General features: G+C 45.6%; 1 protein-coding gene and 1 non-coding gene across 2 annotated transcripts; one reads left to right on the forward strand and one right to left on the reverse strand.

Annotated features, from left to right (window-relative positions):
- Window positions 1–12,362: 12,362 nt before the first annotated feature.
- TNFRSF19 (TNF receptor superfamily member 19) lies at window positions 12,363–108,454 on the reverse strand. The gene is made up of 10 exons (XM_052650090.1): window positions 108,213–108,454; window positions 85,058–85,157; window positions 82,829–82,939; window positions 63,651–63,829; window positions 53,119–53,204; window positions 22,177–22,341; window positions 21,594–21,719; window positions 18,488–18,590; window positions 16,995–17,400; window positions 12,363–14,944 (listed from the first exon to the last, which is right to left on the reverse strand). The coding sequence occupies exons 2-10, from the start codon at window positions 85,121–85,123 to the stop codon at window positions 14,912–14,914; spliced, it is 1,275 nt and encodes a 424-aa protein (XP_052506050.1). The 5' UTR covers window positions 85,124–85,157; window positions 108,213–108,454; the 3' UTR covers window positions 12,363–14,911.
- Window positions 108,455–124,755: 16,301 nt separating this feature from the next.
- Window positions 124,756–124,828, forward strand: TRNAR-CCU (transfer RNA arginine (anticodon CCU)). The gene has a single exon. It is a non-coding gene; the product is annotated as a tRNA-Arg (tRNA).
- Window positions 124,829–144,179: the final 19,351 nt, after the last annotated feature.

A 144,179-nucleotide genomic window follows, 5' to 3' on the forward strand; every position in this document is an offset into this window, starting at 1 on the left:
CGGCCCACAACTGACGCTGCCCATCCTTCGCCCTGCACCATGGGCTTCCAGCCTTCTCCACACTTTCCGGCTTGCACCCCTGCTGTCGATCGCTCTAGGTCTGTCGAGGCCCCCGCGAGCTGTCGTCACAGCGGGGCTAACGTCCCCTGGGTCCCTGGGAACAGAAGTCAGTGTCATGTTCGGAGTTGGCGTGCACCCGGAGGGTGCCTGTGGCACTGGGTGTGGGCTCCAGCCCTGCTCCGGGGATAGGCGGCCCCTCCCGATCACCTCCCCTGTGTCCACAAGTCTCCTCCATCCATATCCACGTCAGCTGGGCAGCCTGATGTGGGGCTCCGAAGCCAGGGGAGAGTCAGGTCTGAACCGGGGACCCCACCCCCACAGCTGTGGGGACCCTCTTCTCAGACGCCGCACCAGTATCTCAGCGTGGCTCCTGGACTCCCACCACACCATGTCTTGGGACCGTGCTCGCTTGCCTTCTGTCCAGGGGTGCTCGCTGACCGCTTCCTGCCAGCCGGAGGCCCAGCACATCCAAGGCTGCTGCCCACACAACGCCCCTGCCCTCCCCTCCTCCCCATGCTCCGTCCCCCATCCTCCCCCCAGGACAAGCATCCCCTACTTGGCGTGTCTACCCGTGACTGACCACACCCCCTCACTTTCCGGGAAGCCCCTTGGTGGCCCAGTGCCGCTTTTGTATGTGCCCCCAGCACAGTGAGCAGCGCCAGGGTGACCGGTGGCCTGTCCCATCATGTTGCCAGCCCAGCACCGGGCACCCAGGACCTGTGGGATGTGTGTGCAGAGAGGGGCCTTCAGGGGTCTGGCCACATCCGGGGTCTGGCCAGGCACGCCACCAGCCCATGCTGAGGCCAGTGTGGAAACGAGAGGCCCCATCCGCCCTGGGACAGCCCTGCTCTCCCTCAGCTGGGGGTGGGGAGAGCTGAGCCCCAGCCTGTCCGCGGATGTTTATCAAGGGCTGTGGACGTGCAGACTCGCAGTTCCAGGAGCACGGACCAACCCCTCTCTTTCAAGTGGCCTCTGGCAGGACCTCCTGGCCGCCATTGGGTGGTTGTGGGAAAGCGGGGGCCGGGGAGACGCTGTCGAAACCAGGATAGAATTTCCTGACCTCAGAGTCTTTTTAACTCTTCACATTTTGGGGCTGCCATTTGAGGAGCAGGATCTTTCTCAGCTGTCACCCTGCCTTGAAGGCGTCAGGACACCCAGCGTTCTGCCTGGGAGCGCCATCCTTCCACCCCTCACCTGGAAGAATGTAGTTTTGGGGGAAGGGATGTATGTATTTTTAAGAAGCATAGGTGGATGCTTATAACTTAATTTAAAAATCAGTGTCTTCTTCCTTATCTCAGAGGTTTACCGCGGTTTCTCCCCAGGCCCTTCCCCAAGTCCTCTCCCGGACCCTCAGCACCTCTGCTGGGCACCTCCCAGGCCAAGAGCCGGAAAGGACAGGAGAGCCCCAGAGCACTGCCTTCACGTGAAGGCTTTCAGAAGCACTGAGATGTCAATGGCTTTTGCTTTGATTACTAATCTTCCCTGTAGCTCTAATGGTAAAGAATCTGCTTGCAGTGCAGGAGACCAGGGTTCGATCCCTGGGTTGGGAAGATCCTCTGGAGAAGGGAATGACAACCCACTCCAATATTCTTGCTGGAGAATCCCATGGACAGAGGGGCTACAGTCTGTGGGGTCACAAAGAGTCAGACACGACCAAGCGACTAACACACACGTGCTATTCTTACCATTTGGGGTCATCTGTAGACGGCTTCCCTGGTGGCTCAGTGGTAAAAGAATCCACCTGCCAAGCGGGAGATGCGGGTTTGATCTCTGAGTCGGGACAATCTCCTAGAGGAGGGCATAGCAACCCACTCCAGTATTCTTGCCTGGAGAATCCCATGGATGGAGGAGACTGGCAGGCTACAGTTCAAAGGGTCACAGGGTTGGCCGTGACGGAATGACTAAGCATCCGCACACACCGATACATGTTTGAACAATAGCTTTGTACAGCCCTTGAATGAGGTAATATAAAAGTAGCAGTGTGTTTAGGGTTTTGTGAGTCATGGAATTGGAAAATAATTTTAAATATAATGAAAAAAAGTAATATACTTAGAAATCTATAGCATGAAGTGTTGGAAGCTATTTCTCATCTCAGTCTCCAAAAGACCCAGGGCCTGCACCTGTCCATGGTAACTTCTCAGGCCTCACCCTCCCATCTTCCAGCCCTGGATCTGGTGTCTCCCATCTGGTCACACTGAATTCCCCCAACTTCTCCCAACACATGACAAAAAAGACGGCCACTCTTACAGAATGGGCAGTTTCTTCGTGCTAGACATGCTCGTAAGACCTTTATGTCTATTACCATGTGTAATCCTCAGAATGACCCTGGAGGCGGGTCCCATCCTTGTTTATGGATGGGGAAACCGAGGCACGGAGATGTTGTCACTTGCCTGAGGATGCACAGCTACGAAGCCAGGCAGAGAGGGCCCAGCCTCCGCCTTATGCTCCTGTACGGAGCTGCCCTCAGCCCTGCCCTGCCCACCAGACCCCACTCCGTCTGCAGGAGCCCACGCATCGTCCCTCACAATGCCATCACCGCCAGCTGAATCACCACCCCCATCCTGGGCCTCATCTCACACCTCAGTCACTGCCCCTCACCTGAGTGTGGTCATCTGCCCCCCCCAACATCCCCCCCATTCTGCATCCCCACCAGGGTCCACGCAGGTCATTTTTGCATTTTGAGTCTGGTGCATGGGCTCAATACTCATTTGCACAAAGCATGGGAGATGGCCGTGCATCGCAGAGCCCACGAGGCCTGTGGCTGAAACGGGGTCCAGGCCCCTGGATGGTTCCCTGCCCTCCACCCGTTGTCTGATGCCCTTGGATCCCGCAGGCTTCCCCACCACCCCATGCCTCCTCTCCTCGGCTTCTTGGGCTGTCCCCATGCCCACCCTGTCTGGAGGCTTTTTGCCTTCTGCCTGTCTCTGTCTACCCTGCCTTCCTCCGACTCTCAGCCTTAGACAAGGGCAGATAACAGACCCCAAGAAGGGACAGAAAGGCCAGGCCTGGGGAACGGGGCCTCTGCAGAGACCTGGGTCTTGTGAGTGGAGGTGGGAACAAGTTGCCCAGTCCCTGCCAGGGTCAGCCTGTGATAGCGTCCAGCAGGCGGCCTGAGAAGCTGAGGAAACGCTCATCCCTTCCCGCAGAGCTCACCCAGGCTCTGAGGGGCCACAGCCGCTGCACAGACCCTCCATGGGCCCATGGTTCTGACATCGCCTGGTCCCCAACACACCTCGCAGAGAGGCATGGCCAGCGGTCCTGCAGCCTCCAGGCTCTGCACACACTGGTGATGGCTGATCTGCCCTCGTGGGCCACCCCACGCCCGGGGCTGGGCCTGGCCAGCCCGTGTCCACAGGCACCAGCTCTGCGGGGAACTCTTTCCATCCAGCCCCTGCCGCCTCCCGCTCCACGGGCCCTCTGTCCATCCTTTCCACCTCAGCTAAGTCTCTGCCGTCTGCGGGCCAGCCTGCTGGCTCCAGGGCTCCGGAGCGACGGCCCTCATTCCTGGTCTCTGACTCCACCCTCAACTATGTGATTCACAACTGAGTGCTCTGCGTGGTTGGTCCCCTGATCCCGTTCTGAGCTCACATATAATTTGCTGGCCTTTTCTCCTTCCCCTGAGGTCTCTCTCAGTGTCTGTCTTTTCCAGACACTTTATCTCCCTGCCATTAGTAACTTGGTTTGGGATTCTTGCCCTCCTCAGGGCAATCCCTAAATTTTTTCCACCCTGATGTCTGTTATTCACTGCCCTCAATGAGTGCCTCTGGCTTTTTGCCTCCTGGTCTCATCCTCATCTGGGAGGCTTGTGGGGTTTTGGAGCTTCAGTTATGGGGCAGCAGCCTCCCCGGGTCATCTGGGCAGGGAGGCAAAGCCGGAGGGGGTGGGCCTTACCACGGAGACCCTCCTTCTGCCTCCAGATCCTGCCGGCCATGCCGTTGGGGAAGTCCTGGGAAGACTCAGAGACGTGAGCTCCAATGAAAACATGAAATAACCGGGCCTGTGGGACTGTGAACGCATGTACGGGCACAAGTATTCCTCTCAAGGGTGAGGCGTTCTCCTGTCAAGGGCAGGATGAGCTGTGGTTCCCATCTTTTTTACATGATGCAGATGGGTTAGCACTAGAAAAAGATTAGAGATAAAGTTTCTCCACAGTTAATCCTGAGGCTTGGGATGGGAGCCAAGGACAGATTTCCTGGGGGTGGGGGATGGGGGCACAGAGGGAGAGTTTCTTTCTGCAGGAGCTTTAAAAATAAAACAGAGATTGCTCTATCTAGGAGGGCTCAAGTCCAAGCCTTGTAAAATGGGACCCTTACTACATTTAGACACTATCAACATCTTCTGGCTTTGATTCCAGCCTTTGGATATTGTTCTCAATGATACTTTCTCCTTCTATCCTATTTCAGCTGTCTAATCTCAGTATCTCCAGGGTTATTTTGGGTTAGGAGCATTCTGTAAATGACAAATGAACCGGTTTACCACAGGCCGTCTTGATCCTGGAAACTTATTTCATCTCCATGCATCTCCTCTCAGACGCTGAAAATGCTTTACACCCTCCTTGGCTCTCAAATATCACCTTAAACCCACAGCTTCAAGGCCTTGGCTATCAGCATCTCCAGGGAGGGGTCTCAGCTGAGGGACAATTTGAACTGAACCCCTACACCTCTGACACGTAACACTACACTCCCATTGCCTGCATCTCAGGATGGCTGTAAACACAGTGCTTGACACAGGCTAAGTGGCTGGTGAATGAGCGGGCGGCTTACGGTGGTGACAACATGGTACAGAAGTGGTCCTAAGTCAATGTTTTCCCCTCTGGGTCTCATTTCCCCTATTCATCACTTACTGTCAGGATGTTTCCCAGACTTCAGACAATTCTACAAAGCTACGGTCATCAAAACAGCATGGTATTGGCACAAAACCAGACATAAGATCAATGGAACAGACTAGAGAGCCCAGAAATAAACCCACACACCTATGGTCAACTGATCTTTGACAAAAGAGGCAAGAATATACAACAGAGAAAAGTCTTTTCAGCAGGTGGTGTTAGGACAGCTGGATGGCCGCATGTAAAAGTTAGAACACACCCTTTTACCATACACACAAACCGACTCAAGATGGCTTAAAGACTTAAATATAAGACATGACACCATAAAACTCCTAGAAGACAGAACAGGAAAAACATTCTCTGACATAAATTGTACCAATGTTCTCTTAGGTCAGTCTCCCAAGGCAACAGAAATAAAAACAAAAATAAACAAATAGGACCTAATCAAACTTAACAACCTTTTACACAGTATAAGAAACCATAAGCAAAACAAAAAGACAACCTACAGAAATGGAAGAAAATATTTGCAAGTGATGTGACTGACGAGGGCTTAATTTCCAAAATATATACACAGTTCATACAAGTCAACAACAACAATAAAACTTTAAAAATGGGCAGGAGAGCTAAATAGACATTTCTCCAAAGAATACAGATGGCCAATAGGCATCAGAAAAGATGCTCAACATCACTAATTACTAGAGAAATACAAATCAAAACTGCAATGACATATCACCTCACACCACTCAGAATGGCCATCAATAAAAAGTCTGTAAATAACAAGTGCTGAAGAGAGTGTGGAGCCCTCCTACATGGATGGTGGGAATGTAAGTTGGTGCAGTCACTATGGGAAACGACACGGGGTTCCTCAGAAAAGTAAAAACAATTAGCATATGATCCTGCAATCCCACTCCTGGGCACATATCTGGAGAAAACCCTAATTTAGAAAGATAGGTGCACCCCTATGTTCATAGCAGCACTGCTCACAACAGCCAAGAGATGGAAGCAACCTAAATGCCCAGTGACAGAGGAATGGCTAAAGGACATGTGGTGCATATATGCAGTGGAATATTTCTCAGCCATAAAAAGAAGAAAGAACGCCATTTGCAGCACCATAGATGGACCTGGAGATAATGACACTGAAGAGCCAAGTCACCGGTCAGGCTTTCTTGGGGTAAGCTGGGCCACGGTCTTCTGAGCGTCACAAAGTGCTGCCCACCCCGCGCCCCCTCGGCCCCGGTCTAAATCTCTCCAGGGTCACACCCACCGTGTGAAGCCGCCACCGGCTGCTTTTGCTGCATTGCACATTTCAGAAGACATTTCAGTTCCTCTGATTAGCCTATGCTTGGAAATCCAAAACAGGTTTTGTCTTTGCTTTCAAGGCACCATGATTTGAGATGCTTCCGACACAGGGAAACCCGAGGCAGGGGGACCTGCTCCTCGTCCCCTGGGCAGGGGCGACTTGGCCCATGGGCACAGAGCTGCCCAGCATCCTTTTAGGCCCAGGTCCCAGCAAGCACAATGGGCATTTAGAATGAGAGACACAGGAGGGTCAGTGGAGGGGAGAGGGGAGAAGCTGTAGGGGGTACCCCACGTCCACCTCCTTCACCCTCCCCTGATGTCTCCCCATGACTGCTTGCCCTCAGTGGTCACATGAATGTGCTCCAGACTGGGCCCCAGCTTCTAACCCACTAGGGCCTGGTCCAGAGTGAACACAAAGTTCCAGGTTCAAACCAGTACTGAGGGATTCTAGAAGGCAACAGCAAACAGAGCATGAAACCAAGCGGGCCCTCCTGTACTCTAGGCCACATGACTCGGTGGCACAGCCTTGAAGCTGCCCGACCCCAGGACATTGTCACAGAAGCTACTCGCTGGGGAAGGCCAAGGCAGGCTTGTCAACGCTGGGCCTGGGGCTGAGGCAGGGCTGGGGCCCCACGTTAGGAGAAATCACAGCCCGGCACAAGTTGGAATCTCAGCTTCAGCCCCAGGGGGCCGAGGGGAGCGAGGCTGGGCTCACAGACGTCCTGGGAAGGAATGCAAGCCCAGGGCCTTCAAAGGAACCACAAGAAAGAAGAAATTCTCCCTCTGATCTGGGCCCTGAGGAGCAGATCAGATCAGAGTAGATAGACCACACCTGGGGAGGAGCAGCCGCTGCGGGGCTATGCACCAAAGACCCCCTCCCCCCGGGGTGGGCACCCTACACGCAGGACACTCGGGAGGGACCGCAGGCTTTGGGGAACCCTCGGGGTCCAGCTGGCTTGGTCACCATCTCCCAGCTCCGCCTGCTCCCCAGCTCCTTCTGCCCCCAGAAAAGCAAATGAAAAACAGCCATACCACCAAACAGCTTTTCTCCCCTACCAGCTTTAGCGCGTCTTTCCCAAGAAGGCTGGGCTTCCCTGGTGGCTCAGATGGTAAAGCGTCTGCCTGCAGTGCATGAAACCTGGGCTCGATTCCTGGGTTGGGAAGATCCCCTGGAGAAGGAAACGGCAACCCACTCCAGTATCCTTGCCAGGAAAATTCCATGGATGGAGGAGCCTGGTGGGCTACAGTCCATGGGGTCACAAAGAGTCAGACACAACCGAGCAACTTCATTCATTCATTCATTCTCAGAAGGCTTGTCCACCGCCCCCAGTGCTGGGGGTCGCAGTGCTGAGGTCTGAGCCGGCAGGTGTGGGCCTCGGGGATACTGGGGCCCCCAGTACCCCATGGTGTCCCGAGGCCTGAAGCTCAGGGAGGCCTGTGGAGCCCCACTGCTCACTCACTTGGCTGCGCTCCTGCGGGGCCGCCCAGGTCCTCCCCGCTCACTGATGGACAGTACTGGGTGCTGGGCCCTGTGGCTGCAGCCAGACGCCCCAGCCTCCATCAGCTGGATTAGGAAGACTGAGCCTAAATAACAGATACCTCAAGTTAACGGTTTCAGTTCTTTCATCTTCGGCAAGAGGCAAGAGGTCTGGGCTCGTGCAAATCACTCCCTCAATCTGCATCTTAACTGTCCAGGGCCAGTGTCCTGTCTTTCTGCATCCCGAATCCCCTCCGTGCACCACCAGGGCAGCTGCAGTGGCAGATGGTTCACGGGAAGCAACACTCCTCATTCCCTGGAATGACAGGCCACGGTGTTTTGTCTGAAGACTCTTTCCATTTTGCTTGCAGACTGTTTCCACGTCTTATCACACTGGTAATACATGTAGAAATAATGATATCTTCCACTTGTTGAGGACCCCTCTGTGACAGCTTTAGATATTTTCTGATTCTTACAATTTTCTTTCTGGAGAGTTAGAAATAGTCACTATTTTGCACAGAAGTAGTTTAAAAAAAAAAACCTCAAGGTGGATTTCTGACACAGGCTGCAACACGGATGGAACTTGAGGACATTAAGCCCAGTGAAACAAACCAGCCGCAAAGGGATAAACATTGTATGCTTCCACCTGTGTGCATCCTCACGGTCAGAGACAGGGAGAACGGTGCTCGCCAAGGGGCTGGACGGCCATGGGCAGGGGCGAGAGTGTTTAATGGGGGCAGAAACTCAGTTTGGAAGGAGAAACACTTCCCTCCATCTGGGGATGGAGGGTGGTGATGGCTGCACAACCGTGTGAAAGGATGAATACTGGCGAGCGGTGCATTAAGGGGGCTGAGACAGTCAATTCTATGCTCTGTTTCGCTGCAGTTAAGAAAAGACGCAGAGAAGTGGGGTCATGGGCTCAGGTGCCAGAACAAGGCCAGGGCAGGGCCTGGCACCCCAGCCCAGCTGAGTGAAGCCCCCGCCAGCCCCTGTTCACAGGGCAGGCAGGGCTGGGGTGGGGGCCGGTGGGACACAGGCCACGGCCGGGCCAGAGTGAAGTTAACTCAAGGACCTGCCCGCGGCTGGGCTCCGTGCCTCCCAGGAACTGGAGTCTCCACACCCTTGGCGACCCTGCACATTCCCATTGGCCTGAGAAGGCTGGGACCAGGAATGAAGGGGTCCCCAGGCCAGGTCAGGGTGGACCCCCGGCAGCCTTGTGGGTGGGGAGTGGTTAGGGTCAGTGACGTGCCCAAGCTCACCCAGTGGTTGGTGGCAGGACTCATTGGCATCTGGCCTCGGTGTCCAGCTTCATCAAGCCACAGCTGTCCTCCATGCTCGGAGCCAGGAGACCAGGGATGAAGTGGAGGTTCTCTGTCCCCATGTCTGTGCACTTGCACAGAAAGAGGTGAATGGGCCTGTGTTTGGAGCAGGGCCGAGATGGACCAGGGACTGCCTACAGGCCTCTCTTACTCCCTGGGGCAGCCTCCTCAGATCTCTGGGCTGAAACGGCTGGACCCATCTCTATGGTCCTTCCAGCTCCAGCCTGAGGCTGTAGGATGAAGCTAAGAGCCCGTGCCTTCAGCCCACACATATGCAGCCAGAAACTGGGATCCCTACTCCCCATCTGGCAGTGTGGAGGACTCTGCGGTTGCTTCCACAGCTGGGGGATCGTGGCTATGAGATTGGAACCCAAAGTTCACATCCCAGCTCCACCACTACTGGCTGAAAACTTTTCCCCATGTTTTCTACCACTTCCTACCATTCACTGACTGTAAGACTGCTGTTTACTGTCTTGGATCTCCATTTCCCTCTCTGTAAGAGGAAGATCGTAATTCTGCTCGTAGGACAGACCTGAAGTCAAATGAGAAAACAGATGTAAATGTGCTGAAGAAGACATGAGCTGCTTTCAAATGTCACATGTGGGTCCCCAAGCGAAGAATCTTGCTTTGAGCATATTCGTCACGTCTGACAGAAATATCCGGCCCACAAGGTCTAGCAGTTAAGTATTGAGACTAAAAAGAAAAACAAGCCTTGAATATTCAGATAAATATCATTAACTTCAAAGATGTTTGTTCCTTGGTTGGACAATTCATTATTCTGATAATGCTGCTGTTACTTTAGATTTCTTTCAAGTGCATCTTTCAGAGTTGCCTCCAAAGCAGGCATATCCTTGGTTGGGTAACTCTACCCACTGGATTCAATTTTGGAGGGAAACCAACATTTATACACACGGAGCTACAGACTGTGACCAGGGCTTCCCTGATGTCTCAAACGGTAAAGAATCTGCCTGCAATGCAGGAGACCCAGGTTCGATCCCTGGGTTGGGAAAGAGCCCCTGGAGGAGGGCATGGCAACTCACTCCAGTATTCTTGCCTGGAGAACTCCACGGACAGAGGATCCTGGTGGGCTACAGTCCACAGGGTTACAAAGGGTTAGACACGACTTAACAACTAAACAGCAGCACTATATAACTCTACAAATATACACTGAAGGAAGGAAGGCAGGCCTGACACAGGCAGCAGCGTCTTTTCAGAGCCAGGCCTCTGGGAGGAATTAGATTCCTGATTAGGTTTCAAGGGAGACAGCTCTTAACCTGATACACCACGGGGGACGTGGGGGACATGTGCCAGGCATGGGCCACCTGCCTCCCTTCACCTGCAATTAAAGGATCACCAGCCTTTTCTCAGATCTTTTATTGACTGTAAATAGTCCACCCCAGGGAGGAGATGCCTCTGCAGGGCCCTGCTGGCTACAAACAAAATATAGAGAACACAGCTCTTTCTGTCTCAAACAGGAATGGTTAATGCTGTTAGAAATTAAGATAAAAAGAAATCCTCCATTTTTACAGATGAATCATTGAAACCTGGCTCGGAAGACCACCCATGGCTCCAGAGAAAGTGTTTTGCTGGTTAAGTTTTTAACATTCGAGGCTCTTGGAGAGGTTGATTTGAAACCAGCCATAAATCACACCACTTCAAAGGCAACTGTGGTTTGTGAAAGGACCCGCTGCCTGCCGGAATCTGGAGGGCAGAAAGAAAGCTTTGACCTTCCTCTGCTGACTCTGCATAATGACCGCTTTTGAATCGTGAAATGTCTTAGAAATTATAGAAGATTTTGGAAATTCTCAAGACTGCCATTTAGTTTCAAGATAACCGAACGGTACATTTATGCTATATTTTAATACCTTATCAGGTGTCAAATATATATTTTTTTAAAATGACAGCTGCTCAAGTTGAAATGGAACAGAGAGACAGGTTCAGAATGACAAGTAGGCAACTGCCAACCGACCTTCATCACGGCAGTCATCACGCATGTGTACCGTTTAAGTGACGGCAGAGTCCTTCGGGCCCTCTGTGGGACCCTGCTTGGATCTGAGCTGCCTTCCTTAGAGAGCTGGAGGCAACTCCAGCCCCCAGCCCCCGTCTGTATGGACAATGGGAAAGAGGAGAGAAGGTGATGAGTGTCCTTCCCTTATGGGGTCCACAGGGACGCTGAACAGTGAGCTGAGAGAACACGGTGACGCTTTAAATAACCTATTTTTGGAAAGTGAAAGTCACTCAGTTGTGTCCGACTCTTTGCGACCCCATGGACTATAGAGTCCATGGAATTCTCCAGGCCAGAATACTGGAGTGGGTAGCCTTTCCCTTCTCCAGGGGATCTTCCCGACCCAGGGATCGAACCCAGGTTTCCTGCATTGCAGGCAGATTCTTTACCAGCTGAGCCGTAAGGGAAGCCCAAGAATACTGGAGTGGGTAGCCTATCCCTTCTCCAGGGGATCTTCCCGACCCAGGAATCGAACCAGGGTCTCCTCCATTGCAGGCAGATTCTTTACCAGCTGAGCCGTAAGGGAAGCCCAAGAATACTGGAGTGGGTAGCCTATCCCTTCTCCAGGGGATCTTCCCGACCCAGGGATCGAACCAGGGTCTCCTCCATTGCAGGCAGATTCTTTACCTGCTGAGCTATCAGGGAAGCCCTCTTTTTGGAAAAGAACCTGAAAAAGAACAGGTACACGTATAACTGAATCACCTTGCTGCCTGAAACTAACACAACATTGTAAATCAACTCTAAGAGAAGAGTTAAATTCAAAAAATGAATAATCCATGTTGTGCTTAGGAAGTCTAAAGTCCTCTCAGAATCTAGGAACAGCTTTCAAAGCTTTACTGAGGGGAGGAAGAGGGGGCTGAGAAAGGAGAAGGGAAGGAACCAAGAGGAAAGAGGCTCTGAGGTGACCACTGCTGCCCCAGGGGAGCCCCTCTTCCCCCCCAGCCCCACTGACCTTCAAAGAGGATGAATGGAGAATTTCTTCTTCAGACCTGCCCACTTGGTGTCACAAAACGAAGGACCAAAAAAAGAGATCATGATAAAATCACACCAAAGCCTCTCAGATAACTTAGAACATTTTTTAGTAGCTTGACCCGCCTCATGCCTGAGAGATGTAACCAGGTCACCCTGGGGAGGATTCTAAGTCCTCAGAGGTCAGAGGTCCAGAGAGGGGTCGTGGGGAGGACACGATCTTAGTGAGACCCTCCATGGGGAGCAGGAGGGGAAACACAGCTGCATTCACACCATCCATCATTTTCTCACCCAATGTGTCGACAGGAATACAAGGTAACAATTTTATTCACAAATAAAAAAATGGTCTTACAAAACTAGTTGTGTAAGAAAACCAACATTTACAAATTCATAAATTCCAGTATGCAAAATAGTCAAGATGAGGTCTAAATGGATGCAAGCCAACTGCCTTAAAGCAATGATGGGATTTTTTCCTTTTCTATTTTTTTTTCTTTTTTTTTTATTAGCACAGACAACAGTGCTTGACCTAGGTAACAGCAACATGAACACTTTATCTAAAGTAGAAAAATCAATATTGGAAAAATATATTCCATATACACAAAATCAGAAAATCCATGCCTTTCTGTGGTTGCTGTCCAATCCTCATCTCATCCTTGTTGGTGAGTTTCTGTGGTGCAGAAAGTAGCGAGGATTCGCACGCCCAGTCCTGTTATCACCTGATGCTGATTTCCTGGCATGCCGGCAGCTGGTTTTATCTGAGTGCTGCCAATATTCCAATGATGTGAGATGCCAGCTGGACTGTCCTTTCCAGTGTTTACAAAGAGCACAGGCTATAACATCATTGTCTGTTCCCACAGTACGTGGTAGGACAATGTCTTCATCTTGATTAAAATAACCCAGGATTTTTTCAAATGTTGTATCAAATAAAATCCATTTGTAACCCTAATTTTCTCTACTGGGCTTCCCTGGTGGCTTAGCCGTAAAGAATCTGCCTACCAATGCAGAAGACGCAGGTTCAATCCTTGGGCTGGGAAGATCCCCTGGAGCAGGAAATAGCAACCCACTCCAGTATTCTTGCCTGGAGAATCCCCATGGATAGAGAAGTCTGGTCGACTATAGTCCATGGGGTCACAAGGAGTCAGACACGACTTAGCAACTAAACAACAACAACAATATCTCTATTTTTCAAAAGTGATGTTTCCAGATTTGGAGCCAGAGCCTCTTTTCCATCAATCTTAGCTTTCTCCTCCAAGTGTTTGCCTTTGACATTATTGAGGGCTCTACACATGGAAGATATACTCTGGTTAGAAAAAAGGAACGCAGCCCTGGCCTACCCTGTTGTAACAAAAGTGATTGGATTGCAGACTACAGCACATGTGACTTAAGCCGAAATCTGCATTTTCCTGGCCCTCTTGTGCTCAGATTCTAAGTACTTTGCATGAGTTTCCTACAGGCACATCTCAGAAGAGCTGGTGCATGCCCAGAGCTTAAGAATCATTGGTTTAGACAAAAAAAAAAAGGAAGAGAAAAACGAAGTCAGTTAACTCTGGCTGGGCGCCAGGTAGACGGAAACTCGGAAACAAAATATGTGAGCATTCTCTAACGCATGGATGTTTGAAGATTTATGTCTTTTTTAAGGGCAAATGGAACAAAGCTAATAGACATCACTTAAAAGGCAACAGCCAGGACTGATTATGAACGTGGTAGGAAAAGAAAGAAATCCTGCTCAAATAAATCCTCTCCAGCGTGCAGAGATGAAGAGCTAAGGAGCCGTCCCCTGGTTCACGACTGAGCTGGGTTTCTGTCTTAGCTGTAGAGCAAATTCTCGTACGTCAACACCAAGGTGGCGGGGGTGGATCGCCTTCGTAGAAGCACTGGACTCTTCAATCCAGCGTCACTGGGCTGCAGTGGAAACTGCTGTGCTGACCCAGCTTAGGAGATTGGAGGGAGCTCTGTAACGTGCTGATCAGACGACACGACGGCGGTTACAATCTGTCCACCTCGCTGTGCTTATTCTCCTGGTCCTAATACGCAGAGTCGTCTGCTAAGACTACTCACCTGGCATCGTGTTTCAGGAGCATGGACACACCATGTGCTGGCATTTCTAGAGCCTTTATTATAAAACACGATGCAAACAAAAGATTATTATAAATACCGCTTTTCTATAGAAGAGAAAATCTGGATCTTTTGAGCTTAGTCCCAGGGACAGAAGTAACAAATGCTTCCATATCAGTGGATTTTCGAGGAAATCTGCTAATCTAGGATGAGGATTAAGGAGCTTTTAACTCGGGGGAGGGGTTGGGTAGCCCTTTCCCAACCACGTTCGCTAACTCAGGCCCCTCCTGTCATTAACTCAGCTGGGGTTGATGAGACAGTGGCTGATGGAGAAGTGTCGATTCTGTAAGACTTGATCTCTTCTGATTCTCAGGCCACCATCTGATGAGCCAAGACTCAGGCAGGCCGTGGGAGGTCCATTCTAACCTCCCACGCTGATTATTCAGATGATGAAAAGGTAACCTCCAGTACATAGAAACACTTACCTGTGAACCCATCCTACGTAAAAACTAGGTAACCGATCTGACATTGACTTTTAGTAGGAGATGCGAAATTATTTCCAGAGAGTGTGAATGAAAAGTTATACTCTGGGCCTTCAGTCTCGTCAAACCACCACATCCACCATGAAAAGAAGCATGACTGTTTCTGCTTCTCATTATACCCCGAAGCTCGGAGGCCGCAAACCCGGCCCACTGCGTCTCTGAAGTTGGCCTCCCGCTCAGACACTCCTTGTGCGGAAAAGATGCAAAGCTTGGAGGCTCCATTCCTCGAGGTTTCGGCTCATGGTGGGCCTGGCTCAGAAGCTTTATATGACATCAGGTCAGTTCAGATTCACTTTTTTCCCCAGAAGCCATGAGAAGTCCAGACGGCAGCGAGTCCACACGCAGGCTCTGCTGGACACTTCACTGAAGAAAGAAGCAAGTCCTTTCGTCCCCCTGAAATGGTGACACAAGGAGTGCTCTGAACACAGCACCTTAGGAACTGGGGCCCTACACTGTGACTGTGAAGGTGGGCGGTGCTTCACTTTTCCTAACGGTGCACGTGAATTTAATGACGCATGAACAGGAAGATCCTGTTACGGCATCCTAATATCAGGCACCCACGTACTCTGGGAATAAAAATAAAGACTTCCTAACAACCCACTCACTCCATCTGGGCAAACAGCCCTTAGATGAAAATGAACCCCAAGAAAGTATATCAATGGACAGTTCTGCCGATTTTCAACCTGTCAAACGTTTCAAGCCTGGTTCTGTGTCACACTTCTTTAAAGCAACTATGGGCAAAGATTTTAGGATTCTTTATTCTTTGAAAGAACAAAGATGGTTAATGATTAGTGCCATTCTTGGTCTTTGAATTTAAACCTTCTGTGATGCTATTGGAGAAAGCTTAGAAAGAGTTTGGGAAGGAGACCTCTCTCATAAATGACCTCCCTGGAACACTCATACATGTCACAGGGCAAACATCATTGGCAGGGAGCAGCCTTTAGGTGTGACCCTGTCACAAAAGGGCAGTGACCTGACTTTGGGAGGGGCTGAGGTCTGGCCACTGCATATTATCATACGTGCGTGAAACCCTCATTTCTGCAGTCACTTTTCATCAACTTACTACTAATTTGGTGTTGATGACATATCAGACACATCTACAGTAAATTTTTTTTTCACAAGTCTAAGCAGATTATCTCGAAATAGAAATTTCTGAGGTTCTCTCAATAATAAGATAGTTTTGTCAAATAAGTTGGTCAACTGATACGATAATACCAACCATGTAAATGCTACTATGGAAGGCAAATTATACTTAGTTGGCCAATAGAGAGAGAGAGAAAAAAAGGAGGATTTAATAGATTGAGTAACTAGAACCCAGGTCATCTCATGTCTTTTCTACCATTCCTCTGACATTTCAGGCTGACATTTAAAATGTTTGTTAAAAAACACCACCCACAAAAGCTTTTCCTATAATCGAACAAGCTATTTCATTCCCCAAACGTCTTTGCAAGTGATGTCTCAACATCTTAGTCCTCTTCCCTTCTGGAGAGGTGTGTTGAGGGAAAATTTGGCTAAATTTGAGTCACACAGACTAAGGAAGCTGCTCACTCCTACCTGCTTTATCCTGAACCATAACTACATGGAGAAAGAGACAGCACCCACTCCAGGATTCTTGCCTGGAGAATCCCATGGACAGAGGAGCCTGGCGAACTACAGTCCATGGGGTTGCAAGAGTCAGACACGACTGAGCGACTATACCACCACCACCATAACTATCACTGTCAGACTCTGGGGGGCTTAAACCATCCACAAGAAGACTACTTCGTAAAAATACATTTTGGGGAACAAATGCATCACAGGTTAGAAATCTGATATATATATATATATTTTTAATTTCTTGCTTACTTAGTTGTGTCCAACTCTTATTGACTCTGTGGGCTGTGGCTGTCCAGGCTCCTCTGTCCATGTGATTCTCCAGGCAAGAATACTGGAATGGGTTGCCATTTCCTCTCCCAGGGGATCTTTCTAACTCAGGGATCAAACCCACGTCTCCTGCACTGATTGGTGGATTCTTTAGCACATGAACAGCCAACTGGGACATGCCAGGATGTACTTGGCAATAAATCAAATCAGCACACTGCACACTTTTAACTTATACAATGTTATATGTCAATTCTATCTCCATAAAGCTGGGGGAAAAGAGTAAATAGAGGTTAAAATATAAATGAGTGTCTGGGTAGGAATTTAAAGTTTCATTGAAAATAACATAGAAATAAATTATTTTCAAAGGGGTGGGGTTGTTAGTACAAAAAAAAAAAAAGCAACTCCTGAAATTTAATGTAAACATACTTTCCTATAACACACAAGAATGTATGAAGGATGTAAAGACCTTCTCCCCAGGGTCCCCCACATTTTCTGGGGTCAGAGCTTGGTTCTCTCTGGGCATTCCTGAGTCAGTACTGCACCCATCCCGAGATTCACCATTGAGGGGGGGGGGCCTCACCTGGGCGGGTGGCTGTGTGGTCAGGTGTGGGGCATCTCCTCGCCCCTGATCCAGCTGGTTTCCAGCAGTGAGCACGACCCGAGCCCGCACAAGCTCCGGCAGCATGTCGCTGAGTCTCGACAAATCAGTAGTGTCTGTAAAGGTTTCCGGATGACCTAGAACTGGCCCCGCTCCACCAACCAGACCCTGATGGCTGTCTGAGTCCAGGGAAGCCAAGCTTGTGCTCTCTGGGTCGAGAGAGTGAGTGTCTTCTCCAGGGAGCTCAGGGCAGGAGTCGCAGGAGGAGACGTCGTCACCACCACTGGGATTCTGCATCAGAGGCCAGGCGTCTGAGAACTCACCACAGAGGGACCTTGACAGGGACCCGAAGAAAGTGGGTATGGCCTCCCCCGCTGGACCTGTGTTTCTGGACACATGTTAGAAATCGTATAAGTACTCTATCGGGAGAAAAACCTCCTATAAAGCAACACTCCAGCTATGCTTTCAAGTTTTCTAGGTGAAAGAAACTCATTGGAAAAGACCCTGATGCTGGGAAAAACTGGGGGCAAGAGGAAAAGGGGACAACAGAGGATGAGATGGTTGGATGGCATCACCAACTCAATGGACGTGAGTTTGAGTAAACTCCAGGAGATGGTGAAGGACAGGGAAGCCTGGCGTGCTGTAGTCCATGGGGTCTCAAAGAGTCAGACACGACTGAGCGACTGAACAACAACGTGAAATAAACAACATTTTATTAAGTCAGAATTCTCGTGCTTCCTTTTTTATAAACTTGCTTCAGTACAATAAGTTAAATTACTCCATTTACTATAAAATTGAATTTCTATACCTACTTCTTCTAATCAACATGTGTTGATCGCTCAGTCATGTCCAATTCTTTGTGACCCTGAGGAGTGCAGCCTACCAGGATCTGCTGTCTATGGAATTCTCCAGGCAAGAATACTGGAGAGGGTTGCCATTTCCTTATATTTATACTTAATCCAATGTCTGAAATATGGAGTGTCCTAGGTCTTCACTGAGTTTGACTACTATTCTGAAATTCTCTGGGTATGTGGCATACTAAAAATTACTTAGAGATGACAAAAGTGTTACAAATCATGAATATAAGACAAAAATAAAATTAGCAGGACATACAGTATAAAGAATGTTGCGTTGGCTCTAAGTAACCCTGAGAGACTTCATTCTTTCCAAAGTTCCCACTCTCTTAAATGTCTAGAATGTCATTAATACTACTAAGAAAGTGATGTTCCCATAGTTTTACATGAAATGAAAATAAGTAGGATGTATATTTGCACAAGGGAGTATGAAATTATATTGATTAAAAACACGACTTTGGGACTTCCCTGGTGGTCTACTGGCTAGAGCTCCGAGCTCCCAATGCCGAGGGCCTGGGTTTGATCCCTGACCAGGGAATCAGATCCCATGTGCTGCAATTAAGACCCAGTGCTGCCAAGCAATTAAATGAAGAAATATTTTAGAAAGACCCACCCACTTACCTGTCCTGAAGGGCGGCCTTGCAGTGCCCCCGACAACCAGGAGCGTCCTGGCCAATGCCGCAGGCCCCACCGCAGCAGCGTGATGGGACGAGGTGGACAGGCCCTAGGAGAGTCGGAGGGCTTGTCACCTTGCTTCAGCACTGCACCTGGACATTTAGCTGTTCCCCTTTGGGTGATTTCTGAGGGGGATGGGCCATGAGGTTTAATTTTTTTCTCTTTTCTCTTAAAAAAAATGATGAACCACTGCTATGAAGGACCTGGAGATGGACAGCCGGAGGGTGGTCCCCAGGGGCTGGAGGTAGGAAGATCGGGGTTTCCTGTGTGGGGTCAGGACAGCGTTCTGGGGATGGTGGTGGTGAACGTGCTTAATGTCCCCGAACTGTTCCCTGGGAAATGGTTAAAACGGTAAACTTAATGTGACATCAATTTCACTGCAATGAAAATAATACTGAAAAGGCACGAAGAGGGGGGAAATGAAATGAGTCTTTCATACATGGCTGACGAGGGCAGGAAGGACAGTGTTTCTGCGAGCAGGCAGGGCGATGCTGGGCAGAACGCGAATGTCCACAGCCTTTAACTCAACACGTATTCACACTTTGTTTTTCACTGCTAGGAACGTAGCTTAAGAAATGACTACGTGCATACAGCTTCACTAACTACTCTGGTCACTGAAGCAGTATGTCTACTAGTTTTGGTTATGAAGACAATACACGTTCATTGAAGACAAACTTTAAAAATAGAGAGACTAGATCAGAAATTGAAAAATAAATCTTTCCCAACTCTATACACTGCAAAGCATACTGACAAATGCAGACACATACATATTAAATATACAGAGAAAGGTTTGAGGAAATCACATATTAATACACAAACGTACACACATCCAAAGATTCCATGATGAATTATTTTCTTTTATCAAAAGGAAAGGAAGATGACGAAACCATTTCCCTTTTAAAAATGAAAGCTAGCCACTGAGATGCAGCAACAAGCCATGCTGAGAGGGCTGGCCGCCTGGCCTGCAGCTGGTTCTATCCGGAAGCAGCCCTGGTCTCATGAGGCCATGATCGTGGGGACGCACCTGGATCCACCACCAATCATTTCAGCAAGCCACCCTCACTGTGGGACATTTCAAATTTATTCAAAGAAAGGCACCGCCATTCCCTGTAGAAATGGCTGGTTCTAGCGCTCCAGCTGGAAAATGCAAGATGAGCCTGGAACTTCTTTCTGAGCCAGAAAATAGGAGAGAAGCTAAAAGGATAATAAAGCTATGTCCAAATGACGCCTGAGCAGGGTGAAGGGACTCCCTCTTGCCAAACCTGGGAAAATCTGAGCCTCAAAATAAATAATGATCAAAAAGGACCGTCACCCCTTTATCAGGGACACTGCGTCCACAGTAATTAAAGGAAAGAATAAAGGGGGAAGAAGGGAAGTTTTTGCTTACCTAGGAAGTCAACTAATAAATGCAGATAGTAATGGTCAGTGGAGATAGAACTGTGCTTAAAAATGCCTTATTTCCCATATCAAATGTTAGACTGAAAAGCTGAATGCTTCGATGTCTTGAAATGAAAGATTGGACAGTTCTGAGAGGGCCAGCCACCGAATTGGGAAACACTGAACCTCATGGATGGTTACAGGAGATGACACACTGCTAGGTGCTGTGTCCACAGGCGCGGGGGACACACAGGTGAGGATGGAGCAGGCAGAGGGCAGGCTTCTGGAAGGGCTGCGGCCACCCTGATTATGCCCTGCAGCGGAGGTGAGGTTGTGGGGGTGGGGCAAGAAGTTAAGCGTAAGTTAGTATTCCTTTGCTGACCTTTGCCCATGTTAGAAACCTTAGTCCACCTGAATTACAGGCAGACCTGGCTGTATCGTGCCTGGCAATTACTGCTTTTTCCCGAAGTGCAGGTCATTGGCAGCCCCGTGTCTCACAATCTAGGGGCACTATTTTTCCTCCAGCGTCTGCTCACTCTGTGTTTCTGTGTCCCATTTTGGTAATTCTCACAGTATTTTGATCTTTTTCATTATTATTATATTTGTTATGATGGTCTGTGCTCAGGGGACCTTGATGTGACTATTGTAGTATGACTCACTGAAGGCTCAGATGATGGTTAGCATTTTTCAGCAATAAATTATTTTTAAATTAAGGTTTATATGTTATTTTTTAGGACACGATGCTATTGCACACTTAATATACTACAGTATAGCATAAAGATAATGTTATATGCACCGGGGAACCCAGAATGTCCCGTGACTCACTTTATTGCAATATTCTTTTTATTGCAATGGTCTGGAACCGAACCCCAGTTTCTCCGGGGTCTGCCTGGACTTCCCTGAACTTCCATCTCTGTCAATTATCCCAGACGCAACACTGGTTTGTGGAAAACCCTGTCACAGGTCTCCCTCCTCCCTCTTCTGTAAGACATCCAGGGCTTCCCTGGTGGGTCAGTGGTAAAGAATTGCCTGTCAATGCAGGAGAGATGGGTTTGATCCCTGGTCTGGGAAGATCCCACATGCCACAGAGCAACTAAGCCCGTGCGCCCCAACTACTAAGCTTGTGCTCTAGAGCCTGGGGGCCCCAACTTCTGAAGCCCATGAGCCCTAGTGTCGTTGCTTCATAACAAGAGGAAGCCATTGCAATGAGAAGCCTGCACACCACAAAGAGAGAGTAACCCTCGCTTGCCACAACCAGGGAAAAGCCCACGCAGCAACCAAGACCCAGCACAGCCAAAAATAAATAAATAAACTAGTTAAAAGAAAAAGAAACCCAGAAAGACACTAAGACAGCCATGTGCAGCTTCACTTTGAACCCACCAGACAAGAAAGGAGACAAGACAACCCTACTCTACAAAAGGTTCACATTACTTTAAATCAATTGACACCAAAATGAAGGTGAACTTGTTTTAAAAGTTACTGAGAAATCCTAGAATTTTAATGAGATGCTTCTTTTCTATTTGATGTTAATACTTAAAAGACGCACAACACCCCAAACCTCTGGGGACGAGGGAGAATGATTGAACTCAATTAGCTTTAACTGGGAAACAGAGCAGGAGCGCTCTTTGCAGCCTCGGGGCCTGCGTTCCTAGTGGACCCCAAGCTCTGAACTTACCGCAGGCCTGGGCGGAGTCCCGCAGGCACTGACAGCAGGCGCGGGGTGCAGGGGCGCCGAGCCGGGGTCTGTCGAAACAGGACAGCTCAGAGCCGTTGCACCGCAGGTCCTGGGCCCTCAGGGACCCTGTGGAGGCCGAGAACTCGGTCAGCGAGACAAGTTCCCCAGGGGAAGCCTGGGAACACCACAGCGCGACCAGAACCACCCCAGCTTCTGCAGTTTGGGAGGAAAGGACAGCTGCGGTTCACATTTAAAAATACTTCTTCTTACAAAAAGGCAGAGAAACAAAACAATCGGTCAAGAAAGCTCGAAATGGGGGGCCCTTGTGTTGCCAGAACTTAGAACGAACTGTGTTTCTGTGGAGGGTAGGGGCGGCCCTGCCTCCTCAGGCCCCGGTGAAGTGATGCCACCCCTTGGTCGCACCCTCGGCGCCTCCCCTGGGAGGCTTAGTTGCACATGTTCTCTGTCCCCGTGGCCGCAGCCAGACGCTCCTCTCAGGTCCTCCCTGGACACTCAGAGGACAGTGATGATGATCAACACCCTTGGGCAGGATACCAAGACACAGCAAGCGCTCAGGACTTACAGCTCGGCTTCTTCTCCACGAACTGCCGCTTACAGTAGATGACGCAGAGGACGAGCAGGGCCAGCAGCACGGTGGCCAGGGCGCTGCAGATGACGGCCGCCAGGGCCGTGTCCCGCGGGCTGGAGGCTGTGGACGGGATCCTCACCAGGTTGACCTTGCTGGTACCTGAAAACCACGGGGACAGAATTCTCACATCACCACCACCCAGGAGACTTGGACGCGCACACTGCACACGGGGTCCCCTGCAGAGGCCTTTGTGCAACATCGGGGTGAGGAGGGAAGGTGTGCGAGGCGGCTCACACACTCCCTCCACCCGGGACATGGCTGGAATATCGCACTTCCACCTGCAGCTCTCCTTTGCTTCCACAGCAGCAACCACGTACCACCCCGACACACACGTCCTCAGGCCCACCGGACCAGACCGTCTGCCAGATGGGGGTCTGTCACCGTGTTCTGTCTCCCCGGCACCCAGCAGCGTAGGGCACAGGGCAAGCACTTAATATTCTGCAAATTGGAATCAGTTTTAAGCAGGCTGAACTGAGGTGTGCTCTGGAAGGCAACTTTTGGGGCAAACAAGGAACTGGATTATTTACAACCTCACCGTGGGCCCCCACGTTCTGAGACAGTGAACATTCTTATTATTACTTTATTTTAACACTGTTGCTGCTACAGTACTGAACAACACCTACAGTTTGCAGGAAAAAAAACTTAACACCACCAAGACCTCACACTGGCAACACATCTCCGTCTGGACGGAGCCCGTTTTGAGGGCCCGTTCACCCGCACGACTGCCGCTGACCGTGATGGACTCGGCAGCTCTAGAGACACCGGGCTGCTACCAGCATCTGAGCTGCGAGGCACTAAAGCCCACCTGGAACACCTGGGGCTTTCGCCCTGTCCCTGGCCACACAGAAGCACCCCATCCTAACCCCTAAAGTCTCCACTGTGGCCAGGTTTCCTCTGGCCACGACCCCCAAGGCCAGAGCCACAGAGAAACATCAGGGTCGAGTTACTGAACCATAAAAACACGACAGCCGAACAAGAACAAGAACGGTCACTGGGGATGTTGAGTCCTGGTGTATCTGGGCTGCATGACTCTGGGCCACCCTGATACACGTTTCTCATTGTTCCTGGGAAAGGCACAAATACCATATGGCTCGGACCTGGATGAATAAGAATTATAATCCAATCATACCTTTTACAGGATATTTGTTGGTAAACATGTTTAATACTCATAAAAATATTGCTTCTAGTTATGCAGACATAATGTCATAATCAAACAGCACGCATCAGATGTTCACCACACAGCAAGTTACAAAGATCATACCTCGGACCTGATAGAGATGAAACCTAAATCCGAAACAGCCTCTATAAGCGGGATGGATATATCCTCATACGAGAGGATGTATGAACATAAACAAACACAGCTGTGTAAACAGTGACAAATAAACACATGAATAGGAATTTATGTCTAACGCAAGTAAAAGTATGGGCTACAATGAATGGTAAGCAACTTGGGAAACTTGAGTATTGCTTATTGCAACCAAACCGTGGGGTTGATTCATGTTTGTGAGAAAATGGTGTACTTCAGAGTGAGACTGGGCCCTGTAGCTTAAATTTTCCATCAAGTAACTAAGCTCCAGTCAACACTAGGCTTTGGCCAATCTGTCATCAGAATGAAACAGCTTGAGAACTAGACCCTAGCCTTCAGATTCTCTCTGGGGCACCACCTGTCCAGTTGTTGTTCAGTCACTAAGTCGTGTCCGACTCTGACCCCATGGACTGCAGTGCACCGGGCCTCCCAGTCCTCCACTGTCTCCTGGAGTTTGCTCAAACTCATGTCCATTGTGAATTAACCAAAGAAGCCAGAAAAGTCAGCCAGGCTCCTCTGTCCACGGGATTCTCCAGGCAAGAATACTGGAGTGGGTTGCCGTGCCCTCCTCCAGGGGATTTTCCCAACCCAGGGATCGAACCCTCATCTCTAACGTCTCCTGCATTGGCGGCAGGTTTCTTACCACTGGCGCCACCTGGGAAGCCCAAAGAGTCAGACACGACTAAACAATCTGAGCACTCCCTAAAACCACACAGGGGGGACAGAAAAAATGATGAGATCATTTAGAGATCTGCTAACAACAGGAGACCTTGAATATTTTTGGTAGAAAGTCATCCAAATTACCATCAACATTATCACAGAGACCATACAACGGATACCTACAGAGCACTGGCCCCATGTTGCCCACCTTCAAAATGTCATGACAATCCTCCACAGCAAGGGTCTTACAGATGAAGATGTCTCTACAAATCTAGAAACGGGTTTTCACTTAAACAACCATCAGGTGGTTGAATCAAGATTGAGGCCTGATCTGTCCAACTCTAAAATATATGTTCTTAAAAAAAAATTATGCTATATTCCTCCCAACATTCCAACAGTATTGTTTAGAGAAAACAAAACAAAACAAGAGTGTGAAGGGCTATTACTCAGATTTTGTACAGACCAGTAAATTCTAGTTAATTAGCTAACATATATAATGCAACTTGACCTAATTTAAAACACAAACAGAGCTTCACAAGTCCAATCTCTCTTACCCCCAAGACTAAAGAGGCTATTGGGTTTTATCACAGTGAAAAATAACATATGACTCTTTAAATTTATTTTTTAAACATTCTTGTTAAGGTCTATATAGTATAACTAGATGAGTATTAAACAGACTATGGAAGGCTATGAACTGTCATATATGAACTAATTATGCTTTCTGTCTGGGCTTCCATGTTTAAGATTTCACTAACACCTGGTGTTTTCATCAGAGAGTTCACAGAAGAAAATAAAACATCAGGTTGCATGCTACGTGACATGGAAGCTCCACCATAATCGGACACGTGAGCATTTCCACTTGCTGATGGCCGTGTTTTGTCATGAGTAATTCAAGTGACAATTAGTTCTGGAAGATAAACAGACATTCTCTAATAATTTTCAGTAACATATTTATCTTTGACTTTCATATATTTTTCAAGTAAACAACAAATCAATTCATTATTTTCTGTGCTCTTTCATCATCACCACCACCAAGAAAACTCATGTTGAATAACTGTGTAACAAGACCAAAATGTGATGGATTGATTTCTAGCTATGTCCTTTAATTAAAAAATATACTTAAAAAGGGCATTTTGCAATCTTAACTGAGGCAAGGATACAGGCCTGGAATGTAAGCTTTATCTTGTTCATCCAAACTGGTTAAACAAAAATATCTACTGTAACACCCAACATATGAATTCCAGATGTACCACAGAACAGTCTGCCAATAAACAAAATAGCTGGACTTTTTAAAGTCCATTTTATACCAAGCTCTCTGACACTGGATGTAATGTCATGTAAAACAGTGAGTCTTAATTATTTTACTTATTTTTCATTTTAAACTTTGGTCTTTTAAAAATGTGGTTTGTTTTTCAATACTGATAATAAACATTATTTGAAAATGAGCGCTTTCTTTTGCACAGGAAAAAAAAAGATTTTAAACTGGATTGATTTTTTCATTGTGGTGAAATATACATAACATTACTTTACTAGCATGTGAGATCAGTGCAATTGTGCAGTAGTTTGAGCATTCTTTGGCATTGCCTTTCTTTGGGATTGGAATGAAAACTGACCTTTTCCAGTCCTGTGGCCACTGCTGAGTTTTCCAAATTTGCTGGCATATTGAGTGCAGCACTTTCACAGCATTATCTTTCAGAATTTGAAACAGCTCAACTGGAATTCCATCACCTCCACTAACTTTGTTCGTAGTGATGTTTTCTAAGGCCCACTTGACTTCACATTCCAGGATGTCTGGCTCTAGGTGAGTGATCACACCATCGTAATTATCTTGGTCGTGAAGATCTTTTTTGTACAATTGCACTCATCTCACACGCTAGTAAAGTAATGCTCAAATTTATCCAAGCCAGGCTTCAGCAATACGTGAACTTCCAGATGTTCAAGCTGGTTTTAGAAAAGGCAGAGGAACCAGAGATCAAATTGCCAACATCCGTGGGATTATCAAAAAAGCAAGAGAGTTCCAAAAACCCATCTATTTCTGCTTTATTGACTAGGCCAAAGCCTTTGACTGTGGATCACAATACACTGTGGAAAATTCTGAAAGAGATGGGAATACCAGACCACCTGACTTGCCTCTTGAGAAACCTATATGCATGTCAGGAAGCAACAGTTGGAACTGGACATGGAACAACAGACTGGTTCCAAATAGGAAAAAGAGTATGTCAAGGCTGTATATTGTCACCCTGCTTATTTAACTTCTATGCAGAGTACATCATGAGAAACGCTGGGCTGGAAGAAGCACAAGCTGGGAGAAATATCAATCACCTCAGATATGCAGATGACACCACCCTTATGGCAGAAAGTGAAGAGGAACTAAAAAGCCTCTTGGTGAAAGTGAAAGAGGACAGTGAAAAACTCGGCTTAAAGCTCAACATTCAGAAAACGAAGATCATGGCATCTGGTCCCATCACTTCATGGCAAATAGATGGGAAAACAGTGGAAACAGTGTCAGGCTTTTATATTTTGGGGCTCCAAAATCACTGCAGATGGTGACTGCAGCCATGAAATTAAAAGACGCTTACTCCTTGGAAGAAAAGTTATGATCAACCTAGATAGCATATTCAAAAGCAGAGACATTACTTTGCCAACAACAGTCCGTCTAGTCAAGGCTATGGTTTTTCCAGTGGTCATGTATGGATGTGAGAGTTGGACTGTGAAGAAAGCTGAGCACCGCAGAATTGATGCTTTTGAACTGTGGTGTTGGAGAAGACTCTTGAGAGTCCCTTGGACTGCAAGGAGATCTAACCAGTCCATTCTGAAGGAGATCAGCCCTGGGATTTCTTTGGAGGGAATGATGCTGAAGCTGAAACTCCAGTACTTTGGCCACCTCATGCGAAGAGTTGACTCACTGGACAAGACTCTGATACTGGGAGGGATTGGAGGCAGGAGGAGAAGGGGATGACTGAGGATGAGATGGATGGATGGCATCACTGACTCGATGGACACGAGTCTGAGTAAACTCCGGGAGTTGGTGATGGACAGGGAGGCCTGGCGTGCTGCGATTCATGGGGTCGCAAAGAGTCGGACACGACTGAGCAACTGAACTGACTGAACTGATAGATAACATAAAATTTACCCTTAGTGACACTGAGCACATTCACAATGTTATATAACCACCACCACTAGAGTGGGAACCCCCAACCCATGAAGTAGTCACGTCACATCCCCTATTTCTCCACCACCACATCCTGGCAAGCACTAATTCGCTTTGTGTCTGAATTTGACTATTCTGGATATTTCCTGCAAAAGGAACCATAAAATATTACAGGACTTTCTGTGCCTGTCTTCTTTGACTTAGCAGAAAGTTTTCGAGGTCATCTATGTCAGCATGCAACAGAACTTCATTCCTTTTTATAACTGAATAACATTCCATTGGATGAGTGGACCATGTTTTGTTTATTTGCTCATCAGATGGTGGACATCTGAGTTGTCTCCACCTTTTGGCTATTGTGAACAATGTTGCTGTGAACATTCATGTTCAGTCTTTCTCCATACACTTTTAAACGTTTCACAAAGATACTCACAATGGCTCCACATGCTATCAAAAGGTATACATTAGTGTTCTTTCACTAAGGCATTATGTTAATCAGTCGCTCACATACTTAATGTTATTACACTAGAGCATCACGTTACTAAATCAGGGGGGAAGAAAAACACAACAATTCCTGAGCAAACCAAGAGAAGAGTGGAGGGAGACAGTGCCAGAGGAGCTAGTCAGGATCGGTACTTGTAGGAATTTAAACCATAGTGAGGAGCTTGCGTTCTATTCTAAGAATAATAGGAAGTACTCAACAACTGCAGAATGTATATTCTTCTTTAAAAAGACTCAAATCATACAAAGTATCTTTTCCAACCACAAATGAATTAAACAAGAAACAGTAACAGAAGGAAAACTGGGAAGTTCAAAGATACGCAGAAGATAAATAATCTACTCTTATATAACCAATGGGTCAAAGAAGAAATCACAAAGGAAATTAGAAAACACTTTGAAATGAATGAGAATAAAAAACAAAATATAAAAAACTTATGGGATACAGCAAAAGCAGCGTTTAGAGGGAAATTTATAGCAGTAAATGTCTATACTAAAAAAGATCTAAAATTGACAACCTAATGTTTAACTGGATTACTTTAGAAAAATAAGGGTAAACTAAACCAAAAGCTGGATGGAAGGAAATGATAAAGACTAAACCAAAAGCAGATGGAAGGAAATGATAAAGACTAGCACAGAGACAAATAAATAGAGAAAAACAACAGAGAGCAGCAATAAAACCAACAGTTGGTTCTTTGAAAAGATCAACAAAATTGACGAAACTCAGATTGACAAAGGAGAAAAGGGAGAAGACTCAAGTAAGTAAAATCAGAAATGAAGGCGCAGACATTGCTATGGACTTTACAGAAATGAAAAGGTTGTAAGAGAACACCATGAACAAAGGTACCACAAACTGGATAACTAGGTAAAAAAGACATTCTTAGAAATACACAAGCCAATGAAACTGACACAGAAGAGATAGAAAATCAGAATAGACCACAACAAAGAGATGGACTCAGTCATTAAAAACCTCCTGACAAAGGGAAGCCTAGAACCAGATGCCTTCATGTGAATTCTGCCAAATATTTAAAGAAAAATTAACACCAATCCTTCTCAAACTCTTGCAAAAAATGAAGAGGAAAGAATCCATCCTAACTCATTCTATGAGGCTTATATTACCCTGATACCAAAGCCAGAAAAAGGCACTATAAGGGGAGAAAACTACAGATCAAGATTTCTGACAAGTACAGATTTAAAAACCCTTAACAAAACATACCTTATAAAAGTCAGTGCATATTCAAGGATTATACATCACAGCCAAGTGGGATTCATTCCAGGAAGGCAATGATGATGTATCATACCAAAATCAATGTAACCCATGACAAGAAAAAAATGAAAGGGACAAAAAAACCACATTAATCGCCTCAATTACGCTTAGAAAGGGGCTTCCCTGTTGGCTCAGAAGGTAAAGAATCCACCTGTGCAAGAAGACTTGGGCTCAATCCCTGGGTCGAGGAGATCCCCTGGAGGAGGAACTGGCAACCCACTCCAGGATTCTTGCCTGGAGAATCCCATGGACAGAGGAGCCTGGCGGGCTACAGTCTATGGTGTCACAAAGAGTCGGACACGACTGAGCGGCTAAACAACAATGGGCCCACCGGGGAACAACAGTGCTTAAAAAGCACTTGACAAAACCCAACGTCCTTTTGTAATACAAGCACTCAACACACTAGTAGGCATCCTTGCCAGTGCCTGCCCTGAGCCAGCAGTTCTCCGCACACCCAGCGAGATGTGCCATGTGCCTTTGGGGCAGGTGTGGGCAGAGTGTTGGTGGGCAGGCTTGGACTGGGCTGCTGCTGCAGGTGTTGCTCCCACCCAGGCAGATTTGTTCCAATCAGACCACTCTGAGAACACTCAGGTCCTCCTCCCAGGACACCACGGCTGCCCCCAGTTCCTCCACCACCACCCCGAGGCCAGTGGCAGCGGTCTGCAGTCAACAGCCGGTCTCTTGGGGATCTTCTCCTCCCTTCTGCACCTCTGCTGTTAGAAGACTCAGGCCAGGAATCATCGTCACTCCCCATCCTGTAAACCCAACCCAAAAGGCATCTAGACGCCCAGTGTGGTGAGGATGAAGCAGGTCTTTACTGAATCTGCTAGTTTCACACCTTACATTACTGACACAGAAATGTTGGGGATCCCAAGTTTGACCGGCTTGAAGAGCATGATGTATACCAATATTAAATGTGCTAGAGTGGCATGTACAAGATGAAGACAGGCAACTTTCAGAATTACGTAAGATATGATTCCTCTTGTTGTTGTTCTTCAGCTGCTAAGTCGTGTCTGACTCTGCAACCCCATGGACTGCAGCACACCAGGCTTCCTTGTCCTCCACTATCTCCTGGAGTTGACTCAAGTTCATGTCCCATTGAGTCAGTGATGCTATCCAACCATCTCATCCTCTGCCGGCTTTCTCCTTTTGCCTTCAGTCTTTCCCAGCATCAGGTCTTTTCTGATAAGCTGGCTCTTTGCATCGGTGGCCAAAGTATTAGCACCTCAGCTTCAGCACCTCAGTCCTTCCAATGAATGTTCAGGGTTGATTCCTTTTAGGATTGACTGGTTTGATCTCCTTGCAGTCCAAGGGACTCTCCAGAGTCTTCTTCTCTTAAATGTACCTTAATCAGTATGGACATTCTAAACTCTACCTTAAAAATGAGAAAACATAGGGTAAAATCTTTGTGACCTTGGATTTGGCCATGGTTCCTTAAATATGGGCTTCCCTGGTGGCTCAGACAGTAAAGAATCTGCCTGCAGTGTGGGAGAATGGGGTTCCATTCCTGGGTTGGGACTTCCCCTGGAGAAGGGAATGGCAACCACTTTGGTATCCTTGCCTGGAGGATCCCCATGAACAGATGAGCCTGGTGGGTTACAGTCTGTGGGGTCGCAAAGAGTCCAACATGACTGAGCAACTAACACTTTCACACAACTGAAGATCAGAGAAACAAACCATCTGATTAAAATGAAACTAAAATGTGATTTTCAAATACAATATCACTAAGTAAAATAAGAGGAGCAAAGCTCAACGGGAGTTTACAACAAAACAGTAATTAAGATATAAGCAAGATTTTGTTCATCAGAAGCAAGGTTATCTAAATTAAGAAAGCCTCATTTTTCAAATGAATGGTAGAAGGATTATATGAGGATTTGTATCTTTTTCTTTTTTAAAAAGGAATCATTCTGACCTTACTTTTGAGGTTTCACCCAAACTATTCAACTTGATGTCTCTGTTTACCAGAATCTGAGCCTGGTAAGGTCTGGCCAGACCACCTTCTTACAATTTTATCTGGGGCAGCCAGTTGTGTGCAAGTAAAGCCATAAGTTCATTGTGTCAGGCTGATTTTCAAACATGCTCTGAGTGCTGAGTTTCCAAGCTAATGCCCTAAACTATTTTTTTTTGTTTTTTTTTGTTTTTTTTTTTTAATTTATTTTCCTTTTTGAACTTGAGAGCATACCAAAAACAGTACAGCTAGGCAAACATTTTTCCTTTGTTGAGCAATGCTGTAACATCTGTTTATAAACACAGAACTTCTGAGCTTGATTCCTTCTTTCAAGTTCCCTCTCGGGCACTGCCCCAGTTGCTAGTCCTTTCATGATTTAAACTCAAGTGAATCAAGGCAGAACCCCGAGGCGGCCTCCACTCTGCTTTCTTTTAATACTAATACAGATGATTCATAAATACAGTTCTATTATAAGCAGAGCCGGCTTCTGAGAAGTAAACTTTTGTGTCTCTGCTTCCCAGTTGCTCAAGTTGGGTGAATCACCGAGGATAAATGAAGCACTACGCAAAAGCCGCAAGGCTATGGAACCAAAGAAACCCAGGGTACCTCACGATGTCAGTATGGGTCCCTGATTATGAGACTATGGGATGGTGGTTCCCCAGGTTACTGAGAGCGGAAGACCCCCATGGAGGACCTCTGAGCCCTCACTCCATCTGCCATTCTGCCTCCATCAGTTTCTGTTTCCCTCTGGGCTGCCTGCCCACCGCTGCCCTATTGCTATTCTCAGCCTTTACCATGCGTGTTGGGAGGAAACCATGAAAAAATGCAAACTGTTCTTCTTGAAGCTGAAGAGGGGGAGGGTGGTGGACATAATTCTATTCACTCTTAAATTGAAAACATACATGTCCTTCACATTTCTGTCTATTCTCACAATCTTATACACAGCGTCTTTCTTTTGTAAGTGCAAGTCCTCATGTGGCTTAATCATATCCTATTCTTTCTGACCCCATGGACTTTAGCCCGCTAGGCATCTCTGTCCATGGGATTTCCCAGGCAAGAATACTGGAGTGGATTTCCATTTTCTTCTCCAGGGGATCTTCCCAACCCAGGGACTGAACCCATGTCTCCTATATTGGCAGGCAAGTTCTCTACCGCTGTGCCACATGGGAAGCAATTTAGATTATTAATAAATATTACCCTGTATTATGAGACATTAAAAAAGATATGATTATAGCCAATACTCCAAAATGGTTCCAATTATTCCATTATTATCTTTTGAATTAAAGACAGAAAGTCCAAATCTTGCAATGAAAACACTAGTGATATGAATCAAAGCCCTTTATTGCCTTCTGGAAAGCTTTTATGAAAACATTTTTTCCTGAATTCCTTACCCTAGAAGAGGTATGTGTTTAGAAAAGGAGAAACTTCTTTAAACCACACGCCCATTAGTAGTTATCTCCAACTTTATCTCTGCTCTTAGAAAATCTTAACTAAAGTCCGTGGTCAGTCAGTTCAATCACTCAGTCATGTCTGACTCTTTGCAACCCCATGGACTGCAGCATGCCAGGCTTCCCTGTCCATCACCAACTCACACAGCTTACTCAAACTCATGTCCATCAAGTCGGTGATGCCATCCAACCATCTCATCCTCTGTCATCCCCTTTTCCTCCTGCCTTCAATCTTTCCCAGCATCAGGGTCTTTTCCAGTGAGTCAGTTCTTCCCATCAGGTGGCCAAAGTATTGGAGTTTCCGCTTCAGGATCAGTCCTTCCAATGAATATTCAGGGCTGATTTCCTTGAGGATTGACAGGTTGGATCTTCTTGCAGTCCAAGGGACTCTCAAGAGTCTTCTGCAACACCACAGTTCAAAAAGCATCAATTCTTTGGTGCTCAGTTTTGTTTATAGTCTCCAACTCTCATATCCATACATACGCGACTACTGGAAAAACCATAGCTTTGACTAGATGGACTTTTGTTGGCAAAGTAATGTCTCTGCTTTTTAATATGCTGTCTAGGTTGGTCATAACTTTTCTTCCAAGGAGCAAGCATCTTTTAATTTCATGGCTGCAGTCACCATCTGCATTGATTTTGGAGCCCCCCAAAACAGTCTGTCACTGTTTCTACTGTTTCCCCATCTATTTGCCATGAAGTGATTGGACCGAATGCCAAAATAAGGTAATTGATTGTTAAGAGTTTGGAAGGAACAGAATGTTATTACCAATCAAAGGATTAAAGATAAGAATGCAATATCAGTATTTTGATTACACAGAAAAGCAATTGCTTATGATTAGGTCTCCTGAGACTTCCCTGGTGACTCAGACGGCAAAGAATCTGTCTGCAATGGGGGAGACCTGGGTTCAATCCCTGGGTAGGGAAGATCCCCTGGAGAAGGGAATGGCAACCCACTCCAGTATTCTTGACTGGAGAATTTCACGGACAGAGGAGCCTGGTGGACTACAGTTCATAGGGTCAAAAAAAGCTTTGGACACGACTGAGTGACTGGTACACTTGAGCAGACCTCCTGAAGGCGGGGCAGAAGACAGTGGCAGTGGCCCTTTGGATAAGTTAACATGCAGAATGACAAGCAACTAGCAGAGCCTCGTGGTAATCGGCCCGTATGTGGAGAGCTCATGCATGCTGTGTTTACATGAACCTGATTCTACTGAGTGAAAATTAAAATAGCAAACGTACAGCTTTTTCTACTGGGCAGCCTGTCAGGGGCTGTTGCTTGAACTGGAAGCACTGTAGGCTGACGAATGTTAGCACTTTGCTGCTGAAGGACCAGAGCTCAAATTTAAAAAGCACAGGCAGAAGGCTCCCTCCACTGGCCCAAGTGCGGCCCGTGGACATCTGGGGTCTTTATCCTTTTTCCCTCCCTCTTTTCCTGGCTCTAAAATATACTGTGAAGTGCTGCACACTCTTGGTTAAGAGCTTTGCTGTCAGCACTCTGGGTTTGAATCCTGGCTCAGCCACTTACCAGCTGTGTCACCAACCAGCAAATGACGACTTCAGTTTCCTTATCAGTAAAGCCAGGAAATAAAAGTATCTACCTAAAGGTCTGTGAGACCTGAAGGAAGTGATGCACACACAGAGGGTCATCTTGGTACCTCCCACAGTGAACTTCCTGAGTTAGCCATCCTTTCTCCTATTATTATTCAGAATCAGACATTATATTCTAATTGCTGTTATGGCGGAATCTGGATGGTCTCTTAAACCAAGCGAAACCACCTCTGTAGCAGGCAGGCCGCTGAGCACCCTGATGGGATAGCCTGTGTCCTCATCACAGGGTCCTGGAGGGCAGGAAAGTGCACAGTGAAGACAAACCAACAGAATTCTCCCCAGAAGTTCAAGTTCATTTCTTACAAAAGACACAGCTGCCACTACTTTTAGCTAAGTGTCTCAAAGGGTTCCTCCCACCGTACGATTGCCCAAAGTAACATTAAGCAATGTTGCATAAGAATAAGCAACCACGAGCAAAATAAGTCAACCCCTTGGAATATTGTGAACAAAATGGTAAAGCTATTACTAAGAAGAGCTTGTAGGAAAAAACTTCAGGCAAAACAAAAGAATATTAATGGTTAGGCACAAAGACAGCTTGGAGAATACAGAGCAGGAGGGACATGGCAGACAAGCCATAGGACCTGTACTCGCTGCTCCTTAAAGACACTGGTGGGGAATTCTGAGTAAATGAGACTCCAGGCGAGAGTCACAACTGACTATGATGTTTGTCCAAGATTTCTAAGTCTTTCTCAAAGGCTTTTATTAAATAGTGTTTGTACAGGTTTTGGGGTGAATAAATGAAAATAGTATGCTTCTTTCTCTTTTAGCTTCTTGAACACAAAGACCATGGTTTGGACTTATTACCTACATGTGCATGCATGCATGCTAAGTTACTTCAGTCATGTCTGGCTCTTTGTGACCCTATTGACTATAACCCGCCAGGCTCCTCTGTCCATGGGGATTTTCCAGGCAAGAATGCTGGAGTGGGTTGCCATGCCCTCCTCCAGGGGGTCTTCCCAATCCAGAGACTGAACCCAGGTCTCCCACCTTGAAGGCAGATTCTTTACCTACTGAGCTACCAGGGAAGTCCAAGAATACTGGAGTGGGTAGTCTATCCCTTCTCCAGGGGATCTTCGCAACCCAGGAATTGAACTGGGGTCTCCTGGATTGCAGGAGGATTCTGTACCAGCTTAGCTACCAGGGAAGCCCCATTACCAACTTAGTGACAGATAAATACAAATAGACATTAAGCATAAATAGTGTCATAAATTTAAATTACATACAAAAGGGGGCATTGATAGAAGACCAGGTCAGTTCAGTTCAGTTGCTCAGTGGCATCTGACTCTTTGCGACCCCATGGACTGCAGGATGCCAGGCCTCACTGTCCATCACCAACTCCTGGAGCTCGAGTTGATGATGCCATCCAACCATGTCATCTTCTGTCATCCCCTTCTCTTCCCACCTTCAATCTTTCCCAGCATCAGGGTCTTTTCCAATGAGTTAGTTCTTCACATCAGGTGGCCAAAGTATCAGTCCTTCCAATGAATATTCAGGACTGATTTCCTTGAGGATTGACTGGTTTGATCTCCTTGCAGTCCAAGGGACTCTCAAGAATCTTCTCCAACACCACAGTTCAAAAGCATCAATTCTTCAGTGCTCGGTTTTCTTTACAGTCCAACTCTCACATGACTACTGGGAAAACCATAGCTTTGACTAGATGGACCTTTGTTGGCAAAGTAATGTCTCTGCTTTTGAATATGCTGTCTAGGTTGGTCATAGCTTTTCTTTCAAGGAGCAAGCGTCTTTTAATTTCATGGCTGCAGTCACCATCTGCAGTGATTTTAGAGCCCAAGAAAATAAAGTCTCTCACTGTTTCCATTGTTTCCCCATCTATTTGCCATGAAGTGATGGAACCCGATGTCATGATCTTAGTTTTTTTAATGTTGAGGTTTAAGCCAACTTTTTTACTCTCCTCTTACACTTTCATCACGAGGCTCTTTAGTTCTTTTTTGCTTTATGCCATAAGTGTCATCTGCATATCTGAGGTTATTGATATTTCTCCCGGCAATCTTGATTCCAGCTTGTGCTTCATCCAGCCCAGTATTTCCCATGATATACTCTGCATAGAAGTTAAATAAGCAGGGTGACAATATACAGCCTTGACGTATTCCTTTCCAAATTTGGAACTAGTCTATTGTTCCATGTCCAGTTCTAACTGTTGCTTCTTGACCTGCATACAGATTTCTCAGGAGGCAGGTAAGGTGGTCTTGTATTCCCATCTCTTTTTAAGAATTTCCCACAGTTTGTTGTTATGCACACAGTCCAAGGCTTTGGCATAGTCATTAAAGCAGAAGTAGATGTTCTTCTGGAACTCTCTTGCTTTTTTTGATGATCCAGTGGATATTGGCAATTTGATCTCTGGTTCCTGTGCAAATCCAGCTGAACATTTGGAAGTTCATGGTTCACATGCTATTAAAGCCTGGCTTGGAAATTTTTGAGCATTCTTTTGCTAGCATGTGAGATGAGTTCAATTACATGGTAGTTTGAGCATTCTTTGGCATTGCCTTTCTTTGGAATTGGAATGAAAACAGACCTTTTCCAATCCTGTGGCCACTGCTGAGTTTTCCAAATTTGCCGGCATATTGAGTGCAGCACTTTCGCAGCATCATCTTTTAGGATTTGAAATAGCTCAACTAGAATTCCATCACCTCCACTAGCTTTGTTTGTATAGTGATGCTTCCTAAAGCCCACTTGACTTCACATTCCAGGATGCCTGGCTCTAGGTGAGTGATCACACCATCATGGTTACCTGGGTCATGAAGATCTTTTTTGTACAGTTCTTCTGTGTATTCTTGCCACCTCTTCTTAATATCTTTTCTGTCCTTTATTGTACCCATCTTTGCCTGAAATGTTCCCTTAGTATCTTTAACTTTCTTGAAGAGATCTCTAGTCTTTCCCATTCTATTGTTTTCCTCTATTTCTTTGGATTGATCACTGAGGAAGGCTTTTTTCTCTCTCCTTGCTATTCTTTGGACCTCTGCATTCAAATGGCTAAATCTTTCCATTTCTCCTTTGCCTTTAGCTTCTGTTCTTTTCTCAGCTATTTGTAAGGCTGTTTGATAGAAGGTAATTAATAGAAATGACTGTCTGAAAACTACTTTTTCATGTATATATTTGCCTGATTCTGCTACCAATATTTATATGGTCAGCCTCACTGTGAAATTACAGCAGAAAAAAAGGCCAGTTCCATGAATGTGTGATAACTGTCTTTGTGGACAAGGAAATTTGACTTAATTCATTCCTGAGGGTGGATGGTGATGCTCAGTGTGCATCTTCAAAGCCATGGGTCTCAGCGTGGGAAGAGAGACCCTCCTATCTGAGAAGAAGAGAGGTGAAGGAGAGATAGGGAAGAGGAAGCAGGCTGGACCACCACCCAGCCAGCACAGCATTTACAACCAGAAAGACACTGACTGACGGGAAGGTCCCCCCATGTCAGGGATGTTTCATCTTAACGTGTGACCTTTTACCTGAGTGTCACTTTCACTTCTACCTGGGGACACTTCAGGGTCAGGAAGTTGGTGATGTGTGTGTTTACAATAAGTTGACGGTGTGAATTTACAGAGGAATGTGGCAGGCTCACATTCTCACCAATACAGCTACACAACAACTACCATCTCTGACTTCAATCAAAACCTGCATGGTTGCAAATACTGATTTTAAAAAATCGAGCAGAAGTCACCAAGTCTCTCCTGAGTGTATGCAGACAAGGGCTTGGTTCCCCATCCAACGAGGCTGCATTTCCACTGTAAATCTCGTCCAACTACGTAAACGAGCCCCTGTAGTGTTTGAACAGAATCCTGGGCAGCCGACTGCCTTCCTCCTGAGAGTGGGGCACCACCAAGCATCCCACCGCTCCATCTGCCACCAGTTGCGTGTTCGCCCATGAGAATACCTCCGAGATGTCTAGTGAGCTGACGGGCTCTCAGCCACCTAACAACTAGCACGGTATCTGCCAGCAGCGATCTGTTTTGTTTCAAGGTGTAAAGCCACAGTAACATCACTCATTCTGCCCACAACAATGAGCACTTTGTCTTTCAGTGGCCAGAAAATCATGATTTTAGGATGTCCCTTCTCATCCAGTAGGGTGTACACTGCATTGAGAGTCGTCTTTCCAGATCCCCAGGTCTCTATCCTCTTCTCCCACCAGCCTCCACTTGGTTCCCACTCACCTGCTCCCCATAGACCCCGCCTGCTGCTGGAATCGGTCCCTTGGGGCTGCTCTGTTTGTAGCAGTGGCTGCTGTGGATTGAAAGCCACCAGCTTTCACTGTTGCTGGCCAAGAGCCCTGAAGGGGAAGGGGCGCACAGCCCACCCTGGTGGGCTCACTGAGCCCTGGTGCGGTGCTGGCCAGAGGGGCGAGAAGCAGCTGGGAAGCGAGCTGCGTCTCTGCCAGGCCTGTGTCCCTGCACGTGCCGGCCACGGATGCTCATGCTGCTGTCCACGACTGCTACCAACGGGAGTGGAAAAGCTTTCCTGCTTTTCGTTTCTTTAAATTTGGTTTATGGGTGCGTGCATGCTAAGTCACTCCAGTCGTGTCTGACTCTTTGCAACACTTTGGACAGTAGCCCGCCAGGCTCCTCTGTCCACAGGATTCTCCAGGCAAGAATACTGGAGTGGGTTGCCATGCCCTCCTCCAGGGGATCTTCCCAGCTTGGGGATCAAACCTGTGTCTGTCTCACTGTCTCCTGCACTGGCAGGCCAGTTCTTTACCACGAGCGCCACCTGGGAAGCCCAGGTTTGGTTTGGATCTCATTTCTTAGTACAAAACGTCAACGCTTCTATCCAGAAAATGAAAATTAACCATATTCATAAGGCACTGAACGGAACAGCTGTATTTTTTTCTCAGCAGGACAAAAGAAAATTATAGATGGACAAGACAAAGAGTCTTCTATACTTTAAGATGTGTGTGTCCTTGGGTGTGCCAACAGAAATGCAATGATAAAACCAAACAAAAACAGGATTCAAGGGCCCTCAGTGGCCCAGCGATGGGCCTGGAGCAAGTGTGACAGGAGGTCAGGCAGGCAAAGGGGTCAGCAGGGGTGTTAAGAGAGGGGCTGAGATGACGGAAAGGGGCCTCAGGCTTCCAGCAGGTAGAAAGGCATCCCGGGAGGCCTGGGGGTGGAAAGGACTTGGAAGGCTGAGGTCAGGGGGAGCGTCCTGAAGCCCAAACCCAGCGAGCAGAAATAGCCCTGGGCAGGAAAGTCCGGGCAGGGGACCTGTTCCCATCTGGGCTGCAGGTCCCAGATGCTGAGACTCAGTAAATGACTTAACTGAACTTGGTTTCTGCTCTTCTTCATCTTGCTTCCAGACTACTTGGCCTGGAGATCTATTCCCTGCCAGGAGTGAGCCAGATACGATCATGCAGGTCTTTATGGCAAACAGAAAGAAGAAAGGGCAGAGCAGGTGACTGCCACAGGCGAGCGGCAGGGAGGCGAACCCCAGGCCAGCACTGCCCACTGTTCAACCACAGGGTCGACTGACGACTTCCGCTGCTTGTGCCGTTCAGAGAGAGTCTGTGACATGACACCCAGAGCAAGCTCATCACTTTATGTTTCGCAGTGGGTGAATTAGAAATAACTGTCTGGTATTTTAATTATGATATATGTCATAATTAATACTGAAAAAATCATAAGCCATAAAATGGCAGCAGCTTGTCTATAGCATTTCTCTGTAGATACGATAAAAAGGATTTTTTTTTTCCTGTTTTCAAGGATGTTTTTCTTCTTTTTATTATCCCCCAGTCCCAGAAGGTCTCACTGTGTTTATTTGACTGATGGAACAATGAAGCTTTGAAACTTCCACACCAAGAAACAGAAAAGACACCATAAAAGAAACACATTATTACGGCCTCGACCATCTGTGCTGAAGGATACACAGGCTCAAAAATAGTTTTGCCTCAACTGGGACTAACGGATGGGGTTGCCATCTGGGAGCTGGAACAAAGACAGGAGACTTGGGCCCCTGCCCTCCTTGTTCCCGAACAGGACTCCGCTTAACCCCTGCAGTGCCAGGCTGCACTGGGGGCCCTGAACTCCATATTCCCTTGGAGGGAACCTTGTCATTCAAGCTCATCCACAGGGAATGCAGCATCCAGCTTGGCATGCTTAAACCTAAGGACTCTGGCTCCTGGAATCATCAGCTTCCCTGATATTAGTAGAGTGGATAATTCCTATTTACCTCACTGCAGTACTGTGAAATGATTCTAAGATGATAAAACTCAAGTTACTTCGACCCATTAACTTCTTACTAAGAAAAGAAAACTGTGTATGTCTCTGCCCAGTTTAGCATGGTGGGGCGAGGCTGAGGAGAAAAACCTGGATGTAAACAGTGTTTCTTGCCATCCCTGCCAGCAGAATCGACCTTGCTCTTAATTTATTCATAATCTTACAGCTGACAGAACTTCTGGTGAAGAACCCAAGTCTGGGTTAGGTCAGAAAGAGCCCATATGTCTTGAGGTTTGGAAGGTGGTGCATAGTTAGGACTTCAACCAAGGTTTTATTTCCTCTTTTACAATTGTGAGAATCCGGAGTTCGATCCCTGGGTTGGGAAGATCCCCTGGAGGAGGTCATGGCAACCCACTCCCGTGTTCTTGCCTGGAGAACCCCATGGACAGAGGAGCCTGGTGGGCTACAGTCCACGGGCTCTTGATGAGTTGGACAGGACTGAGCACACAGGTGCTCAGGGCTTCTTCCCTGATGGTCCAGCGGTGAAGAATCTGTCTGCCAATGCAGGGGACATAGGTTTGATTCCTGGTCCAGAAAGACCCCACAATCCACGGTGCAGCTAAGCCCATGTGTCACAACTACTGAAGCCCTCTCGCCCTATAGCCCGTGCTCCACAACGAGAGAAGCCACCACAATGAGAAGCCCATGCATCTCAGCTAGAGAGTAGCCCCTGTTTGCTGCAACTAGAGAAAGCCCATGCAGCAGTGAAGACGCAGCACAACCAAAACTGGATAAAGTAAATCAGAGAAACAGGTAAAATTAATTTGAAAAACTGTGAGAATCTTCAAAGAAGGCAATGGCACCCCACTCCAGTACTCTTGCCTGGAAAATCCCATGGATGGAGGAGCCTGGGAGGCTGCAGTCCATGGGGTCGCTAAGAGTTGGACACCACTGAGCGACTTCACTTTCACTTTTCACTTTCATGCATTGGAGAAGGAAATGGCAACCCACTCCAGTGTTCTTGCCTGGAGAATCCCAGGGGCAGGGGAGCCTGGTGGGCTGCCGTCTATGGGGTCGCACAGAGTAGGACATGACTGTAGTGACTTAGCAGCAGCAGCAGTGAGAATCTTCAACTGATTCATGAAAAACTGGGACACAGACCACCTAAATAACTTGTCTGGCAGTTAAGGATTGGGACAAGGACTCAAAAGCAAGCTCCCGTAGAGACTGGCTGGCATTAATTTGGAGATGATAGGGTAAGACAGTTATGCCCTTTCAGTGCTAATGAGCATTAGAAGGCAGAGAGAAACTTCCCGCATCTTATTCTTCAGGTCAGAATCTGGGGGACTCTCAGGAGCCTTCTCCAACGCCGTAATTCGAAAGCATCGACTCTCCAGCGCCCAGCTTTCTGTACGGTCTAACTCTTTTCCAGGGAGGAAGACTCCACTTCAAGTATCGTTTGGACTTCTTTCTTACGTTTAAAATTAAAACGCCCTCGCTCCTGGTCCTGGAGCTGGCCTGGAGAAGTGGGGCTGGCTGCGGGTCCAGGCTTGCCTCTCTGCTGTGGCCGCTGCTTGGCGGTGACGTGGGGGTGGTGCAGGCTGAGAGAAGCACATGGAGAGTGGCTGCCTCCAGGACTCAAGGCCCACTTGCTGCTTTAAACTCTCCTGGGGCTCTCCTCTTCTTTCCCTCCTCAAAGTGATGCTCCTCCAATGATGTTCCTGGTCAAGAGCTGGTGTGCAAAGGGGCTGGATACACACCCAGGTTTAGAGACAAAAGGACCCCCTCCGTGGGTGCAGCTACGCTTATTCCAGTTGCCCTTGGGATGTGGCCCCCAGAGGACAGAGTTCACACACCTCCTCCCGAGGACAGATGCTCGGCTCTGAGGGATGGAGTTGTTGCTAAGCTGAACCTCTGACAGTCTCTGCATTGGGTCTGGCATGCACCGTGAGGTCGCTTAACGCCACACTTTTTTATTTTAAGCATTTAATGGGTACACACACAAATCACTGCTCTCTTTGCAAAAGTCCATGACTTAATGAAACAGGCCTGCCGGATTTTATGTTTTTAAAATAAACTGTACTTAATCTAACACTCATTTAATTTAGTGATGGCCTTTAACAAACCACAACCTGTTTCTCGGTGAGTAAATATTTAAACCAGCTCATTGACTTTAAATGTCTAAAGGAGACTGCAGAGAAACGCCAAGGAGTTGGATTTACAGCCGACTGGGTAATGATCAGCCGCTCCTGTTCTCGAGGGGCCGGATCAAAGCCTTCGGCACCTCTAGTTCAGGACACCCCTGCCTCCAGACTGAGCCCAGCAGATGAGCTCTGGAAGCATCTCCCGGGTCAGGGGACATGGTCCAGGGACCCGGGGACAGCACTCAGATTGTTCTTTGCTTTTCTTCTCCTTATGTGGGACCATGGCGGACAAACATTTGGCCATTTTATACTGGGAGAAAAGCATGCGTGTAGAGCACGTGAGTCTAAGAAACATTTTTTTCTTAAAATGTCTCGATTTTTGTTAACTTTAATGAAACTAGGGCTAAGGAAAGGCAAATATTTGAAACAGCTAAATAATCACTCAAAGCAGCTGCATTCACCAAGCACTTTTTTCTCTAAAGAAGCCAAGACGTTAAAGCTGCCCTACTGTTTTTTCAACATCCTTGGAAAACAAGCCATTTTCTATGACAGATTTTCAACGTATCTTTAGAAAATAGTTCCTTACCCGAGCAGCAAATCTGCTTTTACAAAAACCCAAATTAACTATGTGTGATGGAAACCATTTCAAAGAAAGGAGAGCAGCTTTCTGTTTTCAGGAAAAGATTCCAACCAATGTGACTGGGTCTCCCCTTCCCCACCCTTCCTGGGTCCAGAGTAATAATGAAAACCGCAATGACCGTAGCAAATGGTATCAGATAACCCAGGGGTCCATCTGTACGAAGTTGGAGCATGCTGGGTGCTCTGTCCAGGGTCCCCACCCCCAGGCCGGATGCATAAGCCACCCTGCTCTCCTCCTGCGTCCGAGAGTCTCTGCCTGCTGTAGCTGCCCCCGTTTCCTGTCCTCTGCCCGGCGGGCGGAGCTGGCAGAGCATCGCCCACAGTAAAGCCTCCGTGGACCCCACAGGGCCCTCAGGGTGTCCTGGGGCCAAGCCCTGGTGCAGGGACCGTGCAGGGCACCCTGGTGGGTTTTCCTCTCTTGGTTCCCATGTAAGCCACTTTCTATGTCCACTCTGTTAGCTTGTTTGTCAATAAAGTAAGAAAATCATAAGGAACTGAGAAAGAGAAAGGGAGCAAAAGCAGGAAACTGGAAAGATGAACAAAGAGAAGAGAGCACTTCCCGAAACCAGTGACTAACGAGCGGGCAGAGGCGGGGAACATGCTCTGGATGCCCGGGGGCCGCTCTGCAGTCGGCTCCAGGAGCCAGGGCTGTTTTCTCTGATCGCCCTGTCCTCCCGCTCCTCGCCCTGTTCTGTGAGCAGGACAGAGCTGCATCTTGAAGAAGCTGCCCTTCCCTACTGTTCAGGAGGCTCCGGGAGCGCCTGTCGGCCCTGAAAAGAGTCCCCAAACCGGGCACACCCACAGGAGCCAGGGCGCCAGTCTCCCGCCCGACACTCGGACTCCTGGCCTGAGGACCACAGACTCCGAAAACATCCGTGTAAACTGAACCCGTAATCAGCACAGGGTGGCTTTGTGGGCCTGTCCGGCAGAGGATCCAGCAAGTTCTCTGGAAAGTCAGGCCACTAAGTATGAACAAACTCAGGAGAAGAACTCTCTCCTGCAGGAACAGGAAACATACACAGATGCAACACCACCACGTGATGCTTCTGAAGCACATGGCTTTGCTATAAATCTTTCGGATTATATACATCTCTCTGCACCTCGTTCTACATCACTCTGATCAGATTCAGTGAGCGCTGAGTCCCCGGATGAAGAGTCCTGGGTGCGGGGAGGTAGCAGGAACTGACTTCTGATTCTCAGGGGTTCAGCTGAACACGGGTAGCGGCTAAAGTCACCTGCTCTCCACCACAGGCAACCTGAAAACCCACACGGGCATCGATTTCAGAACACTCCCCATTTGTTTCCTCTTAAATTGAAAGGAAGTGTTAGTCGCTCAGTCGTGTCCGACTCTTTGTGACCCTGTGGACTGCAGCCTGCCAGGCTCCTCTGTCCATGGGATTCTCCAGGCAAGAATACAGGAGTGGGCTGCCACTTCCTTCTCTAGGGGTTCTTCCCCACCCAGGGATCGAACCTGGGTCTACCTGCATTGCAGGCAGATTCTTTATCATTTGAGCTACCACAGAAGCCCTCCTTTAGAGGGGTTCAAAATTGGGAACTCATGTACACCGTGGCTGATTCATGTCAATGTATGGCAAAACCAATTCAGTATTGCAAAGCAAAATAAAGTAAAAATAAAAAAAAAAAGTAAAGAAAAAAAATAAATTGGTTTTCTTTAAAAAAGATGTTTACCAGGCGCCCTTATTTAAAACAATTTAGCACCACAGGTCAAGAGAGAAAGATATGAGGAAGAAAGAAAGAGAGAAAGATATGAAAGATATGCCTTTGGACACATAAGCACCTGTGGGCCTCAAGGCACTTGCACACTTGGGGAAGGGCTCCCGCACGTGTGCACAGAGCAGTGTGTGTGGCAGACAGCCCTGAAGTCCACCTCAAGTCTGAAGTCTGCAGCACTTACTCGAAAATATCACTGAAGTAATGATTAGTATATGAATATACATCTCAAGTGGGAAAAGGTTACAAAACTTTACAGCATAATTACACCTATTTTTTTTTAAAATCAGTAGTATAGATAGAACAAAGGCTGAAAAGACCATCAGAATACCGTAATTTTGTTCCATATGTGTCAATGCTGGAAATGTTTTCTTCACGATGATCTCCCCTTCTTTTTTTCCTACTAAACTTAAAAAAATGATCAATTAAATAGCAAATGAGTTGTTGTTTAGTTGCTAAGTCATGTCTGACTCTTTGGGACCCTGTGGGCTGTAGCCTACCAGGCTCCTCTGTCTGTGGGATTTCCCAGGCAAGAATACTGGGCTGGGTTGCCATGTCCTCCTCCAGGGGATCTTCCCGACCCAGGGATCGAACCCGCGTCTCCTGTGTTGGCAGGCAGTTTCTTCACCGCTGAGCCACCAGGGAAGCTCCATGAGCAAAGAGTTCTTTTTAAAGTTTATTTTGAAATTACGTTTACTCTCTAGAAGATGGTTTGAGTTTCCTTTGGAAAACAGTCAGCCTTTAACAATGAAATGCCTTACTGGTGCGGAGAGCGGCGGGCTTTCTGAGAGGACGAAGTCATGTGAAATCCTACAGAGCCGCAGTCAGCACAGCTCAAGACCTCCCGTCTCCCCCACAGGGCGACTTATCTGATGGCTTATCTCCTAGGAATCACGTGGCTTGTTTTACTAAGCCCCCAAGGACAAAGCAAACATCTCGGTTAAACACCCTTAAATAAAAACCGCTTTGAATGTTTTCAAAACCATTTGTTCCAACCACAGTGTTTGTTCCAAATTAAGTAAACACTGCTTAAAGGAAATCATGCCAATCCTGCATTTCTTATCAGGCCCAGGGCAGGAAGTAGTTCTAAAATTTCTTGTGTTTTTCTGTGCTTCTCCTAATGCTGTAAACAGCTGCCCCTTATCAAAGGGTGGAACAGGGGTTTCTATGGAAAGGGTGCCTTTGTTTACCTGCAGCTCCATCCTCACAAATTAGAATACTCTGGGCGGACTAATCCATGATGTTCACACACCCATCATTCTGCTTGTGGGAAGGGGAGCTTAAAGCTCGAGCTGGTTGGGCAGCGGGCATAGGGCTTTGGGCCAAGGGGCAGAGGAAAGAGGGTGGCCTCGTGTTCTGGCCATCCAGGTCACCAGGCACAGAAGTCCTCTGCAGCCCCATCCAGGTAACCCTCAACCCCCCACCCCCACCCGCCCCGGGCTAGGAGAGGACTGAAGCCAGCTGCATCTGGGACCCTCCCCGCACAGGGCAGCTCCCAGCTGCCACCTCCCACGCAGGGCACACCTGGATGGGTGGGGCCGCGGCATGGCAGGCCAAGTGCAGTCATCTTTGGGAAGAAGGCTGGCGCTCCTGGACGTGATCCCGTTTGTGTCTGTCTCCCCTCTGCCAACATGGCACGGTTATCCCTATTTCCCGAGGGGCAAGGGGAGGCTCAAAGTGGTGAGCTGACTTGCCTGAGGTGACATCTGTGGTCCAAGGCAGAGCCTGGGCGTGAATGAAGGTTCACACACCCACCATTCTTCAGGGGCAGGGGAGCTTAAAGCTCGTGTTGACTGGGCTGTGAGCGCGGTGCTTTGGGCCATGGGGCAGAGGAAAGGGTGCCCAGACTTCTCGCTGGTTCCAGGCTGTGCCCCACCCTCGGCTGCTTTTGGACGCCAGGGCCTGAGGACTTAAGACTGGGCCAATATATACAGTCAGAAGGCAGGCGGTTGGATAGAAACTTCCTTCTAGTTTTCTAAATCAGTTTATAAGGAATGCAGGTACATGCTTCAGAGAGAGAAATTGCCACCGAGACACTCATGGTCACAAATCTGAGCTGCAGAGAACAGACGGCTGAAGCTCCCTCTGTCTCTCCTTATGCCCCGTCCAGGTTCCCACACTCACTGCTGGTCTCTGAGCCACCGCCTCTGCTAAACCCCACAGCCCTGGTCAGTCCTGAGTCCTTTCTCAAGACGGTGTGTGTGCATGCTAAGTCACTTCAGTCGTATCCAACTCTTTGTGACCCTGTGGACTGCAGCCTGCCAGGCTCCTCTGTCCATGGGATTCTCCAGGCAAGAATACTGGATTAGGTTGCCATGCCCTCCTCCAAGGGATCTTCCTGACCCAGGATCAAACCTTCATCTCTTACGTCTCCTGCATTGGCAGGTGGGGTCTTTACCAGTAGCACCCCCTGGGAAGCCCAACATAAAAACACTACCATGTAAAAAAGAGCTACCTAGCTGGAAGCTGCTATATAACACAGGGAGCCCAGCCTGGTGTTCCGTGATGACCCAGAGTGGTGGAACGGGGTGAGGGGAGGGAGCCTCAAGTGGGGGATATATAGATAAATACATATATACATAACTATGAATGATCTGAGTTTATGTATGGCAGAGACAATCTCAACACTAAAGCAATTAGCCTCCAATAAAAAATTTTTTAAAAATAAAATGTATTTATATTCTTTTAAAATTATTCTCGTGTTATTAACACAGACAGTCATCCTTTTAAAGGACTTTGTTGCAAGCCAGTCAATCCTAAAGGAAATCAACTCTGAATATTCACTGGAAGGACTGATGCTGAAGCTGAAGCTCCAATACTTGGGCCACCTGATGCGAAGAGCCAACTCACTGGAAAAGACCCTGATGGTGGGAAAGGTTGAAGGTGGGAGGAGAAGGGGACGACAGAGGATGAGATGGTTGGATGGCATCACCGACTCAGTGAACGTGAGTTTGAGCAAACTCCGGGAGATGGTGAAGGACAGGGAGGTCTGGGGTGCTGCAGTCCACAGGGTTGCAAAGAATAGGACACAACTGAGCGGCTGAACAACAACAACCGTAAGCTGCACATTTCAGGCACAGTTTAGGTGCATCTTGTGGCACAGAGGCCCCTGCAGACATCACAGGAGGTGGAAACAAGGCTCACCACGACCACTGATCCAGCTGGACCCTTGGTGCTCCTGGGAGCCCACTGTTTTCTCCCCTGTCCCCTCCACTCTCGATGACGGAACCTCAGACGTCCGTGCTGGCCCAGCCTCTGCGGGCCTGGGTCCAGTCTCACCCGGGAGAGTGGTGCTTCGTGCTACACACACACACACACACACACACACACACACACAGCCTCGCAGGAGCCCCTTGCTGGCCACTGGATGCACATGCCCGGGTTTTCGCCTGCCCCTGCCCTGGTTACAGCATGGAGCCCGGCACCGCCTCCACCAGAGGGCAACCCTTCTCTGGATCCTTCAACCTCTCAGATAAAACAGTCAGCCTGTCTCAGCTGGATCGTTCCCTTTAACCTGCAAACAGACAGGTGAGCCTCTCCCCTGAGGAGAAGATCCCCCTCCCCCGACCACGCTCCCCATGGTCACTGTGGAGGCAGGCTCTGGACCGAGTGACCTACCATCAGCTCCCTCCTTCCCTTGTACTGCCTCCTACGTCCCCGTCGCCTGGGCCCTGTTTCCATCACTCACTGAAACAGCACCGAAGACTTCCCAGGGACCAAGTCCCAGGCACTGCCAGAGTTGGCTGGCTGGACCACAGTCAGCACCCCACGCCACGGAACACTCTCCTTCCTGGGGTCCCTTCCTCAGGCTTGCCCTCCCCCGGCTGACTCCTGGGTCACAGCTAAGGCCACCCTCCCTGCAGCTCCTGCACCATCACCTTAGAGCCGAGGGTCCTCCCAGGCGGGACTGACTGTCACCAGCTGCGTCCAGGTGTGTGGCGTCTGAGTGGCCTGACAGCTCGCCCCCTGCACCGTGAGCTCCATGAAGGGAAGGGCTGCGCCCATGTCTGCCCCACGGTGGGTGTGCACCTCATAGACACCCAAGTATTTGTTCAGCAGGTAAGTGGGAAAGGCGGAGCTCCTAGGACGATGGTGTTCACCTGCACCTGCCGGATTCTCTCCTTCAGGAGCCTGAAGGGGCAAGCACACACCCCAGGAGCCCGCTGAGAGCGTGGGGAGGCCAGGAGGCCTAAGCAGAGCCTGCAGGCTGAGAGAGTAGCCACAGGGAAACTCCTGCTGCGGGGCCTGAAGTCCCCAGACCCCAGGGCTACCTGGGGTCTCGAGCAGGGGCTGCTCCTGGTCTGGGGAGTCCAGTCTCCCACCACCACATGCCTCCCTGAAACGAAGCCTGTCTCTGCAGGGAGCTTCCCAGAGGCCACCACCTTCGCGCTTCGAGTCTAAATAACACAGGAACGCCTCTGGGAAAGTCACTAAAGAAGCAGTTGTTCGTACATGAGTGCAAAAGCCTGAAGCAGGAGAAACGAAAACATGAGGCGCCTTACATAATTTTCCCCAAAGACCTCGAGAACTCTTTTGAAGAGATTAGCCGCGTTCTGGAATTATTCCCAAGAACTGTGCCAAATGCAGCAAAACATTCCTTTAAAGAGATAAGGATTAAGGCTCACTAAAGACCACCAGACAGCTGTTTCACAATTCGAAAAGCTATTAGCTGTGTGCACTGCATTTTTGACTTGGAAAAAATATTTATTTTTTTCTTTGCTTTCTAAAAAGTCTCATACTGGAGAAATATTTTATATATATATATATATATACACACACATAAAACTAGCCAATTTTCTTTTTGAATGATCACTTACTTAGGGCTTTACAAGACATTAAAAGTTAAATGTGAAATCTATGCTTAAAAGCTAATTTATGATGTCCAAGCTTAGCCAGATTCCCCAAAGGCAAACAACCGCAGTGCCTCAAATATGACTAGATCACATTAAATTTAAGCCCAATAAATTAAAGGAAAAAAAAAAAAACCTAGTCCTTTCTAACTCTATGGGCAATATCAATTTCCTCACTAACTCTTTTTCTGATAGTTTTGGATGAAGGGGATAATCTTTGCCTTCTGGACAGAATCATGGCTGAGCTGAGCCATAGGCAAGACTAGGCTGGTGCCTCATTTTAACTTTTAATTTTATACTGGGGTATAGCCAGTTAACAGTGTTGTGAGAGTTTCGGGTGGACAGGAAAGGGACTCAGCCACACATACACATGTATCCATTCTCCCCCAAACTCCCCTCCCATCCAGGCTGCCACGTTAACGTTGGGCAGAGTTCCATGTGCTACACAGTAGGGCTACCAAGGCCCATGTGTGTACATGTCCATCCCAGACTCCCTAATGATCCCTTCTTCCCATCCTCTCGCCCACGCCCGGCAACTGTAAACTCATTCTCTAAGTCTGGGAGTCTGTTTCTATTTTGTAATAAGTTCATTTGTATCAGTTCTCTTTAGCTTTTGCATATAAGGGATGCTATATGGTAATTCTTTTTCTCTGTCTGGCTCACTTTACTTGGTAGCTGTGCCATTCTAACCGGCAAGAGGACATGTCCTTCTCTGAGCTATGTGGCAAAAATAGACTCAGCATCTCTCCCGAGCTGGACTTTTAGAGTTTTCCTTAGATGATGAACACTAAAGCAAATAATACAAGAAAAAGTCAACATGGAGTGGATGACATCAGCCAACAGAAGACCAGCTGGATGGCTGGGGACTGTGCGGGGAGGACACAGTGTCTGCAGTCAGACCCACGGTTGCCAATTACCAGCAAACAGTGGAGTGTCTCTGGACCTCTCTGGACCGGTGTTCACACTGATGACTGTGAGCTGATGATAAGACCCTGAGAAAATTAAGTAAAACCAACTGCACCCCACACAGAACAGACATTCAATACTGCATCTGTTAACTGCAATGAATTATTTGGTGAACATTTACCTATTACAAAGAGAGGGGTCAGCGGCATTTCTATAAAAGAGTCAAGCCCTTGGCCTTCCTGTCACTTCAAACGTAGAATGGAATGCACTTTCGTAAAGGACATAATAATAGGGACTTCAAAATTCCATGACATTCTCAGAAACAAAAATACCATGTGACTTTATCAAATAATGCAGTAAATTTCAATTAATTTAAGGGGGGTTTCTATCATGAAGAGAGGAAAGAGGTCAAATCCTGGGCATGGAGAATTATATCAAAGAACTCCCTGATGTTCAAGCTGGTTTTAGAAAAGGCAGAGGAACCAGAGATCAAATTGGATCTGGAAAAAGCAAGAGAGTTCCAGAAGAACATCTATTTCTGCTTTATTGACTATGCCGAAGCCTTTGACTGTGTGGATCACAATAAACTGTGGAAAATTCTGAAAGAGATGGGAATACCAGACCACCTGACCTGCCTCTTGAGAAATCTGTATGTAGGTCAGGAAGCAACACTTAGAACTGGACATGGAACAACAGACTGGTTCCAAATAGGAAAAGGAGTACGTCAAGGCTGTATATTGTCACCCTGCTTATTTAACTTATACGCAGAGTACATCATGAGAAACACTGGGCTGGATGAAACACAAGCTGGAATCAAGATTGCTGGGAGAAATATCAATAACCTCAGATATGCAGATGACACCACCCTTATGGCAGAAAGTGAAGAGGAGCTAAAAAGCCTCTTGATGAAAGTGAAAGAGGAGAGTGAAAAATTTGGCTTCAAGCTCAACATTCAAAAAACGAAGATCATGGCATCTGGTCCCATCACTTCATGGGAAATAGATGAGGAAACAGTGGAAACAGTGTCAGACTTTATTTTTTGGGGCTCCAAAATCACTGCAGATGGTGACTGCAGCCATGAAATTAAAAGACGCTTACTCCTGGAAGAAAAGTTATGACCAACCTAGATAGTATATTCAAAAGCAGAGACATTACTTTGCCGACTAAGGTCCGTCTAGTCAAGGCTATGGTTTTTCCAGTGGTCATGTATGGATGTGAGAGTTGGACTGTGAAGAAGGCTGAGTGCCGAAGAATTGATGCTTTTGAACTGTGGTGTTGGAGAAGACTCTTGAGAGTCCCTTGGACTGCAAGGAGATCCAACCAGTCCATTCTGAAGGAGATCAGCCCTGGGATTTCTTTGAAAGGAATGATGCTAAAGCTGAAACTCCAGTACTTTGGCCACCTCATGCGAAGAGTTGACTCATTGGAAAAGACTCTGATGCTGGGAGGGATTGGGGGCAGGAGGAGAAGAGGACGACTGAGGATGAGATGGCTGGATGGCATCACTGACTCAATGGATGTGAGTCTGAATGAACTCTGGGAGATGGTGTTGGACAGGGAGGCCTGGCGTGCTGCGATTCATGGGGTTGCAAAGAGTCGGACACGACTGAGCAACTGAACTGAACTGAACTGAACTGAATCCCTAAATAAATAAATGTCTGTATTACGCTCCCCAAAAGGAAAGAGCAACACCCATTCGAGCACAGTGTCCTCCTCCGTCCCCCTTCCTGGACCTTGTTGCTCCCCCAGCTCAGGAAAGCCCTGCTCAGCACAGACAAGCCCACTCCGAGCACACCGGGGGATGGCGGGGCGCCCACCCTGACTCCTCTCCTGGACCCTTGTTAGTGGTTTTCATTGCTGTTGTTCAGTCACTCAGTCATGTCAGACTCTTTGCAACCCCATGGCCTGCAGCACGCCAGGCTTCCCTGTCCTTCACCATCTCTCGGAGGGGTTTTCACTGGCCAGATTTATATTTAGGATTAAGACGAGTCAGCAGCCTCTCTTTCCTAATCAAAATCAAGGCAGGTTGATAACCTGTAACAAATACCTTTTATATCTAAGAAACAACATGGTCAGAAAGTTTAACTCGTTAATACAGAGAAGGCACAGTTTTCTCTCTACCAACATGCAAACGAGTTTTCTCTGGTTGTTTTGCAACCCCATGGACTGTAGCCACCAGGCTCCTCTGTCCATGGTCTGGGGAGCAGGAAGGGAAACACACTGACTCAGGGGGCCACAGCGCAAAAACAGGACACATCAGGCAGCATCTGGACCCCTAGTTAATTGGAGCTGCCCGAGTCATCACCTAGACTGAAGGATAAGAGTCTGGAGGGAACCGGAGCAGCAACATGTCTGTACTTCCCTTCGAGGTTCCAATCAGTGGACGCAGTTTGCTGACTGAGACACACAACAAAAGGGCTTTCTGTCCTGCTGGACCCCTGACAAAAGACTGTACCCTCTAAGCCAGCAGTAGAGAGAGACCGTGTTCCATCTGCCAACTGGAGGAAGCTTTTACAAAGGCCCAGAGCCCCTCTCTGTGTGCAAGGCATGACTCACAGTGCGGCTCGTAGGGGGGCGGAGGGTCTCCACAAGGCACACACTCCATGTCTTGAAAACCAACAAGTTTTGTCTTTCTGTAAAACCTAGAAGAGAAAGGAGAATAATCTTTGTGTTGCTTTTTTCATCTCAGCTCACAGATGCAGCAAACAGATTTCTGTCATAAATGACCGCCAGTCTCCATTACCAGCTCTCTGCTCAAAAAAGGTTCTCAAAGGCTTAAAGGTAACAGTATATTTTAGACAGGCACAACTCTAGAAAGCACTCTGAGCATGCAGTGGACACTTAAGAAATGACAGTTCACTAAATGTAACTTTGTAGATTCTACTCAGCCCCACTTTTGTACATTGAGGTGTGCGTTGGGGGAGCGCCAAGAGGGAATATGAAATCTGGACATTTCTACTGTTATTTAAATGACAAAATACCTTATGCAGTGCTAGTTTTTAACCTTTGAAATTCAGAAACCAAAATGCAACGCAAACCATAAGAACACCAGGAAAATGTAGGGAGATACTTGTACAATCTTGATACGGGGACACCTTTCTAGGAATGACAAGAAATCCAGGAACCAGAATAGAAGAGATTAACAGTTGTGAACACACACACACATAAACACACTCACATACACATGCATGCACAAATACTAGAGACGTCTGAAGAGCAAAAACAAACCGTCAACATAATTAGTGGGCAGAAGAAAAGTGGAAAATAGTTCTAATCACAGTGTTGTCTATAACTTAACTTAAAAATCATTATGATGAAAGTAAACATGGGGCATCTCTGATGGTCCAGTGGTTAAAAATATGCCTGCCAATGCAGGAGACACGGGTTTGATCCCTGCTCTGGCAAGATCCCACATGCTTTGGAGCAACAAAGCCCCAGGGCTACAACTATTAACACTTGTCGAAACTAGAGACAGCCTGCACACAGCAACAAAGAACAAGTGCAGCCAAAAATAAATTTTTTAAAAATAAATAAATTTGTATAAAAGTAAATACGGCAACTGAAAAACATGCAAAGAACATTAATGTTCCAAAGGACACATCATAATTTTAAAATTTCATAATTTAAAAAGTTGCTCAGTTGTGTCCGACTCTTTGTGACCCCATGGACTATACAGTGCATGGAATTTTCCAGGCGAGAATACTGGAGTGGGGAGCCTTTCCCTTCTCCAGGGGGTCTTCCCAACCCAGGGATTGAACCCAGGTCTCCTGCATTGCAGGCAGATTCTTCACCAGCTGAGCCGCAAGGGAAGCCCAAGAATATTGGACTGGGTAGCCTATCCCTTCTCCAGCGGATCTTCCTGACCCAGGAATTGAACCAGGGTTTCCTGCATTGCAGGGGATTCTTTACCAACTGAGCTAAGGGGGAAAAGATGATGAAATTAAGAACTTAAAAAATTTTTAACATTAAAATCTTTTACCTCATTACTAACAAGCAAATGCAAACTGCAATGAAAATATACTGTTTTGAATTAGAAAATTGGGAACCTGTTGGCACGCACCTAGGCAAACGGGCACACGTGTGCAGGGGGAATACAAACTGCTTTACAGGGCAATTTAGCAACAGGCCATCAGAACTCAATAGAACAGTTTACATCCTATCCAGTAATCTCATGTTTTAAAATTTATCCTCAAAAAATAATCAAGTGGGGAAAATTGGATGTAAATAGAGAAACCACAGCATTGCTTATAAAAGAAAAAAACCCAAGAGGCCTGGCCCACACCCAACAGCAGATGTGACCTCAGCCGTGGTGGACCCAAGGCTGTGGAATATGAGGGGGCCTTTAGAAACCACAATGCAGGTCTACGTACCTATTTTTTTTTCAATTCATGAAATACCATTAACTGAAAATGAATTGTGAATAATATAATTCTAATTTGCACAAACACACACTTTGGTATAGATTCTTTCAGATTATTTATCAATGCAGCTAGAGACATTTATGTGTGTAAAGCTGCATTGGTATATTATACACCAATATTAATAGTGATTATTTCTAAATGGTGGGGATTCCAGTGATTTGTATATACATACATATGTATACATGATATATGTATTATAGACACATGCATTTTTTGACTTTTCCATGACATAAAATAGTGATATGGAGAATAAATTACAGATCAAGTTTATAGAGACAGATAGATGCAATGATTTTGTGGAATTGGATTATTTAGCAAATCTGCATGATTTGTGGTTGAAGCAAAATCTGCATTTAAACTAGATAATTAGACCAAATGTTCAGACTCATCCAGTACTTGCTCAACCTTCCATTTTTAATTGATTGTGAAGGTCTGCTTAAATGATCGTAATATGGTGACTTTCCACCACAATTTGGTAAAAAATATTTCTTTTGGAATTTATAAGGTAAAAGGCAAAGAACAAAGTTGGAGGAGTCACACTCCCTTGTAGAAGCTTGCAGAAAATCGTCTGGCCACGCATGTGCGGGTTCGCCTCTGGGCTCTCTGTTCTGCTCTGTTCTGCTCTGTGTGTCTGCATTTATGCCAGCATCATACTGTACTGAAAACTGGAGTTTGTAATGTGTTCTGATATCAGGAAGTGTGACTCCTCCAACTTTGTTCTTTGATTTGTCCTTTATAAATTCCAAAAGAAACATTTTTTTTATTAAATTGTGGTGGAAAGTCACCATATTATAATCATGTAAGCAGATCTTCACAGTCGAAAATGGAAGGTTGAGCAAGTACTGGATGAGTCTGAACGTTTGGTCTAATTAATGGCTCTGGGACAGTCTCTTCAACAAAAGGTGCTGGGAGACTAGATTGCCACATTCAAAAAACTGAAGTTGGATCCTGATCCTACATCAAATAAAAAAATTAATTCAAAATGAATTAAAGACCTAAACATAAGACCCCCAGACTGTAAATTCCTAGAAGAAAATACAGGAGAAGTTTCCTGACAACATCTGGTAATGATTTCTTGGATATGACATCAAAAGGGATATAATAAGTAGACAACAAAAGCAAAAATAGACAGGAAGCATATTAAATCTGAGACTTTTGTATATCAAAGGATACTATCAAGGTGATATGTACTTATTACCAAACTCATGGGGTGGTATACAATAGATATGTACAGCATTAGTCAATCATACTTCAACAAAGTGGTTAAAAATGTCACAACTGAAAAAAAAAGACTTGAATTTTAGTAACAGTTTCTTCAGAAGTTAAAAACAATTGAGACAACGAAAAGAATGGAAAGGCAACCTATACTATGGGAAAATTTATTTGCAAATCATATATCTGATAAGGGGTTGATGTTCAGAGTATTTAAATAACTCCTAAGCTATGGTTTTTCCATTAGTCATCTACAGATGAGAGAGTTGGAACATAAAGAAGGCTGAGCACTGTAGAATTGCTGCTTTTGTATCACGGAGTTGGAGAAGACTCTCAAGAGTCCCTTAGACTGCAAGGAGATCAAACCAGTCAATCCTAAAGGAAATCAACCCTGAATATTCATTGGAAGAACTGATGCTGAAGCTCCAGCAAGTTGGCCGCCTGGTGCAAAGAGCTGACTCACTGGAAAAGACTCTGATGCTGGGAAAGATTGAAGGCAGGAGGAGAAGGGGATGCCAGAGGATGAGATAGTTAGATGGCATCACCGACACAATGGACATGGGTTTGAGAAGGACAGGGGAGCCTAGAGTGCTGCAGTCTAGGGGGCCACAAAGAGTCAGACACGACTAAGGGACTGAACAAGAACAACAACAAAAACGTCCTTTGCAAGGAAGGCGTGATGCTAATCCCTTCTTCACAGAGTGGTTTGGCAATTAAATCATCGAATCCATACACAGTGCTTGGAAAATGTCAGCCATCCTGGTTACTAAAAGCAGCAAAGAGGGACCCCTGCCAGAGGCCATGTGGCCCCTTTTGCAAAGCTTTTATAGACCCCGCACAACATTAACTGACAGTAATGGCTATGATGTATTTAGTGCTTCCTGTCCCCGAGGCACTCTGCCAGGCTCTGGACATTAGCTCTATTCTTAACCCTTCCAACAGTGCTACAGGTTGGTAGCATTACTACATGATATATGCATCAGTTCAGTTCAGTTGCTCAGTGATGTCCGACTCTTTGCGACCCCATGAATCACAGCACGCCAGGCCTCCCTGTCCATCACCAGCTCCTGGAGTTCACTCAGACTCACGTCCATCGGGTTGGTGATGCCATCCAGCCATCTCATCCTCTGTCATCCCCTTCTCCTCCTGCCCCTAATCCCTCCCAGTATCAGGGTCTTTTCCAATGAGTCAACTCTTTGCATCAGGTGGCTAAAGTATTGGAGTTTCACCCTCAGCATCAGTCCTTCCAATGAAGATCCAGGACTGGTCTCCTTTAGGATGGACTGGTTGGATCTCCTTGCAGTCCAAGGGACTCTCAAGAGTCTTCTCCAACACCACAGTTCAAAAGGTCAGCTTTCTTCACAGTCCAACTCTCACATCCATACATGACCACTGGAAAAACCATAGCCTTGATTTTTACATAATTGACTTATTTATCTTAGAGATTTTTTTTTTGATGTGGACCATTTTTAGTCTTTGTTGAATTCATTACTTCTGTCTCATTCAACATTGCTTCTGTCTCATGTTTTGGCTTTTTGGCCACAAGGCCTGTGGGATTTTAGTTCCCTGACCAGGGATCGAATCCTGCGCTAGAAGGTGAAGCCTTAACCACTGAACCACCAGGGAAGTCTCTATTAGATGGATGATATTTTCACAGGTGAGAAGAACTGATGTCAGAGAAATCAAGTAACTGGCTGGAAGCCACGACCATACTTGGGAACAAGGGCACTGACTTTCCCTGGTCGGTCAAACTGTAGCCCGGAGGACAGACTCCACCCCAGGGTTCGGCGGGGCCCAGCCCACAGTCAGGTCCTTATCCCAGCAAGACCATGGCTGCAGAAGCCCGGCGTGGCAGCAGGAATAAAAATGCCCACATTGTGCCTGATCTTGGCATTTTTCTGGAGGCAATATGCAATTCATTTATTTTCTTTCTTTTTTAAAAAATATTTACTTATTTATTTGAGTACACCATATCTTAGTTGCAGCATGTGGGATCTGGTTCCCTGACCGTGGATCAAACCCAGGCCTCCTGCAAACCCAGGCACAGAGTCCTCGCCACTGGACCACCAGGGACGTCCCTGTTTATTTTCTTTGTGCCTCAATGTTCCTGTCTGTAGAGCACGTGTGAACTATTTGCTCTTTCACATAAACACAGTCAAGCTGGGTGAGCACTTTGAACACGCCCAGGAAGACCTGTGTACAAGTCACTCTGTAGTTGTTGCCTGCCCCATACCTTCATGCTGGCTTAGAAAGGATGTAATTTTAAACTAATCATATAAATAAACTATGAAACACTATTCAAATATCTACTCATTTCTAACCTTCCCGCATGGAAGCATTCATTTACAGGACGAGCAAACATTGATGGAAGTAAAAGCTGTGGGTTCAGGTGACAGCAAATTTGGTGGGACATGAAGAAGTGCGTCTGGGAGGGGGCTGAGGGAGGCTGGATCCTCTCACGGTCCAGCAGCTCACACCTGGGGTCCTCCCCAGTCCCACAAACAGCGAGTCCTGGGTCTCTAGGCACTGGCCCCCTTGGGTGGCAGCCCCCATGGACTCCTCTTCCCCCTGCCCCCACGCCCGACCCCAGTGAAGAGGGCAGAGGCGCCCAGACTCGGTTTTGTCAGGACAGGAACAGAGATAAGACAGGTGTTCAGTTTCTATCCCTGCATTAGATTTGCACAAGGTCAAAACTCGGCATAATGATACTCAACAGGTATCAGCGCCTTCTGAAATTACATTCCTTTTTTTTAAAAAAAATAACAGATTGGGGACATCCCTGGTGGTCCAGCGGTTAAGGCTCTGCACCTCCAATGCAGGGGCATGGGTTCGATCCCTGGTCAGGAACAGCTCTCACGTGCTGTGCAGCACAGTCAAGAAATAAAAAATTCATTAAAAAACTTACAAATCAACAATAAAAAACCAAATAATCCAATTTAAAAAAAAAACCAGAGTAGATTATTGAGATATACTTCAAATACCATGCACTCCATCCCTTTAAAGTAAACAGTCTTTAGTATCGACACATTCACAGAGCATTCATTGACACATTCTGTGTTCCATCAGAACCGACTATTTTAGAATATCTTCATCACTCTAGAAAAGAAACTCTGCTCATTCTTCTCAATCTTCCCCAGCCACTAGCCCTCGACAGCCACTGATTTACTTTCTGTTCCTTAGATCTGCCACAGCAGGACATGTCACACACATGGAACCACACAGAACGGGGTCCTTGTGATTGATTTCTCTCACTTCGCATCATGCTTTCTAGGTTCACCCACGTTGCCACCTGTATTGGTAATTCATTCCTTTTACTGCAGAACAGCATTCTGTCATTAATTCGTTAATTACACTCCATTTTGTTGATCCATTGATCAGCTGAAGGATATTGGGGTCACTTCTACTTTTTACTATTACTTATAGTGCTGTGAACAGCTGTGTACAAGTTTTTGTGTGGCACGTTCTCAATGCCCCTGGTTATATACCCAAGGGTAGAACGGCTGGGTTGCAAGGAAACTCAAAGTGTAACTTGTTGAGGATCTTCCACACTGTTTTCCAAAGCAGCAGCACCGTTTTACATTTCCAGTTTCTCCAGTCCTCACCAATACCTGCTATTGTCTGTCTTTTGGCTACAGCCATCCTTGTGGACACAGAATCAAGAATATACAGAAGAACTGTATAAAAAAGATCTTCATGACCTGGATAATCACGATGGTGTGATCACTCACCTAGAGCCAGACATTCTGGAATGTGAAGTCAAGTGGGCCTTAGAAAGCATCACTACGAACAAAGCTAGTGGAGGTGATGGAATTCCAGTTGAGCTGTTTCAAATCAGCCAGACATCCTGGAATGTGAAGTCAAGTGGGCCTTAGAAAGCATCACTACCAACAAAGCTAGTGGAGATGATGGAATTCTAGTTGAGCTATTTCAAATCCTGAAAGATGATGCTGTGAAAGTGCTGCACTCAATATGCCAGCAAATTTGGAAAACTCAGCAGTGGCCACAGGACTGGAAAAGGTCAGTTTTCATTCCAGTCCCAAAGAAAGGAAATGCCAAAGAATGCTCAAACTACCACACAATTGCACTCATCTCACACGCCAGTAAAGTAATGCTCAAAATTCTCCAAGCCAGGCTTCAGCAATACGTGAACTGTGAACTTCCAGACGTTCAAGCTGGTTTTAGAAAAGGCAGAGGAACCAGAGATCAAATTGCCAACATCCGCTGGATCATCAAAAAAGCAACAGAGTTCCAAAAAACCATCTATTTCTGCTTTATTGACTATGCCAAAGCCTTTGACTGTGTGGATCACAATAAACTGTGGAAAATTCTGAAAGAGATGGGAATACCAGACCACCTGACCTGCCTCTTGAGAAATCTGTATGTAGGTCAGGAAGCAACACTTAGAACTGGACATGGAACAACAGACTGGTTCTAAGTAGGAAAAGGAGTACGTCTAGGCTGCATGTTATCACCCTGCTTATTTAACTTCTATGCAGAGTACATCATGAGAAACACTGGGCTGGAGGAAGCACAAGCTGGAATCAAGATTGCTAGGAGAAATATCAACAACCTCAGATATGCAGATGACACCACCCTTATGGCAGAAAGTGAAAAAGAACTAAAGAGCCTCTTGATGAAAGTGAAAGAGGAGAGTGAAAAAGTTGGCTTCAAGCTCAACATTCAGAAAACGAAGACCGTGGCATCCAGTCCCATCACTTCATGGCAAATAGATGGGGAAACAGTGGCTGACTTTATTTTGGGGGGCTCCAAAATCACTGCAGATGGTGACTGCAGCCATGAAATTAAAATATGCTTGGTCCTTGGAAGGAAAGCTATGACCAACCTAGACAGCATATTAAAAAGGAGAGACATTACTTTGCCAATAAAGGTCTGTCTAGACAAGGCTATGGTTTTTCCAGTGGTCATGTATGGATGTGAGAGTTGGACTGTGAAGAAAGCTGAGCACCGAAGAATTGATGCTTTTGAACTGTGGTGTTGGAGAAGACTCTTGAGAGTCCCTTGTACTGTAAGGAGATCCAACCAGTCCATCCTAAAGGAGATCAGCCCTGGGTGTTCATTGGAAGGATTGATTTTAAAGCTGAAACTCCAATACTTTGGCCACCTGATGCAAAGAGCTGACTCATTGGAAAAGACCCTGATGCTGAGAAAGATTGAGGGGAGGAGGAGAAGAGGACAACAGAGGATGAGATGGTTAGATGGCATCACCAACTCAATGGACATGAGTTTGGGTAAACTCCGGGAGTTGGTGATGGACAGGGATGCCTGGCGTGCTGCAGTTCATGGGCTGGCAGAGAGTCGGACACGACTGAGTGACTGAAATGAACTGATCCTCATGGATGTGAAGTATATGTGTGGGTATTTTTCTGCATTTCCCTGATGACTGATATTGAGTATCTTTTCACGAGCTCACTCATGAGTATCATCTGTGTATCTTATTTGCAGAAATGTCTATTCATATCCTTTGCCCATAATTTAATTGGGTTACTTGTCTTTTTGTTATTGAGTTGTAAGAGCTCTTTATATATTCTAGATAAGATAGTTCCTTATCACATATATGGTTTATGATTTATGAATAGCTCTAATTCCAGGGGGTTGTCTCTCATTTTCTTGACAGTATCCTTTGAAGCACAAAAGATTTTAATTTTGATGAAGTCCAATACAGCTATTTTCCCTTTGGTTGTTGTGCTGTTGGTGTAAGACCACTACTTTTTGCATCTGTTTGGGTGGTAAGTTTTGCATGAGGACCTGACTCATAAGGCTATTTTCTGCTCTTCCTTTGGGCCCAGAGTTTTAGCTGTCTTCTGGCTTCAGTACAAGCCCCAGGACAAGCACCCAGCATCTGTCAAATGCCTGGTTTTGTGGGCACATGCTGGTCAAGTGCAGTGAGGGCCCTCCATCTGTCATGACTTGGAGCGTGGATTCTGGCAGCAGAGTCCTGGACACGGCTCCAAGTTGTGCCTCGTACTGTCTGTGCAGTCTTGCCTGAATAACCTTAGTGACAAAGCTCAGTTTCTTCATTTTTAAAACACTGTGAACATTACAGAAAATAATTCATGTAAAGTGCTTCTCTGTGTTAAATTGTTTCAGTCCTGTCTGACTTTTTTGCAACTCTATGGACTGCAGCCCGCCAGGCTCCTCTGTCCATGGGATTCTCCAGGCGAGATTACTGGAGTGGGTTGTCATTTCCTCCTTCAGAGGATACAGAGTGCTTAGCCACTAAGTAATACATGTCTGCTGCTCTCGTAATGCTGCTGGCCCTGGTCAATTCACTTTTGCCATAAAACCTGGGTTCCAGGTGAGCTCCAGGATTCCTGGTCTCTCCTTTGGCTCTGCTCTGTATTAAACACATCCTCCTGGCAGTCATCTGGTCTCTTCTCTGCCTTACCTCCTGCAGCAAGGCCTCTTCGCTCTCTAACAGACCACCATTCGGCCCCAGTGGGTCCCAGTTTTCATCACCACTCTGGCTTCCAGCTGCCTGTTTCATCTGGCAGGTCCAGCCAATCGTTACCTATAAGCACTTAAAACTTTAAAAATCCCTCCTCCTGGGCTTTGTCTCTCCACCTGGCCCAGGTGTGGTCTGCTTTCTGTCCATGGCCTGGGTTCCTTTCTGATGTGTACATTTAAGGTCTCCAGCATCACACAAGTCCACCCCTAACACCCCTTCTGCCTCTCCCTCCAGCCCGCTCTGTTGCCTACACCTACCTGCCTGTCCTCTCGGCCGTTTCTGAAATGCACACACGTCCACCCCAGGGCCTGCGTCCACAGAGACCTCAGCTTTTCAGTATCACGCAGCCTGATGACCCACTCTGATCCTGCCACTTGCCTCTCTTCTCTGTCCCTGGGGGGCACACCCAGACCCCTGAGCTGCTGAAGACTTTCTGTTTTCCCCAGGAACCACCACCTTCTACCTTTCTGCACAACTTCTTATTATTTACTATTCACATATCTTTCAAACCGTATTAGGATGTAAGCTGCCCATGGGCGGCAGTCTTTGTCTCCCTCCCGAAAGCAACACCTGGCAGCTGCCCCACAAACACCACAGAAGTGACCGGCTGGACGGTGGTATTTGCATTTCTCTGATCATATGGAGGATGGCCATCTTCCTAGCATCACAGGCCACATGAACTTCCTCTTTTGTGAGCTGCCTTATTCTTTCATCCCTTTGTCCATCTTTTCTTTCTTATTGACTGGTGGGGACTCTGCAGATTTTTGTGACACTGAGCCTTGGTCACTGGCTTATCTGTTTGATCCTAACCCCCCGTCTGTCACCATGCAGGGCGCGCGGGAGGCCCGGGAAACAGAAAAGCCGTGAACCTCGGCAACCTTGGATGTCAGCAGGTGGATGTCAGCAGGCATCCGTGTCTGGAAGGGAACCAGAGAGAAAATCCTGCTCAGAATAACGACCTGATCTCCCGGGGAGGACTGGCCACATACCCAGGCAGGCAGTCCCCGCAGACGGCGTCGCCGGTGGCCGAGCAGTTGGCCTTCTGGAAGCGGCTCAGCAGGGTGCAGTCCAGGCATGGCTTGCACTTCTGAGAGCCCCAGTCCTCCTTGAACCTGTGCGGCCGGCACTTCACACACTGGGCGTCCTCCCCGTAGCCAAAGCCACATTCCTGTGGGGATGAACAGACAAGAGATGGCTATTCAGACCCCGCAAGCATGAAAAAGGAGGACGACGAGATACGACGGGGAACCGGGCTGGTAATTACCCAGTGCCCGCCTCCCTGCACACAAAGGCCCCTCTTTCAGCGGTTCCCATGTGTCTCCCTGCTAATAATCTCTCTTACGACCAGAAGTATACTTTGTCATCCACTTTATTCCAGCAGCATGAGCATTTGAATACGAAAGGCTCTCTGCCTCCCGCTGCTGAATTATCGCCGGCTCAGGGCAGAATCAGGCACTTTCTTCTCTAATTCGGCCGGTCATCTGAGTCCTCAGAAACTGGAGTCAGGGAAATAGGCAGACACACACTCACTTATCAAGGCAGAAAATAAGTGCTTTGATAAGTATTAGAATGCAAGGACAGCTGCATATGAAATGTCAGAGGCTTACAAGCCTAGAAACCTATCCAGTGAACTGCCTTGAAATATTTAGCTGTTTATTATCATTGTTTAAACACTGAGTCTGACTCTTTTGCAACCCCATAGACTAATAGCCCACCAGGCTCCTCTGTCCATGGGATTCTCTAGGCAAGAATACTGGAGTGGGTTGCCATTTCCTTCTCCAGGGGATCTTCCTGACCCAGGGGTCAAGCCTGCATCTCCTGCGTCTCCTATATGGGCAGGGAGGTTCTTTACCACTGTGCCACCTGGGAAGCCCTGGCTGTTTATTGCTGTCTGATAGAAGATGCTTATATGACACCTAAAAGAACACTACACACACACACACACACACTCACATGCACACACACACACAACATCTTTCTTATCCATCCCTCTGTTGATGGACACTTAGGTTGCTTCCATACCTTTGCTATTTTAAGTGGTACTGCTATGAATCCTGAAGTGCATGTATTTTTTTGAATTAGTGTTTTTGTTTTTTTCATATGTATATCCTGGAGCAGAACTGCTGGGGCACAAGGTACGAGACCTACACCATTTAATTCCAGAGCCAGACTTCCTATTATTATACTGTGGGCCTTTCTGGCAGTTTATCTGACACGTACACAGGAGGATGTCTGAAGAGTTACATATCACAGTTAAACTGACTATGTGATGGTTTCTATAGAACTGCTGCTGCTGCTAAGTCGCTTCACTCATGTCCGACTCCATAGACGGCAGCCCACCAGGCTCCGCCGTCCCTGGGATTCTCCAGGCAAGAACACTGGAGTGGGTTGCCATTTCCTTCTCCAACGCATGAGAGCGAGAAGTGAAAGTGAAGTTGCTCAGTCGTGTCCGACTCTTCGCAACCCCATGGCCTGCAGCCTACAGGCTCCTCCATCCATGGGATTTGCCAGGCAAGAGTCCTGGATGGGGTGCCATCGCCTTCTCTGCTCTATAGAACACTGGCCATGAACAAGAAAACCAGGCAGCAGCTCATAAGCTGCACACGCAGCCCCACACGAGGGTGTGCCGGGGGCCCACACGGCCCCACACGAGGCTGTGCCGGGGGCCCACACGGCCCCACACGAGGCTGTGCCGGGGGCCCACACGGCCCCACACGAGGGTGTGCCAGTCCCACGGGCAGCCAGAGGGGCAGTGGGACTCAGGGCTCCCCTCACAGCCTCAGCTCTCTCTTCTGGGAACCATGGAAGCCAGAACACAGGTCCAGGGAGGTCAAAATCCTCATTTCTCCATAATATTTACACATTTAATTTCTCCATCCATTCAGTTCAGTTCAGTTCAGTCTCTCAGTCGTGTCCGACTCTCTGCGACCCCATGAATCGCAGCACGCCAGGCCTCCCTGTCCATCACCAACTCCCGGAGTTCACTCAGACTCACGTCTATCGAGTCCGTGATGCCATCCAGCCATCTCATCCTCTGTCGTCCCCTTCTCCTCCTGCCCCCACTCCCTCCCAGCATCAGAGTCTTTTCCAATGAGTCAACTCTTTGCATGAGGTGGCCAAAGTACTGGAATTTCAGTTTTAGCATCATTCCTTCCAAAGAAATCCCAGGGCTGATCTCCTTTAGGATGGACTGTTTGGATCTCCTTGCAGTCCAAGGGACTCTCAAGAATCTTCTCCAACACCACAGTTCAAAAGCATCAATTCTTTGGCACTCAGCTTTCTTCACAGTCCAACTCTCACATCCATACATGACCGCAGGAAAAACCATAGCCTTGACTAGACGGACCTTTGTTGGCAAAATAATGTCTCTGCTTTTGAATATGCTATCTAGGCTGGTCATAACTTTTCTTCCAAGGAATAAGCGTCTTTTAATTTCATGGCTGCAGTCACCACCTGCAGTGATTTTGGAGCCCCCTCAAAATAAATAAAGTCTGACACTGTTTCCGCATCTATCTGCCATGAAGTGATGGGACTGGATGCCATGATCTTTGTTTTCTGAATGTTGAGCTTTAAGCCAACTTTTTCACTCTCCTCTTTCACTTTCGTCAAGAGGCTTTTTAGTTCTTCTTCACTTTCTGCCATCCATATTTATATACAAAGACAACTAATTAAAAAATAAATCAAAATCAACAGACACACATACAAAAATATACAAATGAATTTAATTATAAAACAGACATAGACTCACAGACATAGAAAACAAACTTATGGTTACCAAAGGAGGAGGTGGAGGAGAGGGACAACTTTGAAGGTTGGGGTTAACGGATACACACTACTGTATATAAAACAGATAAACAGCAGGTTCTACGATATAGCACAGGGAACCATACACAATATCTTCTAATAATCTATGATGGGGAAAGAATCTGAAAAAGCATAGGTATATATGTGTGCCTGAATCTCTTTGCTGTACACCCGAAACTAACACGTTGTAAATCAACTACACTTCAATCAAAAAACAAAAACCAATACAAAGAATAGTATTGCCTGTACTCAGTAAGGAACTCAATAAAGGGTATTAGCAATAAGGCTTCAATCCACTAATGAACTCATGCACATTTGGGAGGAGGGGCCCCTTCGTCCCCCTTGCAGCTCCTCTGTCCGTCTTTCAGATGTGTCTTGAACAAGCACAGCAAAGTGCTGGGGAGAAAAACAAAGCAGGAGGTCAGCCCCTCCTCAACCCTGAGGGCTCCATCTGGACAAAGCTCTGACCCGAAGGCGGGGGAGGGTGGGGCAGGAGAAGGGTGGAACCGGGGTCTCCCGCATTGAGGCAGATTCTTTACCATCTGAGCCGCGAGGGAAGCCCCAATTCACAAATTAGAATCTCTTTAAAACTGTTAACAGGGATTCTTTTTTTTGTGGGGGTGGAATGATGAGGTGTTTTCAGTTCTCATGACTCCGTAATGATTTGATTTTCGTACAGAAAGCAGCTGTAGCAATCAGGAAAACAGCACAGACGCACATCTAGAGAGTTCTTAGGATGTGTGCTTGGTCTCAGTGGGGTGGGGGGGAGCCCCTGCTATTTGGGGGGCTGAGCCTCTCAGTGTGATCTGCGTTGGGACCACGTCAGCTGCAGAGAGAGCCGGGCATCCCAAGATTTTCATTTGGCACAGAAGGGCACCTCCCACCCCGTGCCCCCAGCATCAGGGATCAAAGCATGTGACATCCGGGGTGGGGCCTCAAGCTCAGCGTCCCCGTCAAAGGTCCCTGGCGCCACAACTGCAAAATCGCTCTCGGATGCAGGCGGCTTGGACTGCATGGGTCTCATACAGGTTAACAAGCAGGGAAGGAGCAGCAGGGAGAGGAAGACAAGCAAACAGAGGGAAAGAGGTAGGGGTCCGTGAACTGGCAGCACACCTCTGAAACGCTGCTCCCCCGGCCAGGCTGACACAGCAGAATGGGGGTATTCTCCTACACTGGAGATAAACACACATGGGCCACTTGCCAGCCAAGTTACTCTGGGAACTCTCTGACCCTCAGCTGCTTCATCTGTGAGAGGGGATAATCACCCGGCCCTACAGGGCTATTCTGAGAAATAAACTGGAAAACATATAAAGCCTCCAAACTAGAAATCAAGCACTAGCATCCAGCCAAAGAAGGGAAACCAATGGCTTTTACTTTTCTGGATGCTCTACAGTCCAAGTTTTCTTGATTCCAGTATAATAAAGTCTCACTGGGGAACAAAGGGGTCTGCAGACCCCAGTTTTTTAGGTGACTTCAAACATCACTTTGAAGTACTTTAGCCACTTGATGCAAAGAACTGACTCACTGGAAAAGACCCTGATGCTAGGAAAGATTGAGGGCAAAAGGAGAAGAGGACGACAGAGGATGAGATGGTTGGATGGCATCATTGATTCAATGGACGTGAGTTTGCGCAAACTCCAGGAGATGGTGAAGGACAGGGAAGCCTGGCGTGCCGTGGTACATGGGGTCGCAAAGAGTCGACACGACTGAGAGACTGAACAATAACAAAAGCGTCACTTTTCATCTAAAACATTTTTACTGAATAAAAATCTGTTTAAAATGAGTCTCCAACTACTTGCTTTTGAAAATGGGTACACAAAATAGAACTTCACCTTTCCTGGTTGAATCCACTGCTGCATTGCGCTATAGCACAAAGAACCAGACAGCTCTGGGTCTGCAGGGGCTGCGGCTGTGTTAACGCCCCTGCCAGGCAGTCAGCTGCCCTCCCTCTCTCCTGCCGGGCATCACTGTCCACAGCCACTCACTTCCTCTCCCCATTCCCGAGACACTGGATAAATGATCCGACTTGAAAGAATACACACAGGGGTGTTGATAGTCCCATCTCTCTTGAGAAAGAACGTATACTTTAGTGTTGGAGAAATCTTTGTGCTTCCTTTTTGATTCTTGGCTGTATTCTAGAGTGTCTATCCCACACGAGGACTGTTTTGGCCAAAGAGTTTTTGCCATATATCGCTGTGTGTCATTTACATGGCATTAGATTCCATAGAATGAGGATTTCATGATTTTTTTTTTTTTTTGGCTCATTCTACACTCTTTCAGAATCTCTGAAAGAGATGGGAATACCAGACCACCTGACCTGCCTCTTGAGAAATCTGTATGCAGGTCAGGAAGCAACACTTAGAACTGGACGTGGAACAACAGACTGGTTCCAAATAGGAAAAGGAGTACGTCAAGCCTGTATATTGTCACCCTGCTTATTTAACGTATATGCAGAGTACATCATGAGAAACGCTGGACTGGAAGAAACACAAGCTGGAATCAAGATTGCCGGGAGAAATATCAGTCACCTCAGATATGCAGATGACACCACCCTTATGGCAGAAAGTGAAGAGCCACTTGATGAAAGTGAAAGAGGAGAGTGGAAAATTTGGCTTAAAGCTCAACATTCAGAAAACTAAGATCATGGCATCTGGTCCCATCACTTCATGGGAAATAGATGGGGAAACAGTGGAAACACTGTCAGACTTTATTTTGGGGGGCTCCAAAATCACTGCAGATGGTGACTGCAGCCATGAAATTAAAGGACGCTTACGCCTTGGAAGAAAAGTGATGACCAATCTAGATAGTATATTCAAAAGCAGAGACACTATTTTGCCTACTAAAGTCCATCTAGTCAAGGCCATGGTTTTTCCAGTGGTCATGTATGGATGCGAGAGTTGGACTGTGAAGAAGGCTGAGTGCCAAAGAATTGATGCTTTTGATCTGTGGTGTTGGAGAAGACTCTTGAGAGTCGCTTGGACTGCAAGGAGATCCAACCAGTCCATTCTGAAGGAGATCAACCCTGAGATTTCTTTGGAAGGAATGATGCTAAAGCTGAAGCTCCAGTACTTTGGCCACCTGATGCCAAAGTTGACTCATTGGAAAAGACTCTGATGCTGGGAGGGAGTGGGGGCAGGAGGAGAAGGGGACGACAGAGGATGAGATGGCTGGATGGCATCACGGACTCGATGGACGTTAGTCTGAGTGAACTCTGGGAGATGGTGATGGACAGGGAGGCCTGGCGTGCTGTGATTCATGGGGTCACAAAGAGTTGGACACGACTGAGTGACTGAACTGAACTGACACTGGACCAAATCATATATAGAAAGAAAAAAGTGGGGCTTCAACTGTATCATAGGCTTCCTTAATAACTGGATACTGGCTCACTATTCCTGCCTGGCGTTCACATGTTTTATTGGCAGCAACAGCAATTTTCTTTGGTGTAGCACTGGGTGAGGGGTTGAGGTAAGGCTTTGTATCATTAGTATCATAAAACAGTACCGAAATGTACAGAGCAGCAACCATGAGTCATACTTGTACAGAGACTGATTATTTGGGTGAATTTTATTCAAATAGCTCAGCTGATAAAGAATCCTCCTGCAATGCAGGAGACCCTGGTTCCATTCCTGGGTCGGGAAGATCTGCTCGAGAAGGGATAGGCTACCCACTCCAGTATTCTTGGGCTTCCCTTGTGGCTCAGCTGGTAACGAATCCACCTGCAATGCAGGAGACCTGGGTTTGGTCCCTGGGTTGGAAGATCCCCTGGAGACGAGAAAGGCAACCCACTCCAGTATCTGGCCTGGAGAATTCCATAGACCGTATAGTCCATGGGGTCACAAAGAGTCAGACATAACTCACTCACAGACATAGAGAAGTATGGCTACCAAGGTGGAGGAGGAGGGGAGGGTTGGACTGGGAGTTTGGGGTTAGTAGATGCCAACTGTTATATACGGGATGGATAAACAACAAGGTCCTACTGTGCAGCACAGGGAACTATATTCAGTATCCTGTGATAAAGCATAATAGGAAGGAATACAAAAAATAATGTATGTATCTCATATACCTGAATCACTTTGCTACACAGCAGTAATTACCACAACATTGTAAATCTTCAATAAATTACTTCAATAAATACTTGAATAAAATTTTTAAGTATATATTTTCTCTAAAGTATTTGCCATTTTTAAAACAATACTATTTTAATACTATTTTTAAACTTTTAAGAATAACATCACAGCTTGCAGTTCATGACAGCTTAAGTGTATGAAGTGACCATTTCATGTGTTGAATTAACTAGACATCTTGAATTAACTAGAAATTCAGAGCAATTATTTCCAAAGAATTATTGTACAACATCCAAGGCAGCAACCACTTTTAGAGCCAATTTGTCGTATTTCTAAAGTACCGTAAACAGACAGATGCCATAATTATTTGAAATCCAGGCTATAAAGTAAACAGCACATAAATATTAAATTATATCCCACTATAAATGTCTACTTTGATGTTTTTATTTCATTCAGTGAAACAAAGTGGTTAGAGTGCCTTGAAATCTTCCATATTAAGCTCAATAAACAACCCATCCTTCATTTGTAACTTCCTACCCCCCACCCCCAGACAAACACTACAGCCAGGTTTGCGGAAACCTCACAGACACACCCTTCTTGTGTGTGTGCATGGGAGTACAACCTGAGTGCATCTGCCTGTCTCAGGGCATGGTGGCAGTGTTCAGGATACAGGTCTCACCACTGCATCCCAAGGGCAAGCTCTCCGCCCCGGGTGAAATTCACTGGTGAGGACCATGTGTTTCACTTGGGCATCTAACCAAAATAGCATCTGATCTTTGGGGTTTTCCCTCATGCCTCTGGGCTAGTAGGGGGTGATTTCTCTAGTAAAGTGCTTTCTTTGAGTACAGAAGTAGAAGAAGTATGGACGGGTCTCTGAAGAGGAGGCAGGGAGCAGGCTGCCTGTGGTGGATCTGCTTCATCTTACCTTTGACAGACCCTCCACTTGATCAAACTGGACAAGCTTCTCTGAGCCACTTTCTCGACTATGCCCTGTTCTTAGGTCTGGTCTTGAAGAGCCCAGGTGTCTCCCATTCTCCACACATGCTTACTCTCCGTATCTGACCAGCTCTCCTCACCCTCCCCCCACCCTCCCCACCCACTGGTGATGTCTGATCGTCTGCCCACCTTCAGCAGGAATCCCCCCGTCTGTTTAGCTGGGATGCACCTTCCCCTGATACTTCCTCTTTGGGAGTTCCCACCCCGATCCCCATCCTGCTCCTGGGCGCTCACCCCCTACACGTCCACCTGGATTTGAAACTGAACCCAGTTGTAGGCTGAAGTCTCTGCTGCAAAAGCTCCTGAACAGAAGTTCTTTTTACTGCTTTAACCTCTGTCCGACACATCCCAGGTGGCCCTGAATTCTCCCTCTGACCCTTTTGTTAGAAGGAGTGTATGTGTGTGTGTGTGTGTGTGTGTGTGTGTGTGTGTGTGTGTGTCTGGCATGGAGTTATGTGGAAGGGAAGAGTGAGTCAGTCACCAGCCTGGGCTCTAGAATTAGTGACATGTTTTAGCTCAGTTGGTAAAGAATCTGCCTGAAATGCAGGAGACCCCGGTTCGGTTCCTGGGTTGGGAAGACCTGCTGGAGAAGGGATAGGCTACCCACTCCAGTATTCTTGGGCTTCCCTTGTGGCTCAGCTGGTAAAGAATCCGCCTTCAATGTAGGAGACCCTGGTTCGGTTGCTGGGTCAGGAAAATCCCCTGGAGATGGGAAAGGCTACCCACTCCAGTATTCTGGCCTGGAGAATTCCATGGACTGTATAGTCCAGGGGCTCACAAATAGTTGGACATGACTGAGTTTCCCTTCACTTTCACTTTTGTTTATGGAGGACCATTTCCCATTGATATCCATGCTAGAAATGCATGGAGGCTTCAAGACAATACTATGGCCTGTATTTTTTAAATTATGACCTGCTGGAGACAAGGGTTCATTCCTGAGTTGGGCAGACCCCTGGAGAAGGGAATGGTAGCCCACTCCAGTATTCTTGCCTGGAGAATCCCAGGGATGGAGGAGCCTGGCGGGCTACAGTGCTCCTCGGCTATGAATTCCCACTTCTCCAGGATGTATGCAGAGATGACCCCCTCCCCCTGTAAAATCCCACCACAGTGCACCCCACACCTGCTGCAAAGGTTCTGAGTCATCCCTGTTCCACCATCCTCAACAAGAGGCACTGAGTAACTTTTCTTTAGCAGTAGTTAAGCCAGTGTGTAATAAAGAACTGCCTGCTGTTTAAGATGGATGAACAAATATTGCGCATTTTCCTAAAGTGTATTATTATTATTACTACCACTACTACTGCTGGTGCTATTATTTAACTCCAGGGAGCAAGCCTGTAAAGGTCATGGCAATATTTCCCAGTCGGCAAGGCCAAGCCTTCCTCCGGGGAGGGCGGGGTTGCATGGAGCGGCTGCCTTGTCTTGGTTCCGAGGCGGCAGGAGGCTGGACCGAGCCGGCGGCCACGGCTCCGTCACTCTGCCCAATATTTTTAAGCCACACTTGGTGGCTTTCCAGTAGCAAAATGACTCAAAGTAAACAGTCCTCAGATCTCCTTCTCTCCTCCCTCCTCTGCAAACCCAGAACTGAACAAAAACACAAGTGGATCCCACTTACATGCTGGGGGAGCAGGCCCCCACCCCCAACAGGGGAGATCCTCCCAGACCATGAAATATCCCGGAGACACACTCTGGGTGCTCGAGTAGAAAGCACTATTTATTTGTGTGGCCAGTGACTATTAACTTGGGTTCTTTGAACTTTAAAAGCTCAACTTGGACGGAGAAGAAGTTATTTATAGAGAAAATCTAGGGCACAGAAATGGGAAGGACAAAATAGATTCATGTGGCCAGTGTTTAGAAATCAGCTTTTTAATTTCCTTTAATAAAACAACACCAAAGACACAAAGACGCATCCCCCCACTCCAAACTTTCGGTTTGTGAAAACCCGCAGTTGAGTTTTTCTAAAGAAAAATGACAAGCTAGAGCTTGTTAATCTCTGCCAAACATCACTGGGCTCGATTAGGTATAATTAAACACAAATAAAGTGAGCAACAGTGTAATTAAATGGCAGAAATGAATCCTTTTATGCTTGAAAATTACACTAAATTTTGTGTAACTTTGTTCATAAGGATGAAAACAATTTTCCAAGAGGGAGACGTCTTTAAAAATAGGAGTCCCCGCATAGACTCGCATAAACTCTTGTTGTTTACAAGAGTCAATTTTTTCACATTAACTAAAATCATCCCAATAATTGCTTAGCAAAGCTTACTTTGAAAGCCATGCCAGAGACTTGAAGTCTGTTTCCAGAGGCTCATGCAAAAACTAGTTTCCTGATTTACTGCTGAGAGGCGACCGTGTTAAAAGCTCACTGTTGGCATCAACACTCAGTGCGGGGGAAGGGCTGGGCAAACTCGAGACGGTGAGAATCCAAGTCTAATGTGGTCACTTCGGGAAAACAAAAATATCATCTCCCACACATCCCAATGCTGTTTGCTCTCATGAGCCCCCGGGACGCCACCTGACACTCACGCACACGGTCCTGGGCAAAACACCGGCGGGGCTGCTCATAGAGCCGCGGAAACCACACAGGGTATTTTTTGCCTCAGAAATAGGAAAAAGACATTATTCATTATCTTTATCATAGACTCTCAAAAACTAAAACCTAAACCATGCAGTGGGGGAGACAGTAAATATGGCTCACGGGAATAAAACCCTCAAAACAGACTCCAAATGGTTCCATGACTTACCACATTATTTTCCAAAAGATTCAGGAAATCTACTTCCTAAGCTGAGTTACTCAAAAGTCTTTTTTTTTCTTTTGAAGATTTCTCTTTTGTTCCCCATTTAAATTTCTCCTTAATTGAGTTTTTCATTTTAAATAACAAAGAGTTTGAGCTAACATTTGCATGGATCACATACTGCTGATCAAATGTGCTGTGCTGTGCTTCGCCATTCAGTCATGTCCGACTCTTTGGGACCCCATGGACTGTAGCCCCCCAGGCTCCTCTGTCCATGGGATTCTCCAGGCAAGCATACTGGAGTGGGTTGCCATACCCTCCTCCAGGGAATCTCAACCCAGGGATTGAACCCAGGTCTCCCACATTGCAAGCGGATTCTTTACCCTCTGAGCCACCAGGGAAGCTGATCAAATACATTTGTCTAATTAAAATAATTAAAATTTGCACACAGGTTACTTATGTATCAGTATATGTTATGCAGAATATTGATTACATATACTATAAATGTAATATACATTGTATATGTGTTTATATTCTTTATGAGCTGTGCTGTGCTAAGTCTCTTCAGTTGTGTCCAACTCTTTGCAATCCCATGGACTGTAGCCTGCCAGGCTTCTCCATCCTTAGGATTCTCCAGGCAAGAATACTGGAGTGGGTTGCCATTTCCTTCTCCAGGGGATCTTCCTGACCCCGGATTGAACCTGGGTCTCCTGCATTTGGCAGGCAGATTCTTTACCACTAGCGCCACCTGGGAAGTCCCTTATATATTAGCCATGTAATATCAATTATGTAATGCTAATATAATACATATTTACACATACAAATATGTACGTGTACTTAAGTGTTTGTTTACCTTAACATATCTGAGATTACAGTGACCCACTGATAATAACCACTATCATGGTTCCATTAACGCTACATGAGTACTGAAATGTATTAATTTGTTGTTACGACCATGTTAAGACTGGCTTGTACAGTAAGTACAACCATGTTAGTAATGGCTTGGCCAAACGTCTCGTTTTGGAAAAGCCAGAATGAACTTTTTGGCCAACCCAATACTATATCATGGTAAGTAACAAAATGAATATGAAATTTTCTTTAAAAAGGGCCTAAATGAGAGAGATGGTGCTTGGGGCTCTCGGGCAGGGTGGGAGGGGGGCGGATAACCTGGGAACCAAATGGGCTGCTGAGATGTCCCTCGGCACCGAAAGCCCGGCCAGGTACACCATGGCCTGGCAGCGACAGGCAGAGGGTGACCCCAAGCGGCCCCACCACCCTCCCCACGCCGTCACTCATGAACAGCGGTGGTGGACACGCCGGCTAATCTCTGTGTCTCTGGTTCCGAATCTGTGAACAGGAGCAGCTAGACTCCCCTCTTCAGACCTACGCTGTGGGGATTTCTGGTGACACACACGGAGATCACCCAGAAACCGGCTCGTGATGTCAGCCACCACTGTCCACTCTCATTGTATGAGTGGTATCACAGAGTCACAGGGACAGACATTTTGAGAGAGAGGCCTTAGTTTTTATAAGACACACTCTGCAGAAGCACGTAACAGAAAGTATACACACGAAGTCTCCAAACAAGTACTCGTTTAATAAGTGGCCAAAGATGGAAGGGGTGTCCATCTCAATGAGCCACAAGGATCTTATGGAACCTGGGGCTGCGGGGTAGACGCCTTACACTCTCACTACTGGGAGGAAGTGAAAAGCGGTCGGAATGGTTGTTCCATGACCAACACCGCAGGTGAGCGGAGAGCATAGCGCCCCAGGCGAGCGCTCCCCGAGGCTGGCAACAAGCCCCTCTGCATGTCCTAAGGGTAGGGACCTAACCATGGGGGAGGAAGCCAGACACCTTCCGAAAAGGCAGGGCTGAAAGCTTTCCAAAGAAAATAATAATTAGGAGTAATAAAACCACAGATGGAAATTTTAAGTATACCTGCTCACCCAACAAATTTCCAAGCTTGAGTTTTAAAATACAGATACATGTTTGCAATTCAAAGAACTGCATGACCCAGACTTTGTTATTTTAGAGAGACACGATAGTAGAAAATAGAAGTTTTAAATTATGTTTAGTATAGCAAAATACATTATATAGTAATGTTAGAAGAAAGATTATTTGAAAGCTCTATGTTTGGTGAAAATGCTCCTTTTAAAATTCTTAACATGAAGAAAACTTTGGTTGTCGGTATGGATCATTTGATCCAGCTTTTCTACTTTTTCATAACTAATCTAAAAGCATTTATTGTGCTTTTAAAATATCAAACATTACAGGTAACCAAACTGGTAAGCCTCAGTTAAAAAAGCAAAGATGTTTGTACTCATCTGCTTCCCTACAAATGAACAGATTCCTCCTCCAAATTATGTATTGAATATTCCAAGCAGAAAGCAATTAGATTATTTATAAATGTTGATATCTAACAATTTAACAAAAACTTAGTGAAAAAATTTTTTTACCTCACTTTGAAAAACTTGGAAGTGACTCATTAACCAATTGAACATAATTGTTGATTTAAGTGATTTATCTGATTTTAATATACTCAGAACTTTTCTTTCCTCTGAAAGATATATGTTCTTGCTAAAAATTTAATAAAATCAGCCTGGAAGGAAAAAACTGCAAATTCACGGGTAGGCAGTTTGGAGATTTCTAGTTCCAAAGTAATGGCTTATATTAAAACAAACAAACAAACAAAAAAGCCTCATATTCTTTGCCTTGATTAATTAATGGGGAAACAAAAATATTTTTTTAGTTCCATTGGTATGTTTGACTCCTTTGCCTTTCTTATATTCTACAGTTTAGAGCCTGAGCAAGGCTCACTTGCTAATTTTATTTACTAAGAGCTAAAACCAAACTAAAAGACTTGGCAAACATATTTTTAGTAACACACCAATCACACATTCATTAACTTTTACATTACTAGATTTAACTGTTACCTTTCTTTCCAAGTGGCTCAGAGGGTAAAGAATCTGCCTGCAATGTGGGAGACCTGAGTACGATCCCTGGGTTGGCAAGATACCCTGGAGGAGGGCACGGCAGCACACCAGTATTATTGCCTGGTGAATCGCTATGGACAGAGGAGCCTGGCGGGCTGCAGTCCACGGGGTCATGAAGAGTCAGACATGACTGAGTGCCTAAGCACCATGTACACTATGTACTAGCACTTACTTTCCAAAACCTATTTGAGGTTGACCGATCTGTTCACTCCTCTAGCAAAGACACACTAAGTGTCTGTTAAACGGAGCTGGGCAGTCTGTGTAGACACTGAGGGTGAAAGCTGACCGGGTGCCTGCCTGCAGGGTAGATATATCAGGACATGCAGGAACACCCTCAGCGTATGTAAATTTCTGCTTCCGAGTGGGTCTTCAGCTCAGTTCAGTTCAGTTGCTCAGTTGTATCCAACTCTTTGTGACCCCATGGACTGCAGCACATCAGGCCTCCCTGTCCATCACCAACTCCCACAGCTTACTCAAACTCATGTCCATTGAGTTGGTGAGGCCATCCAACCATCTCATCCTCTGTCATCCCCTTCTCCTCCCGCCTTCAATCTTTCCCAGCATCAGGGTCTTTTCCGATGAGTTAGTTCTTCACATCAGGTGGCCAAAATATTGGAGTTTCCACTTCAGCATCAGTCCTTCTAATGAATATTCAGGACTGATACCCTTTAGGATGGACTGGTTGGATCTCCTTGCAGTTCAAGGGACTCTCAGAGTCTCCTCCAACACCACAGTTCAAAAGCATCAATTCTTTGGCACTCAGCTTTCTTTAGAGTCCAACTCTCACATCCACACATGACCACTAGAAAAACCATAGCTTTGACTAGATGGACCTTTGTTGGCAAAGTAATGTCTCTGCTTTTGAATATGCAGTCTAGGTTGGTCAAAGCTTTTCTTCCAAGGAGCAAGAGTCTTCTAATTCCATGGCTGCAGTCACCACCTGCACTGATTTTGAAGCCTCCCAGAATAAAGTCTCTCACTGTTTCCCCATCTATTTGCCATGAAGTGATGGGACCAGATGCCATGATCTTAGTTTTCTGAATGTTGAGTTTTAAGCCAACTCTTTCACTCTCTTCTTTCACTTTCATCAAGAGGCTCTTCAGTTCTTCTTCCCTTTCTGCCATAAGGGTGGTGTCATCTGCCTATCTGAGGTTATTGATATTTCTCCCGGCAATCTTGATTCCAGCTTGTGCTTCATCCAGCCCAGCATTTCTCATGATGTACTCTGCATATAAGTTGAGCAAGCAGGGTGACAATATACAGCCTTGACATACTCCTTTCCCAATTTGGAACCAGTCTGTTGTTCCATGTCCAGTTCTAACTGTTGCTTCTTGACCTGCATACAGATATCTCAGGAGGCAGGTCAGGTGTTCTGGTTTTCCCATCACTTAAAGAATTTTTCACAAAATTTGTTGTAATCCACAGTCAAAGGCTTTGGCATAGTCAATAAAGCAGATGTAGATGTTCTTTTGGAACTCTCTTGCTTTTTTGATGATCCAATGGATGTTGGCAATTTGACCTCTGGTTCCTCTGCCTTTTCTAAATCCAATTTGAACATCTGGAAGTTCATGGTTCATGTACTATTGAAGCCTGGTTTGGAGGATTTTGAGCATTACTTTACTAGCGTGTGAGATGAGTACAATTGTGTGGTAGTTTGAGCATTCTTTGGCATTGCCTTTCTTTGGAATTGGAATGAAAACTGACTTTTCCAGTCCTGCGGTCACTGGTGAGTTTTCCAAATTTGCTGGCATATTGAGTGCAGCACTTTCATAGCATCATCTTTCAGGATTTGAAACAGCTCAACTGGAATTCCATTGCCTCCACTAGCTTTGTTCATAGTGATGCTTCCTAAGGCCCACTTGACTTCACATTCCAGGATGTCTGGCTTGAGGCAAGTGATCACACCATTGTGGTTATCTGGGTCATGAAGATCCTTTTTGTACAGTTCTTCTGTGTAGTCTTGCCACCTCTTCTTAATATCTTCTGTTTCTGTTAGGTCCATACCATTTCTGTCCTTTAATGTGCCCATCTTTGCATCAGATATTCCCTTGGTATCTCTAATTTTCTTGATGAGATCTCTATCTTTCCCATTCTATTGTTTTCCTTTATTTCTTTGGATTGATCACTGAGGAATGCTTTCTTATCTCTCCTTGCTATTCTTTGGAACTCTGTATTCAAATGGGTATATCTTTCCTTCTCTCCTTTGCCTTTAGCTTCTCTTCTTTTCTCAGCTATTTATAAGGCCTCCCCAGACAACCATTTTGTCTTTTTCTTTTCTTTTCTTGGGGATGGTCTTGATCACTGCTCCTGTACAATGTCATGAACTTCCGTTCCTAGTTCTTCAGGCACTTTGTCTATCAGATCTAATCCCATGAATCTATTTCTCACTTCCACTATATAATCATAAGGGATTTGATTTAGGTCCTATCTGAATGGTCTAGTGGTTTTCCCTACTTTCTTCAATTTAAGTCTACATTTAGCAATAAGGAGTTCATGATTTTAGCCATAGTCAGCTCCCGGTCTTGTTTTTGCTGATTGTACAGAGCTTCTCCATATTTGGCTGCAAAGAATATAATCAATCTGATTTTGGTATTGACCATCTGGTGATGTCCATGTGTAAAGTCTTTTCTTATGTTGTTGGAAGAGGGTGTTTGCTATGACCAGTGCATTCTCTTGACCTGCATCGTTTTATACTCCAAGGCCAAATTTGCCTGTTACTTCAGGTATCTCTTAACATCCTAGTTTTGCATTCCAGTCCCCTATAATGAAAAGGACATCTTTTTTTGGTGTTAGTTCTAGAAGGTCTTGTAGGTCTTCATAGAACCGTTGAACTTCAACTTCTTCAGCATTACTGGTTGGGGCATAAACTAGGATTACTGTGATACTGAATGGTTTGCCTGGTAAACAAACAGAGATCATTCTGTTGTTTTTGAGATTGCATCCAAGTACTACATTTCGGACTCTTTTTGTTGACTATGATGGCCTCTCCATTTCTTCTAAGAGATTCTTGCCTACAGTAGTAGAGTGGGTTTCTGGAATCTAATATTTTAGGGACATCATTACCTTCACTTTTACTGTTTTTTCCTTAATTTGTCCTAGACATTTTTAAAATGAGGAAATGGATCATAAATACTAATAAACAAAAAGAGTACGCATAGGAGAGTTATTCCTTGCTTCCTTTTGTTGCTGTTAATGAAATAAAGTTGGACAGCTATTGCAACAATCAGGGAAAATTACTCCCTAATGAAAAACAGTTCTTCTGGCTATCCATGGGAAATTATGAAATATGGAAACTACTATCAGTTAACCTCAGAAGATGAGTTTTTTAAAAAAAACATTGGAGCTGACAGAAACTTCACCTTCATACTCTAGACAAATGATGAAGGTTAGTGAACGGTTTCTTAGAAATGACTTAACTCATCTCTTCAAATCTGTGAGTTTTCATTCAGATTTAAGAGAGATTTGGAAAATGAAGAACTCTGAGGGGTAGAAACACCGCTGCTTTCCTCCCAGGCGTGATTGCATTCTTAACTTTGTCGATAGATCCCAGATATGCAGTCTGCCATTATAAAGGACCTTTTTACAACAGACAGGGATTAAAAAACGTCAGTCAGGGTGCTCCAGTTAACTTGACTTTGCAGAGTTCAAAACTCAGCCAGTTTCTGCCCAGACGGATGGCCCAGGAGGCTGAAAGCCATCGCATATTGAACACCACACCCAGACAGGCCATCCACCGGGAATTACGATCATCGATCACAAATCCATGAGTGACAAGACTCAACTTCAGAGAACAGTGGACTGTAGCGGAAAGGGCTTCTCTTTAAAATCACTTAAAGAGACATTTTTTGTTTCTTTTCTAACAGGAAGATCTTGGTGCATTATTTAGAACGAAATGATACATCAATTGTCCACAACTGGTAACATCTTCAGAAGACCAGTCAATAAAGCAAATGGGTGCATAGCTTCCAAGGTGCTCAGGACAGAGAAAGGCCCCAGAACACCCAAGATGCTGTGTCTACCCTCTTAGAACACAGCTGACTCACAAGCAGTCCTGAAGATGAGTCTATGATGTTCCTGAAAGGAGCTTATACTCAGCATGCTGCTGCTGCTGTCTCTTCAGTCATGTCCAACTCTGTGTGACCCCCTGGACTGTAGTGCACCAGGCTCCTCTGTCCCTGGGATTCTCTAGGCCCAAACACTGGAGTGGGTTGCCATGCCCTCCTCCAGGGGATCTTCCCGACACAGGGATCGAACCTGCATCTCTTACGTCTTTAGCATTGACAGGTGGGTTCTTTACCACTAGCACCACCTGGGAAGTCCATACTCAGCATGGGAAAAATAATAATCACACTGGCATTGTCAAAAGAATGTTCAAAACTCTGGCTTGGAAAACAACTGCTCCCTTGGAGCCTGGTTACTTAACACACTGGACTCTGTTCCTTGACTAGCAATGGTAACCTTCATCTTAAGAAAAAGAAGGCCCCGTAAATAGGAGCATTAACATATTCTGCTATCAGTGCTTTATTTTTAAATCATTAGTAGAATGTTGATTCTTCTTAATTAATGCAAATAAACCTTAATGATTTTTTTTTTTTTCAAGGAGATTGTTTCAGGGCTTCTCTAGTGGCTCAGTGGCAAAGAATTCTCCTGCCAATGCAGGAAACAAGGATTCGATCCCTGATCCAGGAAGATCCAACGTGGTACAGAGCAACAAAGCCACAACTATTGAGCCCAAGTTCTAGAGCCTGGGAGTCGCAACTCCTGAGCCCACGTAGCACGACTGCTGAAGCCTGTGTGCCTACAGTCTGTGGTCTACAACAAGATAAGCCATTGCAGCTGACAGCCTGCACACTGTGACTAGAGAGCAGCCCCGACTCTCCGCACCTCGAGAAAAGCCCAGCGACGAAGACCCAGCACACACAAGAATAAATAAACAAAATTACTTTAGAAAATTATTCTATTGACATATAGTTGATTCACAGTGTTAATGTCTGCTATGTTATGGACTGATTCAGTTTTATACATATATACATTCTCCCTCATGTTCCTTCATTATGGTTTATTGCAGGATATTGAATATCGTTTCCTGTGCTACACAGTGAGACCTTGCTGTTTAATGATTCTATTCTTTTAGCAAAATATGGTAAATGTTAAAGTGTACAGAACTATGACATTTATTGAGTTATGGTTACCAGAAGCGACTTCTTTTGTCTCAGTGAGACAGATGAATCGAACGTATTGAGGAGGGAATTGTGCAATACTTGGCTAAATGATGAAATCATCACCAGTCATCAACTGAGAAAGAATTCAGCTGATAAGAATGCATTAGAAAAAACACCGACGTGGGACTTCCCTGGTGGTCCAGTGGCTGAGAATCCACCTTGCAGTTCAGGGGACCCATGTTCGATCCCACGTGCTGCAGAGCAACTAAACCTGTGCCCCACAGCTACAGAGTTCTCACGCTGCAGCACAAGATCCCGCATGCTGCAGCCAAGACCTGAGGCATCCAAGCAAATAAGCAAATAAGCATAAATAGCAAACACAGGCGTGCAACCATCCCACGCGCCCAGCAGTCACCTTGGACAACTCCATGCCTGGCCCACACTGCTTGCACAGAACACAGCTTCCTGACTGGTCCCTGAATTCCTGCTGTCCACAGTCTCCTGTTTCACAAATCACTTCACATGCCTGAAAAAAATACGTTTCACAAAACATTATCTTAAGGCGAGGTAATTCTGTTTTTCACAAGAAGGGAACAGTATCTTCAGTATTATTGACATAACCACTGAAGGTAAACATTAATTCAGTTTCCACTTTAGGAAGGAAAACCACTTTCTGGAAAAGTCAGCGAAACAATTCAAGCCCGAGTCCTCTCTCTGCTTCTGAACAAGAACTCCCCTTTTCTGGAATCAATCACCATCTTCTTCCTACACATTTGTGAACCCAAGGTAAAAACTGCTAGAAGCTGATCTCTTTTCTAAGTGAGAAGATGACTAAAAGAACAGTTATGCAGAGACCCAGGGTACTTCTTCAACTGGAAAAATTCTGAATTTAAAAATCATATTTTTTGATTTTTAATATAAACATATTCAGCTATAATGAATTGAATAATAAATAAATAAATGGAATATATAGACTGGCCTCAAGAACTCTGCTACTATCTTTTAGACATATCCAACACCCAACTTTGATGCAGAACTTTCCACCTTTTCAATTGAATTACATTTACTTAGAGTCCATCATTCAAAAAATTCTGGCAATATTGAGATCAGTAAAACTCCTGATAATTATGATGATGACAAAAACAGCCAAATCCTCTGCTCTTCAAAGTAAAAAGTGTTACTTTCCTATTGATTGCCATTTTGCCACTTAATTGGGGCCTAACAATATCCTTTTTCTAAAAATTGAAGTATTGGTGATTTTCAATGTTCTGCTAATTGCTGCTGTATAGCAAAGTGACTCAGTCATACGTACATATTTACACATATATATGTATGCATGCACAAATGCTAAGTCGTTTCAGTCGTGTCTGACTCTTTGCAACCCCATTGACTGTAGCCCGCCAAGCTCCTCTGTCCATGGGATTCTCCAGGCAAGAATACTGAAGTGGGCTGCCATACCCTCCTCCAGAAGATCTTCCCAACCCAGGGATCGAACTCACATCTCTTACGTCACTGCATTGGCGGCAGGTTCTTTATCACTATATATGTATATACTTTATTTTTTAATATTTTTTTCCATTATGGTTTATCACAGGATATGAACATAGTTCTCTGTGTTATACAGTAGGACTTTTTGTTTATCCATCTTACATGCAACAGTTTGCATCTGCTAACCCTAACCCCCCATTCCATCCCTCCCCCTTGGCAACTGAAAGTCTGTTCTCTATGTCCTTACAATATACTTTGGCTCACAGCATAGGTCTTAAATGGAAGGACTATCTACTTTGCAAAAACAAAGGTTGTAAGTTATTTTCAAGATACAGACTTTATTTCTTATTTTACCTAAAGACAGTTAAGTTCATCTTATATGCACTCATCCTACAAAAGTATGTATATCTGCTTCTTAATAGCCGGTGTTTCATTAAAAAGTATTGGAATTAATAGAATCTCAGACTGGTGACAACATTCAGTTCAAACTCTCATGCCAAGCAAGGGCCCCCTCAGTAATATTCCTGATGCTAATTCTGTTGCCCTAAATGAAAACTGAGAGCTTCAGGAGGCATGGGCGGAATAGGGACTGGAGTGTGTAATGCTCTTTACACGGAGGTGCATAGAATGGGCTTTAGTGGTGACAGCATGGGCAGTTATTCAGTACAAACTGCCTCCACTTCAAGCAAATATCTACAACAATGTCATCCAACCTCCTTAAATAAAATCCCCGCCTTATCCTCTAGAGCAAGCAGGAGGGAGAATTCAAGGTGGGGTTCAAGATCATAATTTGGGGCTAAAGGTCTAGGAATCACCTCCAGCCTCTCTTAACCACACTTGACAACCAATCTTAGAGGAAAGTGTGAGTCTCTCCAGGAGTCACCTGCCTGTGAGCCCATGAAGCATCATTATCCCGGGGGGCTACAAGTAACGCCATGACTTGATGATCTCATCGAGACTGAAATAAATAAGCGCAATCATTGCCACAAAAGTCAAGACCCAACAGCAACCTCTGACTTATTAATTCAATGCAACAATGATAAAAGGAATTTGAAGGAAAAATTTGAAGATATGGGGGTAAAAATGGGAAATAGATTGAGTACTAGTTCTATGAATTTTCCCCCTACATTCTTATGAAAGTAAACAGCTGACTTACCAAACAGGCTAGTAAAACTACAACCGTGAAAGATTTCTGTTGCCTGAGTAGCACCTTTGAAGCCATTGCTCTTATTAAATGTATTTCTGGTTGAAGAGCTCTAAAAGAGAAGAAGATACAGTTAACGTTAATATGGGAGTGACTGTGCTTTGTATTTACTATGCAGTGCTACCATTTACTATATACACTAGTAAAACATAATACTATTTAGTATGTTAGTAAAACAAAATATTATTTAGGTTTTAAAAAGAGCTCATCTTTTCCAAAGATAGCAGAGATAAATACTAAACAATTCTTTAAAAATTTAGGTTATGAGAACTGAAGCTTTATTAACCTACACAGTACAAAGAAAACACCTCCTGGCTCTGAATTCCTAGGCTACACATGCCTTTATTTTCTTTCTGTCCAAGCCTCTACAGTGTCAACTTCACCCAACAGAAAATTACATTCAAACTTACAGAAACTTCCCATTTCTATGGGTTTAGTCATATAGGATGATACCGTTGATAAAATAACTAACACACGCTAAGCACACAACGCCATTCTTAGCAGAACTCATTTCATCTTCACAACTACCTTAGAAGGTGGATGCTGTCATTATCCCCATTTTAGAGATGAGGAAACTGAGGCTAATTAAGGGCTGAGTCACTTGCCTCGGGTCACATTGGTGGTAAGAGGCAGAGCTGGATGCCAACCCCGGTGGGTGGCTCCAGTGTCCCCATGACAGACACCATGAAATCAACCTGTTCCATTTAATAAAAACTGCATGCTTGTGCCTCAGATCTTGAGCTTCACTAAGAAGCAAGAACAACTAACATCTGGCATTTGTGAACTCTTCCCCAAACCAGTACAGCGCAAATTATCTACCAGCAGAAAAATGAGCATTTATTAAAAAAAAAAACTAAAAATCATTTATAAGTGATGAATTGGAGGCACTACCCTGACACTTCAAGAAGAACAAACAAATTAAGCCTCTTTCTCTTTCCCAAATGTAGAGACAAGTGTGTTTTGTTTTGTTTTTACAGACTCATGCAATGTCAAGAGAAGAGATTTATCTGAACATTTTTAAAAAGTAAAGACTCATCTGTTCCTTCCACCAATCAGGCAGAGGAACAGTGGTTCAGTTTCTAACAAGAACTCAGAGCAGATAGCCTGACTACTTGGAAAGAAACCAGAGCAAAAATCAAACAGCTCAAGAAAAACAGCAACAGTAACAACAAAGGAAGCAGGCTGAGCTGAGCAGGCTGCCGTCCCAACTGTGGACCAAACAGCCAGCCGGGGGCACCCCACTCCCGCCAGGAGACTGTCCAGGTGGTCATCCCGGCTGCCCGTGCAGCTCCAAACATCGGGCAACAAAAAGTCATTTTTAAATTTGGTTGAGTGAATAACCCATTTTGAGTGAATTCAAACAGCTCTTTTTTTTCTTTTCCCGCTTCTTGATCATAGCTTTCCCCACCCCCCCTGCATATCTCAAAATCATCCAGCAATTACCCAACCATGCAACCTGCTGCTGTGTAGACACAGGATAGGGGTCAGAAGATAACATCACATTCCCTGAATGGTATGCTTCAGGCTGTCTCTTTCCCAGCAAGGCCCTCAATTTGTTTTAAGATAAAAAGCACAAAACCTATGTGGAATTAAACTAACACAGAAAAGAGGTTATAAATACCAAAGTATATATAGAACACAAGGAATAAAGAGATTGCTAGGCTCTGTGCATCGTTGTTATTGTTCAGTGGCCAAGTCGTGTCTGACTCTTTGCAACCCCATGGACCAATGCATACCAAGCTTCCCTGTCCTTGACTATCTCTCGGAGTTTGCTCAAACTCATGTCCATTGAGTCAGTGATGCCATCCAACCATCTCATTCTCTGTCATCCCCTTCTTCTAGAGTCTGGGAATAATCAGTCTACAGTTGAGCATCTCGTTAGGACAGATAACTCTACTGGGGCATGGTGCTAATTACTGTGGAAGGCAGAAAAAACATGCAGCATCTTCTTGTAAAGACAACTGACGACACACACCTCAAGCTAGAAGTCAAGGCAATACGATTCTGACTTCACAAGACACACCCATTTTATGTACGAAAATAAATATGCCAAAATATTATCAATGGTTTAGGTTTATACTGTGGCAATCTGGGGGGATTTTTTACCCTTTTTATCCTGAAGATTCTTTGTAGCATAAATATTTCATTAATAATGAAACAAATACATGTATAGTGCTTTGGGGGCCAAAAATGTAAGTAACATGATCCTTCTTAAAAGTGTATAAATTAAAAGAGGTGATGAGATAAAAACCATACATATACTACCCAAAAAGGAGGACACTGAACAAAGTACTATGATTTTTGCATCACAAAAATTTTTTAGATGATAAGGTAGACAAAAATTAATGAAACTAGACCCAATGTGCTGATTTGTATTGGGTTAGCCAAAAAGTTCGGGCTTCCCGTGTGGCTCAGCAGGTAAAGAATTTTCTTGCAATATGGGAGACCTGGGTTTGATCTCTGGGTTGGAAAGATCCCCTGGTGAAGGGAAAGGCTACCCATTCCAGTATTCTGGCCTGGAGAATTTCATGGCCTATACAGTCCATGGGGTCGCAAAGAGTCGGACACGACTGAGCAACTTTCACTTTCACTCTTCTCTTTCAGCCAAAAAGTTCATTCAGGTTTTCCCGTAAGATGTTATGGGAACTTCCTGGCCAGCCCAAAATATTATCTTCCCAACACACACTAAACTGAGTAGTTTAAATGGGAAATACAAAAGGAGCACTGCCACGCCTACATTTCCAGGGCACCCAGGGCAAAGTGCCTGCTAATTACCTTCTAAACTCCTTGGCCAGACACCTATGCCCTTTTCATCTGCCCGCTGGCCTAGAGGTCTCATCACTGGTCCCTGCCCACGCTGCCCGCCCAGCTCAACCACACCCTGACATCCACCCTTCAGCTGCAAGCCCGTGATTTTGCTCCTCTGGGTCTGGAGAGCCCTTCTCCTTCTGAGTCCCTCCAAGAGCCAGCTCAGCAACCACTCTGCTGAATGCTGTCCACAGTCAAGCAGAGGGAAGAGCGCGACTCTCGTTGGCCCCACAGCCCTTTCCACATTCAGGGATAAGACCCACAACACTGCACGGCAGGTCCACTCCCCAGACGACACGGTCCTTCACAGCAGGGACCACACCTGGGACTCTGTTCCTAGCGTCAGGCGCACCAGGGTGCTCAGTGAACATGTGCGGAATTAAGTGGATGAGGAAGCACAAAACAATGACAAACACTTCGTGGAAAACACCTGAGATTTAGTTGCGGGTAACAGATCTAATTCTTCTGTGGTGCACAGGGTAAACATTTTTTGTTTCAGACAAATATACAAATACATGTGAAATCTTACTACCTGCTCAAGGCCTTCAGTACATTAGACAGCACGCTCTGTCACTTCATATGTATCCGACTCTTTGTGACACCATGGACTGTGGCCCGCCAGGCTCCTCTGTCCATGGGATTCTCCTGGCAAGAGCACTGGAGCAGGTTGCCATGCCCTCCTCCAGGGGATCTTCCTGACCCAGGGACTGAACCTGAGTCCCCTGCGTCTCCTGCCCTGCAGGCAGATTCTTTACCTGCTGAGCCATCAGGGAAGCGCACATTAGATCAGGAGACAGGATTAAATGACACTCAGTTCAGTTCAGTCGCTCAGTCGTGTCCGACTCTTTGTGACCCCATGAATCGCAGCACGCCAGGCCTCCCTGTCCATCACCAACTCCTGGAGTTCACTCAGTCTCACGTCCATCAAGTCAGTGATGCCATACAGCCATCTCATCCTCTGTTATCCCCTTCTCCTCCTGCCACCAATCCCTCCCAGCATCAGTCTTTTCCAACGAGTCAACTCTTCGCATGAGGTGGCCAAAGTACTGGAGTTTCAGCTTTAGCATCATTCCTTCCAAAGAAATCCCAGGGCTGATCTCCTTCAGAATGGACTAGTGACATATTTTTAAACATCTTAATTTACTTTAAAAATGCAAGCAGTCATTCACAGAAGATTTCTTAAACTGGGAACTAAAATGTGCCAATGAACTATGTCACTTCTCTTTTCTGTGGCTTCTCTTTTAACCAGGCTTTTTATACCAAGAGGCTGAGAAGTAGTTTAGGCTTGGGCAGACTATCTAGGGAGTGGCTATGATGATATAAAGGCCAAATTCAAATAGTCTTCTGCAGGTAAACCCAGATATACCCATTTGAATGTGGAGTTCCAAAGAATAGCAAGGAGAGATAAGAAAGCCTTCCTCAGAGATCAGTGCAAACAAATAGAGGAAAACAATAGAATGGGGAAAACTAGAGATCACTTAAAGAAAATTAGAGATACCAAGGGAACATTTGATGCAAAGATGGGCACAATAAAGGACAGAAATGGCATGGACTTAACAGAAGCACAAGTTATTAAGAAGAGATGGCAACAATACACAGAAGAACTGTACAAAAAGATTTTCATGACCCAGATAATCACGATGCTGTGATCACTCACCTAGAGCCAGACATCCTGGAACACGAAGTAGGCCTTAGGAGGCATCACTACGAACAAAGCTAGTGAAGGTGATGGAATTCCAGCTGAGAAAAGTGCTGCACTCAATATGCCAGCAAATTTGGAAAACTCAGCAGTGACAACAAGACTGGAAAAGGTCTGTTTTCAGTCCAATCCCAAAGAAAGGCAATGCCAAAGAATGCTCAAACTACCGCACAATTGCACTCATCTCACATGCTAGCAAAGTAAAGCTCAAAAGCCTCCAAACCAGGCTTCAACAGTACATGAACTGTGAACTTCCAGATGTTCAAGCTGGATTTAGCAAAGATAGAGGAACCACAGATCAAAATGCCAACGTCCGCGGGATCATCAAAAAAGCAAGAAAGTTCCAGAAAAACGTCTACTTCTGCTTTAATGACTATGCCAAAGCTTTTGACTGTGTGGATCACAACCGTGAACTTCCAGATGTTCAAGCTGGTTTTAGAAACGGCAAAGGAACCAGAGACCAAATTGCCAACATCCGCTGGGTCATCAAAAAAGCAAGAAAGTTCCAGAAAAACGTCTACTTCTGCTTTAATGACTATGCCAAAGCCTTGACTGTCTGGACCACAACAAACTGGAAAATTCTGAAAGAGATGGGAATACCAGACCACCTGACCTGCCTCCTGAGAAATCTGTATGCAGGTCAAGAAGCAACAGTTAGAACTGGACATGGAACAACAGACTGGTTCCAAATCGGGAAAGGAGTAGGTCAAGGCTGTATATTGTCACCCTGCTTGTTTAACTTACATGCAGAGTACATCATGAGAAATGCTGGGCTGGATGAAGTATACGCTGGAATCAAGATTGCTGGGAGAAATATCAATCACCTCAGATATGCAGATGACACCACCCTTATGGCAGAAAGTGAAGAAGAAATAAAGAGCCTCTTGAAAGTGAAAGAGGAGAGTGAAAAAGTTGGCTTAAAATTCAACTTTCAGAAAACTAAGATCATGGCATTCGGTCCCATCACTTCATGGCAAATAGATGGGGAAACAATGGAAATAATGAGAAACTTTATTTATTTATTTTTTGGCTCCAAAATCACTGCAGATGGTGATTGCAGCCATGAAATTAAAAGATGCTTGCTCCTTGGAAGAAAACCTATGACCAACCTAGACAGCAAATTAAAAAGCAGAGACATTACTTTGCCGACAAAGTTCCATCTAGTCAAAGCTATGGCTTTTCCAGTAGTCATGTATGGATGTGAGAGCTGGACTCTAAAGAAAGCTGAGTGCCAAAGAATTGATGATTTTGAACTGTGGTGTTGGAGAAGATTCTTGAGAATCTCTTGAACTGCAAGGAGATCTAACCAGTCCATCCTAAAGGAAATCAGTCCTGTATATTCACTGGAAGGAATGATGCTGAAGCTGAAACTCCAATACTTTGACCAACTGATGGGAAGAACTGACTCACTGGAAAAGACCCTGATGCAGGGAAAGATTGAAGACAGGAGGAGAAGGGGATGACAGAGGATGAGATGGTTGGATGGCATCACCAACTTGATGGACATGAGTTTGAGTAAGCGCTGGGAGTTGGTGATGGACAGGGAAGCCTGATGTGCTGCAGTCCATGGGGTCGTGAAGAGTCAGACACGACTGAGTGACTGAACGGAACTAAGGAAAACTCACCAGAATTGAAAATAGCCTGCGGGTAATTGGGAATGGTCAGGAGAAAATGAAGCCAGGATCCCTGGGTTCTCAGCAAAGTCACTCTGAGATCACACATCTGTAGAGACAAAAACCCCTTTCTGTGGGGTGTGGGAGGGTTTGCTGAGATAATGCAGGGACACGGCACAGCTGACGGCCTGGAATGAGTAAGGGCTTAAAGGATGATGGCTGCTGAGGTTGCCATGGTTTTTGTTGCCCTTGGGAGCATCACTAACTAACTGTGGACCTGACCTGAGTCTCCTCTTCTCTGAACTGGGTGCAGTGACAGGACTGCCTCCAGAATGGCTGTGAGCAATAAGTAAGCCTGACTGCTCTGAGATGTGACTGTTCCTGGCACATAATAAGTGCTCAATACAGGTCAGCAATGGATGCTGACAATATTGGGCCTCCCAGTTGGATCAGTGGTAAAGAACCTGCTTGCCAATGCCAGAGATGCAGGAGACCCAGGTTCGATCCCTGGCTTGGGAAGATCCCCTGGAGGAGGGCATGGCAACCCACTCCAGTATTCTTACCTGGAGAATCTCCAAGGACAGAGGAGCCTGATAGGTTATTCTCCATGGGGTCACAAAGAATTAGACAAGGCTGACGCTATTAAGAAGAGGTGGCAAGAATACATGGAAGAACTGTACAAAAAAGATCTTCACGACCCAGATAATCATGATGGTGTGATCACTCACCTAGAGCCAGACATCCTGGAATGTGAAGTCAAGTGGGCCTTAGAAAGCATCACTACGAACAAAGCTAGTGGAGGTGATGGAATTCCAGTTGAGCTGTTTCAAATCAGCCAGACATCCTGGAATGTGAAGTCAAGTGGGCCTTAGAAAGCATCACTACCAACAAAGCCTGTGGAGGTGATGGAATTCCAGTTGAGCTATTTCAAATCCTGAAAGATGATGCTATGAAAGTGCTGCACTCAATATGCCAGCAAATTTGGAAAACTCAGCAGTGGCCACAGGACTGGAAAAGGTCAGTTTTCATTCCAATTCCAAAGAAAGGCAATGCCAAAGAATGCTCAAACTATCACACAATTGTACTCATCTCACACGCTAGTAAAGTAATGCTCAAAATTCTCCAAGCCAGGCTTCAAAATGTGTGAACCGTGAACTTCCAGATGTTCAAGCTGGTTTTAGAAACGGCAAAGGAACCAGAGATCAAATTGCCAACATCTGCTGGATCATGGAAAAAGCAAGAGAGTTCCAGAAAAACATCTATTTCTGCTTTATTGACTATGCCAAAGCCTTTGACTGTGTGGATTACAATAAACTGTGGAAAATTCTGAAAGAGACGGGAATACCGGACCACCTGACCTGCCTCTTGAGAAATCTGTGTGCAGGTCAGGAAGCAACAGTTAGAACTGGACATGGAACAACAGACTGGTTCCAAATAGGAAAAGGAGTACATCAAGGCTGTATATTATCACCCTGCTTATTTAACTTCTATGCAGAGTACATCATGAGAAACGTTGGGCTGGAAGAAACACAAGCTGGAATCAAGATTGCTGGGAGAAATATCAATAACCTCAGATATGCAGATGACACCACCCTTATGGCAGAAAGTGAAGAGGAGTTAACAAGCCTCTTGATGAAAGTGAAAGAGGAGAGTGAAAAACTTGGCTTAAAGCTCAACATTCATAAAACTAAGGTCATGGCATTCGGTCCCATCACTTCATGGGAAATAGATGGGGAAATAGTGGAAACAGTGTCCAACTTTATTTGTTTGGGCTCCAAAATCACTGCAGATGGTGATTGCAGCCATGAAATTAAAAGATGTTTACTCCTTGGAAGGAAAGTTATGACCAACCTAGATAGCATATTCAAAAGCAGAGGCATTACTTTGGCAACAAAGGTCCATCTAGTCAAGGCTATGGCTTTTCCAGTGGTCATGTGTGGATGTGAGAGTTGGACTGTGAAGAAAGCTGAGTGCCAAACAATTGATGCTTTTGAACTGTTGTGTTGGAGAAGACTCTTGAGAGTCGCTTGGACTGCAAGGAAATCCAAACAGTCCATTCTAAAGGAGATCAGCCCTGGGATTTCTTTGGAAGGAATGATGCTAAAGCTGAAACTCCAGTACATTGGCCACCTCATGCGAAGAGTTGACTCTGTGGAAAAGACTGATGCTGGGAGGGATTGGGGGCAGGAAGAGAAGGGGACGACAGAGGATGAGATGGCTGGATGGCATCACCGACCCGATGGACGTGAGTTTGAGTGAACTCCGGGAGTTGGTGATGGACAGGGAGGCCTGGAGTGCTGCAATTCATGGGGTCGCAAAGAGTCGGACACAACTGAGCGACTGAACTGAACTCAACTGAACTGAAGCTACTTAGCATGAACACACCCTGCCTTTGTTCATGATATTACCCTTGAGGAGCAACGGTCCAGTGTATTGACAGTGCCTGAAGGCTGCAACCTGCTGGACAAATGTGGGACACCCATATGGTCATGATCCTCCAGGCAGCATTTCAGACCTCTGGACCTGAGGCTGCAGAGGGTGTTTGAAGACTGAGAACAGGGCTAGTGAACTAGGCATTCACAGCATCGAGGATCATGCCGGTGCTCTGGAAAAAGGCCAGCTTCTTTCCTTACTGCCTACCCTCTACACAAGGTGTTTATCCCCATACAAGGGAGGACACTAAGACCCAAAGGGCACATGGACTAGAAATGGTGGAAACCAAAGAAAACTCACTCCTGGTGACCCCAAGGCAGGGCTCTGGGTGCTCTGCCAGGCTGACGAAGGGTTGTACCCACCCCAGTGAGTATCTTAGACCCTTCCACTTAGCTCGACCACCAAACTGGTCGATACTGCAAAGCTGTACAACCACCTAAATAATGTGTTCAACAGTGCAGCCCTTCATCCCGCCAGCTCTGATGGAACAGCTATGAGTGCCTCCAAGGAGGAGGAGCCACCTGAGGGAGGGCGCGGTAAAGGGGCACTTGGCCCGAGCTCCTGGTGGAGCAGAGCAGCTGAACCTCTTCAGACTGTCTGACCAAGAACTATTCAGAAATAAACCATTCAGTCGGTGGAGTGTTCTAAGCGTGACCTTGAATTTCCTGGAATAAAATGAAATCACTTATGAAATGTGTTGGCATTCATAAAAAAAGAAGGAAAATTTAATGGAATAACAAGCATGTAAGTAATTATGTTTAAAATAAAAATAAGGCAATAAAAAGGTATTTACTGAAATTGCTTTTAACTTCTGGGTCTGGCCCAGGTAAAGAAACACTTTTTATAGATGCCAGCATTCTGTCTATCTGGGGAAGGACCTGACAAGCACAGAATACACACATTATGAGATTATGGACAATGAGTCTGGGCTTCCCTGGTAGCTCAGAAGTAAAGAATCCGCCTGCCAATGCAGGAGGCGTTGGTTTGATCCCTGGGCCAGGAAGATCCCCTGGAGAAAGAAATGGCAACCCACTCCAATATTCTTGCCTGGGAAATCAATCCCATGGACAGAGGAGCTGGGCGGGCTGCAGTCCTGGGGTCGCAAAGAGTCAGACACAGCTTAGCAACTAAACAACAATGGGCCCACAGGGGCTTTCCTATTTTGCCTCAGCGTCCAGACAACCCACATCAACTAACAGTCTGGTGCCTGTTTTTCCAAAATGTGTGCAGAGAAACCAGCCGCGGCAATCAGAAGACCAAAGATGCCTGGTGTACAGGAATCCAGGCATGTGGGATTACTGTCTCACCATCTCTCTTCAACAACAGCAAGCAGGTGTCAAGAGAACCAGGCAAGCAAAAATGAAGAGCCCAGAGCACAGAGCTGGCAAACACTTCTCGGCGGCAGAGAAAGTGCCTGCTTATCAGATCAAGCTGCTCAGCCTGCTCATTTGAACGAACGTTAACTAACATGGAGGCCACCTAACTGCCAGCCCCTGGAGAAGGTAAATCCAACAGGTGGGGAAATGAAAGGCATCCTCCTCCCCTTGCTGATCCAGATCCTGAAGACCTGGGCTGGTGCATATGTCACTGGGCAGAGCTCAGGGTTTCCGGGAGTGGCTGGGAGCGGCAGCCCCAGGCTTCCCCAGTCCGAGCTGGGCAGACCCACTGGATCTGAACCACGGGGCTGCTCCAATCTGCAGGTCCCTCCAGACGCCCTCGCTTCTGCCCCCAGGCTCTCCTGCACACGGGGCCTCACCTACCATGCCTTCCCCGGATCTGCCATACTGGGTCTCCCTAAACCTAGTGTGGGCACCCTCCCTTGGGCTCCTGCAGCACCCTGGGTGTCCTGCCAACCCACAGGGTGATCGTCCAGTTTCTTCTCTCTCTCTGTCGCCCTTGAATTGCATCTAGTCAGGATGCATAGCTTCCTTCTGTCACTATAGCACTTAATTTTAAAGATCAGTTTTCATATTAAAAATGAAAGACTTTTCCTGAAAATGGAAAGCCTGACATCCACAAGCCCCATGTCAAGGTGACCCAAGCTCCAGCTGAGCAGCTGCCATCCCACCCGCTGAGGAATTCGGGAGTTGGGGGATACGGTCCCCACCTCCCCTGTTGTCACAACCTTCCGGCATCACCAGCCGAGCAGTTAGAGTTCATCACCAGTTGGGGTTGGCGTATTTGGTGATAAGAATTGTGATTTTGCTCTAGAACTGTAACACTTCCAAAATATGTGCACAATACATGTTGAAGCAATGAAGAAATTCATCAACTAGAAACAGTAAAATGTTAGGGTTGTCATAAGGAGTAAAATAATATAAGGGGAAATGTGTGTGACCGACCACACCTTGAGCTTGAAACGTAAGTGATGGTGGGAGAACACGGTTCAGGTGAGGAGGATGTTTCTGAGTATAGAGCTATAATAATGACAAATATCCCCAAGGAGGAAAAGCTCAAGTGGACCTTTCCAATTTTAACAATTCAGTAACATCTTCAAGAATGGTCCTTATTTTTGATCTTATAAATGACCAAAATATATGAATCCTAGAATAGTTCAAATAATCTAAATAATTTTTTTCTGAGAAAAAGTTGCTTAATTTTCTTTCTTCCCCTTACATTTCAAAGCCATTTGATTTATTATCTGGCATGCAGAGCATGCAACAGGAAAACGTTTTCATCTAGTAAAACTATACATACACTAGGTCATGAAGCCACAACCAACTCATACATTTTTCCAATATGCAATAAGCTGAGATTTTTTTTTAAGAAATTAACATTAACCTGGCAGGCTTACAATTTATAAAATCAGCACTGAAATGATGCCAATGCTACACGTACAGCTTCTTATATTTTAATGGTGGAACACAATCATAAATGGCTGAGAATAATGTCAGTTCCATATGTGAAGAGAATAAAAAATTAATTAGAAATTTAGGCTGCTGCTATTTCCACACATGGCAACAACCTCTAGCTGCTGGCTATTCTGTATCTTCACCTTCAATTTCACTCTATCCTGAAAATTGTTCTTCTTACACAGTAGAATTTGCAGCCCCTTTTGCGGCCTAGAAAGCTCAGGAAAGTATGCGGTAATAAAAATATACATATTGTTGTTGGCTGGGAAGTGGGAATGATTTCCCTTTTCAAGACAAGAAATATTTTCTACTAAAAACTCTACAAGCTTTAAAATGTTCTGTTGCCAAATACAATACTTTCAATTCCTTCAAAGTTCAAAACCATTAGGGGCCACTCACTGTCAGGCTCCTACAATTCTTTTAAACAGAACTTAAACTAGGATAGGTTTTTTGAAAATAATTCTTTTTATTTCTCTGAGTTTTAAATGCTGTCATTTTTGCCTTAGGAAGGCACAGTGTTCTCAAAATGTCTAATAAACTAGCATACTGTAACTGGGTACTCTTCCCCAACTTTACCAATGTTTTTCAATCCTAAAAGACAAATTGAACAATTGTAGCATCAGGGTCTAAGGGGACCCCAAACATCCATACAGTCTATTCTAAGAGAATTGTGCATAACAATGTCTACAACACAGCTGTTTAAATTTTTACTTTAGAAGTCTGGACAGATTCCAAAACCCCTCTCTAGCATGTGCAGAGTTCTCCATTATAAGTGGCCTCCATTCTTTTAGAACTTCCTCATCTTAGAACCATCCGAGCAGACAGAGGGGAAGAGTTGGCTGAATAACATTTAATCTTCAGGTAGACAAGCTCCTCTGGTATATAATTGCTGAGGTTGGCTGTCCTCCTTTTAAAAACCCAGCTCTTAAAACTTCAATTTAAAAGGCACATATTCTGTGATGTGTGGACTACATGATAACCCAATACTGTTTAAACATCTTACTTCTAAATGTAAACAGTTGAGACAGATAAAATACGATGAATGAACTCACTGCTCAGCCAGTAAATCATGAAAGGAAATTGCATTCGTACTGCTTGACTGTTCTTTTTCTTCAGCCAGAAGGTCATTTTAGAAAGGTTATGAACATTTAAGAATCAGCTGCCATGAGACAAACACCTCTCACTGTTAAGCTGTTTCTGCTCTCTTATCACATGAGCAGCTGTCTCTTTATTCAGGGCATATATTTATTCAACCTGTTGTCAACAGACAGAGCATGCTGGCCTTTTCCAGATCTTTAAATGCTTGACTTTAAATACTGATTTATCAGATTTAAGAGGACTTGGCTATTTTCCTTAAAGATCCTATAGTATTTTGTTTGTGCTTTGTTAATTTTTGAATGGCTGATCCAGTTGCAGAAGACTGGGTTAAGCTTGGGTTTGGATGTTTAAATAGGTGAAAAAGGAGAACCAAAGTCTTCTCAGGAGTGTTAGCAGAACTCCGCACTCGGATGTCAAATGTCCCCAAATACCCTGGATTCACATATTAGAGCTACAACTAGTAAATTAAATTAACATACTAATCACAGCATGTAATTATTACATGTACATACAAATACATTCTATGTAAGTTAAACTTCATGATCATCTGAGGTTAAAAAACAAATTTTCTGTTCTTTTAAAAAGCCTCTCAAATGTTAGCAATGTTCTTTATTCAAGTCATCTGGGTAGGAAAGGCACTTTACACTACAATGTCAAGTGCATAAAAAAGTCTTCCTATGTGCTCACCTTCAAATTCAAAATTCAGTCTGGACTCAGAGCCTAAAGACACTCCCATCAAAGGAACAAATAAATTCCATGAATGTCCCAGAAAATGCTAACACAACATCCTAGAGTCAGCACTTAGTATGGAAAAAATTCCAAAAAGAAGACACCTGGCCTCCATAACAAAGTAGACCTCATGAGACACAAGGGTTAAAAAGAAAAACATAGAGCTCACGATAAAGCACCATGTATTCATGCCAAGGGAGTATTTTAAAAATGAAACTGCATTTCTGTGTTTTATATTATTGCCAGAACTTGATAAATATTATGTGAAGAAAAACTCTTTTCAAGCACTGACATCTCTGTGAATGATAACTGTCAAAAACTGTCTTCCAGGGTAGGACTCTATTCTCGCTCCCTCTAGTTATATATCTTTAAATTAGATGATAAAGTGCTTGAAATAAGACGTTTTTAAACTACATGAAAGAAGCATAGCAAACACGCCTAAGGTGAAGCTGTACAACAGAAAACATAGGGAGTAAACCCTGAACTAATGCAATATAATCTTCCCCTTTGCATAGAAGTATCTGATCATGAAATAACAACACATCAAAATTAATTCTTCTGTTTGCCTAAGTCATGTTTAACAGTAACTGTTTCCTTATATAAAGAAATTGTCTTCTATTGTAAACAGTAAAGGAAAACTGTCACTGGAGTAAAAACCACCCATTCATAGTTTGAGTTAAACTATTTCAATTAAAGAAATACCGAACAATGCCTAATGGTCTTGTTTGTATGCAAACTGAGTCCTTTTTTAAATGAAAACAAACAAACAAATAAACAAGTGACATGCATTTCCTACAATGGTAACTGTAGGTGTGACGCATAGCTCTCTACCAACGAAACAGATTGCTGCAGCTGGGTGCTTGCAAACTTTCTCTTCAAGAGGGAATGAGCTACATCTTTATGCCATCGAATGGCAGGAGAGCCCTGACCAAGGCTGCGAGAGCGGCTCTGTGCATCACCGTGCCGGCACCTCCTTCCTCCCGGGCCCTCACACTGTCCGCCGGCCTGCAACCGCTTCCCGCCGGGAGGGCTGCAGCGCCGGGTCCAGGCCGGGCGAACACACACTTGCATGCACACACACCTTCGCCTGCGCGCAGCATTCTGTTGACTAGATCCCTGCACCGAGGGTCAGCGCGCTCGGTCCTGTCACCCACGCGGGCCGGGGGGCGTTGCCCCAGCTCTGGCATCTCCGTGCCCCCCGCCGTCAGCCCTCGCCGGGGGTCGCCTCCGCCGGCCCTGTCCTCTCGACCCTTGCCCTGTGCACCGGCCCCCAGGCTGGAGCCCCTTGCTTCCACCCGCGGTCGCCTCCTCAGCGCGCTTTTCGCGCGGATCCGCCGAGGCGAGGGCTGGGACCGCGGCGTGGCGTGGCCGGGTGGGCTGCGGGCACCTACCTTCCCGGGTCCTTGGAGGCTGCCCCGCAGGTCCAGACGGCGATCGGAGGCTCAGGAGCGCGCGGCACGCGGCGCAGAGCTGGGCCGGGGTCCGCTCCTCACGCGCGCGCCCTGCATTGCCCTCCCCGCGGCCCCGCGCTCCCCGGTAGCCCGGCAACCGCCACCGCCTCCCGGCCCCACCCACCCGGGGCCCCGCCCACCAGGATTCCCGCCCACGTCCCCTCCGGCCCGCAGGCTCCCGGCGGCGCCACCGCTTGCCCTGCCCCGGTCTGAGCCCCGCCCACCCCATGGCCCGCCTACATCGCAGCCACGCCCACCTCTCGGCCCCGCCCATTGCCTGCCCCGCCCACAGCAGAGCCACCGCACACCCCCTGGGCTCCGGGTTGTCCCCACGGGCTCCAGGCTGTCCCCACCGGCCCCGGGCACCTTAGGCCGCAGCTGAGCCGCCCGTGGCCCCCGGGGCTGCGGGAGCTGTTGACTGCATCCCGCAGGCGGGCCTGGGCAGGGCGGAGAGTGTTCATCCGGACCGCCAAGAGCGGGGCTGTGTCACTGCCTGCAGCTAGAGTGGCACCCTCGCGTCCACCTGGACCTGCTTCCAGGCTTCGTGCCTCTGCGCTGCTCGTCACCTACCCCGCGCCCGCCTCTGCGCCAGGAAAGGCTCGGGAAGCCCCGTGACACGAGTGCAGTGGGTCCGGATCACCAGGACCTGGCCACCGGGCTCCTCCCCACTCACAGAGGCTTTTCCCGGCGGGTCCACAGGACACTGGCTTCCAGAGGGCTCGGTGCACCCATAAGCCCAACGCGGTCTGGTCCAAGCTCCCGGGGATCCAGGCCTCCACACGCATCTAGTGAACGGATGGTGTCCAAACTTCACTTTGCACGCTTAAGAAGCAGAGCTGACGGTGCCCACTCCACACCTTTGGTGGACGGAGTAAAAGGACCAAGTACAGAAAAAGTTTTTCTGCAGTAGAATGCTATAGAAATGTATGCAATTATCATCATCTGGCCAGTGAGTAAGTGGACAAACTTCTCTCCAGCCCAAGATGCCACACGTGCGTTGTGTTGGTGCAGAGGAGCGCACTGCTCCCTTTGTTGGCTTTGATTCCCTGGCAAAACTTCACGTTCCTTTGAATGGAAACAAATCCTCTGTTTCCCTTCTGTACCCCAAGGCCCACAGTAGGCTTCAATAAGTGTTTGTAGATTGAATACGTTGCTACAGTTAGTTACCCATACACATGACCCCACACTGAGAATGCCCAGTACAGTACTAGGTGGCTGTGAAAGATACTTTAAAAATATCCTTCCAAGTGTCAACCTCAAGGTTGTCATGGTTGGAATAGAAACTGCAATAATAACTTACTTTTAATAATTTACAAATGATATACCCTATCCTATTTGAGGACTTTCCTGGTGGCGCTATTGGTAAAGAACCTGACTGCCAATGCAGGAGACATAAGCGATGCCAGTTTGATCCCTGGGTCAGGAAAATTCTCTGGAAAAGGGAATGACTACCCACTCCAGTATTCTTGCCTAGAGAATCCCATGGAGAATTCTCCAGGGCTACAGTCCATGGGGTCACAAAGAGCTGGGCACGACTGAAGCGGCTTAGCATGCACGCACACATTATAGGTGAGCCTGCATTTCCCAAACCTACCTGTCAGCTGTGATCTGGAACCACAACACTCCCTGAACTTCACTCACAAGCTCCCTCTTAGATGGAAGTCACCTGTTTGTCTAACTGGACCCCCACCTCCCTGAGGGCACCTCTTATTTTCTTAGTAGCCCAGAGCTTAGGACACAGGGGATCCTCCGTCTACCATCCCTAAGCTGACTTATTGCTGCTTCTTTGTAAGGTCTCATACATTCATCCTTTTCCCTCTTTCTCTCTTTACCCCATCACCTCAACCACAGTGCAGGCCCTCCACACCTTTCACCTGAATGCCCTGCCTTTTCAAACCTCCCTTCCCACTACCCTGTCCAGCCCATCTGTCTTCCTCCTGCCTTATATCATGGTCACTGACCAGTGAAAAGATTTACAAGGATTCTTCACTGTGAAGGATGGCTTCCCCATCCTTTAAATTAGCAGTCAGGGATTTCCATGTTTGGGCTCCACCCACATCTTCAGCCTTATCTTTCCTCTCTCTACACCGACCACTTCATATTCCGGCCAAACTGGTCTGCATGCCTTGCCTCCAGTGTGCCCTGAACTTGCCCTTCCTCTGCTCCCCAAGCTTCCTCTTCATACTCACCTCTCTCCCTCACCTGACTCCTTTGCATGCCAGAAGCCACAGCTCTCACGAGTCTCCCTAAGGTCTGAGGCCTTCTTAAGACAAGGACAGGACTTGCCACATTCTCCCTCCTGCCCTGTTTCTGTGAGTTAGCTTTCTTCCTCAAGGAGTTAAAAGTTCTGCTTTCAAGAAGCGGCATATTTTGCTCAACATATACCTTTGATAGTATTGAACGTTCACATGAATGTTCAGTGTTTTCTGAGAGGAATTTAATCTGCCAGCCCAGGAACTCCTTTGTTTTCTTCTGGCCTCCCTTTCTGCTTGAGACAGTAGCACATTACTTCGTTCAGTCATTTTGCACCATCTCACGTGTGAGTGGCTGAGTTTCCCCTGAGCCCGCTAACTCTCCATGGACAGGTCTGATACACACACACGGCCGCTGGCATTGCACATTCTGGCCTTGGATGCTAAATTGCTGCTCACTAGTTGTATTCCCTTGGAAAAGTTACTTGACCTTCCCAAACTTCTGCTTCTTCAACTGTGAAAGGCGTTCCATTGGTCGTTGTTCAGTAAGATAAGGGATGGAAAGAGCTCAGCCCAGTGTCTGGCACACAGTCAGTGCTCACTAAATGACAGCCTTTTGCAGGCACACAGTGCCAAGCATCAGAGATCTGTGATAACCCAAATGGTGCTTGATAGTGAGGAGCCCTGAACAGCTGCACTGTGGCTATTGAGTGCATTTTACTCTTTTTATTTTAACTTTTTGGCATGTGGGGTCTTAGTTCGTCGACCAGGGATGGAACCCACACTCCCTCAGTGGAAGTGTGGAATCTTAACCACTGGACTGCCAGGGAAGTCCCACATGCATGTGTTCTCAGTCGCTCAATCCGACTCTTTGGGGCCCTGTGGACAGTAGCCCGCAGGATCCTCTCTTCATTCATGGGATTCTCCAGGCATGAGTACTGGAGTGGGTAGCCAATCCCTTCTCCAGGGAATCTTTCCAATCCGGGGACTGAAACTGTATCTCCAGCATTGGCAGAAGGATTCTTTACCGCTGAGCCATCTGGGAAGCCCAGGGAAGTTCCACACTGGTTGTTATTAATGAATTGAAATTTTACTGACAAAGCCAAATTCTTTTTTTTTTTTTTTTTTTGGCTACTGGGGATTGATGGATCTTAGTTCCCTGGGACCAGTGATCAAACCCTGGTCCATGGCAGTGAAAGTCCAGAGTCTTAACCGCTAGACCACTAAGCAATTCCCTGAAAGAGCCAAATTCTTACAAGGATTTTGGTAGAGGTATAGTTTTAAAGATTATGTTAAGAGTTGGCTTTCTGAAGCTAGTTTTAACAATAGCTAGGCTGATTTGAAGTGTATTTGTTTAGAATATGTTCCTAAAAAAGTTGAACCAATGAAGTTAACAAACCTCTTGGGAAAATAGTTTCCATGACAAGCTAGCTCACTGGAATAAAAGTTAATGGAAAACTGCTTGACTTTCAAGTAATTTCCAGCATACAACACTATTTCATGGGGGAAAGGAACAGAATGCAAGTCACATGAGAACTGTGAATTCTGTCTGTTCCTTCACAGTGCCTGGTGCCTAGTAGGTACTCATTAAAAATTTGTTAAATGAATGAGTAAATAGGGGTAAAAATTTCAAAGAGCTACAAAGTTTGCCAAATATAGTTAGGAAAATAAAGGGGAATATAACCAAGACCCAAATATTTAAGTAATTCTCAACACCCATTGCTGACCACTGATGTCAGACCATCTGTGTAGGGCAGGGGCCTGACAGGGAGCAACTTGTCCAAGGTCACACACCAAGTTAATAACAAAGCAAGATCCAAAATCCAGGCTTCCTGACTCCTAATATAATCATCACCATACCAAGAATGCATAAATTAATACATGTGGCTTAGGGCTTCCCTGGTGGCTCAGATGGTAAAGAATCTGCCTGCAATGCAGGAGAGCCAGGTTTGATTCCTGGGTCGGGAAGATCCTCTGGAGAAGGGAATGATAACCCACTCCAGTGTTCTTACCTGGGAAATCCCAAGGACAGAGGAGCCTGGTGGGCTATAGTCCATAGGGTCACAAAGAGTTGGACGTGATTGAGCGACTAACACAGGCCAAGGAGGGTATTTATTCAGTTGATATAATGTCAAACTCATGAAATCTATAGTGCAAAATTGCTGTTAAGTTGCAGCAGGTGCACTGATCCTGGTGAGTTTATGACACCATGTTGGTCAAAATCTTCTGTGTTTATTGAGAGAAGAAACAAATCATGATGTTCCTTTTCTGCTTCCCAAGAAACACAGGGGACTGACTCCTCTGCACATGGTGGAATGAAGAAGTAGGCTTACTGGGCAGTAGCCCCCAAAGCTAGGCCGTAGGGCTGTCTAAGTCCTGGGTGCCACTGACAGGATGGAGAAAGCTGTACTTCTCAGAACGCTTCTCAGAGAGGGAGCAGGTTGTGTTGGAAGAATTGGTCTGATCAAGTCGCTCAGAACCCTCATGTTATCTCCCTCCGCCCCCTCATCAAAGGGCAGAGTTAAGTCACAATGGGTGATGCCGAAGTACTTTGCAAGCAAGGATGTGAGAGATGGTCAGGCTGGAGTGGTGATTTCAGCCAGTGAGTGGATCTGAGGGAGCATGCCCACCAGGGAGCCTCCTTACGCCCCCTTTCGTAGCCCATTCCTCTAAGTAGTGCTGACAGCATGTTAAAGAATCACTCCTTAATGGTGCACTGGTTTCTGAAAGTTTCCAGGGTGTCCTGGACTGGCCCTGCTATCACAGACAGTCTGACCAACTACACCAATGATGGATGCATGAGTGTGGTTCAGTACTGAAGCAGAGAAAGAATGACTTAGATCCCAAGGTCCTTTATAGTTGAAGATTCTAGGTCAACAATGGAAAATTTGATTAAAAAATTCTAATAACTCATAAAATATACCAAACAAAATTTTTTTAAAAGCTCATTCCCCCCCTAGAATTTTGGCTGTAATGTGTGCTAACAGTCAAGTTCAGCTCCATGCAATTCTTATAACAGAATTAACTGCCCAGCCCTAAAACAAAAGAACCTGAATTGAAATCAGACTCCAGTGGTGCACTTAATTAGTCCTGTGAGCTTGCACTTGATATTGAATCCCTCTGAGACTCACTTTTCTCATCTGTATAATTGCAGCAACAAAACTAATTGCTGGAAATTTAAATGAGATGGTGTCCTAAAAATACTGACTAAGTGTTTGACACACAAGTACTCCATAGATATGAGTGAATTAATAACTAGTGCATTAATAAATGCTAGTGAATGTTGCTAAGTAATAATCTGTAAAGCTTTATATGAAATCTTTATGAGGGTGATAACACATGAGAGATAGCTATTTGGCCTTGAGATCAGTATATATGTGAAAAATTTATAGTCAATAAATAAATTTATTCACAAGAGATATATTCTTTTTTTTCCCAAGAAAAAAATCCCAGAAGGAGTTAGTGAAAACTTGCTCAAGAATTCTTAATATAATCAAATGTAATATGAAATATATATTATGTACAAACCCATATTGAATCTGTAAACTGAAATCTCACAAAATCCCACTGGGACTCTCCAGGGAGGAATAACAACCTTTAGTTAACTATTACATCAAACTTTTCACTTTTCACTGACATTCTCCCAGAAAGTATCAATTCCTTGGAAACACAAAAAGAATGTGCATATAATGTCAAAATATGTGCATAATATATATATGCCCACCTGTATCTACACACATACACAAGTATATTTAATTCCACATTGCATAGACATATTAAATTTTTGTGAAAATTACTTTAAATGTTCTGGTAAATTATGTGTGGCAGTAATTGTGTTCAGACTGCTTAGAAACATGGAAGCAACAGCAATTGTTGGGAAATCAGAGGACTGGTCCAGTTGACTGACACATATCTCATGGAAACAAAAACTACACCGCAGAAGGAAGTGCTTATCTTGATCTTTCAAACTAACCCTGTTCTCCAGTCAGCAGTGCCTTTGTTTTAGCAGGTGTCGGAAAATATCCATGGTGAACTGGGAAGGACACAGGACCGAGACTTGGAAAACTGGCCACGTAACTTAATTAAGAAAGTCAAGTGACCTTTCCATAGTCCTAGTTTCCTCATCAGTACAATAGCTATAAAAATTCCACCCTGCTTATTTCAGGAGGACGATCTGGTCCACTCCCTCATTCCCCTCATGAGAACACTGGGGAGTGAAGTGAATCCCTTAAGGTCACATAGCTGCTCAGTGAGAGAATCAGGACTAGAAATAAGTCTTTTGAAGTCTTGGAGTTTCTGCAGTAACAAAGCTGCCATTGAAGCATCAGATAGGAAAGGGCTTTGAAGAATGTAATGTAAGGGTTTTCTTCAGTGGAAATCTTACCGATTTAAATCACAGTCAAAATCAACATAAAGCAATCAGTTCTGAGACGACTTTTAAGACTGTACCTGTACATTTAGCAATAGGCATCCTTCTTTTAAAATCAAATACAATCTGCTTCTTTTCTCAACCAAGACACAAGATGTAAACAATTCCCTGAATTAATTCAGACCCTGAAGTGGATTTTCAATGACTTGACTTGCCCAAGCAAGCTCTCTGCAAAGCCTAAATTAATCAGATAATTGCCAATTCTCCCTTTTGTTTTCTGTTGAAAAAGTGTGTTTGTTAGAATGAGCCTAGTAGCAGAATAATAGTTATTAAAAAAAATTTTAAGTCCCAAATCTGAACTAAGTGATTGAGTTCTTAAGCACACTATTTCTTTAGACATCTTCTCCAGTCATTATTTTAAAAGTTTAATTTTCTTTATCCTAATGTGAAGATTATTGCTGTGGTGTGATGTAAAGAGGACTTTTTCAGCGAACAAACGAGAAAAAAAAAAAATCAACCTAAGCTGATCATTCAGGATTTTGTGAACATGCTTTGTCATATTGTCAGTAAAACAAAAATTTAAATGCCTCTCTTGGCATGACTAAAAACAGGAGTTAAATCTTTTACATTCTTACTGATACATCTTAAAAATAAAGTCAGTTTGGTATGGTTTTAAATAATCTCCACTTAACAGCTATCAGTTTTAAAATTAAGTAAACAATGCTAATTATGCTCCTTCAAATATCAAGAGGAAAATTTAGAAAGTAATTTAATTAATTGGCTCTGAAAAATTAATTACACATGAAATGAGGCTCATTAGGCCCTTCCGGTCTCATCAGAATTTCTGACTAAAAAATAACTGATCTCATCACTTGTACTTGCTTTGTGGTTCAGCTGGCGTTAAATAGACTACTGTGATGATACCTACTCTACCCAAGTAAAACTAAGACCAAAACATTAAAATGAGCTAATATGAACATGGTGCTCTTACATTTCCACTGTGCATGCGTGATCATCGCATTGACAAGTTAACTTGGAAATTCAGCACAGCCGTATACTTTGGTTTTGCCATACTGAGTAGTAAACTAAAGGGAAAATGGGACTAAAAACTGTGTAACATCATAACTGTTGATCATCCAGTTTTCATAAACAGTTGGCAAATTTTAACTCACAACAGCTGTCACTGCATTAAAAGTACATATCAGTTTAGGAATATAACCTCCGGGATGTGTCTGCACTTGAGGCTTGTGCAAAGGTTCCAGAAGATCACCAGAGGATTTCTTTTTAAACCAAGCTCAGCACAACCTAACCCTCCCTGTCTGACAATTCTTAAGTTTTACCCAGAAAAGGGCTTTACTCGTACTTGAATGGCTCTCCAGTGCTTCCTTGGAGGGGACGTACTGCATAAGGAAATGTATTTCTTAGGCCGGCGTCTTGGAGGTGAGAGAATAAAGAAACAGTATTACCAGAGAGGCAGTGCTCTTTTCTATGAGAAAACAGGAAAGCATTGGCATCCATGGAGTCCCTCCGCCTGTTTACTGGGTAAAGCAACTTGTAAATACTTAGAGCAGTTACAGCCTGCAGACCTCGGGCTCTGCAGCGGCGGGGGAGATGGCTCAAGTTAGCTCCCTCCCCTTCGGTCCTGTTGGAACAACTCATTTCCAAGTAAAATGTGCGCGGCAGATTGCAAACCCTTTGTACAAACTACCAAACCGACCCCGGAGTATCGGATTTCCTTTCATCCACACACACACAGAGTACTCAAGGACAGAAATGCTCGTGGCCCCCTCGACTAAAACCCTCTTTTCTGAGAACACGCAGGAAAAGTGCTCCGAAAGCCACAACAAACAGAAATCGCTGTACCTTCAACGTGCTGAAGTCTTTCCAAGGACTCACCACCCTTTTCGGCAACTGAGTTTCTCCTTGGCAGCCCTTCTGCGCCCAACTCTTGTACCTTCCCAAAAATGTATGTCGGCACAAGCCCAGACGAAACCTCCAACCCGGGAAAAGAAAATGAAGCCTGCAGATCAAAGGCAGACGAGCAGGGAGATGAAATGCCCGTAATCTGATCGGTGATCAGTTGCCGCACATCAAAGGCAGGCCAAGTGGCTCTGTATGTGTGTGTGTGTGTGTGTGTGTGTGTGCGTGTGTGTGTGTGTGCGCGCGCGCGCGCGCGCGCAGGGCTCTAGGAACGCTCCTTTCAAGCAGGTAGCCGCCCCCGCGCCTCCCCGCCCTCGGATTCTTTTGTTTGACCGGGATCCCGTCGTTCTCCTCGTCCCTGGCACCCAGGAGGCCCCCGCGGTGCCCCCCAGCCCGGGCTGAGTCTGGCCCGCGGCGCTCGGGCCCCCGCGCTGCGCCCGGGCTGCGCGCTGGGAGCTTCGCCTGGTGCCAGCCGGCCGCGCCGGGGCCCTTTCATCTCGCGGAGCCGCGGGTCCCATGACCTCACCGCCTCCTGGCAGGACTGCCGCTCGCGGGGAGCGCGCCCGGGGGCAGGGCAGCCGCCTCCGATCGCGCCGCGCGCCCGCGGCCCCGGCGGCAACGCATGGCCGCTGCAGCGGGGCCACCCCATGGGGAGCGGACCCCCGAGCCGTCCTGGCTGCCAGAGACACAGCCTTTATCTGCCCGCGGTGCGTCCCGCAGAGCCGGCGTCCAGTCTCCAGGATGGTTCCGAGAAGCAGTGGGGACCCTGAGGGAGAGGGTGACCTCTCTCTTCAAAGGCTGTTCCCGGCGTTCCCTGTGACCAGTCCTTACGGATTTTGAGTAACCTGTCTTTTCCTTGCAACTTAAATTATTAGACGTTGCCAATATTAATCACCGGCGCTTTAATCAAAGACATTAACGAGCAGAAAACTAAGTTACCCAGATCTCTCACCCTCTCACTTAAGCCACTGGGTCCGACACAGTCTTGATCTCAGTTTAGGATTCAGAAAATTAGATTTCAAAACTACGTGTACTTCTTAGATAGGTGTAATTCCTTAACACCTATTGAGTATTTAAAATTCACAAAAGAAGGACTTCCCTGTTGGTCCAGTGGTTCCCAGTGCAGGGCACCTGGTTTGATCCCTGATGGGGGAACTAGATCCCACATAACTAAGACCTGGCCCAGTCAATTAAATAAATATAATAAATAAATATTAAAAAATACAATTCACAAAAATAAAAAAGGCTGTGTTCCTTGCCTTTTAGGGCCATTTTTCCTAAACCCATAGTTTGGACTCCTAACTCACTAAAAGTCATCACATTTAGTCTATTTATTCATATTTTAACCTGAAACTTATTACATATTATTTAGAATTCTCTGACTATCCTTCCTGAACAACAGCAGATTCAATAAGTTTATTTTTAGTATTTATGAAAATAGAAAATAATTTCAAAATTTCATCTTACAATCCAGGATACAGTACATTTCTGAATTCCAGGCCACTCTTCTATGGCCTGAAGGAAATTTTTCTGTTTTCTAATGTCAACTTGCCAACCTTTAGAAGTCAGTTGAAAATATTTTTGTAAAACTTAGAAGACAATGGAATTTATATAAGTTATATACTCCTCTTCCTAATAAATTTCATCTAATTCTTTCCTCATGTGATTTTTGAAAATGTGGTTTATGGTATGTTTATTTCCAGATGTCTGAGATTCTCAAATTTTGATAGCAAAATTTTTGGTTTCCACAGTTGAATTCAGTATTTAACATTTAAGTAATCATTTCCCCCAGCATTTCTTTTACAGTTTTCTTCCCCCACAGGTCATTTCTCAAAGATGCTTAGAGCTCAGATAGTATATGATCAAGGTATGATCTCCTATGACTTCTCAAAAGTACACCAGGAAAACTCCTGTGATGCTTGGACTCCACGTAACATTACCTGTGCTCCACAGAATACACAGAGAATACCAAAAAGGACAAAATACTTCCCAGTGGCCATGTGTTCATCTCTTCTCTGAGTTAACCCAGCCTTGCCCCTAGTGTGAAATCCATATTCCACCAAGCAGCGCTCAGAAGTTATGTTTCCTGATGCACCAACATAGTAATTTATAAGCCCTAGATGCGAAGGAGATGCAGGTTCAATCAGGAAGATCCCCCTGAGGAGGAAATGGCAACCCACTCCAGTATTCTTGCCTGGGAAATTCCAAGGACAGAGGAGCCTGGAAGGCTACAGTCCATGGGGTTGCAAAGAGTTGGACAAGACTGAGCAACTGACCATGCATAGACACACACAGATGCTCTGTGAGGCTCTTCGGATAAACATGTAAAATCCTAATGTATTGATAGAATTCAACACCAATGGTAATTAGGTGAGGGGCTGAGTCGGGATTCTGACACTTCCAATGGAACCTGCATTTGAAAGCAAGGACTTCAGTGAAAACCACTCAAGTGATCCTCCGTTTACACGAACCTCACCAAGGAAGATCTGTAGTTCAGAGTAGGTCTAGAAATGTGAGGATGATGACGTGATGATCTGCGCATGCCCAGTTGTGTCTGATTCTTTGCAACTCCATGGACTGTAACCCACCAGGCTCCTCTGTCCATGGGATTCTCCAGGCAAGAATACTGGAGTGAGTTGCCATGCCATCCTCCAGGAGATCTTCCCGACCCAGGGACCGAACCCAGGTCTCCCATGTTGCGGGTGGATTCTTTACCACTGAGCCACCAGGGAAGCCTAGCAATGTGATATCATCTCCAAAGGAGGAGTTTATTCACCCAGTAGCTGAGAATTATTTTGAGTTGTTTCTCTTCTGGCCGAGAGCCCCCAACATGTGAGACGACAGGAAGTGAGGTTAGGACCACCTATGTCAACAGGAGAAGAGTGTGGCTGAAGGCCGCCTGGAACGAGGCTTGACCTCCTGACCCAACCCACCAGGGCTGTGCCCACGGAGGCTCCTGCAATATGGAGACGTGGCCACACCATGGTTGCTTCTGCAGGGCTCCAGGAAGGGGACCCCCTGCACAGCTTTCCTCTCTCTCCTCTGGGCATCTTAGATTTGAGAAATTAAGTCATACGCTATGACAATAAGAAATATGTCAGCCCCAGGTCTGTTATGATCCAGTTGAACAATACTGAGTTGAAGTCTTGTTTCTAATCCCTAGAGCCATGTCCTGTGAAGACGGCATATCTCCTTCTCCTCCCCACGTCCTGTCTCTACCACCTGGCTGTGTCTGAGGCTGGACGAGTATTGATACATTGTTGTTATTATTGGAGATTTATTTATTTGTTGGCTGTGGTGGGTCTTCACTGCTGCACATGGGCTTTTTCTAGTTGCAGCGAGCGGGGGCTACTCTGTGTTGCCGTGTGTGGGTTTTCTCACTGCGGTGGCTTCTGCGGTTGCAGAGCGCAGGCTCTGGGAGTGTGGACTTCAGCAGTGGCAGCGCATGGGCTCAGTAGTCGTGGCACATGGGCTCAGCTGCTCTGTGGCACGTGGGATCTTCCCGGAGCAGGGATTGAACCAGTGTCCCCCACATTGCAAGGCAGATTCTCAACCAATGGACCACCAGGGAAGACCTGAAGTCCCTACCTCACACTAAAGGTCACTCATTGTGTTGTACAGTTCTACAGATTTTAACAAATGCATAGTATCCTGTTTCAGATGGAATAGTTTCACTGCCATTACAGAATTGTACAAAGGAGTTGTATAGATTTTGACAAATGCAATGTCCTGTGTCATACGTAGAATTCTGATTGAGAGTCCACTGAACCTTTAGATCACACTGGGAAAAGCTGACATCCTAAAGTGGATCTCCCTATTCAAGGACTTAGAATACCTCTCCATTTATTTAGATCTTCTTTGAATTCTTTAATCAGAGTTTTGTACCTTTCCTTGTATATATAATACATTTGAAATATTTTATATCTAAATATTTTAGTTTTGGGGGGTAGGTTGTTAAGATAAATGACATTGTGTTTATAATTTCAAGGCTCAATTGTTCAGTGGTTGTATATAGGAACGCAGTTGACTTTTGTGTATTATATCCTGCAACCTTGCTCTTATCACTTATTTGTTCCAGGAATTTTTCCATTATTTATTTGGGTCAGTTCTTTGGGATTGTCTATAAATAATCATGACATCTGTGAACAGAAAAAAAATTTAATTTCTTCCTTCTCAATCTGTTGACTCAGAAATTGTAAATGTGTATTGCAAGCTCAAATGTACTGCATATGTGCATGCTAAGTCACTTAAGTCATGTCTGACTCTTTGCAACCCCATGGACTGTAGCCCTCAAGGCTCTTCTATCCATGGCATTCTCCAGGCAAGAACACTGGAGTGGGTAGCCATTTCCTTCTCCAGGGGATCTCCCCAACCCAGGTATCAAACCCACAGTCTCCTGCATTGGCAGGTGGATTCTTTATCACTAATGCCACCTGGAAACTTTCCTTTTCTCTGAAGAATTTTTTGATGATTTTTCGCTTTTCCTTTCAACATTTTAAATATTTCACCCCACTCTCCTTTTGCTTTCATAGTTTCTTATCAAGAATCAGATGCAATTCTTCTCCTTGTTTCTTGATAAGGAAAGTGTTTTTGCTTTGATTTTTGTTTTTAGATGTCTTTCAAGAGTTTGTCTTTTGTTTTCTGTGGTTTAAATAGGATATGCCTATGCGTAGATTTTTTTGTGTTTATCCTGACTGGTAGATTCTGAGTTTCCTGGATCTATGGTTTGGTGTTTATTGTTAATTTTGGACAATTCTCAGTGGTTATTATTTATTTAAAATATTTCTCCTGTTCCTTTCTTTCTTTCTTCTGCTGACAGTCTCATCACTAGTGAGTTGTGCCTTTTGTAATTATCCCACAAGATTTTCTTCATTTTTTTCTTTGCATTTTCACTTGGAAGTTTCTACTGATATTTCTTCAAGTCCATTGATTGTTTCCTTCACTGTGTCCTGTGTATCGATGAGCCTACTGAAGGCATTCTTCATTTTGGTTACAAAGTTTTTGATTTCTAGCATTTCTGTTTTATTTTTAAATTTATTTTTAAGATATTTATTTGTTTGGCTTTCTTGGGGTCTTAGTTGCAGCAAATGGAATCTCCACTGCATCATGTGGGACCTTTTGTTGCAGGGCATGGACTCTCTAGTTCTGGTGTGCAGCCTTCAGTAGCTGTGGCCCATGGGCTTAGTTGCTCTGCAGCATGTGGAATCCTAGTTCCCCAACCAGGGATTGAACCACATCCCCTGCATTGCAAGATGGATTCTTAACCACTGGACCACCAGGAAAGTCCCTTTCTCTTTTAGAGTTTCCATCTCTTTGCTTACATCTGTTCTTATCTCCTTTTTCCATCAGAGTCCTTAATATATTAATCACATGTTAAGTCACTTCAGTCATGTACAACTGTTTGCTGCCCTATGGACTGTAGCCCACCAGGCTACTCCGTCCATGGAATTCTCTAGGCAAGAATACTGGAGTGGGTTGTTGTGCCCTTCTCCAGGGGTCTTCCCAATCCATTGATCAAACCCATATCTCGTACATCTCCTGCATTGGCAGGTGAGATCTTTACCCGTAGCACCACCTGGGAAGCCCATATTAATCACAGTTAGTTTAAATTTCCTATGTGATAATTCTTGGAGAAGGCGATGGCACCCCACTCCAGTACTCTTGCCTGGAGAATCGCATGCACGGAGGAGCCTGGTAGGCTGCAGCCCATGGGGTTGCGAAGAGTCGGACACGACTGAGTGACTTCACTTTCATGCATTGGAGAAGGAAATGGCAACCCACGCCAGTGTTCTTGCCTGGAGAATCCCAGGGACGAGGGAGCCTGGGTTGCCGTCTATGGGGTCACACAGAGTCGGACATGGCTGAAGCGACTCAGCAGCAGCATGTGATAATTCTAAAAACTGCATCATGTCTGAGTCTAGTTCTGAAGCTTGCTCTGTCTCTTGAGACTGTGCGTTATCTTGCGTTTTGACAGCCCTTATGATCTTTTGTTGAAAGCTGGACATGATACATGTGGAAATTAGATTGCTAATGGAATGTTGAGAACATACAGAAAGATTCAGTAAGGAATGTCTTCGGAATAATACCACAGAGAGAGAGAGGTTTTCGCTTCATCAGGAAGTATGATTTTAGATAAAGAAAAGTAAAAGTCTACTTTAAGAAAGGCTGATCTAAAGCCAAACTATTTAATGAAATTGAAAAAGCACCTAGCATAATGTTGGTGGCATAAAACACACAGAATAATGATAATTGCTGTACAAAGTCAGGAAAAGATAGAATTTATTCTTAAAAAGAAGTGTAATAGAGTAGTTCTGCAAAATAAAACTGAATTGCAAAGTAAAATGGTAGAGTGAATGGATAACCATTCATGCTTACACACTTTTTCTTGCCTTCCTGCATTACTAGGGTTTCCGTTAGGGTGTCGAATTGGAGCGGGGAAAGAAGACATCCTTGCTTTTGTCCTAGTATCAAGGAGAAACCATCCATCTTTCAGCAATAAGTTCAATGGCAGCTGTCAGGATTTCTGTCCTGGCTTTTGTTTCCCATCAGGTTGAGGAAAGCCTCCTCTATCCTTAATTTTCTAATGTATTTTTAAATCATAAATAGATGGCTACTTTTGTGACACACTTTCTGTGCGTCTATTGAGATGACTGCATGGTTCTTCTTCAGTTTGTATCGTGAATTACACTGATTGATTTTTAAATGTTGGGTGAGGTCAGTCTTACATTTGCAGGACTTGGCTGTGCTGTCTGAGCTTTTTAATATTTTGCTGGATTCAGGTTTTTTTTCTTTTTTTTTGCATTTATGTTCATGAAAGATAGTGATCGCTCATTTTCTTTTCTTATAATGTCTTTGTTTGATAATGCCAGCCTCATAAAATGGGTTGGAAAGTGTTTCATCCTCTTCCATTTTCTATGAAAGTTTGTGTAAAATTGCTGTTCTTTATTCCCTAGATATAAAATGAAAGTCCCTCAGCTATGTCCGACTCTTTGCGACCCCATGGCCTATACAATCCATGGAATTCTCCAGGCCAGAATACTCGAGTGGGTAGCCTTTTGCTTCTCCAGGGGATCTTCCCAACCCAGGGATCGAGCCCAGGTCTCCTGCATTGTGGGCAGATTCTTTACCAGCTGAGCCACAAGGGAAGCCCAAGAATACTGGAGTGGGTAGCCTGTCCCTTCTCCAGCAGATCTTCCCAACACAGGAATCGAACCGGGGTCCCTTGCATTGCAGGTGAATTCTTTACCAACTGAGGCATCAGGGAAGCCCAGATATAAACTTACCTTCTCATAAAGCATACACTATGCAGTTGCTATTTTAACTTGTGAAAAATGACTACATTGTAGATCTTTCCTAACTTTGTTTAAGATCATAGCTTATAGGTTGTATGAGCCTCAGAGTTTAGTCTCTAGTTTCCAGCTTCATAGATCATTGTGTGTGTGTGCATTCTTAGTTGCCAAGTGGTGTCCGACTCCTTGTGACCCCATGATCTGTAGCCTGCCAGACTCTGTCCATGGGATTTTTCAGGCAAGAATACTGGCGTGGGTTGCCATTTCCTTTTCCAGGGGGTCTTCCCGACCCAGGGTTCGAACCGATACAAGTAAGAGATGCATACATTGTTGGAAGAAGATATAAGGAATTTTTCAAAAAAGAAACTGTTCTAGTCAAGTTTTCACCTTCTAATGTGTTAATTGGAGCCACATTGCTTAAGTGAATGGTTGCTCATGCCAGGGTGTGCTGGCTTGAATTCCAGTATTTCCACATGAAATTCTGAGTGTCAATAAGTCACTTTATTTTTTAGTTTATTTTTTTTAATTTTTATTTTTACTTTATTTTACTTTACAATACTGTATTGGTTTTGCCATACATTGACGTGAATCTACCACGGGTGTACATGTGTTCCCAAACATGAACCCCCCTCCTACCTCCCTCCCCATAACATCTCTCTGGGTCATCCCCGTGCACCAGCCCCAAGCATGCTGTATCCTGCATCGGACATAGACTGGCGATTAAGTCACTTTAAACTTCAGATTCCTTATCTTTAAAATGTGGGGCAATAAAACTCCCTAGAGTTTTTGTTCACCTTAGAATAGTACTGGCATGTAGTAAGTATGGAGCACATCTTAAGTCCCAGCTATTTAATGTGTTGCCAAAAAAAAGAGTCATTTCTGACTGTATCAGATGAGAAAAAAATTGTCTTTGGAAGAGAAAAGCACACTGTATTCTGCTTTTTCTAAGCATTTCTCATGTTGAAGTCAAAAGATATTTTTGCATTTTGGCAAACAACATGTTTTATAGCTTTGAATATGGACAACTTGGATTTTTAAAAATTGCCACTGTGGTATTTTCATACTGTTCATGGGGTTATCATGGCAAGAATACTGGAGTGGCTTGCCATTCCTCAGCTCCAATACTTGGCTACCTGATGTGAAGAGCCGATTCATTGGAAAAAATCCTGATGCTGGGAAAGATTGAGGATAGGAGGAGAAGGGGGAGACAGAGGATGAGATGGCTAATAGCATCACTAACTCAATGGACATGAATCTGAGCAAACTCAGGTATAGTGGAGGACAGAGGAGCCTGGCTTGCTGCAGTCCATCGGGTCATAAGGAGTCGGACACAACTTTTATTGACTGAACAACTGTGATATTTTAGTATCATACCTTCAAAAAGTCCAAAGCGTATTATGACAGTTTTCAGGGGGGATACTTCATTCATGTTAGAGGTTAAGGATTCACCACTCTAGATGAATGCTAAGATTAACAAGGTTCTCTCAAAATAAGAAGTGAAAGTGTATACATTGTGTATAAATTTCAGTCAATTAAAGGGATTTTCACACACTGGGACAGCTAGACAGTGAGTGAGTCCTCCCTACTGGAGGGACAGAATGCCACCATCAGCGAAGGATGTCTAGTCCTTCACAGTCAAGGGTATGGTGGAGGGCAAGAGTCACAACGGAGACAAGGAGGAATCCTGGGAACACAGTAGAGGTGGTCTGTGTGTTGGGGGTTGGGGGCAGCTTTGTGTTGTAAGTCTGCCATCTTGGAGTGGTACAGGCTTCCTAGAGAGAGGGCACAAGCCTGGAGATGCTAGAAGTCACAGAACTTCATGTGCTAAGACTAAGGGTATGGTCTGGAGGGATGCACATGGCATGATGAATAGCAAAGACCTCAGCCAGTGAAAGATGGAGGAAGTCCAACTGCTAAAAGGTCAGAAGTGAAGGACCCTGGGGCCCAATATACCCGGAACACCACCAGGACAAGAGTCTGTGATCAGAGGCAGAAAAGTGTCCAGTGCTGCTCAGATGCCTTGATCATCTGACAGCTCCTTTGGGGTCTCCGAGAGGTTGAGGACACGGTGGAACTCTCCGTTTCCGTGTGCGTTCTGCAGAGCTATTAGCAACATCTCCTGGTTAACTACCTCCCTTCAGCCTTGTCCTCTGCTAGGTTCATAATCAACTCCCTCAGTACACGGGCCAGGAGACCAAGGGGCTGAAAAGATATATCAGCCTTCCACAGTCACATGGCTAAAATCAGTCTCAGGAGTGTATAACTCCAGTGCTGTGTTCTTTTACAAGATCACAGTATTTCACTATTTTTCTGTTAATTAAATGTCTTTCTAAAACCCTGCTTAAGTTTTCACAAGTAGGGAGTCCTGCCAACCTAAGTGTTAATAGCCTCTGTAAATTACTGGGGCTTCTTGGGCTATAGAAATGCCCACAGGAGGCTTATGTGTCCTCCTGTTAAAAATGTTAAATTTCAAGCACTGTTTTTTTTTTCTGATTACAAAAACTATATATTTGGTTTAAAAAACTGGATAAGTACACAAAAGCAAAGTAAAAAGATATTGTCCATTTCATCCATAATCCTGATTTAATCTTCTTTATAAAAATTATATGGATTTAAATGATTAAAGCAAGAAGCTTTTCATCTGGCAAACCCTGAAAGGAGAAGGCATCTAGCAAGCAGGTTTCTGATGAGGTTGTTCTTCCTCTCCTGTTTGTTTAACCTTCTGGTCGGGATCTGAAGTGCTACTTCAGTGTGATATTTAATACAGGAAATCCTGGGCCCTGCTTTATCTCATAATCACATCTACAAGCAAAGCTTTAGGGAACAAATGTCTCTGACAATCAGTCCCTTCATTGGGAATGTCTCTGACACTGGGTGGGGGGTGGATTGCAAAACAAGACACTGTCCTCAAACGAGGTTCCTGAGAAAAAGGTCTCTTGTGCTGGAATTCGAATAGAAATCGCACCATTTCCTCTTGAAAGGTCTAGCAGGAAAAGAGAAACATGACTCAGAGATCAGAACATCAGTACAGGAATCTATAATAAAGATTCAAAGGACACGGAATGTGTCCAGTGGGAAGGAACTCCTTCCTCTCCTTCCTTCTTTCGATGCTAATCCCATTACACAGGCTGACTCTGCCAGCCCTGCAGTGGGAGCCCTTCCAAGTGTGCGTCTGTGCAGGTTCACACACTGCACACATACATCACGCACACACACCACGTGCAACACCACAACATGCCTACACCACACGCACTGCACGCAGACATCTGCCATGCTGTGCATACACCACACAGTGTACACACCACACATGCTGCACACACACCACACTGTGCACACACACCATAGCGTGCCTACACCACACACGCTGCAGACACACACCACACTGTGCACACACACCATAGCGTGCCTACACCACACACGCTGCACACACGCACCACACTGTGCACACACACCATAGCGTGCCTACACCACACATGCTCCACACACACATCACACTGTGCACACACACTGTGCACACACACCATAGCGTGCCTACACCACACACGCTGCACACGCATACCATTGTGCACACACACTGTGCACACACACCATAGCATGTCTACACCACACATGCTGCACACACACCACACTGTGTACACACACCATAGCATGCCTACACCACACACACTGCACACACACACCACACTGTGCACACACACTGCACACACACCATAGTGTGCCTACACCACACATGCTGCACACACACACCACACTGTGCACACACACTGCACACACACCATAGCATGCCTACACCACACACGCTGCACACACACACCACACTGTGCACACACACTGCACACACACCATAGCATGCCTACACCACACACGCTGCACACACACACCACACTGTGCACACACCATGTACACACATACATATTTTTTTTAAAACAAAATGTGGTTATGCTATCCTTCCCTCTATTGTTTTAAAACTTACCTTTTGTACACTAAATGTATCAGAATGCTTGCATGGTGTTTCCTTATTAGTGGATATTAAGTTATTCCCAATTATTTTGTTATTGCAAATGGTACCATAGTTAATATCTTTGCCAACACACGCTAATATTTCATTAGGAAAGATTCCTAGAACATCACTAGGTCAAGTGATATGCAGTCAGCATCTTAGGGTATCACTGCAGTACCCTCCAAAAAGGTTGGATTGTTTAGCATTATCACCAGCAGCATATGAACATGACCTCTTTACTCCAGCCTTCACCTTTGCTTCATGCTGAAATTTATCAGTATTTTCCACTTTTTGTCAACTAGATAGGTGAGAAGTATTATCGCATTGTCTTATTTTGCATTCTGTTTTAATTACAAGTGAAGTTAGGCAACGTTTTACATATTTATTGATCATTTGTATTTCCACTATTGTGGGCTTCCACTCTTTCCTGAGCTTCCTCAGGTGGCTCAGGGGTAAAGAATCCAACTGCCAATGCAGGAGATGAGGGTTCAATTCCTGGGTTGGGAAGATCCCTCGGAGAAGGAAAGAGCAACCCACTCCAGGTTCCTGCCTGGGAAATCCTATGGACAGAGGAGCCTGGCGGGCTACGGACGGGGGTGGTCACAAAAGTGTCAGATGCGACTCAGTGACTAAACAATAACAACAACAAAATTGCTGTAGACTAGGATTCGGCCCCATGTTGGCGAGACCTGGTTTTTTCTCTTCTCAGTCATGAGACTGGTACACTTTAGAGAAGTCCCCCAGCCTCTCTGATGAGAGCAGTCCCCTCAAGCTTGTTTCTGGTTCCTAAAACCCTAGGGATTACATCAGTGATGGCCACCATCCGAAGGCTTCCTATTTGTAGATGTCTATATGACGTGGCTACATAAATCGTATTCGATTAAAAAGTAGGTGCAATGTCACTGATGGGACTTTTAAGGACATGAAAGAATTTTGGCAACAGGTGGAAGGTGGATTAGTAATCTTAAATGGTGGGTCACAAGGTAAGAAAGACAACATTCAAAAGGAAGGGAAGTTTTGCGCAGTTCGTTTCTGCTATGGGCATCATGGATCAAACGCTGGGCATTTTGCAAAAAACTTCCATCATTATTTGTAGGAAATCTTTCCAGATATCCTGGGTACTTTGTTCTTGCTTCAGTTTTACCTTTACTATTTCTCACAGTATGTCACCCCCAAGGAAGCAAAATGAGGACTTGCCTTCTGGGGTGCTAACACCTTTTGAATATTTGTAGAGCCCTTATCACGCACCCAGGCAGCATCCATTCCCCTCACCACTGCTCGGCCAGCCTACACTCTGCCAGGGCTTTTGATCTTAACGCACAAGCAGCTCCTTTGATCATCTGGGTGCCGGGCTCTGGACCCTCTCAACAGTATCAGCTTACTCCTGTTAACAAATGCTGCTCTGCGCAGTCCCGCTGTCGTCTTTGGTGAAGCAGACGGCAGAGAAAATATTCCTTTGCTGCTCTGGGATGTAAACCCCTGGAGCATTTGACCCAACTCAAGACTTTCCTTTTCATTGTAACTGAGGTTATTTCAAGCTCACAGTCATGTAAGCTGGCCTTTCAAGTTTTTAACAGTCATAAAATGTGGGATAGTTAACCTGGGGGTTGGGGGAGCGGTTAACAGAAAGGACTTTTTATTGTCATCATCTGCTGATGGACTGTCTCTACTTTCTTCTGATCGGCTTTCCTGGAGCCAGTCAAGCATTTCAGCTGAAACAGATGAGCTGTAAAACAGGAACACTATTGGGAGAGAAATAGTTGACCTAGATTCCCACTAAGACATGACTATGTACACATTCAGTTGAAACGGAGAAACTTTAAAGCATGATTACTTTTGGGAGACCTGAATTATCCTTCAGGGACTGGGTCAATGTCTTTTAGTAACTGGAAGTAATTCTCAGCATCTCACAGGGGATACGGCGTAGCAGATGGCCAGTAAATAGTGGCTGAATGAATAAATGACTAATTTCTACAGAAATGACCTGCTTCTCAAATTTGAGCCCCTTGATTCTATTTCTTGCTCGCTGGGTGGACTAGCATGTACTCTCTTTTCCAAGCTGTGTCTTATGTATTATGCTATCTCCATTTTTCCTATATAATTAAAAAAATATTTTTGTTTATTATTTTTGGCTACACTGGGTCTTTATTGCTGGACGCAGGTTTCCGCTAGTTGTGGTGAGCAGGGGCTACTCTACTCTCTAGTTGCCGCGTGCAAGCTTCTCATTGCAGTGGCTTCTCTCGTGGAGCACAGACTCTAGGAGCACGCACTTCAGTAGTTGTGGCTTGTGGGCTCGAGAGTACTGGCTCAGTAGTTGTGAAACACAGGCTTAGCTGCTCAGCGGCCTTGTGGGATCTTCACGGACCAGGGATCAAACTGATTTCCCCTGAATTGCAAGGTGGCTTCTTAACCACTGGACCACCAGGGAAGCCCTATAAATTCTTTAGTATTATTTGACAAATTTATTTTTTATTGATGTATCTCAATTCCACCTCAAAATTACACTAGTCCTATTTTCATAGTCCAAAAAAAAAAAAAAAAAGGACAGGTTGAGTGTTACTCAGAATTGTGTTTGTGTAATCTAATGTGTTTGCTTAATCACAGTAGGAAGATTGTGAAGATAATACTGTCTTCTTCAAGGCCAAATTTCCTATTTCTGAAATTCAGATCTTTGCTCGTAAGCAGTAATACAGCCCAGTGTCTTAATTACCATGAAATGTGGAAGGGAAAGGGGAGCTCTCTGAGGAATTTTTACCTAGACAGTAGAGCTTTGTAGATTACATCCAGCCCCTCCGAGTCACCTTAAGAAGTGAAATAGAAACACCCTGCTACAGGCCAGAGAATCCAGACTTCTTTGTGACGAACTTTCCCAAGCAGAGAGCTACTTAAGGCAATTGTTGAAGTTTGTGAGTGGGAAGCAGAGAAATTCTCCAAGGAGTTTTCCTGCTGGAAGCTACAGTTGGACAGGCTGCTCTGATGGCATCTGCCATAGGAATTGTAAAAGACTCACACTCTGAAAAGCTTTGAAGTTAGAGACCTACTTTTTTCTCCTGGTAGGTTTATTGCAAGATGCTGTATGCTGTACCCGGGGAAGGGAATACTTTCCAACAGGAAGCAGTCCTTGATCTTAGAGTGGTAAGAATCTTTCTTGGCCTCTTAAACATTTAGGAAATAACTTTCATCTTGGCTTTCAAGGTGACCAGAAAGACAGTTAGTTTAAAAATACTTATTAGTGTTTTTTAATAAGAGCCAAATGTTGTCTTAGACCCAGAGGATGTAAAATATAGCCCTGACCTGAAAGAAGCTTGTACCTGGTGACAGAGAGAAATGAGCACTACATACTTGTGAGTAAATGAAGAGTTGGTGAAACGCTTGGAGGTGAAGGCTCGGCCTGGGAGAAGTTAGGGTTCAGATTTTACCTGAAATGCAGAAGCCTAGCAGTGTCCTGTGTGGTGGATATCACAGGAAGTTGTGGATGGCCCTTTCATCTTAGAAGACGTTTTTTCTGTATCCATGAAGTACGATTTTCACCTCTATCTCACTTTCCTGTGGTATAGGCGGTAATGTGGATCCTGGGCCTGGCTGGATGTGAAGCCCCTTCAGTTTTCACCCCCTTCCATGAGCACAGCCTGTACTGTTTAGGAAGTAGACATAAAACTGGTTCTCTAGATGAAATTCCAGCTCCCTGTACATCTGGATGCTCTGATTAGTGCTTTGCATAAAATGCATGACAGCATTCCATAGTCACTGTCAGGCAAGCATGTTTGCCTAGAAATGGCTGGAGACAAGATTGTTTAAAGATTAAGCCTCATACCATCACTGAGTTCAGATTACAGGCTCACTGAATTCTTATATCTTATGTGGGTGAGGAATATCTCTGAAATACCCTAGCCCATCCCCACATTCTGAATGCCTTTGATTTCACCAGCAAGGGCCCATTTTTCACATACATTTTGCTAATTAGTGAGGTCTCACAACTGAAGCGACTTAGCAGCAGCAGCAGCAGCAGCACATGCTGACTGATGTTATATTATGTAAACACCTCTGAATGTGGACTCGTAATTGTGAACACTGATATGCCAGGTCAAAGCTGGAATTTACTGGGACAAATATAGTACCATTCTCTCTTGGCTAAAGTACTTTAAATTGCAGGGAAAAAAAATTGACTCAATAATGTGAGCGATATTTATGGTATAGTTTAAGTAATGGAGAAGTACCAGCAAGGAAACAGACTGAATTCCCAGACCTTATAGAACTTAAGAGCTAGTAGGAAAAACTAGGAAAACAGAGCGTAAAGGGGAGAAAGTGATACAGGTAGTGTGTCAAAAGCTGATGAACAACTTCCACTTTCAATCATGTTGTCATCATTGTCACTGACTTGCCCTCCTGCCATCAGTTCAGTTCAGTTTAGTCACTGAGTTGTGTCCGACTCTGTGCGACCTCGTGGACTGTAGCATGACAGGCATCCCTGTCCATCACCAACTCCCGGAGCTTGCTCAAACTCACGTCCATCGAGTCTGTGATGCCATCCCACCATCTCATCCTCTGTCATCCCCTTCTCCTCCCGCCTTCAATCTTTCCCAGCATCAGGGTCTTTTCCAGTGAGCCAGTTCTTCGCATCAGGTGGCCAGAGTATTGGAGCTTCAGCTTCAGCATCAGTCCTTCCAACGAATATACAGGACTGATTTCCTTTAGGATGGATTGGTTTGATCTCCTTGAAGTCCTAGGGATTCTCAAGAGTCTTCTCCAACACCACAGTTCAAAAGTATCAGTTCTTTGGCACTCAGCTTTCTGTAGAGTCCAACTCTCACATCCATACATGACTACTGGAAAAGCCTTAGCTTTGACTAGATAGACCTTTGTTGGCAAAGTAATGTCTCTGGTTTTTAGTATGCTGTCTAGGTTGGTCATAGCTTTTCTTCCAAGGAGCAAGCATCTTTTAATTTCATGGCTTCAATCACCATCTGCGGTGATTTGGGAGCCTAGGAAAATTAAGTCTGTCACTGTTTCGATCATTTCCCCATCTATTTGTCATGAAGTGATGGGACTGGATGCCATGATCTTAGTTTTCTGAATGTTGAGCTTTAAGTCAACTTTTTTACTCTCCTCTTTCCCTTTCATCAAGAGGCTCTTTAGTTCCTCTTCACTTTCTTCTTCTTCCTTCTGCCATGGAGAACTAGAAAAGGGGACAAGGACTTCCCTAGTGGTCCAGTGGCTAAGACTCTGCACTCCTAATGGAGGGGACCCAGGTTCAATCCCTGGTCAGGGAACTAAATCCCACATGCTGCAACTATGCAGCCAAATAAATAAATATTTTTTAAAAAAGAAAAGAAAGAGAAAGAAAAGGATATAAGAGTTTTGAAGCAATGGTTTGAAGATGCTGGACCACGGGGAGCACAGAGCGAGCTTCCAGAGGAAGGGGAAACCATCAGTGTGAGACCTACCATCTCCCATGGATTAGACCTGCAAGGACTTAATCAGAAGGATGCATATCGTATAACTTCTAGAGTTGAAAAGTGCAATACCTGGAAAGAGAAAACTCACTTGAAGGGATTAATAGCAGATTTAACACTGCAGAGGGAAAAAGTTAGTGAAATCAAAGACACAGCAATAGAAACTCCAAACTGAAGCACAGAGAGGGAAAAAAGTGCTGAACAAAAATGAACAGTGCTTTAGTGCCATGTAGGAAAATGTAAAATGATTTAACATGTCATTTGAGGGGGAAAAGGGCAGAAAAAAAATTTTAAATAATGGTCACAATTTTTCAGAATTATGAAAACTATAAACCTATAATCTAAGAAGTTCAATAAATACTAAGCAGAAAAAAACATGGAAAAAATGCTAAGGAACATCACACTAAAATTACTGAAAACCAAGGGTGAAGCGGGTGTGAGTGGTAAAGAATCCGCCTGCCAGGGCAGGAGACACAGGAGACGTGGGTTCAATCCCTGGGTCATGAAGATCCCCTGGAGGAGGGCATGGTAACTCACTCTAGTGTTCTTGCCTGGGAAATCCCATGGACAGAGGAACTTGGCGGGCTACAGTCCGTGGGGTTGCAAAGAGTCGGACATGACGGAGCACAGTATAGCTAGCTAGCTAAGGATGAAGAGAAAATTTTAAATGCAGCCCAGAGGGGTGAAGACATTATGTACATAAGAATAAAATTAGAAGTGTCCCATCCTTCTCAGAGCCAGTAAAAGCCAGAAAACAATGGAAAGACATCTTTAAATTGATGAAAGAAAAGTGAGAACACAGAAGTTTATAACAAGTGAAAATAGTCTTCAAAAATAAAAGCAAGAAAGTCATTTTCAGACAAACGATCTTCAAAGACATTTCCCCAGCTTATATTGTAAGAAATGTTAAAAGAAATTCCTTAGGATGAAGTAAAATCATACTAGTAACTTGAATCTTAAAAGGAGAGAAAAACATCAGAAATGAAAAATGTATAGGTAAATGCAGAAGACAGTTTAAATAGTATTTAGAGGCATTATATAGGCTAGAAAAGAGCAAATGAAACCCAAAGTAGAAGAAAGGGAAAAACAAGGGCAGATCACATATTAATACATTAGGAATCAACCAAACAATAGAGAAAATCAGTACCAGCAGAAGCTGTTTTCTGTGATTATTAGAGTGGTTAAGAAAAAAAGACACAAATCACAAATACCAGGAATAAGAGCGGGTCCTTATACACATCATACATGTACTGAAAGAATAATGAGATATTATGAGCAATTTTATAACAATGAATTTAGCACCTTAGATTAAATGGACAAATTACTTGAAAGAAACAAACCAATATGACTCAAGAGGCAATAGGAAATATGTATAGGCTTATACTTATTAAATATTTGAATCTGAGGTTAAGTCTCTCGATAAAGAAAATTTCAGGCTCAGAGAGTTTTGGATGGCTGGATTCTGCCCAGATTCTTTCTATCAATCTTACAGAAACCGGAGAAATGAACACTTCTTAATTTTATAATATATCGCCCAGATACCAAATCTAGAAAATGACATTACAAGAAAGGAAAGCCACTTGCAAATATATTTTGCGAACATAGAGGAAGAAATCCTTAGCACGTGTTGGCCAATCAAATACATTAAGATATGAAGAGGACAGGGCATCAAATTCAAGTGGGTTTCATGCTGGGGCTCTAAGGATGGCTTAACATATAAAAATTATCAAGATACTTCACCATATTAACAGAATACACATGACCACCAGATAATCCTAAAGGAAATCAACCCTGAATATTCACTGGAAGGACTGATGCTGAAGCTGAAGCTCCAATACTTTAGCCACCTGATGTGAACAGCTGACTCATTGGAAAAGACCCTGATGCTGGGGAAGACTGAGGACAGGAGAAGGAGTGAGAGATGGTTGAGTGGCATTATTGACTCAATGGACATGAGCTTGAGCAAACTCCGGGAGATAGTGAAGGACAGGGAAGCCTGACTGAGTCCATGGGGTAGCAAAGAGGTGGACGCAACTGAGCGACGGAACAATAATAACACACCAGGTAATCTCAGTACATGCAAGGAAAAGGATTTGACAAAACCTAACACCCACTAATAAGAAATACTCTAAATAAACTAGGAATATAGGGGAACTTCCTCAGTCTGCTCATCTATGAAAATCCTAGAGTTAGCAACATACTTCATGGAGAAAGACTGAACATTTTCTCTCAAAGACTGGGAACACGGCAAGGATGTCTGTCTCTCCATCTGAGCTCAACATCATCAAAAGAGGAAGGAAGGGAGAAAAGTAGGGAGGGAAGAGAAAAAGGAAGGAAGGAAGAAATACAAATTAAGAAAAAGTAGTAAAACTGCCTTTAAATGATCCCGTTTACAGTGATGTCAAAAACATGAAGTGCCTAGCAATAAATGCAACAAAATATTGTAAGATGTGGTCATTGAAAACTACTAAACATTACTGTGAGAAATGAAAGACTACCTGAACAAATAGATACACTGTGTTTATATATTGGAAGACTCTCTCTATATACATAGTTTAATTAAAAAAAAATTTTCAGCCATGCTCTGTGGCCTGTGGTATTTAGTTCCCTGATCAGGGATGGAACCAGCCCCCCTGCACTGAAAGTGTGGATTCTTAACCACTGGAACACCAAGGGGACGCCCTCAATATATATATATTTTAAAGGATTAATTGTGGTAAAACACACAGTATAAAATTTACCATCTTAACCATCTTTAATGTACAGTAGCGCTAAGGATACTTACAGTGTTGTGCAGCCAGTCTCCAGGACATACTTCATCTTGCAGAACTGAAACCCTGTCCCCATTAGACAATGTGAGCAAACAACTCTCCAAACCACTTCTCTCGTATCGCTGACCAGAATGAGTACCATCTCTACCATTACACCATCAGTGGCAAAGGTGATTGGGACTACCACGATGTCATAGGGAAGTCCCCTGCACCTGGGGAGCCCACATTTCCCAAGCATGTCGGGAGATTCACCTCCCTTCCCCTTTGTTAATTGCATATTTGTTTTTCCACATCTGAGTCTCTTTCTGTTTGTAAATAGGTTCATTTGTATCATTTTTTTTTAGATTCCACATGCAAGTGATCTCATACGGTATTTGTCTTTCTCTTTCTGACTTCATTCAGTATGATCATCTCTAGGTCCACCCATGTTGCTGCAGATGGCATTATTTCCTTCTTTTTCACGGCTGAGTAGTATTCCGTTGCACATGTGTACCATATCTTCTTTATCCATTCGTCTGTTGATAGACATTTAGATTGCTTCCAAGTCTTGCTATTGTGAATAGTGCTGCCGTGAACACTGGGACGCAAGTATCTTTTCCAATTATGGTTTCTCCAGATATGTGCCCAAGAGTGGGATTGCAGGATCACATAGCTCCATCTTTAGGTCTTCAAGGGCCCTCCATACTGCTCTCCATAGTGGCTGAATCCTCTCAAGTCTTACTGTTTGTTTTAACAAATGTTAACTCTTAGAAATATTTGCGATTTAAAGAAAAACTATCACCCTTACGGCAGAAAGTGAAGAAGAACTAAAGAGCCTCTTGATGAAAGTGAAAGAGGAGAGTGAAAAAGATGACTTAAAGCTCAAAATTCAGAAAAATAAGATCATGGTATCCGCTCCCATCACTTCTTGGCAAATATATGGGGAAACACTGGAGACAGTGTCAGACTTTATTTTGGGGGGCTCCAAAATCACTGCAGATGGTAACTGCAGCCATGAAATTAAAAGACACTTACTCCTTGGAAGGAAAGTTATGACCAACCTAGACAGCATATTGAAAAGCAGAAACATTACTTTGCCAACAAAGATCCATCTAGTCAAGGCTATGGTTTTTCCAATAGTCATGTATGGATGTGAGAGTTGGACTATAATGAAAGCTGAGTGCAGAAGAATTGATACTTTTGAACTGTGGTGTTGGAGAAGACTCTTGAGAGTCCCTTGGACTGCAAGGAGATCCATCCAATCCATCCTAAAGGAAATCAGTCCTGAGTGTTCATTGGAAGGACTGATGTTGAAGCTGAAACTCCAATACTTTGGCCACCTGATGCGAAGAGATGACTCATTGGAAAAGACTCTGATGCTGGGAAAGACTGAGGGCAGGAAGGGAAGGGGATGACAGAGGATGAGATGGTTGGATGGCATCACTGACTCAGTGGACATGAGTTTGGGTGAACTTCAGGAGCTGGTGATGGACAGGGAGGCCTGTTGTGCTGCGGTCCATGGGATCGCAAAGAGTCGGACATGACTGAGCGACTGAACTGATGAAGATACTGGAAAAAGTCCCATGTGCCTCTCACCTCGTTTTCACTCTCATGAAAATCATAACCTTTGTACGGTGCATTTGCCACAGTTAATAAATGAATGTTGACTTTCTGTTACTAAAGCCCATACTTTATACATAAACTATTCCTTAGTTGCTCCTAATGTCTTTTTTCCTGTTCCAGGACCCTGAAGAGGACATACCACATTTAGTCCTTATGGCGTCTTAGTAGATTTTGGTCTCTGACAGTTTCTCAGATATTCCTCATTTTTGCTGACCTGGACACCCTGAAGACCACTGATCAGGCATTTTGTGGTCAGTCTCACTGTTGGGATCATTGGATATTTCTCTCAAGACTAGACCAGGGCTGTGGTTTTTGGGAGGAAGACCACAGACATAAAATGCCCTTTCCACCACATCATATAAAAATAAGGGCATGTGCGGTCAGTATGATTTACCGCTGTTGATGGTGACTGAGGTCACCTGGCTGAGGCTGTGTTTGTCCATCTCCCCTCCCCTCTCTGAACTGTACTCCTGAGAAGGAAGCTTGCTCTTCTTTTTCCTGTCAGTTAAGTTGATCTGTTGGAGCTGAGTGAGGATAGGACTTCTGTTGGGATCATGCCAGGCCTTCTTCATCAGAAGTCTTCTGGGATAACCTTGCCTCTTGACTTTCTATGTGGTGTCCAAGTCCCAAAGGAGACTTTTCCTTTCTGCTGCAGGAGTGAGGGCGCCCCCACTTCTTCAAAAATGCTGTTCTTGGTGCTGTGAGTTCATCATCTCTCCCCTTTGTTTGTCCTAGCAGTTCCCTTTAGGACGACACCTGGCAGGATGACATGGAAAGTGATGTGAGCGGTTCCTCCTGCAGCTGTGTGGCGGGGTGAACCACAAGATGGAGATTGTGCCCCCAAGCAGAGGTCCCCAACCTTTTCAGCACCAGGGACCAGTTTCATGGAAGGTGGGGAAAGGGCATGGTCTGCGGATGAATCAAGTGCATTACACGTATTGTGCACTTCATTTCTATTCTTGTTACATCAGGTCCACCTCAGGTCATCCGGCCTTAGATCCCAGAGGTTGGGGGCCCCTGTGGACCTAAAGGAAACCCCAAGTGTCCTCGTGTTCTCTGGCACCAGGGCACGTGCCCTTCCTCACATCATCGTGGGCTCTGGGAGAGCAGAGAGAGCTGGTCTGTGTGGGACTCACAGAGGAAAGACCAGGGCGGACTGGGGGAGGGGTGGGCAGGGTGGAGGGGAGTCCCCGGGGCTAGGAGGGAGGAGGGTGAGGGTGGAGCAGAGTCTGGGTGAGTCACCTTGTGCCTGACTAAAAGCCAGGAGGATATGAAAGCCAGGGCGTGTCAGAAGTAGATGTTTTCAAAGAAATGAGCAGACAGGAGTATAAAATGCTACAGAAAAGCAAAGTCTGACAGACTGGATGATGATAAGAGCTAACATTTACTGAGTGCTTATTCTGATGTGGCTTACCTTGGTGGTTCTCACACTCCTGTGTGCATCAGAACCACTGAGACGGGCTTCAGAGATGGTGGGTCTGGGCGGGGCTGTTTGCATTTCCAAAAGTTCCCAGGCGATGCTGCCCCCAGGCTGTGAACCAAATGTTGAGAAGCACTGACTTCACTAATTTACTTCTGACAGATGCCTAGGAGGGTCCTCTGTTACACGCAAGGAAACAGGCTGAGAGATGGAGTCACATAACCACACTGCTCCCCTCCCCTCCAGTACAGAGGCTGGATTCCAACCCAGGCCATTGCACTCTGGTTCTGGACTTCCCTGGTGGCTCAGATGGTAAAAGCGTCTGCCTACAATGAGGGAGACCCAGGCTCAATTCCTGGGCCAGGATCCCCTGGAGAAGGAAATGGCAACCCACTCCAGGACTCTTGCCTGGAAAATCCCATGGATGGATGGAGGAGCCAGCTAGGCTACAGTGCATGGGGTCGCAAAGAGTCAGACACAACTGAGCGAATCCACTTCTCTTTCACTTTCGGGATTTTAAACACTACTCCACACAGTGTCCTATATAATTAGCTCCACCAGAGAGATCTTACCACCTAAGATAGTATTCTGACTGGCTTACTGTCATCTAATACAGTTTTCAAGATATTATCCCCAAAAGGCAGCAAATATTTGAGAGCTAGTGAAATAAGCTATGTATTTTGGTAAAACCTTGGTTAAACACAAAACCAAACCAAACCAGTCATTGTAAGAATTGTCTTTCAAAGCAATTATGTTAGTTACTAAAGAAGGTAGAAGTTAACATAATGGGTGGGTAAATCTTATAAAACCTTTAAGTCTTTCTGGAATTTCAAGGTTTAACCCTGAATGTGGATTACTATTTGCACTGAATCGAAAAGCTTTTTATATCTATTTACGGTTTTCTCCTCTGGCTTCCTGCTAGGCTGAGCTGGTCAAAACATGTTATATAAACACGATGGAGAACATGTCCAAGTTAAATTTAGTTATTACGGAGCCTACAATTTGAGGCAGAGTGGGCAGATAGAACACACGTCAGATCTAATGATGGTCGTGGTTACTTACCTCGATGACATCCGATACCCTCTAAACCGCTGCAGTTGCTCTTAAGCCCTTAAAACCAGAGTCAAGACAACATTAATCCACAGTCAAGTCAGTTCAGAACATGAAGAGAAAAAATGTATTCAGATCAGAATGTCTACAATTGCATGGGTCTTCGGAAAACCCTCCGCAAGCCCACGCTGCCCACAGTCTTGTCAAAGGGAAGAGCAGCGGTGAGGGGACAGATGGATGCGCAGCCCCAGAGTAAGGACACCCCTGTCACTTGAGTTCTCCCTCAGCTTCAGCAACAGCTGACCAGAGGATGAGAATGAGCATCACCACATGCCTTATCCATTTTGGCTCAGATGGCAAATAATCCGCCTGCAATGCTGGGTTTGATCCCAGGGTCAGGAAGACCACCTGGATATCTGGCATGGAAACGCACTCCAGTACTCTTGCCTGGAGAATCCCATGGACAGAGGAGCCTGGTAGGCTACAGTCCATGGGATTGCAAAGAGTCGGACATGACTGAGCGACTAAGCACACACGCCTATCCATTTTCTCCATGCAACAGGACTGAGAAAACTCTAATCATGTGGTTCAGACACAGGTGAGTTAGTGGTCAGAAAGCGATCAATCCCACATGACAACAGTCTTTTTGTTGTCCAACAGCCCCACCCTGTAGGATGCCCAGCCTCCAGCCACATCCTTGGCCTCTTCCTGCTACATCAGCATAGCCGGTTCTCCCAAGTCCACTCAAGATAAAGTAAAACACCTCCAACATACCTTGGGACTTTCCTGGTGGTCCAGTGGTTGGGAATCTGCCTGGCAATGCAGGGGATGTGGGTTCAATCCCTGGTCTGGGAACTAAGATCCCACATGCCACAGGGCTACTAACCCCACGTGACACAACAGAGGGCCAGCGTGTGGCAGCTAAGACCCAGGGCAGCCAAGATAATGAAAAACATCTCTAGTCATTGCAAACATCCCCTGAGAGGTTCTCCATTCAAGAACCACTGAGGCTGCCCATTTATCCTCTCTGTCTTAAATCATTGCTACTAAGGGCAAGGCCGTCTTTATAGAGCTTGGGTATAATGATGAAGGAATCCCTTTGATTTCTTTTTTCTCTAGATGAAACAACTTGAAATCGAAAGAGGTGCCTTAACCTATCTGTGGGCCCTCATCTTCAGAGCTGGAAGGATTGTTCACAGTCCCAAACTCTAGACTCACATTTTGGATTAGGCTCATGAAAGAGTATGTTTGGTCTGTTCCTGTAAGAGGATGGATAGAGAACAATGGTTTGAACATTTTTGAAAAGGGAAATAATGAATGAGGAAGAAAGATCACTGTTTCTGGTACCCCACGAAAAGCAACACTGTGTTTACATAGAGAGAGGCCCCACCAGGAGCTTCAGGGGTGTTTGGCTGGTTTCTACTCACTTGGAAACTCTGTTGCTAGTTGTTTCCTATAAGTAAACATGGCAGTTTGCCTTTCAAGAAGCAGTTTAATAAATAATCAGATCAGCAACATTGTGAAGTCACTGAACTGAGCCAAAGACAATAGAGAAAAAATAAAAGACCACGATGAGAGACTTCAGGGATGTACAGAGCTCCCTAGAGAGGCTTTCTGTTTGGGAGAGGAATGCAAGTCAGGAAAACGGGAGAATACTCTAGATCTGTGGCCATACTCCTGAGTCACAGGAAAGATATACTGTGTGCTCCGTGATGTGTCTATTATCCAATGCTTTAAATGAATCCAATGTCAATCAGTGTTTAGCAAGAGATAAATCGCGTGTTTCAACAAGCAGTCAGGAAACATAGCCGCAGGCTTGCTTGCTCCCAGTAGGAGTGATGCTGGGGGCTGGGGTTCTGTGGTTTGCACAGGACTCACTGTTGTAACCAGAGATAACTGCCATGGTTTCTCTAACTCTGTCCCCAGACTGACGTTTTCAGTTCTATATGTGGAAGACAAGTTCTTTTAGGTGCACTGAGTGCTTGTCACATTTTTAAAGAATTCTATTATATCCAGCCCCTTCGTGAATCACAGCCTTGTGGTGAAGGGGCTTGTGTAACTCAATGAGGCTATGAGCCATGCCATACAGGGATATAGGGCCACCAGGACATGTATGGATGTGAGAATTGGACCATAAAGAAGGCTGAGGGATGAAGAATTGATGCTTTCAAACTGTGGTGCTGGAGAAGACTCTTGAGAGTCCCTTGGACTGCAAGGATATCAAACCAGTCAATCCTAACGGAAGCCAACCCTGAATATTCATTGGAAGGACTGATGCTGAAGCTCCAGTACTTTGGCTACCTGATGTGAAGAGCCGACTCGTTGGAAAAGACCCAGATGCTGGGAAAGATTGAAGGCAAAAGGAGAAGGGGGTGGCAGAGGATGAGATGGTTAGATAGCACCACCGACTCAATGCACATTAGTTTGAGCAAACTATGGAAGACAGTAGAGGACAGAGGAACTTGGCATGCTGCAGTCCAGGGGACCACAAAGAATCAGACATGACTTAGTGACTGAACAATTAAATCTGAGTTTCCAGCACAATTGATTTAGCTTTACAGCAACTGTGTAAACGGGCATGAAACTTCACCTGCCCCAGGGCTGCACATCAGGAATCGTTTAACAAAATTTTGATCAAGGATAATGGTGTGAAGTGGGAAAGAATGGCTTTTTGTAGGTCAGAAGGATGGCAGCTCTGAAATGTACTAAGTTTCAGTTCAGTTTAGTTCAGTTGCTCAGTCATGTCTGACTCTTTGTGACCCCATGATTTGTAGCACGCCTGGCCTCCCTGTCCATCATCATCTCCCGGAGTTCACTCAAACTCACGTCCATCGAGTCGGTGATGCCATCCAGCCATCTCATCCTCTGTTATCCCCTTCTCCTCCTGCCCCCAATCCCTCCCAGCATCAGAGTCTTTTCCAATGAGTCAACTCTTCACATGAGGTGGCCAAAGTACTGGAGTTTCAGCTTTAGCATCATTCCTTCCAAAGAACACCCAGGACTGATCTCCTTTCGAATGGACTGGTTGGATCTCCTTGCAGTCCAAGGGACTCTCAAGAGTCTTCTCCAACACCACAGTTCAAAAGCATCAATTCTTCAGTGCTCAGCTTTCTTCATAGTCCAACTCTCACATCCATACATGACTACTGGAAAAACTGTAGCCTTGACTAGACGGACCTTTGTTGGCAAAGTAATGTCTCTGCTTTTCAATATGCTATCTAGGTTGGTCATAACTTTCCTTCCAAGGAGTAAGCATACTAAATTTAGACATCTCTGAACCTCAAAGTCTGCATCTGAGATGAGGGTCACAGTAAGAATATTTGTGCTTGTTATCTCTGTTCTAGGCTTGAACAAGTTAAACTGTAGGGAAGTGCTTAGTGACTATTAGGAGCTATACTAACTTTATATCATACCAATTACATCATGATAATATTGTAGAAGTTACATTTTTGTTTTAAAAGCATCTGGACAGCAAGCAATGTTTGGTCACATCATAATTTCAATTATGAGAAACCATGATTATGAGAGACCTGAATGGGGTTTTCTCTACTTCTGTGTGTTTGTGCTTAGTAACTCTGTCATGTCCAACTCTTTGTGACCCCATGGACTGTAGCCCACCAGGCTCCTCTGTCCATGGGATTCTCTAGGCAAGAATACTGGTGTGGGTTGCCATTTCTGTCTCCAGGGGATCTTCCTGACCCAGGGATTGAACACACATCTCTCGCGTCTCCTGCGCTGGTAGGCAGATTCTTTCCCACTGAGCAACCTGGGAAGCCCTTTCTCTCCTTCTGGTGTTGTCTTAATCAGTTGGGGCTGCTATCACAGAATACCATAGATTAGGTGCTTATAAACAGCAAACACTTATTTCTTGCAGTTCTGGAGGTAGGCAAGTCCAAGATCAAGATGCCAGCAGGCAGACTTGTGGGCAGGAGGGCTTGAGTCCAGGTTCACGGATGGCTATCTCTCAGCAGAAACACCACGTGGTGGAAGGGGCAAGCAAGCTCCCTTTTGAAAAGTGTCTTTTTTCAAAGGGCACTGGTTCTGTTCACAGGGCTCCACCTTCAAGACCTCATCGCCCCCAAAGCCCATCTCCTAATAACTCCATATTGGAGGATTAGGATTTCAACACAGGACTCGGGGGACAGTCAAGCTATAACAGGCATTTTTAAGGTGAAAATGAAACAATGAGAGGTGTATAAAATCCCAAGGTCATGGTCCAGGAGAGAACATCACCAGCTTCTCCGTGACCTTCTCACCCTCACCCCTCCCTTGTTGGAAGCTGGCTGCTGGGAGGGTGGCCCTTGCTCTGAAAGGATGAACTGGTGCAAGTGAAGGTGAGCCATGAAGTCTGAGGGCAGAGGAAGTGGGTTTTCTCTTAAGCCAATGAGAACCCCTGTTCATGATGGAATGGTGGCCTGTGCCTATGGCCCTCATCCAGCTCCTGGCCAGGGGCAAAGTGACCCAAAAGGAGACAGGTATCTCTGGGCCACCCAGGCCAGCCCTGTGTCAGCAGCAGCACTACCTGGAGGAAAGACACTTTGCGCATGCACTTTGCACACACAGGCCTTGATATTGAATGAACTTGCATCTTTGTTTTGTCCTGTGCACTTACCCTTGGTTTAGTGTATATTTAAATTGACTCCACTGTGTTCCTAGATATTCCTTGCATGTGTGTGGCATTTTAATCCCATTATTCTCCCTTGGCAGAATGGTCCTAGTGATTGCCTGTGACAGGTAGTTCTTAACATCCCAAGGATGGCAAGAATGGACATAGCCCTCAAATAATCATAGAGTGTCTTTGAACAAAATGCTTACAAAATAAACAAATCCAAACATCAAAGCAGTGGGAAGATGAAACAGTAAATGAAACAAGGGTGCATTAGGAGAGAACTTCAGAGAGTTAGGTTGTACTTAGCTTTCATGAAAATGAGAATTATTACCAAGGTCCTGAGTGAGGCGCTTTGCACTGTTTTGGCAACATTACTTAGTTTCAATCCACAGCTACTAAATCACCCTTGGCTTCTTTTTGAGTGAATCAAAACTGCTCTGTACCATCCTGAACAATTTTGAAGTAATTTTCCAGAAATGCTCAGTGAAATAAGATGTTTACTGGAGCTTTCCAATAAGATACGTCATAACTTTTAAATAGCACTGACTTTGAAATGGAACAATGATGAATGTCTCCAGTGAGATGGAGACTGTGGTTGTAAACAGCTCACTGAATGTGTGTGTATAACATCTATCTCTTCTGTGATTTGCAGTTACTGGACTAAAGAGAAAAAAAGTTTCAGTTTTTAAATTTTTTCACTAGATGGAAACTCTCTATTAAACACTCACACACTCACACGCTCACACACATTTTAATTAAGTACTTGATTAAAGTACTTGCACGACGGTAAGTGCAGGAAACCTCCTGGGCCAGGTTTTAGCCTTGCTACCATCATTTCCATTTTGTAGAGAGATAACCAAGTCCTATTGAAAAAGACCCTGATGCTGGGAGAGATTGAAGGCAGGAGAAGAGGGCGACAGAAGACGAGATGGTGGGATGGCATCATCGACTCGATGGACATGCGTCTAAGTAAGCTCCGGAAGATGGTGAAGGACAGGGAAGCCTGGCATGCTGCAGTCCATGGGGTCGCAAAGAGTCGGACACGACTGAGCAACTGAACAACAAGAACAAGAGACAAATGGCCTAGTCGCTCAGTTTGTCCTGTGTGGGGAGCGGACGGAGCAGAGAACCTCTGAGAGGCCAGACTCACCTCCCCGAGCAGGTCCAGCTCAGAGCCGTTCTCTGCTGGGCGGTGGCCCGGCCCCACCCTGCACCATATCCCCAGTCTCCTGTGTCCCTGCCTTGGCTTTTCTGCTGGCTGCAGCCAAAAGAAAAATCACTGCAGGCTTTGAAAGGATCTGCCTGGGCCACGCAGAACTTCAAAAGACGCCCCAGATAGCAACGCCTTAATGAATGCTAAGGGGTCTGACCTTAGCTGATTAAATCCAGTCTGGGCCATTTGGCCCCTGCAGGTATTAGAGGAAGGCTTTTAGGGAGACAATAACTTCTATTTTCCCTGCACTGGGCTTTCTGTAAATGAGAATATGGGACTCCTTGTGCTGTCTGAGCATATGAGTGCCTGCTGCTTCTGAGGCAGGTTCACCTGTAATCAGCCGTTGTCCCTGGTCAGGAAGTCGAGAGACCCTGAGGCAGCGTGACTTGCCACGTGCCCTGCCACCGTACCCTCAACACGAGACCCACCACTGAGCCCTGTACCTTGCTTCTGTGCTACCCTGTCCTGACAACCAATGAGGGTGAAAGAGGAGAGTGAAAATGCTGGCTTGAAACTCAACATTCAGAAAACTAAGATCATGGCATCCGGTCCCGTCACTTCATGGCAAATAGAAGGGGAAAAAGCAGAAGCAGTGACAAATTTTACTTTCTTGGGCTCCCAAATCACTGCAGACGGTGACTGCAGCCATGAAATTAAAAGATGCTTACTCATTGGAAGGAAAGCTATGACAAACCTAGACAGCATATTAAAAAGCAGAGACATCACTTTGCTGACAAAGGTCCATATAATTAAAGTTATAGTTTTTCCAGTAGTCATGTATGGATGTGAGAGTTGGACCACAAAGAAAGTGGAAGCCAAAAAATGGATGCTTTCAAACTGTGCTGCTGGAGAAGACTACTGAGAGTCCCTTGGACTGCAAGGAGATCCACCCAGCCAATCCTAAAGGAAATCAGTCCTGGATATTCATTGGAAGGACTGATGCTGAAGCTGAAGCTCCAATACTTTAGCCACCTGATGTGAAGAACTGACTCATTGGAAAAGACTCTGATGTTGGAAAAGATTGAAGCCAGGAGGAGAAGGGGATGACAGAGGATAAGATGGTTGGATGGCACCACCGACTTGACGGACGTGAGTTTGAGCAAGCTCCGGGAGATAAGTGAAGGACAGGGAAGCCTGGTGTGCTGCAGTCCGTGGGGTTACAAAGAGTCAGACGAAACTGAACGATTGAACACGACAACGCGGCTAACCAGGTAACACCATTTCAGCAGTCATCCTGTCCTCCTACTCACTCTGACCTGGATGTTGGGAACAGGCTGCCTCCAGGGATGGCTGTCACACCTTGAATTGTCTAAGCCAGAGTTAGCTGCTGAGGTTTACTATGTACATATGTGTGTGTATTCTGGCTTTCCCTCAGAACTCAGGAGATTTGGATTGGCTGAGCCAGTATCCCCTGGCTTCTGAGTACCCTGGCCCCACGAGGATGCCATGGCCCTACTCGCCTCCCCAGCCCCCAGCACTGGCTGTATCTCCCAGGCAGCTTCAAGCATCTTCGGGGCCACAGCGCTTGTGCTTTTCTTCTCTCTCCTGTCCCTCTCTTATGACATCAGTGACAAACTCTCTTCTGTTGGCTATTCAATGTAGTGCTTCATTCTCTAGCTGCCTCTCCTTCTGTGAAGGCTGAGAGGACCTAGAGGTGACCTAAACCAGGAGAGGCTGGATCCAAGAGACATTTAGAGGGAGGATCTCAGAATCTGGCAGGGTTGGGCTTCCCAGAGAAGCCTCAAGGATGATATCTCTAAGGTTAGGTTGTCAGGAGTAAGGGGCACTGTCAACTGGTAAAGAAAGAACCCTTGTTTGAAGGAAGAAGAGAATGTGTACGGTATGTGGGTAAGAAGGGACCGGATTGGGATGTGTTTCATTTGGTCACTAGTGGAATACCCAGGCAGAGGTACAGAGCAAGCACTGAGTACTCTTGCCCCATGAGGATGCCGTGGTCCTACTCGCCCCCCTGCCCCCCCCCCGCCCCCACCCCAGCACCAGCTGGAAGCAGTTTCAGGTGCTTCTCCAAATACAGGAGAAACAGAAGTCCACAAGGCCCACCCTCTACTATTATTCCCATGGTGAATCTCCTCTCGGTCCTCAGGATATAGCTCAAAGGCTGCCCCCTCCATGGACACTGCTGCATTTATTAAACCGCACTGTATTTGTTTATACTTTGGCTGCCCTTGTGGCTCAGACCATAAAGCATCTGCCTACACTGTGGGAGTCCCAGGTTCGAGCCCTGGGTTGGGAAGATCCTCTGAAGCAGGAAATGGCAACCCACTCCATTATTCTTGCCTGGAAAATCCCATGGATGGAGGAGCCCAGTAGGCTACAGTCCATGGGGTTGCAAAGAGTTGGACACGACTGAGCAACTTCACTTCACTTCTTCAATATAGCTATAACTTACTGAGCTCCTTAAGTAACGTGTTTTCCTCTTTGCACTTATACTCAACCGAATTTGGTTGAATTGACAAAGGGATATAAATGTTGTCTTCAGAGTGTTGCTAAATGAAGTTATGGAATGTACAAGGTTCCCAGGGAGGGTGAAAACAGAGTAAAGAGAAGACCAGGGATAGATCTCTGTCTTAGGGGATACCTACATAAGAGAAGTTTGGGGAAAGCAGTGAAAATCGGGCGATGACATTGACTGCCCTGCCCGGCCTCCCCCTTCAGCATGGCCCGTCCAGCCTGCCTGGAGCCCGGCTCAGGTGTAACTGCTGGGCCCCCCTGCAATACTTTGCACATGTTAACTCAGGCAATCCTCACTGCAGCCCAACTAGTGAGGACCAATTCTTATCCACCTGGAACTGGCCCGAGTGGACACACCCAGTGGGTGAGAGACTGGGATTCCAGCCAGCCTCCTGGGCCCACCCACAGCTCGCCATGCTGTGCAGCTAAGACATTCTTGCTGAAAGGCCAGCTCACAACCCCTCGGTCTCTGAGTCCCATCTCAGCTTCTGAGAGACCTAGAGGAGCGCGACAACTGGGCTCGTGACCCCCTCTTCCTTTTCCTTCTTTTCTCATTTTCTCAGGGAGTTCGTCCTGAGGACTCAGCGTTAACACATGTGACATGCTGGCGACAAGGCCTGGTGCTTGGGGAAGGCGCTACAAGGTCCTGCTGGCCCACCAGACATGTGTCGAAACCTGAGGACTTGTCCCTAAATGCCTCTTGGATCCACACCCGCCATTCCAGTTCAGGGCTATCGATACCCCTGCCCTGTTGCCTTGCTGACCACAGCTGCAGTGCACGTGAACTGCCCATCGCCTCCTCGTGGCTTCAGCCATTCTGCACCGCCCCCACCCCTGCAAGGTGGAGGGTCCCTCTGTTCAGCTGGCTGCTGGGAACACTGTTATCTTCAGATGCACGGCCCCCTGGTCCAGCCCCTTTCTGATCTCCAGCCTGCCATCACTACAAAGATCTCTCCCTCATCTGTGTTTTTAGGTCCCTTGGTTTATACCTCTGAGGTAGTCTTACCTCGTTCTACTTCTTAGTGGAAGTTGTGTGCACACTAATCTGTTCCCTTTTCAAGGCAATAAAATCTTTGAGGGCTGAGAGTGTTACTTTCATGTTTTTCTTTCCTGTAGGTCAATTCAGTGACTTGTGTTTGGTTTCAGTCAGTTCAGTCCAGTTGCTCAGTCGTGTCCGACTCTGCAACCCTGTGGACTGCAGCACACCAGGCTTCCCTGTCCATCACCAACTCCTGGAGCTTGCTCAAACTCATGTCCATAGAGTCAGTGATGCCATCCAACCATCTCATCCTCTGTCATCCCCTTCTCCTCCCGCCTTCAATCTTTCCCAGCATCAGGGTCTTTTCCAATGAGTCAGTTTTTTGCATCAGGTGGCCGAAGTATTGGAGTTTCAGCTTCAGCATCAGTCCTTCCAATGAATATTCAGGACTGATTTTCTTTAGGATTGACTAGTTTGATCTCTTTGCAGTCCAAGGGACTCTCAAGAGTCTTCTCCAACACCATAGTTCAAAAGCATCAATTCTTTGGCACTCAGCTTTCTTTATAGGCCAACTATCACAACCATACATGAATACTGGAAAAACCATAGCTTTGACTAGACAGACCTTCGTTGGCAAAGTAACGTCTCTGCTTTTTAATATGCTGTCTAGGTTGGTCATAGCTTCTCTTCCAAGGAGCAAGTGTCTTTTAATTTCATGGCTGCAATCACCATCTGCAGTGATTTTGGAGCCGAAAAAATGTAGTCTCTCACTGTTTCCATTGTTTCCCCATTTATTTGCCATGAAGTGATGGGACTCACTGCCATGATCTTAGTGTTTTGAATGTTGAGTCTTAAGCCAACTTTTTCACTCTCCTCTTTAACTTTTGTCAAGAGGCTCTTTAGTTCTTTGCTTTCTGCCATAAGGGTGGTGTTATTTGCATATCTGAGGTTAATTGATATTTCTCCAGCAATCTTGATTCCAGCTTGTGCTTCATCCAGCCTGGCATTTTGCATGATGTACTCTGCATATAATTAAATAAGCAGGGTGACAATACATAGCTTTGATATACTCCCTTCCCAGTTTTGGACCAGTCTGTTGTTCCATGCCTGGTTCTAACTTGCTTCTTGACCTGCTTACAGATTTGTCAGGAGGCTGGTCAGGTGGTCTGGTATTCCCATCTCTTTAAGAATTTTCCACAGTTTGTTGTGATCCACACAGTTAGAAGTTTTGGCATAGTCAATAAAGCAGAAGTTGATGTTTTTCTGAAACTGTCTTGCTTCAGAAAAGCAATGATCCAGTGGATGTTGGCAATTTGATCTCTGGTTCCTCTGCCTTTTCTAAATCCAGCTTGAACATCTGGAAGTTCACAGTTCATGTACTGTTGAAGCTTGGCTTGGAGAATTTTGAGCATTACTTTACTAGCGTGTGAGATGAGTGCAATTGTGTGGTAGTTTGAATATTTTTTGGCATTGCCTTTCTTTGGGATTGGAATGAAGACTTGGTTTACATTAAATAAATAATTGGTTCATACTTAATAAATTCTCATTGAAAAATGTGGCTAATACGATAAAGGGTAGGTGGTCTCTGGTGTCAACTGGATCACTCATTTGATAAACAATGCAAAAGTTTAGTACAAAAATTAGGCACAAGTGGAACATCCCTGGTGGTACAGTGGATAAGAAGTGGTAAGTGGATCCTGGCAGATCCCATGTGCCTTGGAGAAACTAAGCCCATGCACTGCAACTACTGAGTCTGCACTCTAGAGCCTGGGGGCTGCAACTGCCGAGCCCACGTGCAGCAGCTTCGGAAGCCCAGGCACCCTAGAGCCTGTACTCTGCAACGAGAGCAGCCCCTGCAGCGAGAAGCCTGTACAGCGCAACCAGAGAGCAGCCCCGCTTTGCTGCAACTAGAGAGAAGTCCGCACAGCAACAAGACCCAGCGCAACCAGAGAGGAGTAAAATTCAAAAATTAGGCACAAGCAGAGTCAGCAACAGATAAACACCTACATTCTCATATCATGGTATCTACATGATATCAGAGCCTATTAATGACCAAAATGTATCGAACGGTCAGACACATGCCGATATGAGAGTCAACGGGATAATGTGAGTCCACGTGAAATACGCCGTCTAACGCAAGTGTACGGATTATGTAGAAAACCTGTAAATAAAAGGTGCATTTACGGAGCATATAAAGTTCCAGCTTGGTTACAGTTAGGGGAATGAATCTGAACGGCCCTACATCCTTGTGAAAGGGAAGGGCACACAAGCACAGCCGTAACTAAATAAAGTGGGGTTCCTCTGAGAACCTGGGAATCCGGGAGTCTGGGGGCAGGACTGCTCAGGTCCCCCGAGCGGCTCCTGTGAAGGCTCGGTGGTGAGAGCAGAGGAAGGGAGGAGGCAGGCTGAGCGAGCCTGCTGGGAGCCACCTCGCTGGGGCCTGGAATGCAGGTGCAGATAAAGCAAGGGGGCTGTGGGGACCGAGCTTCAGCTCTGAAGCCAAAGGGGCGGGGCGTGGCCATGGTCCAGGCAGCGGTGAGATCTTGCAAGTCCTGTCTAGGTCACCCGAGGATATCTCTGACTATCACACGAGAGTCGGGGATGAGGGGAAATTTGTCTGCTCTCCTGCCTGATTCTGGGCACTCAGTGCTCTGTTGAGAGGAAACAGATTATTCTTAGGCAGCCAGCCTTCTCTGTGACACAGGGCAGAATGTCCAGTCTCTGTAGTAATTCAAAACTGGAGCACATTATAAAGTGAACTGTGTGTGTTTCTGGAGGGGGATCCTCTGTGACCAGCATCCCTGTGATAGTGTACCCTCAGCAGCTAAGGAGGACCGCTGCATTCAGTGTTCTGTTCAAGCCGTGGCCTCGCTCAGATCTGCCACCCAAGGTCGAATTAGCATTTATGGATCAGGGTATGAAGAGAAACTCATCAGGAGACCCAAATGGATTTTGGACTTGAGTCCTGGAGTTGTCTCTTACTAAATGGGGTCGCGAAGAGTCAGACATGACTGAGCGACTTCACTTTCACTTTTCACTTTCATGCATTGGA

Source organism: Budorcas taxicolor, chromosome 12 (genome assembly GCF_023091745.1).
Source record: "Budorcas taxicolor isolate Tak-1 chromosome 12, Takin1.1, whole genome shotgun sequence".
Lineage (NCBI taxonomy): Eukaryota > Metazoa > Chordata > Mammalia > Artiodactyla > Bovidae > Budorcas > Budorcas taxicolor.

Coding starts and splice junctions, on each gene's coding strand:
- TNFRSF19 (XM_052650090.1), bottom strand. CDS start 85,123: ATGGCTTCAAAGGTGCTACTCAGGCAACAGAAATCTTTCACGGTTGTA. Junction 22,342..53,118: donor GCCCCCCTACGAGCCGCACT/GTGAGTCATGCC, acceptor CGTGGTTTTCAG/GTACCAGCAAGGTCAACCTG. Junction 14,945..16,994: donor CCACACAGCCACCCGCCCAG/GTGAGGCCCCCC, acceptor TCACCATTTCAG/GGGGACGAAAGGACTTGCTT.